Consider the following 144,179-nt stretch of genomic DNA (forward strand, 5'->3'; position numbering starts at 1 on the left):
CTTTATGACATTAAGGCTATATTTGAACAGCGTATCGTAAAGGCTTGTATTAACATTGTCTTGAGTCCAAGTTTAAATTGGATTGTAAAATGCATCGATACATCATAATGTACTTTGGATGACTTTAATTTTCTTCTGAAAAACCACTTCTGTATATGGATTTTTTTGGAAAGGTATTTGCGCTTCTCTTCAAAATAACTGTCAGCTGCTTGTTCTGTCAGTGGTGCTTTTTATTAGATAGAGATGCATCATTTAGATTGTGTAAAAATCCTTAATCGTGTCAGAAAGTATACATGAAGGAAATGTGCCGCATAAATAAATCATTATCATTAGCAATATAGAATGGTAATGGCCTAATTATATCTCCTAGAAATATATAGTATATATAATAGTCACAGCCAGGGATAAATAACACCTCCATTTGCAATGTGATCGTGGAAATTCAAGTGTTAATTGATGACTGGCAAAGATTTTGGCTCTAGCCATAAGTAAATCGTAGGACCCATGGGAGTGACAGATGAGATAGGGAAAGTTTGGAGCAAACAGGTGTTGGGTCTCACCATCTCACTGTGAACCATCAGCCACAGTGACGAAAGCTTCCCAGAGTTCCCTTCTATTCCTCCACTCTGTCACTAAGCAACTTTACAGTATCACACACAGGCCTTTGCTCATACTGTGGCCGGAGCGATGGAGACGAGCCAGGATGGGGCAAGGAAATCCTATTAAGGACATGACTGAAAGCCAAAACCTACTAAAGGTACTTATTTATTTGCAAGTATTCAGGTAAAACTCATAGCATTCTGTGTGGTATTCTATAAAAACTTGTATTCTTGTACTTTAGCTCAAACAGTTATGTAAAACCAAGGTCATGGATTTGATTTCCAGGGAATGCATGAACTGAATGCAATATCAATTGTTTTGGATGAAAACATCTACCAAATTGGTAGATTTAAAACAAATGACCTTTGTGGGTTGGATGGATTAATCTAGAGAAGCATGGGTACAACTTTTTCTCAAGTGGTTCTCATACTTTTAAGACTACCTAATGATCACCTTACAACAGCTTGCATGTGATGTAAAATTGCAATTTGAAATGATGATTCATAAAAAAATAAAATTCTACCAAATTGGTTCAATATTAGGTGACAAAAACATTCAGAACATATATATTTTCTGTATGTTCACGTTGACCTTTGCAGTGTAAACACCAGTAATGCTGGTCATCAGCATATATGTTGTGTTTTGGATGGGAAGCTAGTGTGTGCATGGGAACCAGCAAGACTTACTTTATCATCCAGTATGGTATTTTGGGTGGAGCAGTTTGACAAAGGAAGTCTTGTTGGTTAAGAAGCTTGTTGGTTGAAATACCAATGGAAAATCATTATAGTCTAAGATGGTCTTTTCAGCTTGAAAAGTCCACTTTTGTAATATATGTAATATATATCACTCTTAAAGGGATAGTTCACTCAAAAATGTAAATTCTGAAGATCTTTTTAATGAAATCTGAGAGTACTCTTCACTGACAGCTACGCAACTACCACTTTCACGCTTCATAAAGTTCATAAAGAGATCATAAAACTAATCCATTTTAATTGAGCAGTTTAGTCGACATTTTCTGAAGAGATTCGATCATTTTATATGATGAATGGATTTAATTTAGGCTTTTATTCACATTTAAACATTTATCAGCGAACATAAACAGAAGCTCAACTGAATGTTTATATGTGAATAAAACCCAAAATTCAATCTGTTCATTATATAAAGCGATCAGGTCTCTTCAGAAATTTTTAAATAATCTGTTGGGACAGAAAGGTCTCAGATTTCATCAAAAAGATCGTCATTTATGTTCTGAAGATGAACGAAAGTCTAAATGTGTTTGGAACAATACGAGGGGGAGTAATTAATTCATTTTTGGGTGAACTGTCCCTTTAAGGTTATGCATTAGACTCTAATTATTAGACTCTAATTATTCGATGCAGTTAATATAGTAGAAAATATATGCATGGCATACACTATGCATATATTTTATGAATCTAAACATTCTTTTACTCACAAAGCCCATATGGATTCAGTGGAAATATAAGTTTACGGAATTGTTACATAAGAGCATGTATGGTCAAGTACGGGGTGCATGCAGTAGATTTTGTGGCTTAGTGGTGTCTATGTATTTATAGTTCCTGATAAAGTGTCCAACCCATTTCAGTCCCCCCATTGCCCTTCCACAGGGGGAGTAATCCAATAAAGAGGAGCACAGGAGTTGCTCCTCCATCTCTCTTTCAAGAACCAAAGACGCACAGCACATCACGGCACAGGACAGGCAAGTTGAGCATCAAGAAAATTCTCTTCTCTTCTCTTCTCTTCTCTTCTCTTCTCTTCTCTTCTCTTCTCTTCTCTTCTCTTCTCTTCTCTTCTCTTCTCTTCTCTTCTCTTCTCTTCTCTTCTCTTCTCTTCTCTTCTCTTCTCTTCTCTTCTCTTCTCTTATATGTTTTTGCCATTAATTCCACCCAATTTATCCTATTGCTTTTTTATTTGCATCTAATAAACTTCAACTTTTTAATCTTCACTGAAACTTCAGATTTTTTCAGAAAACATCTGATCTTATCATTATCAATCGATATACTGTATTTAACGTAAATTCTTCCAATGCATAAATAGCTGTTTCACATTCTCCCTTTTCTTTCTATTGTCTGTCCTCTATGATAGTTTCAATGCTTCTGAGCCAAATACTTTTCACTGAACCATATTTTAAAAGCTCAAGGTGGTTTATTTATTAAATTAAACCAGTAGAGATGGAATGTGTGCTTCAGACTTAGGATTTGCAGTGGAAAGTAGGCTGCATTTTACATGATTACTGAAATGTAAAAGCATTTGTGGACATGCCAAGATGAGCCAGTATGTATTTTCTAATGGATGTGGTTTTTAATAAATCTTCCAGGTTTGAGATTTATACCTGAAATAGTGCTATAGTACTGGTATTAAATGTTTTGCCCTCTTTTTTTGCTTACTTGTTGGTATGGGGATAAATAAATGCGTCAGGCATCTCCACAGCCACCTGTCAGTCCTTCATAGTTATGGCTGAAAGGTTCCACAAACCGAGGCCCTCTTGTCTTTAATTAGCTGCACGTTTCACTGCATCACTCATGGTTTAATCGTAAATGAGTGGGTTGGTTTGGGGCTTCATTGAGGTAATTCACATGACTCATTAAGGTAATTCACATGACTCAAAAAGATTCCCCAGCTAAGCTCTTGCGTCAGTCTTATTTAATCCCTGGGTACTGTATGTGCATGTCGATGTCTGTTTGAGACTGAGGCGACTGAGGAAGATATGCCTCTTTACTGATAGTAAGGGACACACTGGGGACAGCTGGAACCACAGAGACTTCTCTTGATCTGGTGCCCAGTGTTGGTGCCAGCTTGCCAGGCTGAGGACAGATCAAAGAATCCATTCAGAAACAACAGTGTGATCTGACAAGTGTTCACAGTGCAGATTTAGCTGACTCCACTGCCTCTCTGTGGGAGACGCACAGAACATAAAGGAGTCTATGAAGTTATAATAAAGGTCACACACACACACACAATGAGATCATGACCTCACTCTCATGTGGCATAGTGGCTATAGCTTAGGTTTAATCAACAGAAGGCAGATGCACTTTATTTTGATGGTCCCCTTTATGCATTCTGTTGATATAAGCAATGTTGCTCCTACATGTCAACTAACTCTCATTGAGTAGTAGTTGAATATTAGTAGGCTGTTAGGGATAAGGTTAGGATTAGTAGAATAAGTTGACATTTACTTGCAAAGTTACTTATAGTCAGTAGAATGCCTGTTGGGGGACCATCAAGTAAGTAAAGTGTTAGCAGATATTGAAGGGATAGTTGACCCAAAAATGAAAATTTTGTCATCATTTATTCAACCTCACGTTTTCAAGAGTTTCTTTCTTCTGTTGAACACAAAAGAAGATATTTTGAAGAATGTCGGTAAGCAGACATTTGATGGTAGCTATTGACTTCCATAGTATTTTTTACCATCAACTGTAGTTGAACTCGTAGTGAACTTGGTACACTTTACCAAGTCTACTGAAGTGACACAGCTAGACAAGCTTTACAGAGACTTTTGTTGTGTTAGAATGAGACTCTCTGAGAAAATAAGCCACAGGATTGGTGTGGAGCTCAGAGCGGGTAAGCTTTGAGTGCACAAATGCTATTCTGGACAGTTCTGAGGGATAACGCAGGAATATTAGCAGGGCTTTTCTGAGGAAGACACAACAGCTGGGACTAATACAATGGCATGCATTCCACTCTTGCTTTAGAAAGTTTGCGTCATATAGTTAGCCTTTATCAAGAAGAGGTTAAGCACTGGTATTATAGGCCTACTAGTTAAGTTTCATGCCTAACATGATTCCAAACTATTATCTGAACGGCATTCTCAATGTCCCCCTCAACCTTTCTGCACCATCTAAAACACTTTTATTATTTAGGAACTGTTTAAACCCAAGATGGCGGAGCGCTATGACTGCCACTACTGCAAGGAGTCTCTGTTTGGGAACAAGTATGTTCTGCGTGATGAAAATCCATACTGTGTGAAGTGCTATGAGAGCCTGTACTCCAACACCTGCGAGGAGTGCAAGAAACCCATTGGCTGCAACAGCAGAGTATGTTAATCTTCACAATTTCTACCTTAAAATGTTTTTACTAAAAGACACAATCCAAAACAGCTGGAGCTACCCTGGTACACTTTAGCATACTTTAATTATGACGGAAATAACATGATTTAAGATAATATTTAAGTGTGAAGTGAATGTAATGTTTGCAGACACTTAATTAAAACTGAATGCAAATGTATTAGCTATATTAGCTTAAATTTATATTAAATGCAATTAGCTGACTTTAGAGTGTTTTTTATCTATACCTAAGTAGGACTTAAGTACATCTTTATATGTAATTTCATAATAACTGATATTGTCTAAAGTGTACTATCAAAAGTACTGACAAGCATTTAGTAAACTAAAATATACTTTAAGTTTCTGTTAAAACTTGTATGTCATGTATTTAAATATATTTGTAATTATTGTAAAGGTGAAGAATAGTACTAATATTATACTATACTTAATAATAATATAGTACATTTAAAATATATGAACTTAAAATGTAATTTCAAGTAACACACTACAGTTAAACATACATCAAGTACTTTAAATGTGCTTTAGTGTTAGTTAATGATTTAATGATTTAAACTGTACTTTAAAGGAAAAAACTTTCATTTTACATTATTACAAAGTGCACCTTTTAAAAGTATACTTACTTAAGTGTGTTAAACAGTCATAAAAGTACACTTAAATGGATTTTATTTCATTAATATTTTATAATCTGCAAGTACAGTTTAAAAAAAATTAAGTGCAATCAAGTGCACTACTTCTTCAAATGTGCTCCAACTTAAATAGCAGGAAATATCCAGAAATATGCACTTTTCTTAATTCCATTAGAATGACAGTTCAAACAGACTGTGCACCATATCAGAGCTCAGTATGTTCTGCAGAACAAGATTTGAGCATTTTTATTTAGTAACACTGTACACAATGATTTGGAGCTCTGTGTGACCCTCTGAAAGCTGAGAGATCACCAGGAGAGCGGTGGGGAATAGTATGAATGCCAGCTCATGCACACTGGACTGATCCCAGCAGGACATCAGTGCTGGGGAGTGAGTCCAAAACCAAACAAAGAGACCAGATGAGCTTTTGTGGAATTACCAGTACTCATTTACCTTGGAGACAGAAACACAGAGCATCAGTTTTACCCTTGAACTCTGTGAACATATTAAAGGGACAGTTCACCCAAAAATTATAATTCTTTCATTTACTCACCGTTATGATTTTCCAAACCCATAAGATTTCAGATCATCTTTGGAACACAAATGAAAGTAGCCTATATTTAATAGCTATTTTTGTCCGTCCATTGAAAGTCCACGCAACCCAAATTGTCACGCTATTAAAAAGTACAAAAGGACATTGTAAATGCATTGATCCGTATTCATATGTGAATAAAAACCTAAATTAAATCTGTTCATCATACAAAGTGACCATGTCTCTTCAGAAGACTTAGTGATTAAACTGTTATATTTACATGGATTACTTCTACAATGTATTTTTGTGCTTTTTGAAGTGTAAACATTTTTGGACTTTATGGTAAAAAAATGATGTGTGTGAAAGTCTTATGGGTTTGGAACAACATGAGGGTTACACAAATGTCATGTTTGGATGAACTATTCATTTAAGCTCTATGCTACAGACTTGTGCTACAGAGATGAATCATACCTCAAGTCATGCAGCTTGTTGAGAAGAAGTGTACTCTTACATGTCAAAGCGATTAAACATACTTTTTTTATTGCAGATGATAAAACTGGTGAAAAATCCCATCCACTTGCATTAAATAAGGGACCTGAGCTATAACTAGGGACTACAGTAGCAACAGCATTGCACAGTGCTAAAAGCTACTCAAAACACTTTAACCACATGCCCTAAAAAACACGTTAAAAAGGAAGAAGAAATATAAATTTATATAGACGTGTGGGGCTCTCTCTACAGGCTCCTGTGAGTTTCTATCGTTAGTGTCACATTACATGGTCATTAGTCCTGATGAGGAGCTTGTCACTTGTTTTGAGGACAGGCCTGGGGTGGGACCACATCTGTGTGGTGTGTCCTTGGCCCAGTTAGCTATCCCGCTACCCCCTCTAGAAGCAGCCAATCAGCATGACCTCATAGCACCTTGGGCCAGCGATTTAACGAGCACAAAAAACTCTCTCTCTCTCTCTCTCTCTCCAAATTGGTGGATAATTAAAGCAGTGGTGTCATACATGCATCCTGAGGCGATGTGCGTGCACAGCCCAGGACAGACTCTCACTAACGCACACCAATTGGCAGATCACACTGCGATTGGTCGCAGACGCCAGCACCTGCGGCTCTCATTGGAGAGTGACCCGCTGTGAAGCTGACATTGAGGAACCCTTTACCCTCCCTCTCTCCCTAATTATCAGTTCAAAGGCTGAAAAAGACCACTGAGGCCAAGCACATTCTCCCTTAACCCTAAGTTTGATGCAGGTGAGACAATGGAGGTTCAAATCGTCCTTACTTGCTTGCTTTTGTCCTCAGGATCTGTCTTATAAGGACCGTCACTGGCATGATGACTGCTTCCACTGCTTCAAATGCCAACGTTCTCTGGTGGACAAGCCATTCTCCACCAAGGACGAGCAATTACTGTGTACTGAGTGTTATTCCAATGAGTATTCCTCTAAATGTTATGAGTGCAAGAAGACAATCATGCCAGGTAAGTGAAACATTAGCTTGCTTGTAATGCTCCTCACACATGTTCTTAGTCATTTAGAAACCTGATTGATGCATCAAGACTCATCACAATGAGGCATCTGACAGTATCTTTTGACATTATTAACTGTGTGACATATGAATCAATTTAAAGGGATAGTTGACCCAAAAATGAAAATTCTGCTATCAATGTTCCACAAGACTTTGATGCTTCAGAACGTTCATAAAGACATTGAAAAATGAATCCATAATCTTCTGTAAAAACACGATTGCTTTATATGATGACCAGATTACTTTTATTCACATATAAACATTGATCAACACATCGATCACATCAAATATGGTGAACGGAAGCTCAATTGTTGTGCTTGATGCGCCAAAACAAACCTCTGGTTCTTGCGGAATATCAAATATGTTTGCATTACACACAAGAACAAAACTCGTTGGGTTTCTTTTACAATGTCTTTATCAACTCTTTTAGTCAGTGGAATGAACTTTCAATGGAAGTACAGAAATCTCTCAGTTTTCATTTAAAATGTCTTTAATGTGTTTCGAAGATGAACGAAAGTCTTATGTGGAATGACATGAGGGTGATGGTGCCTTCCAGTCAAGTTGGAAAGATCATACTGTACTTATGATTTGAACACATATGAACATCAATACAAAGTTGTATTTACTCTTGGTATCTGAGTTGAGGGCCTGTCAGAAAACATCTGTTTTCTGTAAGAAAACATGTCGGACAAATGGATGCATCGTTTGTATTAATAGTACATTTTATACAATTAGGCTAATGATTTATTTATTTATTTTTTGTTGTTGTTACATTTACAAGTTGCATGTACAAAATACCATTGTATTGTTCAATCTACAGCATCTTCATAAATTAAAAAAAACACAAACCTTTGAAACACAAACAAATTTTATTTATCATTTTGTAGATGTAGAGTTAAAAAAAAAATCAAAAATAATTATTGTCATTAATTACTCACCCTCATGTCATTCCAAACCTGCAAGACTTTAAGATTTTTGATGAAATCTGAGAGCTTTCTGTCCCTCCATTGACAGCTACGCAACTACCACTCTGACGCTAAAAAAACGTGTGAGAGCCAATGAGGTTCATTCTCTTGTGTTACGCAGAACGTTTGAGCTTCCGCAAGAACCAATGAGGTTTGTTCTTTTGCACCAAGCAGGTTAAGTTAAGCTTCTGTTTATGTTCGCGGATCAGTGTTTAAATGTGAATACTAACCTAAATTCAACGTGTTCATCATAAAAAGTGATCGAGTCTCCTTCGAAAATTTGGACTAAACCGCTGTGGTAGTTCCGTAGCTGTCTATGGAGGGACAGAAAGCTCTCATATTTCATTAAAAAGATCTTCATTTGTGTTCCGAAGATGAACGAAAATCTCACGGGTTTGGAACAACATGAAGGTGAACATTATATGATGACAGAATTTTTGGGTGAACTATCCCTTTAATAGGCTATAATCCATCCTCACTATTATCTTGCCAAGTCATGGGATATTTGTTTGTCTGTCTGCATTTGTCTCTATGTCTCTCAGGCTCCAGGAAGATGGAGCATAAGGGGAACAGCTGGCACGAGACCTGCTTTTCCTGCCAGCGCTGTCAGCAGCCCATTGGAACCAAGAGCTTTATTCCTAAAGACAACAATAACTACTGCGTGCCCTGCTACGAGAAGCAATTTGCACTGCAGTGTGTGCACTGCAAGAAGGTAAGAACAGCTGGAATGCAACATGTGGCTTTGAATATATGAAACTGAAAAGTATTAAATGATATCACACCTTTTTTGTTTCCTCTCAGCCAATCACCACTGGGGGCGTGACCTACCATGACCAGCCATGGCATAAGGACTGCTTCTTGTGTACAGGCTGTAAGCTGCAGCTGTCTGGCCAACGCTTCACCTCTCGTGATGACTTTGCCTATTGCCTCAATTGCTTCTGCAATCTGTATGCCAAGAAGTGTGCTGCCTGCACCACCCCTATTAGCGGTATGAGCATTCAACACATTTACATCTCCTTATGTTTGGAAGTTAATATATTTGTACTGAAAGTTGCAATGAAACAGAAGTAGCGACAGATCTTTTCTTATCTATTTTATCATGTACAGTTGCAAGAAAAAGTATGTGAAAGTATGTGCAGATTCTGTGAAAATGTGAATAATTTTAAAATAAGAGACTACTGTCCTAAATAAGAGGACATATTTTTTTTTACATATTGTCCACAAGACAAACAAATAGATGAATTTATTAAAATGATCCCGTTCAAAAGTTTATGAACCATTGATTCTTAATACTGTGTTGTTACTTGGATGATCCACAACTGGATCATTACATGTAAACATTTTTTTTATGTAAAATACATTTTCACAGATTCTGCAAGGGGTTCACATACTTTTTCTTGCAACTGTATCTGAATGAAACAGAATTATTGAAAAATAAAAAATGTAGAAAGGGGTGGCGTTAAAGTGGACTAAAGTCCAGCATGTCACCAGAGAGAAATCTGTCATTTCACTGGAAGATTGAATCGTGACATTTTGATTAAAACAGTTTTAAATTAAACAAATGCATGGATGAATATAGATAGGGTGTGTTTTCATTTCATGCTGACTTTCATGTACACACACAAATCACCCTATTAAAGGAATCGTTTACTCAAATTTGTTTTAAATCCATAAAACTTTGAAATTTTTTGAAGAATATCCTGGCCACTTTTTTAGTAAAAGTGATTCAGGATTGAAGCTATAAAGCTCAACTCGACAGAAAAGCTCCATGAAGGTATATTAAAAGAAGTCCATGTGAGGATACTGGTATTCTAAAGCCATACAATGGCAATTATGTGAGAAACAGACAAAAAATAAATTACTTCTATCACTTTTTTTTTTTTTTTGTGATTTTTGTCATTTTGGAGATTTTGAAAGTCCCTTTTCTAATTCATCCTGATTAGGCTATATTGAAAAAAGCATCCATAATATATATATATATATATATATAATAAAAAAACACATTTAAACACAAAGGGAAAAAAGAACATACAGGTTTTGAACGACCTTTCTGACCTCAGGACCTGTATGAATCTCCCAGCAATCTTCTTGTCCACACTTTAGCAAATAAAATCCATATTTCACATGACATTATTGCTATTTGATCAGGAGTTTTTTATTTTATTTGTTACTGTCATATCCTTTGCAGGTCTAGGAGGAAGCAAATACATCTCCTTTGAAGAGAGACAGTGGCACAACGACTGCTTCAACTGCAAGAAGTGCTTGGTGTCTCTGGTGGGCCGTGGCTTCCTGACTGAGAGGGATGACATCCTGTGTCCTGACTGTGGCAAAGATATCTGATCACACAGCATAGCACTGCAATTCCTAACATTTTATTCTTTCATCAAAGTTAAATAGCAATACAAGCTTTTATCATAGCTAATATATTTGTCTAATAAAAGTTTAAAGGAGCCTGTGTGTGCCAAGGCCTATTATATAATATTGTGTCATGTCCTTGTGGTCAGGGTTTAAAATGTTGCCAAACAAAAGAAACATATGCAGAGTGAAAATGGTTAAATGTCTTTGTTTTAAGATATAAAGACATAAAGCACATAAGTGTTATTGCCTATATACCTTTTTTTGTGACTAACATTTGCTTTTGACTCATCAATCAATATTTGTCATTTATAGACTGTAAAGAATTTGCTGTAGCTCATAATAAACTTATTGAAAAGGCATCAATGAAAGCCTCAGTACTGCTTGCAAGAGATCACTACAATAAAAAAGTGACTGACATTCAACGAATTTACTCTAAATATGCCTCAGCTGTTCTTTCTTATCTTTCAGTGAAACCTAAAACAGAACTCAAAGGTCTTATTCGTCATGCATCTGTCTCTGTAGCTTATTAAAAGCAATTTAAGTTTATTCAAATCTATTCTTACCTAAGGTTCAATTTATTATATGGAAAGGACTTCATAGATCAAAATCTCCAGTACACATAGCCTACATGTGTAAAAAAAAAAAAAAAAAAACATTGAGCATGGTGTGACAAAAAAAGCGACATAATGCGAATGAATGAATGAATGAATAGCTGCAGTAACGTAAGATCATGGATGTCATCAGATGTTGGCCTAGAAGACACTGGCCTATGGCTCCACCTTGTGGTAAAATGTTAAATTATATTTTCATCTGCTAAATGCAGAAATACAAAATAATGAATATGATTTTGTTTGAAAAGCCATTATAACTTCCAAAAGTAGGCCATAACTCGAAATCTTTAGTGTTTCAGGACTACAAACGTGTCAGTCTATTGTAAAATCTAACATTCTAACCAAGCGCCACAAATCAAGAATAATTAGCTCATTAAAAAAAAAAACTATTTTAACGACATTAGCGGAAAAGCTAAATTGTAACACATTTCGCTTTCAGAATTAATTTTCATAAACGCTTTCCAATCAAAAAGCCAGAACCCACCCTCATCACGTGGCCGGATGTATTTCGGCGGAGAAACAGGAAGCGCTACAGCAGGAGGAGAGAGAAAGAGAGAGGGAGGTGGAGTGTGAATGAAACTGGCAGGCCGTGAAAACGCTGCCATCTCTCAAATCAGGACCGCACTGGCCAAGGTTGGGGTACGATATGCGCTCGGCTTTCTTTCACATCACCTGTCGCGTCACCTGCGCTGTCTGCATGCCGCAACACACAGACACACACACGACCAAACACGAAGGCTGTGTTTTAAAACCTAGCGAGCTGTCTTCCAGCACAGCTTTTAATATGGCATAGGTGCGTACGTTTGGAAAACTCCCCCCAATAATGCTGTCTAGATAGGCATCTCACTAGGTTTTGAAACACACTCCCATGATCACCCGTAATCAAAGCACTGTCTGTCGTTCATATAAATGCTCATATTGGGCTGTTTGCGTGGTTGTGAAGCAGGTGTTGGTGCTTGAAAGAGGAATCGAGTAAGTGTTTGTTTTGATGAATCTTGTTACGTTTTGCTAGCGTGGCCTTTGGCTGTTTGGACAGAAAATGGTCTTGTAAATAACTTTCTAATACTGAAATGAAATGTCTTATTTGTTTTAAAGGAAGCTGATAGTGTAGGTCTATAAGTAGTATTAATGCACCTGTGTGTAATACAAACCACAGGTTAATAATAGGCACCTGGTTTTGTGCTTGACTGTCAGAACTGTGATTTCTTGCTTTAGACTATTCTATTATGATGAATTATACCAATAAGTGGCATTTAGAAACCATTTTTGTGTTTCTGTTTACATGGAGGCACCCAAAGGTGTACATCTCATTATTCGAATTAAGTATATCTTTGTCTACTTTATCTTTTTAAAATTCTAATGTCTTCATAATATTCATAATATTGCTCATATTTGTTGTCAGTGCAAGTCTAAAGTTACTGAAGATTTTGTTTGTTTTCTCTCTTTCTGAAGATGTGGAAAAGAGAACAAAAGCTTTAGTTTAGGCTTGTACAGCAATATTATTATATAATATTCTGGAAACACTTTACAATAAGGTCCATTTGTTAACATTACTTAATGTATTAACTAACATGAACTAACAATGAGCAATACATTTGTTGCAGTATTTATGAATATTTGTTAATGTTCGTTAAAAATACAGCTGTTTATTCATGTTAGTTCACAGTGCATTAATATTCATTATAATATTGCTCAGACTTGTTGCCAGTGTAAGTCTAAACTTAGGTTTTGTTTCTTTTTTCTCTCCCACGGTAGATGTGGGTGGCACCATGAGCGTGAAAGCTTTTGAGCTGGTTCCCGCTGTGGAGCGGGAGCAGTTGATGGGCGAAAAAGTGCGGATAAACATTGAATGCATTGAGTGCTGTGGCCCACATCTGTACCTGGGCACCAATGACTGCTTCATCCATCACTTCATACTAGAGGAGCAAACGACAGCCAAAGGTAAGCTGGCCTACAAAGCCCAGAAACTCCTCCACAAATACCTGGGCCTGAAGAAGCCAGTAGCAGAACTGAAGGCCGCCTCTGCTTTGGAACGTCTAATCGTCCTCTGTGATTCAACCATCACTGTTGTGGACATGGTTACCCTGGAGCTTGTCCCCTTTGGTGGCACTAAGCTCAAAGGTGTGACTGCGTTTTGTATCAACGAGAATCCGGTGACAGGGGATGCGTTCTGTGTGGAAATGGCGGTGGTTTTGGCACGCAGACGGGCAGTCCAGATATGTACGGTCCATGAGGACAGAGTGCAAATGTTAAAGGAAGTGACCACACCAGAACAGCCCTGTGCCCTGAGCCTGGACGGGTACAATATCTGTCTTGCCCTGTCCACACAGTATATGATTCTGAACTACAGCACAGGAGCCTCTCAGGATCTGTTCCCTTATGACTGTGAAGAAAGGAAACCCATTGTTAAGAGGATCGGCCGGGAAGAGTTTCTTCTGGCTGGCCCAGGCGGGCTTGGTGAGTTACATGACCGAACACAACACTGATCAGTACACGTGTTCATTTCTCCCACCATTTTTATTCCCATTTCATTAAAAGCTAGCACCAGCATTAGGTTTTTCTTTGCCCTATTGAAGCATATTAGTCATCAGTGACATTGAGGATCTACACTACACAGAATCAGATCTGTGGTGAATTTTTAGAAGTGAATTTATTTAAAAAAATGTTTTACCTTTTTCCCCACTGATTTTCTTTCTTTGCTATCATCAGTTTAATGGTTCAGGACATAGTAATATACATTTTAAATGTATGTCTATAGTAAATCTAGATATTACTCTCATTCTATAATTTGTGTTTAGTGAAATATTAATTGATTTTGCTACCAATAGAGTACTGCAGTGATGGCATGTTTTTGTAGAACAACCCAGAAGTTAGCATCGCCCTGGTTTCCTCGACAAAAACCCCAAAACATTTTTTCCATTGACTTTTGGAGAAACTCTGACTTTTGCAGAAAATAAGCTCTGCGACAAGCAAAAGTTTATGATTCTTACACGTTTTTTCCATCATGATAATCTTCATAAATCAAGTAAAAAGCTGAATGAACGTTATAAACAAACTAAACCACGGCACTGCAATTAAGCATCCCATAACTCTTTCAGTCTTTATTCAAAAAACATTTGCCCTGTTAGAAGTTAGAGTGGAGGAGGTGTAAAGGTGGACTAGTAGTGATTGATAGTGTTAGTGAAAGTTACTTCTAAAAGTAATGCGTTACAATATTACGCTACTCCCTAAAAAAGTAGCAAATTGTGTTACTTTTTATCATGTGTAACTGATATGATTTTTCCGTATTCTCAGACCTAAAAAGTTAACCAACGCGAATTCCACGTGCAAATCCAAGAAAAAATGTTTGGGGGGGTGTGTGTGGTTTACTGTATGATGATTAAAATCACGAAATGGCCTTAATCATTAAATAAACTGCAAAATGTTGCGTTTTCTAATACATTTATTTCATGCACGGATTGCTTCTTGACAGCGCTACACGAGCCGTGGTTTGCCATGGTTCGAGGTGCCAAATGCAAGTAAAAATCGATGCACCGGTGAAACGGTGTTACTCGCCAGTTGCCCGGTAACTTTTTTTATAATGAATTTTGACAATGCATTGTTGTGAGAATGTGATATGGCTTAATGCAGTCATCAGATCGCAACTGTTGTGATGTATTTATTTAAATATATTCTGACGCGCTGCATGTTTCAGAGTAAAGAACAACACTGTGTTCATTTTCTGTTTAGATTCACTGTAAATGCCACTCTGCAAGTGCTATGTGTGTTTGAGTCACTTATAATTTGCATTTGGGAACGCAACATGTGCCATTGCCAACCATCTTACCGAATTCATAATGAGAATCGTTTATAAATCTGTTATCAAAAAAAGAAAAGCGTTAAGGCCTCCCTGTGGTTGTCCGCCAAAATGAAAGCTCAATGGTTTAAAGTTTGAAAGCAAAGAAATTAGGACAACCATAAATGTTAGTATTGTAGCGGTCAGGTTTTACCTTCTTTTTGTCTTTAGCTGCGTTCACATGCCTGTTTTATGGTAAGTAACGCATTAGGTTTTTCCACCTGGGCTGGGCTTGGTTGTTTGTTTATTAATAACAAAGTTCCTTTTTTTGGCAAATGTAAAAGCCCTTTCACACCAAAAGTGAAATAATAAGCCTCAGGCTGAAGGAAATGCCAATTCACGTCTGTTCAGTAGAGAGCACAGCTCAAACAAACCTTTCAGCTCTGCTGCCATTCCGAACTGCAGCAGAATTGGACGCAGGAAAAGAAAGTTTAACACACTTTCTTCAGCAATAAAAATATAAATGTGTTTATCTAAAGTCATTTTTGCTTAGTATGGTTTAATCATCCAGGTGGATGCTGCACATTGGTGGTGGTTGAGGAGATTCCTCCTTCTATGTAAAGTGTTTTGAGTGCCGAGAAAAGCGCTAAATAAATGTAATGAATTATTATTATTATTATTATTATTATTATTAATTAGATCATCGAAGGTCAGCAGCAAAGATATTGGTCAATAAAGTGATATTAAATACATAAATTATATATATTACTTATTGCAGATTTGCATAGTAGGCTATTCTGAGTTAGCATTTCACTGTTTGTATTCATTTTGAGGAAATGAGTAAATGCATGCTCGCATTTGGTCTAGAACTACAAATACCCACAACCACCGCCATTCATTACACAGCGCACACAACGCCTCGGAGAGGTGTTAATCAGTTAATCAGGTGTTACTTGCGTTACTTATTTGAAAAAGTAACTCAGATATTTTGTTGTAACTTTACTCGTTACTTGGAAAAAAGTAATTTGATTACGTAACTCTCGTTACTCGTAATGCGTTACCCCCAACACGGTTGATTGATTGCAGAATGATGGAACTCGTTTCCTGGTTTTGGTCTACAAAAATGTCACCCCTGCAGCACTCTATATAAGACAAGAGTCTGATCATGAAAGTCACTTTTTTGTAAACCTAAATGTTTTGGAGGAAATTACTCCTTATGTGACCCTGAGGAGTATCATACATTTTCTATGACGAATGTCTGGTATAAGTTCTAAATATAAGTTATATTATATTATAAGTCCAGCCACAGCCCACCTGAGATATAAAGCTGTCCTCTCTGCTGTGACTGTACTCATGGTGATCATTTGTGATGAGTCATGCATCTCTCTGTATCTTTATCTCTCAGGGATGTTTGCAAATGCAGAAGGCATATCTCAGCGTGCTCCGGTGAGCTGGTCCGAGAGCGTGATCGCGGCGGCTGTGTGTTTCCCGTATGTTGTCGCGCTGGATGAAAGCTTTGTGACCGTTCACAGCATGTTGGACCAGCAGCTCAAACAGACACTGTCATTCAGAGATGGACACCTTCTGCAGGATTTTGAAGGTAAGAGTGTATTCCCATACATTTAGCATTATTTCACCCTTTGGGCCGATTCACACAGACCGCATTTTTGCTGGTAAATACACGAGACCTGGGTCAGTGGAAGGATTTTTTTTTTTTTACAATTCTGTTACATGTGCCAGACACTGCAAAAGATGCGAGTTTAAATGGTTAAAGACATCCATCTAGCGTTATGACGTTACATTGAGGAAAAGTAGTGTAGGGCCATGAAATGGAAAAACGTGGCCCCTTACTCTGTATTCACGGTTAAAGAAGAACGAAGAAGAAGAAATTGTCATCATTTATTCACCCTCAAGTTGTTCCAAACCTATACGAATTTCTGTCTTCTGCAAAAAAAAAAAAAAAAAAAAGCAAAACAAAAGGAAGAATATGGGTAACCAAACAGTTGATGGTTCCCATTGACAACTATAGTATGAGAAAAAAAATACTATAGAAGTCAATGGGGCCCATCAAATGTTTGGTTACTGACATTCTTCAAAATATCTTCTTTTACAGTATGTTCAGCAGAAGAGAGAAATTCATACAGGTTTGTAACAACTTGAGGGTGAGTAGATAATGGCAAGAATTTTTTTTTGGGGGGGGGGGGGGGGTGAACTATCCCTTTAAGGTCCCTTTCCTTCATAGCACCTCAGAAAAACGTAGTTATGGTAATGACATTTTAATTGAAGGGCTAAAAGTAGTCTGTTTAATATGTTGTACTGTTGGTACTGATGACGTTTAGGCAGTGGTGGAAAGAGTACTAAAAAATTGTACTTAAGTAAAAGTGTTGCTACTTAAGAAATACTTTACTTGAGTACAAGTAGAAGTACTGGAAAATAATGACTTGACTAAGAGTAAATACGTAGTTTTTCACGTTCATTTACTACGTTACAAAGTACTTTAGTATATTTTTCTATTTTTATCTAAAATAAGTCAGCAATATGGAGCGTAAAACACTCCATTTCATTCATACTGGAAGCAAGAGGGCACCCTTATAGGAAACCCCTTATATGGGCATCAGATCCCTACAGCTAAATAACATGCAGATACAGAGTGATGTTTTTTGACTAATGAAAAAATAAACACTATTGCAATGATCTGTGTTTATCTGTGTTATTCAAGCCATCTCTGGTATTCTCGTAAGAATGATGTATATCTATAATGCAATGCTAATCGACATAGCCTGTATCAGAGTATATATATTTTTTATAAAATTAAATATTTTCTGTCTCACTCTTAAGAAGCAACATCAACATGGGACCACTGAAGCAAGTTATTTCAAACACGACTGACGTGTTTGTATATATAGTGATTTTGGAGCAAAACATTATATTAATCTCATAAATTGTTGTTTGACACAATGCTAGGCAAACATATCAGCTATCCCTGTTGCTAAGAGCGATTGTTTCATTACAAATTTTGAAAAGTCCACGTAAGATCATTTGAATGTTTTTTTTAAAAAGGGCAAAAACACAAAAGGGTGGGAGGTCTGATCAAAGAATTGAGGGATTAAAACAGTATGAATAGAAAAATGCCTGTAAAAAAATAAAGTGGGGTAGGGGTTAATATGTTAAAGGGATAGTTCGGCCAAAAATGATATTAAACCCATGATTTACTCACCCTCAAGCCGTTCGAGATGCATATGTCAATAATTTTTCAGACGAACACATTTTCAGTTATTTTAGAATATGTCTTAGATCTTTCAGTGGTTATAATGTCAAGTTATGGGGTCCACCTCCTTCAAGTCCCAAAAATGTGCATGCATCCTTCACAAAAGTAATCCATCCGGCTCCAGGGGGATAAACGAAGGCCTTCTGAGGGTAATCCCTGCGGTTTTGTCGTAAAAATATACATATTTAAAACTTTATAAATGAAAATAACTGGCTTCCGGCAACGGTCGACGCGTGTTCATGGGAGATGGATGCCGGCGTATGACGTAGGACGTAGCGAAGGAAGCGTCGTGACGTAGTAAAATATACATATACTAACAATAACGCCAAATGTAAGGAGGTGGTTGTTTGTCTCCTGTCGTCGCCGATTCGGGGTCTGAGTCCGTCTCGAACATGTAAGGCCGGATAACATTTCCCTCAGCAATGTCCATCATTACAGGTGTTTTATATATATCACCAAGCTACAGCATACATTACCCTAGTTACCTGTGGTTGGCCTGGCTGTGCGTCACTCAGAAAACAACAGGCCAATCAGAGGCTAATAAATATTAATTAGAAAGGCCAAAATCAACCTCTTCTTAGCAGAGCTCCTGAGAAAGGAGCTGTAAAAATTTATTGGGATGGTTTTTGGTACTTATACCGCAAATATATATTCTTAAGGACATCAAAACCTAAAATAAAACTACAGAAAGGTGTACAATATGGGACCTTTAAAATCAGAATAAGCGCATAGCTCACTAAATATGAGCATACATTCACTAAAATATTGAAACGTTAGCGATACTACTGATTCAAAACGCGAGAGCCAGTGATTGACTGTCAACTGCAGTTTGAACGCCCGCCCCCCCCAGCTGAACTGGAAGTTTTGATAGGTTTTGCAGCTGAGTCAGACCTGTCAGTTATTGGCTGAAGCGCTTCAGACCTTTCTGTGATTGGCTGAAGCGCAGGGCTCCACCACAGTAGTTTGAAAAGTGTCTGTCAAATGTCAGCTCGCCCTGTTACTCCGTCGTCACCTTTGTCAAAGTACTTTTGGTGAAAAATAAATGTTGTGAAGTTGAATACTTTATTTTTATTCAACTCAAGTAAAAGTACCACAATTTATTTATACTCTACTCTACTACTTTATTAAAAATCTACTCAAGTACTGTAACGAAAGTATTTGTAATTAGTTACCTCTTTCTCGTAACCACATTTTCAATTATGGCAAGTTAAATGTTGCATATGCTCTATTTATAGCATCTACATTCATAGTTGAGCAAGTCATACTCTGCAGGCTCTAAGGTGAAAACTACACTTGTTGTTTTCACTTTCCATTACAGAATGGACATACACTGCGAATTACACAAAATCAGTCATTACAACTAACAGTAAACAAATATATACATACTTTATGCCTTTTCAGTGGGTGCACTGGTCATCTTTATATCCGCAATACAACTCTGACGAACTGTAATAAAGTGCGAAGGAAAGTGTGGAAGGGAGAAGCCCTTCCGTTACTGCCGTGATCAGTAAGGTTAGGCCTATCGCTCTGGGAGACTGTAAGCTGGATCTCGAACAGTTTGTACCGATCCATCCTCGAACGAGAGTAAAAACGAGAGTAAATGACGACTGCTATGTTCATTCTTACCAGTGTTGGGGTAATTCATTACAAGTAACTTGAATGATGTAATCAGATTACTTTTCAAGTAACTAGTAAAGTAACACATTACTTTTTAAATGTACAACAAAATATCTGAGTTACTTTTTCAAATAAGTAACACAAGTTACTTTGTTTTCCCATTTATTGACTGACAGCTCTCTTGTCCCAATGTTGAGACAAATGGAAGTGCTGAGGCGTTGTGTGTAAACATGATGGTTATTGTAGTTCTAGACTAAATGTGAGAAGGCATTTACTCATCTCACTTGCACAAAAAAAAGATTCAATATTCCTTAAAATGAATAAAATCAATGAAATGCAGAATCAGAATATTAAGCAAACGTGCAATAGCCTAACTAAATATGTTAAATAAAACATTTTTATGCATTTAATCTCACTTTATTGACCAATGTACCTGCTTCTGACCTTTGATGATTCAGTTAAACCATAAGCAAAAATAACTATAGATTTTTTTTATTTTTTTTTATTGGCAAAGTGTTAAACTTTTTTCTCCTGCATCTATTCTTCTGTTATCCAGAACAGCTGAAAGGTTTGACCGGCGCCCTCTACTGTACATGCGTGAATCTGCATTTCCTTCAGCCTGAGGCTTATTATTTCACTTTTGGTGTGAAAGGGTCTTTACATTTGCCCCAAAAATATAACTTTTTTTGTTATAAAAAAACAAGCCCAGCCCAGGTGAAAAAAAGTAGCGTAAAAGTAACGTAACGCATTAGTTTTCTAAAAAAAAGTAACTAAGTAACGCAATGAGTTACTTTTTAAGTGAGTAATGTAATATTGTAATGCATTACTTTTCAAAGTAACTTTCCCCAACACTGATTCTTACAACCAACAACAATCGCTAAGGAGACTTTCTTGTCTACAGCTGCTCCGTCGTCGAAATAATGGCGCACTGTGTTTAGCTCACTCAGGGCGGGTCTATGCTAAAACTGCAGTGTCAGTCAACAGTCGTGGATGGGGCAAAAGTACGTCACATTGCCTCGAATCTGAGAACGGGTTGTTCTGAGACAGTGCTTATGATTTATGTTCAAACATAAAATTTTTGCATAATAGGTGCCCTTTAATTCACACTAATTAGTCAAATGAATAGATGTACAGTGAGGAAAATAAGTATTTGAACACCCTGCTATTTTGCAAGTTCTCCCACTTAGAAATCATGGAGGGGTCTGAAATTGTCATCGTAGGTGCATGTCCACTGTGAGAGGCATAATCTAAAAAAAAAAAATCCAGAAATCACAATGATTTTTTTAACTATTTATTTGTATGATACAGCTGCAAATAAGTATTTGAACACCTGAGTAAATCAATGTTAATATTTGGTACAGTAGCATTTGTTTGCAATTACAGAGGTCAGACGTTTCCTGTAGTTTTTCACCAGGTTTGCACACATTGCAGGAGGGATTTTGGCCCACTCCTCCACACAGATCTTCTCTAGATCAGTCAGGTTTCTGGGCTGTCGCTGAGAAACACGGAGTTTGAGCTCCCTCCAAAGATTCTTTATTGGGTTTAGGTCTGGAGACTGGCTAGGCCACGCCAGAACCTTGATATGCTTCTTACAGAGCCACTCCTTGGTTATCCTGGCTGTGTGCTTCGGGTCATTGTCATGTTGGAAGACCCAGCCTCGACCCATCTTCAATGCTCTAACTGAGGGAAGGAGGTTGTTCCCCAAAATCTCGCAATACATGGCCCCGGTCATCCTCTCCTTTATACAGTGCAGTCGACCTGTCCCATGTGCAGAAAAACACCCCCAAAGCGTGATGCTACCACCCCCATGCTTCACAGTAGGGATGGTGTTCTTGGGATGGTACCCATCATTCTTCTTCCTCCAAACACGTTTAGTGGAATTATGACCAAAAAGTTCCATTTTGGTCTCATCTGACCACATGACTTTCTCCCATGACTCCTCTGGATCATCCAAATGGTCATTGGCACACTTAAGACGGGCCTTGACATGTGCTGGTTTAAGCAGGGGAACCTTCCGTGCCATGCATGATTTCAAACCATGACGTCTTAGTGTATTACCAACAGTAACCTTGGAAACGGTGGTCCCAGCTCTTTTCAGGTCATTGACCAGCTCCTCCTGTGTAGTTCTGGGCTGATTTCTCACCTTTCTTAGGATCATTGAGACCCCACGAGGTGAGATCTTGCATGGAGCCCCAGTCCGAGGGAGATTGACTGTCATGTTTAGCTTCTTCCATTTTCTAATGATTGCTCCAACAGTGGACCTTTTTTCACCAAGCTTCTTGGCAATTTCCCCGTAGCTCTTTCCAGCCTTGTGGAGGTGTACAATTTTGTTGCTAGTGTCTTTGGACAGCTCTTTGGTCTTGGCCATGTTAGTAGTTGGATTCTTACTGATTGTATGGGGTGGACAGGTGTCTTTATGCAGCTAACGACCTCAAACAGGTGCATCTAATTTAGGATAATAAATGGAGTGGAGGTGGACATTTTAAAGGCAGACTAACAGGTCTTTGAGGGTCAGAATTCTAGCTGATAGACAGGTGTTCAAATACTTATTTGCAGCTGTATCATACAAATAAATAGTTAAAAAATCATATATTGTGATTTCTGGATTTTTTTTTTTTAGATTATGTCTCTCACAGTGGACATGCACCTACGATGACAATTTCAGACCCCTCCATGATTTCCAAGTGGGAGAACTTGCAAAATAGCAGGGTGTTCAAATACTTATTTTCCTCACTGTAAATGTTTATTCGGTTAGCTTAAAAAATAAATAAATAAATAAATAATAATACAAAAAACAAGCAATATTTATAATCCCTCATGATGATAATAGATTTTTTATTTTTGAAAGCAATGTTAAAGATGCAAATTTGTAAGGTTAGTAAAACTTAATTCAGTACAACTGATTTAATTGTTTATAGAAGAACATGTAGTTAAAGATAGAAATCTACAACATAGTTTCAGAACAAAATTCTGTAGGAGAAACAGTAAAGAAGCAGCTGAAAAATCTATATAAATAAAGATCTCCAGTGTCTTAGTTGGTATTCCTTTAGATTGCTTGTGCTGCAGTCAAGTATTTACAAATATTGATTTCTCTGAAGTGCTGAGGTAAATTTCCCTACAAAGCAGCAGGGAAATTTTCTCCTGTCAAGTCTTGCTAAAGCTTGATAGTGCTTGAATCGGGAGGGCAAAAACCAGACACATTCACATTTAATAAAGCAATCAGCGCAGAGAATGTAGTGAAGGCAATTTATTTAGGAGCATCTGATATAATGTGTTATGACAAGCTCGGATCAGGTCAGTCACCATACGTCCCGTGTCAAAAACTCATTATTGTGCAGATCACAAGCTTGATTATTTTTCAGCAGTTTAATCACCATCAGTCGTTACGTTCTCATGTCTTATGAATGTGCTGTTCTTTATGCCAAAGCATTTATTTCCATGAATGTGGCTTTATTTCCATGGATGTGAAATTGGTGTTTTATGTAAACGCACGTTATCCATTTTACATCCTTCAACGTTCCCCATTGTATTGCAACTCTGTGGAATTAAAGGGTTTGTTCACCCAAAAATGAAAATTACCCCATGATTTACTCACCCTCAAGACATCCATATGACATTCTTCTTCCAGACGAATACAATCGGAGTTATATTAAAAATGTCCTGGCTCTTCCAAGCTTTATAATGCCAGTGAATGGCTGGTTTCTGTTTTAAAGTCCATAAAGTACATCCATTCATGATAAAAGTGCTTCACACGACTCTGGGGTGTTAATAAAGGCCGTCTGAAGTTAGGCATGTGCCGGTATCACATTTTCATGCTGCGATTAATTGAGTGAGCTTTTATCACGGTATGCGGTATTATCACGATATTTTAATTGCACATGAGAAACAGATGGATTGGGGGGTGGTGTAAAAAATAAATAAAACTTGCATCACAAGGTGTAATTGTGATTGTCAAAACATTTGGTAACTAAACTGAATTTTATTAAGTTTAGTGACAACATGTTACAATGATTACATGGTACAATAACTGGTAGGCTACTGTTTCTATTGCTTTACACAAATTTAACGATTTCAATTCAATACTTGGGATTTGATTTAAATCTTGATTCACTATTGACTAATTTTGGATAAATATTAGGAAGGCTACAGTAGATAGGCCACATGTTTTTTTTTTTCTCATGAAAAAAAAATCTCACAAAATGCTATGTAACCATATAGAGCCCTATCAGCTGGTATTATTAAAGGTTACAAATAACTAATTAAATCAAATATAATGTGGTTTTCATTATAACAATTATGTAATGACACAAGTAAAAATATAATAAATATGTAAAAAAGTGCAGTGCACATATTCAGCAAAATACTCCTCTTTATCTATTTGTTTTAGTCATCTAACATGCTGCTGGTCATTAAATGGTTTAAATGTAACGTTCTGTGACACAATTGTTCTCCTGTTTCATATCAAAAGTAACCTGCTCTGTCTTGTTTGACGGTCTTCGTGTCCTCTTTGCTCCGCGATTTTTCTCTGCGTGAGAAAACGGATGTGTGGCGTGAGCGTGTGAAGAGTCTCGCGCTGAATGCGTCGAGTTGGCAGCTCTGCTTTTAGAAGCGGGATGGATCCGGATAGTTCGGCGGCGGCCATAGACTGTTTGCGGCGGCGTTCCTCCTTCCACCATGCTGCTTCTCCATGTGAGGACTGTTTACATTAGACTAGAAGTGCGCACCGGCCGTATGCTTATACAAGTGGCGATTGTTTACATCAGAGTGCGCACGTGTTTCGCGCAGCATATACGCAGTGTTTGTTTAAGCGGTTGATGGAAAATAAGCTATAATGCGCGTTCTAAAAATCTAAATTCGGATTATTATTTTTCGCGGTATTTTGAAGTGCCCGCGATAACAATATCGTGCATATTCATTACCGCGATTTATCGCATTACCGAATACCGGCACATGCCTATCTGAAGTGAAGCGATGCGTTTGTGTAAGAAAAATATCCACATTTAAGACTTTATAGACTAAAATAACTAGCAGACGGCCTACGCAAGTCGACTTGACATAGGATGTGCGAATAGCGTAAGCTTTGACGCCTCTCGCAGTTCAAACAAACAGGGCTCGGCAACAAACTCAAGCTCCTCCGACATTTCTCTTTAAAAATTCTCGTTTTAGACTTTTAATTCGTGAATGGTGTTTTGTTTTGCTCTATCCTCTGCACTCCCGCCTTTGTCAATGCGTCAGGTCAAGGGTCACTCTTTCGTCGTAAATCGATGCGTACGGCTGTCTCGATAAAGTTTAAAATATGAATATTTTTCTTACACGAACGCATCGCTTCACTTCAGAAGGCCTTTATTAACACCCCAGAGACGTGTGGAGCACTTGTATCATGAATGGATGCACTTTGATGGACTTCAAAACATAAATGGCCATTCACTGCCATTATAAAGCTTGGAAGAGTCAGGACATTTTTTTAATATAACTCCGATTGTATTCCTCTGAAAGAAGAATGTCATATACACCTAGGATGGCTTGAGGGTGAGTAAATCATGGGCTAATTTTCATTTTGGGTGAACTATCTCTTTAAGCAGCATTTACAGCGTTCAGGTAGTGTGGTGCTCAAAGAGCAGAACACACAATGAATGTCTTTTTGTCAACTTTATAAAAAGCCTCTAATTTCTCAGGTAAGGTGGTGTTGGCCTCATCAAAAGCGGTGTATATGCTGGTGCCTCTCCCTCTGGAGCGTCAGATCCAAGACCTGTTGGCAAGCCATCGAGTCGAGGAAGCCCTGACCCTCACCGAGGCCGCACAGAGAAACATTCCCAAAGAGAAATATCAGGTACGCCAAGCCGTTCTGACTATGGTAAGATATAAGAGTATTTCTCTCAATGGAGAAAGGATTTTAATTGATGATTTTCTCTTTTTATGTTGTAGATATTGCACAAAAGAATTCTCCAACAAGCAGGATTCATCCAATTTGGCCAGCTTCAGTTTTTAGAAGCGAAAGAGCATTTTAGGTGAAGTACATCATTTTGTCATGCAATTAATACTGTTAATTGCTGCTCAGGCCCAGATGTTTCAGAGGATGACTGAATGGAGTTAATTAACTTCTTTGCTAATTGCTTCTTATCCCTCTGCACACCTGACCCTAATCGCCGTATGCTAATGGATGGAGAACAGAAACTTGTCTAATAGCTGAATAAATGGCTGACGTAAATATCAGTGTATTCACCATGTTGAATTCGGCATGTATTTTAAGTTGCTACATCTGTCATACGGCATGAACTATTAACCCATTTGAATCACAGATTGCAAGTACTACTATAATATTTCAGATGACAAGGAGAAGGTACATCTGGAATAAATCTTTAAAACCTTATCTTCCAAAATTGAGCAAATGGACAGTTGCCACCAGTGTTATTTTATTATATAGTATTTAACATTTTTAAAGGGATAGTTCACTTTGAAATTAAATTTTGGTATGTTTTAGCTTACCTCAAGGGCATCCAAGACGTAGGTGTCTTTTTTTCCGCAGTAGTTTAAATTTTGATATTTTTAGGTCAAACCGTTCTTGTCTCTGTCATACCATGCAGGTCTATGGTCACAGTCTCAAAGAGCATGCACAGAATCCAAATTAAAACAATTCCCCATCGTCCAAATTAAACAATTCCCCATCGTAAGTACACATTGATGGCCTAAGACACGAAACGAGCGGTTTGTGTGAGAAAACGAACAGTAGGCTATTTATATCGTTTTTAGCTCTTATACACAGCCACGTCCAAGTGATCTGAGGGCGCTCGCGCATCCTGGTGTGTGACGTGTACGCAGACAGGTGCATAGATATATATACACTAGATGTTGCCTTAAAGACATTCGTTCCAATGAACTGCCGTAGACAAAATTGAAACTACTGCGGAAAAAAAGACACCTACATCTTGGATGCCCTTGAGGTAAGCTAAAACATAACAAAATTTAATTTCAAAGTGAACTATCCCTTTAATTAGCTTTTAAATTTAAGTTTGTTTTTGTAATTTTATGTGCTTTTGTGAATTTTATTATTTTCTTTTTTATATATATTTTTAGTTGTAGTCATTGTTATGGAAAAAAGAATGTAAAAGATAATTGCAACTTTTTATCTCACAATTCTGGCTTTTTTTTCCTCATAATTGCGAGTTTACATCTTGCAATTCCAAAAAACTAATTCTCAGAATTGTGAGATTAACTTGCAATTGTGACTTTATTGCAGTTACAAGTTTATATCTCGCAATTATAACCTTTTCTCACAATTAAGAGTTTACTGTATATCCTTCAATTTTGACTTATTTTCTCAGAATTGTGATTTATTTTATGGTGGAAACAAGCTTCCATACATTATAGTACTTCAGTTTAAACTTATTTTATTTCTTGTAGTTGCCATGGCAACATTTCTAATTTTTGTTTTAAGTGTTTCATCTAATATTTTTATTTTATTGCAATTAACAAAAACAATTTTAAAGGTGCTGTATGTAGGATCCAGCGGCCTCTAGCGGTGATGTTTCAGATTGCAACAACAGTGCTCGTGCGCGTGCTCAAACTCAAGAGCGCGAACTCACCGGCGGCCACACTGAGACTTTCAACACAACGGAGAAAGCATCACACAACATGCTGGAAACTCATGTAAACTCCCACTGCAACATTACCATAATAGGCTACTTTTATCAGCTTGACATAGAACTAATGCTCCATGCTCGTACCATGATAACGTTACATCGACTGTATTTTGCCGACATGTGGTGTTATCTAGCATTATTTTACTAACTATTTGTGTATCTTTCACAATCAGCAATGTCAACATAGGTCAATGAATGAAAACGAAAACGGTTAGTCAACTAGACTGGACAATATCAGTGTAACAATAAGACAGTAGGAAGTAATATTACTGTACTGAACATGTCTGGAAATGTGTATTATAAACAATATGATAGTAGTGGGATGAGTGACGTTAGACAGTAGATCTAGTACATAAAATAAAAGTTACATCCTAAAGCACCTGCTTTTTGTTATCATGGAACAGTCTTTTGTATTCATTTCATGTCTTATGTATGTTATATTTTACCTTGCTATTTCAAAACGGAGGTCTCTCCATAATTCAAACGCTCTGCCGATGTTGATCCGTGTTTTCGTCCTGAGTCGATCCGATTGACGTTTGGCCTGACGAGCTTCAGCAGATATATATATATATATATATATATATAATTTTTTTTTTTTTTTTTTTTTTTTTTTTTTTGGGAGTTTGTGTTGGAGTTTGTGTTGGAGTCTGTGTTGTGCTGGAGGCAGGTCGTTTTTTGGTGTTATCAGACTCCATGTCGTTAGCTGCAGTGCAGTTGCAATAGACTGTAGGCTCGGGAGCGCGCATGCACGTCACATCCGGTGGATTTCGCAGAAAATCCGACCCGGAGACTACACATAAAAATAGGAATACTGGCCTTCAGAGGTAATAGCAAAACACGAAAAGTGGATCAATGTAATGTGTGATTACAACCCCTTCACAGACGGGCAATAAAAAAAGGATTCATTTTATAAAAAAAGTTACATACAGCACCTTTAATACTTTTAGTTTTAATTAACAGTATCAACACAGGATTCCACTGTAGTGTTTTTAATAATAATACAGCAAAAGAAACTTTAACAAAATAAAAACCTTGTTATAATAATAATAAAAATGTTGCTTTATCTAATGCCCATCACAGGAAGGGACAGCTGGATGTGCGGGAGCTGATCTCTCTTTATCCGCTGCTCCTGCCCGCTTCTTCTTCTTTCACACGTTGCCACCCACCACTTCATGAATTTGCTGACCTGAACCACCTGACGCAGGGGGACCAGGAGAAGGTACAGCGCTTCAAATGTTTTCTCATCAGCTACCTACACGAGGTGCGCAGCAGCGACAGCGCTAATGGTTTCCGTGAAGACGTAGATACGGCGTTGCTAAAGCTGTACGCAGAGACTGGCCACGAGAGTCTTTTGGACTTGCTGGCCTCTGATAACGCCTGTCTTCTGGCAGACAGCGCCCCCTGGCTGGAGAAGCATCACAAGTGGGTACTCGCTTTTGTATTTCTTTGAGTAGCTGTTGATAAAGTTTTGACAGTTTATTTTTGCAAGAAAGCTAAGAATGCAAAAGATGAAGCTTCACGTTTTGTAGTATTTTGGTTGTTGTCTTATAAACCATTAGGATGCATTAATCATCAATGCCCTCTGTCCTTTTATTCACAGCAGTTGTCATGGCAGTACATTACTTTTTTAAAACTTAAATAAATGACAGTGTTTAAATAACTTGCGGCATTCCTTATTGTGTGTGATTTGACTGTTAATGGTGTTTCTGTTTGTTCAGGTATTATGCTCTTGGACTTCTTTATCACTACAACGGTCAGGATTCTGCTGCTTTACAGGTGGGATCTAATTGAACATTCTGATTGTGGTAACAAGCTAGGAAAAGTTTGCTGCCAATTTTAAAAGCATTTTCCGAATTAAAATACAATTTAAGCTCTGCTGACATCCTCTTTGGCATTCTGTTGATTACCGCAGAAAAATATTTTGATTCATCCTGCAGTTTGGAAAGAAAAGTTGAAGTCCAACAGACAATTGTTCATTACAACCTGCGTAGAATAATATTAACAATATATATATTTTAAGATATAATTTATTTCAGTGATGAAAAAGCTGAATTTTCAGCATTGTTACTCCCGTCTTCAGTGTCTAATGATGTTTCAGAAAGCATTCTAAAATGCTGATTTGGTGTTTAAGAAACATTTCTTTTATCTTACATCTATTATTATCAATGTTGAAAATGGTTTAGCTGCTAAATATTTTTGCGGAAAACCATAGCCACTTTTCCACTGTCGTACTAAAAGGTTCCAAGGAAGGTAAGGAACTGTTACGGTTACATTTCTACTTGAACTCGGTTCGGCACGGATGGATTACAAAGCGTTCTCAGCCCGGAAATCTCAACTGCGCTAGTAGAATGCGTGTAGTGACATCGCCACTTAGGATTGGCCAGTTTCTCTGTAGTCGCCAAGCATGTTATTTGAGTGAAGTAAACACAAGTTAATAATAGAAATATCTGATCTTCCTCCATAATGCGGTCGCTATCTGCATCTCATACCTTGTGTAAACTCTTACATCACCAAGGCAACGACTGACGCATTTGTATTACATTCCAAAGAGCTCCATTATCAACCCTGCAGTGGAAAATGAAACCATATCCGTACTGGCTGGGCTGGGCCGGACCGGCACGGAATTGAACCGTTAAGCAACGAGATCGATTTGGCCCAACAGTGGAAAAGCAGCTACATGAAAGTTATTATTTTAAGAATAGGAAGTTCAAGGATTATTCACCCAAAAATGACAATTCTGACATAACTGACTCATCCTTAAGGTGTTCCAAACCAGTATGAAGTCTTTTTTTTATATATATATATACTATGGAAGTCAATGGGACCCATCAACTGCTTTTCTAAATTCTTCAAAATATCTTCTGTGTTCAGCAGAAGAAACAAATTCATACAGGTTTGAAATAACTTGAGGGTCAGTAAATGAGGATAGAATTTTCATTTTTGGGTGGACTATCCCTTTTAAAAGAACAGCATTTATTTGAAATAGAAATCTTTTGTAGCATTACTTTTAATAGATAATTCATACTTGCTGAATAAAAGTAGTATTATTTATTTATTTATTTATTTATTTTTAAATCTTACTGACCCAAAACTTTTGAATGGTAGTGTGTGTGTGTGTGTATATATTGTAAATACAACTTAAGTGGCAAATAAAATGAACACATTTGCAGAGTTTTAATGATCACTTCCATGAAAATGCACTACCCATTTGATTAGGCTTTTTCTGTAGATTTTCAAACTGACATTGTGCATAGTAAATACTTCTGTTAGTCAGGAAGTCTGATGCAGATGTTGACTGAGACTGATATTCTAATGGCCATGTATTGGCCAGTTAATCTTCCTGGATGATGTATCGGTCTATCCAAGTTAATGGTGCGTTCAGGTTCTCCTGGGAAGTTTACAGCAGGTGCGTTCAAGTCACTTTCCTCGTAGTAAGATGGCGGTGTACTTTCTCTTAATAACAAAAAAATACAGCAAGGTTCTTAAACTCTAGTTCTAGAAAATTAAGAACAAAGAAATGTGCATCAGGTGTACTTTGGTTTTTTATGTTTTTAATTAAGTTATGAACCACTGCACACTTTATTGTATATTACATTGTTATATTATAATGCCATCATATTCTGTGCAGGCAATTAGCTTACTTCACTGTAAACAGAAAAGCCTGACAATATCACTGCTAAATACCATTAAGTATTGTGGTATTACGCAATGTTTCTCACTGACACACCCCCAACTTGATAAATTTGGACTTCCCACTTGCATTTACGACATTGTGGTGGCGTTCATGTCCGTAAATACAATATTTTACAAGATCACTTGAACGCACCATAAGACTGGCGTAATAAAATTGCTTCCCAATCTTCTCTGTCTAAATGTACAGTAATTACATTGTTTCAGTTTGTGTCATGACCAGTTAAAAAGTATCAGTAATAATTCAGTAGTAAATAGTTCTGGAGTAACAGGTAAGGGTGGTGTGTGTGTTTTACCTGGAATATTCATGTTAAGCAAGATGCAGTTCTATTTAAGAACCTTACAATTGGATGTGCTCTCAGGTAATGGATAAATAAGAGTTTTTTTTTTTTTTTTTTTTTTTTTTTTTTTTTTAAATCCTGTCCTGTTGTAGATGTGGGTTAAGATTGTCAATGGAGATCTCCAAGACTCAACACGACCAGATCTGTTTGAATATGTCGTGGATTTTCTTAGTTTCTGCTCCAACCTTGACCTTGTGTGGCGGCATGCAGACTGGGCACTACAGAAAGATCAAAAGGTGTGTACTTCATCCTCATTGTAATGAACTATTTTAGGTCTACAGAATATTCTAGAGGGTGTAATTGACTAGCTGTCTCTATCTTTTGGATGACCTACAGATTGGTGTGCAAATCTTCACCAAAAGGCCTACCTCAGAGGAGAAGATGGGGCAGTTAAACCCAAATGATGTGATTGCGTATTTGGAGAAACACAGTCAGGCCCTTCTGCTCTACCTGGAACACCTGGTGCTAGAGAAGAAATTGCAGGTAATAGCACCACTGCCAAAGCATTATTGATTCTTTAGTCAAGTGCTGTACCTACTATATGCTAAAAGGTTGCCCAACTCTTTAGGGCTTTTCATAATTAACCCGGGGTTTGCAATTAATCCTGGGTATTTATAAACTGACGTTTCATACTGTACATTCCTAAACTCTGGGTTACTGATTGGATGAATGCCTTTGTTTACATAAATACTCTAGCATTGCACATCCTCGGATTACAGTATATATTGTCGAATGAAGTATCAAGTTTATCCTGAATAGGTTTTTCAGACTATAAATGTAAGAATCACTCCAATTCAGTCCAATTGACGTGTTTTTTGTCATCATTGTCTTTCAAATGCTGAAACTACTGTTTATACAGTGCGCCGTGTTTCCGTGACTGTCCAAAGCACGTGAATATGTGGCACATGATTGGTTGTCTGTTGTTAAGCAACTAGTGTAACATTGTAACTTCGCTATACTTGTTTGGCACTGCAATGCGTGGTAAAAACCACAACGCAGTGCTAATCTTGTTTCGGTGTATAGAACGATGATATCCTGGGGTTAAGCGCAGTATGAAAAAGCTCTTTTGTGTGTTGTGTCTGTTTTTACAGAAAGAGAAGTATCACACACATCTGGCCGTGCTGTATGCAGACAAAGTCCTGGGCTTGATATCACGACCATCAGCCAATGAGGAACAACTGTCTGCTGCCCGCCAGAAACTACAACGGTTACTGAAAGAGTCCAATCTCTGCAGAGTCCAGTTACTACTAGGTAGGTACCCAGTAGCTGGATGCCTGTGCCTCTTCTCCAATATACACAAGACTTTTGATCCTTTGATTGCAGTATAATTAATTGTCCCTTTGTGAAAAGGGCACCGACAGCAGAGGTAAGAGTTGAGCGGATAGGTGTTGATCTGTGCATAAAACTCTAGTGATCTTTGGGTTTGCAGATATGTCTTGTTGCATTTTTCTTTCTTTTCAGGTTCTGTGTTACCAATAAATGCTTTGCAATAATGCTGCTAAACACAAACTTTAATTTCAAACATTACTATTGACAGAGGTTTACAGCATTTCACTAGATTTGTAATGAGAAACATATTGAATCCATTGGCAATTATACACAGAAACTTAAAGGAACTCTGTTTTTACTGCAAAATAATGCATGAAATAAAGGCAATGGTGATAATAATACAAATAATAATAATACTAATAATACATTTATGCTGATTGGGTTCCAAAAACAATGGTGAATGTAAAATGGACTGACACAATATTAACTGAATTGAATTTAAAAAAGATGAGTGAATGCAAAGTGAACTCATTATATACTGAAATATTTCTCAACTGGTCCTTTTACAAGTCTGAACATCCTTATAGAGTAACTATATGGCAGTAGAGTGTGGGCAAAAGGCATTGATTGTTAGTTTTCCCCATACTATTTCAATGTGATTTTTGTTTTTCTATTCTGATTTTATGTCTTTTAACTGGTGCCATATGAGATTTTTATGAGAGAACAGTATTTATCATATCGCAGCTGAAATTGAAATCGCAATATATGTGTATGCCTAGTGTTAAGAGCTAAAATATGGTTTGATCTGCTTGTGCTTGTAGGTAAAATTCAGGACTCCGAGCTGCTGCTACTTGAGCGAGCTACACTTCATGGAAAGTTAGAAGAACATGACAAGGCCTTGCACATTCTAGTGCACCAGCTCAAAGACTCGCCTGCAGCTGAGGAATACTGCTCTTGGGCCTCTGCATCTCAGGACCGGTCCTACCGTCAGAAGCTTTTCCACCAACTCTTGAGCGTTTACTTGGACCCGGATTTACCGGGAGGGGCACAAACAATAGCAGCAGTCGACCTGCTTAACCGACATGCTGAGGATTTTGACGCAGTGCATGTGTTAAAGCTCCTTCCAGAGGAGTGGTCTCTACCATTACTCCGTCCTTTCCTGTGTGGGGCGCTGAGGGCTAGTGTACATGCACGCTGCACTTCCCAGGTTGCAGTGGGGCTGGCCCGGGCACAAAACCTCCAGCTTCAGCATGACAGGGTGAGTTCTCATGAATTATGTTTTTATGTCAGAGCCTATTGTAGCCTGTCTTGCGGACAGTGCTTCGACATGTAGCTTTGGTTCGGGGTGAGCTGAGTTCAAGTCCCGTCTTAGGGACCTTTTTTGATCCTGTCCCCCTCTCTCTCTCACTTCATGTCTTATCAGTTCTCTATACTATACTATACTATCCTATCTCAATAAAGGCAAAAACAGTGGGCCGGGCACTTCTATATTTTTACCTGTAGAGTAACCTCAATCGCACATCTGTCTGTCTCTGTGTCAAATTTCATTTTGATATTTTTGCTGGGCATAAAGTAAAAAAAATGTCAGGGTTTTACAACTGTCTAGATTAGTGGTGGACTGATATATCGCCAAGGCAGATATTTGGCATTTTTAAAATATCAGCATCGGCCAATAAGTTTTTCTGATTGGCTGATGTGTTGGAAGCGTTTCCTTTTATAATATTTGAAACAGAAAAGGCAAACAATCAGGCTAAAATACTTTCTCATTTACCGTCAACATTCAGCAAATGCGCATCTACATCATTTAAACAAATGAAACATAAATGAAACTTGACTATTTCAGACAAATATTTGTTTGACAAATCAAAGTCATATGGTAAAGTCAAGGTCAATAAGTTGTCATTAAAAGGTCAGATTATCTTATATTTTAAGCGAGGCAAAATTAGTTCAGGTTGCAAAAAAATGTCATGCAGTGTGAATTTAATAATTCATGATGAATATTTGTACAACTTTTTTTAAATGATTGGTCTGTGTACTCTATACACTACTGTTCAAAGGTTCCGGGTCTTCAGTGTCACATGATCCTTCTGAAATCATTCTAATATGCTGATTTGATGCTTGAGAAACATTTCTTGCTATTATCAATTTTGAAAACAGCTACAAAAAACTTGGCCGACCCCAAACTTTTGAACTGTAGATTTATTTTGTTTTATTTTAGTGTATACATTTTATTTTGTTTATTAAAACCAAATGAAACCAACATGAATAATAGGGATGCACCGATACCACTTTTTCCAGACCGAGTCCGATACCGATACTTTCATTTTTGGTACTCGCCGATACCGATACCGTAACCGATACCTGTATTTTTAATTTTCAATTAATTTTTAATTAATGCATTTGTAATTTTTAAATGTATTGGTAGAGAAACCAAAAGAATATCAATCATATTAGTTGTTTATTAAATTTAAACTTAATTTGTTCATCAAATATATATTGCATATTCATTACTGTATAAATTAAATATAGATGGATCTTTTTGTAAAGTTAAAAAAGGTAGCCTATTTAGTCAAGAGCAGTGAGTAATTTATATGTCCTTTGTTTGATTAACCTTAAAACACAGCAGCAGATTAATTAAACTGCTGCACCTTTAAGACCGACCGCACGGATCCCATTTGAATTATACTGTCTACGTTCACTTGAGATATAACAGAGACTTTGTTTACTAGGATACTCGCCAACAATGAAAAGTGAATTCATCCTTACAAGTGCAAGACGTGAAAGACTTCCATTCAGTATTGCGCGCTGTCTGAGGCGATGGTTTTCGGGGCGCGCGCTTTGGATGTTTGAAGTTCATGTAACTTCTTGACCTGCAAATGTCCTGTAATAATGTAGGCAACCACTCGTTAAACACAAATAAGGTAACAGTTTATGTTTTACTATACGATTTATTTTTAATCCAAATAACACGTGCTGAGTGAACGATCAGCAATCAAGAGCATTCAACAGAAGTGCTCTCTCTCTCTCTCTCTCTCTCTCTCTCTCTCTCTCTCTCTCTCTCTCTCTCTCTCTCTCTCTCTCTCTCTCTCTCTCTCTCTCTCTCTCTCTCTCACTCTCTCTCTCTTTCTGGTCAGTTAACGTTAATAATAAGCGACATGCCTCGGTTTACTTTCTTTGCCATTGACATCCGACTGAACTACAAACTTTCCACTGACGTCTGATGCGCTCGACCAGCTCGCGCGTCTGTGCCGCTTGCGCGCTCAATCCACTGCGCGTTTTTCTTTTATCAGCTCGCGCACCACAGGCGTTACTATATTCTGTTTAATGTTTCACTAATAAGATATATTTACCTCATAGACAGCCTTCTTTTTTATCCCCATTATAATTTCTGTTTTCAGTGTTTCTTTGTCTGGACACAAACACTGTGCACACGCTGCCTGGTATCGGTTGTTGGTATCGAGACATTTTTATGAGTACGAGTACGAGTACATGAGCTCAGTATCGGCCCGATACCGGATACTGGTATCGGTATCGGTGCATCCTAATAAATAACGTTTTATTTATATATATGTGTATATAATATACATACACACACTTGTCCACTACAGTGCATGTCATTGACCCACTAACCACTGCGTTCTGTGTTGCACAGCTGAAGTATCGAGGCGGCCCAATATTAGTGTCTGAAAAGAAGGGATGCCAGCTGTGCCACAACACCTTCAGCGAGCCAGACTGCGCCTGCTTGCCTGGCGGAACGCCGGTCCACATTCACTGTGTGGCCAAGAAAGCCCTGGACTTGCCAAAGCGCCAACATGAAAATGCCCACCGCAGCAATCACACATGAAGCTGATCTGTGGGGCAAGCGACAAATTCTGGCGTTACTCCTGTACCGCACACATGAGAAGGCTGAGTGCATAGGGCAACTGTTCAGAGCCCTCACAAAAGCAGGACCTGCTTTCCCTGTGTGTGAGGGAGTCAGTCAACAAATAAGTGTTTGGGAATTTGAGATACTATTTATTCCATACACACAACACTGACAATGAATATGAACTTTTTAATCAACATCAAACTAACCCCCCACCACTGGTTGATCTTTTTAGCATTGCCTTATGACTGGTCCAGTGGCTGTCTTGAAATATTTAGCTTTTAAGTGGGTGGTATCCATGTTAACTATTATTTGCAAACTGTTTGAGGTCAAAATGCTAGTGTCTTGACTATCTGTTCCCTGTGGGGATACTCATCAAAAATTGGTTTATGCGATTCAGCCGATCAATAGTTTTCATTAAACAAACACCAAAGTCAATTGCTCTGTTCTCAGAGAGTGACAGGTTATAGCCTTAAGTGATTGCATCATGATTCTTTTAATATAAGGGAGAAATGCTTACAAATTATTTTCATAATATCATCATGAATATGGTTTGTGGTCATCATCGCTCTTTTAAACCATTTAATAGTAATTTTCTGAGATAAAAAGGGAAGATTTTCCAGAATTTCCATGTTCATCTTCTGGCTACAGTCCGATCTGGGTAACTTCAAAGTTACGTCAGTGTTATGTAAAATTCTGCAATGAAAGTCTATGATTAATTAGTACAACCCAAGAAAAATATTATTCTCCCTCTCTCTCCCTCTCTCCCTCTCTCCCTCCCTCCCTCTCTCTCCCTCTCTCTCTCTCTCTCTCTCAAAGTGATATTTAGTTAAAAAATGGTTGCCATATCAAACAAACCAATGGACTCAGGCTGTGCTGTGTTTGTGTACATGCTATAGCTAAATGCTAAAGTTGCTTATAACATCCAAAATGTTTGTTTCTCATATGCATGTGGTGACGTGGATGTGAGTCCTCATGTCTTAATGCTAAGCTGTGATTTTACAGATCAAAACATATTTTAACATGATCAATTACATTTGTGTTTTTTGGTGAAGCACAGTAGTAGCAATGGCTGCAGAGGGTTTTGCCTGAGAATAATCTGTAACCTCATATTTGAATAAGTATCTGAAATATTTTCTCTGTAGAAGTGAAAATAGTGAGATTTTAAAGGCGGAATAAGTGAATGGGGAAAAAAGCACAGAAGAAACACTGCTTACTACTAATAAATACTAAAAATGTCCTCGGTTATAACCAGGGAATGGTAGGGTGACTGTTTCCCTTGATGTTTTTTTACAGAAACGGTTTAGCAAGTGCAAATATAACATTTATTATAGTGATCATTGGCTGCAAGGATAATGGTAAATTGTATCCAAACAAATTTGTCACAGTTAATTTAAATACTATTGTACACAATCTTGGGCAGTGGATCCAGCACAAGTTCCACACTTGAAATGCCGGTGTAGGAAAGTTTATGTGCGCTATTTAGCCTTTGCTTTGATTTGCTGATGCGTTTCTCCCAGAAAAAGTTCCACTCGTCAAAAGTGCAACCAAATTTTTCCTTCTGTCTGAAGTGAGACTGTAAACTTTTCAGCTTGAGCAACAATGGAAATCCTCTACATCTCTTTACGTCCACTTTAAGTATTTTATGGATACATGGATACTGGTGTGTACATACTGTATTAATAACTGTTTGTTGCTTTGTAAATCAATGCCGGTGTGGGTGGAATGTACAAAATGTAAAGACGTCCATTTTAATAAACGATTATGCCTACATGAATAGAGCACACTGTTTAGGATGATGTACTTCATGGAAAGAGACTAACAGAAAGACAGAAGAGCCAAATGGCTGGACCTGTTCCATTTGTTTTGTTAATCAATCCAACATCCTTGCAGAAAGATTTCAGTTTGCATCATAGTTTGCCATCAGCCTGAGGAATGGGGGAAAAAAATCAATGCATCAATTTCACAAGTTCAAGTATGATTCGTATGGTTCGATTAGGGTCCAATTCTCACTATTAACTACGACTTTTGCCTCAATAAATCCCTAATTACTACTTATTAATAGTCAGTAAGTTAGATGTTAAGTTTAGGTATTGGGTAGGATTAAGGGATGTAGAATATGGTCATTCAGAATAAGGCATTAATATTTGCTTTATAAGTACTATTAAACAGACAGTATCTTACTACAGGCATGCTAATAAGCGACTAGTTAATAGTGAGAATTGGACCCTAAACTAAAGTGTTACCATATATATATATATATATATATATATATATATATATATATATATATATATATATATATATAGGCTAAATATGGACAAAAGTATTGGGACACGCCCCTTAATTCTTGTAATAAGGTGTATAAAATCAACAATTATTCCATAGCTGAAGAGTTCTAAACTTCCACTGGCATTAATATCAGCTCAAAAACTGCGGCGGTCTTCATGGAATGGGTTTCCATGGCTGAGCAGCTGCATGTGAGCCTCACATAACCAAGTACAATGCCAAGCGTAAAGCATGCCACCACTGGACTCCGGAAATGTGTTCTGTGGAGTGATGAATCACGTTCCTCTGTTTGGCAGTTTGATGGGTGTGTCTGGGTTTGGCGGATGCCAGAAGAACATTGCCTGCCTGACTGCATTGTGCCAACTGTAAAGTTTGTATAGTAAAATGGTAGCTAGCCCAACCCCTGATAAACAACCCCATACCCTTTATACATGTACAAACTTTACATTTGGTATATTTCCAGTGAAGGGAAATCTTAATGCTTCAGCATACCAAGATAATTTTGGACAATGCCTCCAGCTTTGTTGGAACAGTTTGGGGAAGGCCATTTTCTTTTTCCAGCATGATTGTGCCTCAGTGTAAAAACAAGGTCCATAGAGATATGGTTGGATGAGTTTGGTGTGAAAAACTTGACTGGCCCACACAGAGCACTGAACTCAACCTCAAATAAACCTTTGGGATGAACTGGAATGGTAAATGCGACCCAGGCCGCCTTATCCAACATCGATGCCTGACCTCACAAATGTTTTACTGGATGAATGGGCAAAAATTCCCACAGAAACACCCCAAAGTATTTTCATCCATGATCACACATTTCTGTCTTCTCTCAACCAAAAACACCACTGGAGTCAGAGAACCAAACTTTGCGATTTAAGAACGCACTTTCAAATGGTTAAAAGGTCAGTTTTTCATGCCATCTGGTGACAGACGGCAGTGGTTCATGTTTCTCGATATTTGCACACTAGCATGTTTCATCTTCCAGTCCAGGACACTGCTCTAGAATGCAGAATCTTGACCAAGATATTTACCAAGTAATGTGATGGAGGACAAAACCATTTTCAATTATGTGCCGCAGTTATTTGAAACGTGATGAATCTTTTATTCTGCTTTTATTATTTTACAATATTATGTTCTAGGACTATCAGTTTAAAGCTTTGGCAGACAGTGACCAGTAGCCGTCATGTATCTATATTTTCCCTCCAAAGGTGAGTGATTTTAAATGGGTAATGTATTTTTTGATTACAAAACTAAATCAATAAAACTAACTCTGAAAATACTGAATGTCTATAGCGAACACGCTGTAGCTACTGTAATAAAAGCCCAAATAGCTACATTAGTACAATATAGTTACATTAATATGCAAGGAATTTATATGGAGAAAATGAAAAAGCTCTATTATGTGAATAATTATATACAGTGAAACCCAACTGTGCAAATACTTTGGCAGTTAATTGCCATTCAACACGATTTTGCCAAGACAGACATGTTCCTGTATCAACATTTTGTTGATCTTGGAACATTCCTTTCAGAAAATGTAGTACTAATCCCATCTCTACCCTTAAAAGCAGAGGGAAATGATAGGTGAATAAGAATGGTGCAGAAAACCTTAACCCTTGTTGTCATTTTTTTTTTTTTTTTTACACAGCAAGACGCATAACTTTAACGACCCTGTCAAAAGTGAATTAATTTCAAAAGCAGATTTTGGCTGCCCTCTTGTGGTAATTAGAAGCATTACAATCTAACTATTCTATCTAATCTCGCAGCTGGGTTCATTTTTGAAAAAAAAAAATAACCTGGGAATATTCACATATGAAAAAAATAGTTTATTGAAAGATGTTTATATTACCAACATTAATATACACAATCACACACAGAAAAGAACAATTAAATGTCAGCAACAGAAAGGTTTCCTTTCAGCTCACAGATGCCCAACAGCGATACGTTTTGTCAATTTTAACTGATGAAAGCAATAGGGCTGGTTTATATCTGTGATCAGCAGAGTATATTTGTCCACGGAAAAACCCAATGATCCAGTGAAAGAGGGAAGTTGTGTCCCCTTCAGGTTTCCAGTCCTGCTTTGCCCCTTTCTTGCTCAGCGCTTTTTCCATGTGAACTTTCTCCGTGCTCCTTCCTGCCCTGGTTTCTTCCTCTCCTTGATCCTGGGATCAGCGGTCAGCAGGCCAGCTGTTTGGGTAATCAGGGAAAACAGATGATGACTAAGTTTTCTACTACTTCAAAGTAGTCTGTGACTATGTGACTGTGACTAAAAGATATTAGATGTAAAGATGGTAAGTTATTATTTTTCACTATCGGAAACTTGTCAAAATATTGGACCTCCTGTTTTAGGCCTTGCAGAGCAAAAGCAGTTAAAGGGATAGTTCCCCCAAAAATGAAAATTCTGTCATCATTTGCTCACCTTCATGTTGTTCCAAACCTGTATTAGTTTCTTTCTTCTGTTAAACAAAAAAGAAGATATTTTGAAGAATGTCGGTAACTAGACAGTTGACGGGAGCCATTGACTTCCATAGTATTTTTTCCGTCAACTGTTTGATTACCAAAATTCTTTAAAGTATCTTCTGTTGTGTTCGAACAACTTGAGGGTAAGTAATGACAATTTTTATTTTATTTTGAGTGAACTATCCTTTTAATATACCTGTCAATGTCATTAATATTAAACTAAACTAAATATTAACAAGAATAATAACCCCCCCACAATTATTGGTAAAAAAAGCAAGACCCCAAAATAATGACTAACATTACTACTAATTATTAAAATATATGTTCTGCCCTTTTCTATGGTTTACCACACTGTGATGTTATGGGCTTCTTGTCACACACCTTGCCTCATCTTTTCCACTTGTCCCTCAGACACAAAGCTGAGCAGCGCCCGTGAGATGGCCAATCGCAGAGCTCCAGCCTGAGCGGAGTGACCACTACCCTCCACACTGCCCTCGATGTCAAACCGGCCCAGCATGCCCACAAAGTGCAGAGGAAACAACAGCTGCTCCCTGAGAGAAAGGAACGAGTAAAAGGCAGAATTAAGAACGTCTCTCTCAACTGGACTACTCAGGCTTTCAACATCTGTGTGAATGACACTCCTGCAAATCCCCCATTGAGGACCGTATCCTCATATTTAGACAAAGTGATAATCCCGCCACCGTAAGAACTATTGAGAGGACGCGACGCAAGCGTGTGCGCTCGCCTGCAGGACGGCCCACAGTGCTGACACAGAGCAACGCTCCCCTCCTGCTCCAATTAGGTCTGTGTGAAGCGGACGGAGTGATAAGGGCGGGCAGCCGGTCTCCGGCTCACTCATCTGTGTAATTAACTTTTCAACCACATTAAAAAAACTCAACACACTCACCACGCACCCTGGCCCACAAATGCTGGATTTGAGCATTTTTGGCGCGGGTCTCACTTATGGCATACTAACTAGAGTAAAAACAAATATTCAAGCCCTTGATATGCTAAAAGGATCTTTTCATAAAGGTGCGATGCATAACTGAGGCACACACACCTGTCTTGTAGTATGGGAAAGTGGCGGAGGTAGTTCTTGCCGTTGATTGTGACGTTCCCAGAGCCGCTGTCTCTGAGGGTGATACTAGCTTTGGCTGACTTCCTTCTGCCTGTGGGAAGGAGAGAGAGAGAGAGAGAGAGAAAGACTTAGCTGGAGTGATGTGGGAATTAAGTGAGTGTGTACAGAAGCAACGGAGAGAGTTTTATGCGAGAATTAACCGAGACAAGCGGAAACCTTGCAGAATAGATAATTCTTTATCTCTGATTTTACTCGCAGGATCACAAGACTTGAAGGAATAGCTCTTCCAAAAATGAAAATTCTGTCATAATTTACTGTCGCTCATGTTGTGAGGAACAGATAATAGCTCTCAAATCTCATTTTTATTATAGTTAAACTAAAGAAAAAAACTGTTACATGAAATAAAATAAATGTTAACTTGTTAAATAAAATATGAAAACCTTTTTTTAATTAATTAGAGCTATTTGCCAAGGCAACATTTCTTATTTTAATTTAGTTTAACTTGATGTACTAAAATAACAACTAAAACTGAAATTAAAAATGAATAAATCTACAACTACTAAAAATGAGAAATATAAAATGACTTTTAAAATGAATAATTAAATTGACAATATTAAAAATAAAATGGACAATAGAAAAACAAAAACTAATTAAAAATATTATTCAAAACTATTATAGTACATCATTGAAGCTAAAATTGTATAATCATACACGGTCACAATACACACACAGAAACAAATGGTTTTTGAATGATGTCAAACCTGACAATGTATCTTAACACACCATTGAAATAAAGCTAAAATAACAAAACAATATAAAATAAAATATAAATATTAACTGAGTTGAAGTATTAAATGACAAAATCTGAAATGAACAAAAGACAAAATAAAAATGACCAAAGCACATAAAAAAAACTGAAAATAAAAAAATAAAAGCTACTTAAATGAAAAAATATGTTAATACCATTTTTTAAAAAAACTCTGAAAATTAATTACAATATAATGGATTATTTAAGGATTTGCAAACTAATACTGCACATGGGTTGAATGACAATTTAATATTTAAATATTAAACTTTCAATTCACAATGGTACAGAACCCACCCAGCCCACCACAATATTATAATTGATTCATAATTGTCCTGTGAATAATATTGTGCGATAGTAATATATTTTTGTCCTAAACTCTTCACGCTCACACATTTTTCATGTATCTCAATTTATTTGGACAACTCATATAATGCACTACTGCACCAGAGAGACAAAAACGGCATTTCGAATCAATCTTCTCATAAATTCCCTTATATAAATGAAAGTGCAGAATAAATGCAAATAATCACAATCTGATTCAGAATTATTATCAGGCCGTACACATTTGACTACAGAGTTGAGATCTGAGAGTTACAGTAGACGGTCAGTAGAGTTGGAAAAAGGTTTTTATGGTGTTCGCAAAATCGAATAATCTAAAAACCTAATATTTTAACCATAACATATTTGATAAGCCTGTGTATTTGAGATGTGGGTATTGCGCCTTACCATCAGCGACGCTGAAAGCGACTCCCTGCGGGTCATACTGTATCACAGGAATCTCCTGTTTACTGGACTGAACCTCCAGCTGTCTGCGAAACTTCAGCACGAACTCCTCCTCCAGAGAGCAGTAGGGCATAGACAACAACTTCTCCATCAGCTGGATCAACCGCGTGTACTACACAAAATAACAGAATTCACTTAGTTCGCCAACAGCACCCTCTCGTGTTTTCATCCTGAAATACACACTTTATCAGTTCTTACGTCTTGATCTGAAACGTTCTCAACCAGATGCTCCTCCATTTCCTCTTTTAACAGCCACCTGCTCCCAGTCAGCATTCTGAGAGGAAACAAACCTAGTTTAGCCATTCAAATCATCATTTTGAGGAAAGTACGAAAATTCTCTAGCTTACTTTCAGATCTAGATGTACTGGCATTGTATGTTACAAATATTGTTGGCTTTTTGACCAATTGCTTTTGATAAAACATCTGCTAAACGCATAAAAGTAAATGTTTTTCTTGCAGGAAGTTTTGAAGTTCTCACATCTGTTTGGTGTCTGACGTAAATAGACCTTTATTTCTCATCTTGTCCTGATGTCTCTCAATGGCCAGAATCTTCTCATATAGATCCTAGAATGGCAAGAGAAATGGAAAGTGGTCAGTTTTAAAGCTATTCCTGTAAGAGCAGAAATAACACACACACACAAAAAAGATGCAAGAATCCTGAGCGTGGTCTCTGTTGACTAATAAGTCAATGAATAGATCGAATGAAGGACGATGTATTCTTCATAGATATTCAGGAATCCCTCAAAAGAAAAGATGCAGTGAAGCAAAAGCAGGGATTTGAAAATCCCCCGACACACACGCTCACACAGATACACACACACACAGTCTCTATTATGAAGGCAGATCTCATCTCTCTCTCCGGCTCTGGCTGAATTTAATTGTGTGTGTGTGTGTGTGTGTGTGTGTGTGGAGGGAAAATTGAATTGGGGAGCACTTGGGCCGTAACCCCCCACACTTTCTCTCTCCTTTCTAACACACACACACTCACTCGCACGTCCTCTTGACAGGAGAATCTGCCATGCGGAGCAGGATGGCATCCTCGGGCACACTTGTCTAAATTGGCATCGCGCCCGTGAGCCTGGAGTGCCCGTCAGGCGTGGTGGTGCTGGAGCAGGGGTCTGACACGGGGCCCGGCGCTGGCATGCAGCTCACGTCGCCACCTTCCTCACGCCTGTGCGAGAATTCATTTCCCCCTCAATTATCCCACAGCTGTTTGTTTAATTCGGTCCTGATAGAGTGCGTATAATCCACCGCTACTCGCCAAAAAAGCAAACATCGGGCAAAAACCAATTTTCAGCACAAAAAAGGAGGAGTAATAGAAAAGAAAGGGGGGAGGGAGGAAAAAAGCTGGGGGAATGCGCGTTACACGTTCGTGATCACAGCGCCATAACGAATCCAGAGAAATTCAAATGCCTTTAGGAGGGGAGAGAGGCTCCTTGGTCTCAGCTTTTAATATGAACTTTCACTGTTGCCTTTTGGTTGGCCGGGGCTCCTTGTATTCAACAAATCATGGTTAAATTGTACAGACTTGCTCCTCCCAAAGCGCACATGGGATTTTTTGTTGAAGGTTAAGTCGAAAATACAGTATAATGAGCACAAGATCAAAGTTGAAGGGCCTGCGGTTAAAAGCAGGAAGTACTAACATCATGAGCCCGTGTTTTATGACTTTGCTTGTGTTTTTTGTGTGAATAAGTTTTGGTATAAATAGTATAAATGTGTCAGATGGATGTCTTTGCCATTGCCAGTCAGTCCACTCTACAGCCATCTTGGTAAAGCACATGTGTAGCTATTGCTGATGCCTGAAATTAAGTTTAAATAATATATTTCATTTATAAATATGACAGTTTTGTGTCAAAACTGGTGATTCTTTATCTTAAATTATGCAAAAATAAAATAATGTTTAAGCTAGTCCAGCTAATGCACATGCACATTTAGGAATAAACACACAGGCAATGCCTCTATGAAAAGGTGACAGGCTTTTTAAACTGTAAAGAAGGACTATAGTGTTCAAAAATAAGAACTGTAGGTCCGGGATGCGTGTGAGGGATTTTTAGGCCAGTTGATAAACGCAAGAAAAACAGTCAGAGTCTAAATTGTCACTACATATTAAACTTATTGATCTTTTAATTATATGTTCATGCTTTGCAAACTTAAACACTTGGTTTTCTGTGATGCATTGCATGTTGTTGTTAATTCAACAATATATATACATGTGTGTGTGTGTGTGTGTGTATAAAAGAGTACATCATGAATCCATTTTCCAAACCGTGTTTTTGTCTTATCCTGAATCACTCTCTCAGTTCAAAGCCAGATTAAAGACACATCTCTTTGACCTAGCATTCACATAATACATTATAGACTTCTATAATTCAATGTTAGGCTGCATAGATTAGGTCAGCCGGAACCGGGAACACTTCCCATAAATCCTGATGTACTCGTTACATCATAAGAAGAATGGCATCTACGCTAATTTTAGTGTCTTTGTTTATCCCGAGGTTTTCCCGCAGCCTGCCGGATCCAGGCCGTATCCAGATCTGATGAAGGACCTTCGCCTGGACCCGATGACAACGCAGTGCTGAAGTGCCAACTAGTCTCTCCCTATGGAGGATCCCTTTACCACTCTACAGATAAAGCGTTGTCAGGAAACTCAATTCACGTACCTACCTCGAACTGATAAAATAAAATAAAATTCTGTATCAAAATTTATAAGGAAACGCCAGTACTTTGTTTAGGCTTGGCTTGTAGGGAATTCCAAACCTGCGCACATATATTCAAACGCACATAACTATAGAACCAATTCTTAATGCGCATGTGAACGCCATCAGCGTTTCTCACAGGTTCGCGTTTAAAGTCTGTGTAGAGAGAATGGTGTCGTCTTAGAGGCCCCTAATTTAATAACAAATGATCGTTGTGACAGAAGCGAATCAATCAAAACTAACTTTAGCTGGAATATAACTTTATTAAAGAACCGCTATAAAGCCGAAACAATCTCTGTTACCTTAAATTATACGTTTATCTCTGTAAAGCTGCTTTGAAACAATCTACATTGTTAAAAGCGCTATATAAATGAAGATGACTTGACACTACGTTACACCTATAATAAGTTTATATTGGGACTATTTTAGACTGGTTCGGGTCGTACCACTGCAGAGTTAGCCCAGTGCCTGACTCGTCATAGACAAACAGAGAGAAGTAGCTCCGGCTAAAATGTTCTTCTGCAAGATGCATGCAGTTCTGTTTATTAATCGCTAGAGCGCCAAAAGTTACGGACTGCAGCTTTAAATTACTTTTCTATTTTAATATATTTTACACCAGTTATTAGTCACACAATCCTTCATTGGAAACCGTGAAACATTTTTTTTCAGGATTATTTTATAAAAGTTATGAAGAACAGTTATAAAGATTCTCATTTTGATGAACTGATATCGATTCTTAAATCTCAAAAATAGAGTTTTTATAGTCTATGCTGTTTTACATTGATGAATGAACAAAACATTGTAGCATTCCTCCCATGCCAATAAATCACAATAAGCTTTGTGCTTTAGTTACTTTTGATACTAAGTCTCAGCTTTCAAATTTTGTCCTTTTTATTTATGAAATTTAAACAAATACCGCTTTGGTACTATTTAATGTGGTGTGAGTCGTGACAGATCGCTGTAGCGCCTCAGTTCAAGCACATGGGAACCGATCATCTCTTCTGCTTTAATACAAGTTACAGCAGTCAGTAATTGTCTTGTTTGTTCGTATTTTACTTAATCTGTTTTTCAATATTTAATGTTTGAATAAATCCGTCATGTTTTTATGACAGCAACCATCTAAATGTTTATAGCCATTTCTAGAAATATAATTGTCATTAAATTTTAACATTGTTATTATATACGTGTGTGTAATTTAAATTTAAGTACAGCCAACACAAATCAGTTAATTTTAAGCTTTAATTTTATAGTCATGTACCAACTGGGGTTCCCTGAATATTACAGCATTGGTTGAGAGATATTTTTTTTAGTAAATTTGCATTGAACTGTACCTGATACATACCCCAATTAATCAATATCAGAATCAGAACTGAATTAAAATCTGATCGAATTATGAAATTTGTGTCAATATCCTGCCCTAGTCTTTACTGTCACTTTAGATCAATTTAATATATCCGTAATAATAGGGTATTAATGAAAAATAATAACTTTCCATTGTAGCTACTTCCAGTCAACATTTTAAATAAAAGTAAAATACATAAACAACATTTTAAATACATTTACTTTAAAATAAAATTATTTTATTATTAAATACATTTTTTATTTATTTATTATGGCACAAAACAAATCAAATTTAAATATATGTGAATGGGGACAGAGAAGCAAGTAAAAATCTGGGTAAAACTTCACACCTCCCAAACCAAAAAAAAAAAAAAGGCCCTATCTTAGTTTAAGAACTTTAAACATGAAATCGTTAATTTTATGCAATAAAAAGGGTCACGCAATTAATGTGTTTTTTAATAAATGACCACTGCCGTACTAGAATACTTAGTTACTTGAATCGATTGTGCAAGTGGCTTACTTTGATAGCTGTAAATTCTCCTGATATATTAGCTACAGAATAGGTCTCCTTGGTAAATGTCCATATTTACCATATGTGTACTATCTGAATAGAGTTTGGATGTGTTTTGCTTCCTTTTTCTCAGGCTATAAAAATATTGCTGTCTGCAGGAAGGAGAGTTGTACATTATTTTCTGCACACTGCAGGGTTTCTGAACGCAGAGCACCTCTGTGCGATTCGAAGCTGAATGAGAGAGAGATTTGACATACCTATTTAAATTAGCAGCAGGGGTCCCAGCCACTGCAGGGCAAAGGGGAGGATGAGGGGCTTGGGCGCACCGAGGACAATGGCGCATTAGTCAACTCGCGCACACACACACAAACTCCTTACTGCTACTGAGAGGCGTCGTAGCCCAAGGTCGAGTCCAGAGATGAATGGTAGAGAAGGGAAAAATAAGCTAAAACAAACAAACTTTGAAAAGGAATTAGCCGCGGTGACAAAGAGCCGGTTAACGCAGGAGGCTCTCTGGGGCTCTTCCCATCGCAGTAAAACCCCTGAGGCTGATGTGCACACACACCTACACACAAACAGCACATGTGCACACATACACACTTGCAAGCACACCTAATATCACAAAGCCCTGGCGTGCCTAGTGAAGTGTGTGATGCTCCCTGTTGTAAATGGGATTTAGGAAGGAGAAAGAGCTCCGTCACACTCATCTTCCTAACTCTCATTCCTCTTCTTACAAATCCAAACCTGCCACTTGCATTTTCTTAATCATTCCAATCTCTGATGTATACTGGTTTGTTTTAACAACAACCATTCTATTTCATTTTATTTAGCACACTAAGAGTAAAATGTCAAACAAAGCCTCGCTCTTTCTGCAGAGGGGCTGTTCCCCCATCACCCCATCCAGGCCCTTTTTAGGGGATCACCTCTCTCTGTCTGTGCCCCTCCTTCTATCCCACCTCTCTGTGATGTGCCCCACCCCCACCCCCCGTCTGTGCCACTCTCTTCAATCATAGACCAGCCAAAGCAGAAACTCTTCCAAAACCATTTCAAGACAACAAAATTTCAATTTTGTCCGATACTAAGGGTGTAAGAAAAAAATCAATACACTTGAGTATCGCGATATTTCATTTTGCAATACTGTATCGATTTTCAAAAACGCAATATCGTTTTTTTGTTGTTGTTTTTTTAGTTTACGTGCAAAAATATTCATGGTAAGACAGTGGTTCACGTTTATGTTGTGTTTAAATCCCTACCACTAGATGGCTATGCTGAGACGCACCACTAGTGTCCTCGCCTAACATTTTTGCTAGACGTTAACAACGTAGCTATGGCTGAACCCCGTGTAAGACTGGCTCCCGCTGCATTCCGTGCTGAAGTGTGGAATCATTTTGGTTTCCAGAGTAAAGAGGGCTACCGATATCGACAGGAACCATGCAGTTTGTAAATTGTGTCTGGGAAAAATACTCTGGTAATACCACGAAATTGATTGCACATAATGTGTTATGTATTGTGATAGGGGCTATATGTATTTTCTTTTATTATGGCCTACTTGAGCATATAAAAATTTGCTCACTAAGGCCGGCGAGACACTGGCTGCATGGCGTGAGCGTCTCAGCTGCGTGGCGTGTCCGTTTTTATTTCGGCTCCCATAGAGGTTGCACACTGCCTGCGTGACATGCACGTCTCAGGCGCGGCTCGAGCCGCGCAGCATGCTAGAAATAGAACCGACGCCTATTTTTCACGCGACACGCAAGCGTGTTGGAAGCATTTCCAAGCAAAATAGAATAGGAAAAGATGTTCATGTCATTTTTACACGAATACATATTAATAAATGTCATTTTGTTGTTTGAAAGTCTCTAGGTTTTGACATAAATGCAAATATAAATGTAATTAAAAAAAATATTATCGATTTTCAAATACTGCACCTGCCAATACAGAACGAAATATTCTATAGCCTATTTTTGCCGTCAACACTGCCGACGTTGTCTCTGCTGCTATATATTTATGTTTAACATTAAGTATAGGCCTTCCACAACTCTCTCCCCATATGTCAAATATATCACCAATGAGGCTTATCATGTCACCAAGCAGCAGCAGCGCCGCGTCAGACACGTCTCTGGTGTGCAAAGACATGGATAACGCCACGCAAACGTCACGCAGCTCACACGCAACAGAAACGCCACGCAGCCAGTGTGTTGCCGGCTTAAGAACATATGAACCACAATCCCAAACTGGCAGTTTGATTTTCTGTGTACTGAATTGTTTACCTAAAGTAAACTTCTTTGACTTATGCACATCATGTCTTTTTTTAAATATTACTTTTTCTAAAATTATAGTCCTACTTTAAAAGAAAAATCCCAATATATCACCTTATGGACAGTATCGAAATATATTGCAATATATTGAATCGTGGCCCATGTATTGTGATACGTATCGTATCGCCAGATTCTTGCCAATACACAGCCCTATCCGATACCAATAAATTTAGTGATGAACTTCTTTTTTCAGAAATGCCCAAAGCACTAAGTAAAAAAAAAAAAAAAAAAAAAAAGAAAGAAAATAAAGTCTCTATCCTCACCAGCGTTTTCGAAAAAAGTTGCCAGCCAGCGCCAGCATTTTTGATCATTTTCACAAAAGTTCCATTGCCCCCAATATATTTTGTTGTATGAATATCTGAACATGCAATATTTCAAAAGAAAGAACAGACTCACAGCTTTAAAAAACAAAACAAAAAAAAAACATTTTATTCTAGCTTCATGCATTCCTTTATCAACACTTGAATGTGGGTAAGTTTCATAAAAATAGCAACATTGAGCAAAAAGCGGAGAAATTCAAAGACCGATCGAATTCAGAATAGGGCTGCAACGATTCATCGAGTTACTCGATTTACTCGATTACAAAAATTCCTCGAGGCAAAAACTCTGCCTCGAAGCCTCGTTAAATTCCTATGACGCGCACTATACGCGCAGGGATCTGATTTCACACGGACCGTTGTTCAATGTTCAGGAAGCACACCATAGCGCGTGATACATTTTGAATTTATTTGGCGCGATGGCAGAGAGTAAAGATGTCCATAAACGGCAGAGAATGTCTAAAGTTTGGGATCGCTTCCTTTCAGCGTCGCTAAAACAAGGTAATTCTGTCCCCCGGAATTTTTTTTTTTTTGACCCAGCGCCAATATTTCCGCCCGTGCCTAAGCCTATACATTGATGTTCGCTGATTTTAATCCCATACTGTATTTGTAGTGATGTCGTGATGCGGTTTGACTAGATATGATGTTTAGCTTTGATGTTTTTAAGAAGTAAACGTATAGCCTAAAGAAAGAACCCCTTCACACACACATGCACCCTCGTCTCTCTCACGCGCCAGTCAGACCAATTGCGGCAATGCATCACATATGCTTAAACTTTTATGTAGCCACGCAACAATAATTTCAGCATGCATTCACTGTATACACCGGGACGTGATGGAGGAACAAATATTGTATTGCAGTCTTTGCGAGACCTTGTTTGTAGGCTATGTCACGTCTACCAAATAGTTACAGACAACAACAAAAAAAATGAAACTCCCCAGCCTGCTTCAAGACATAATCGGCTACCAAAGTAATTGAGCATAGAACATTTTAAATTAACAAAAAAATATAATACTACAAAACGTGCTAATATACTTCAACTAGCCTAAGTGAAAAACAAAATGCTGTTCTTTTTCTATTTAACAAAATGCATATTTGCAATAAAACATTCCCCTTTTCAAAGCTACACTTATTTTTTTTATATAATTGTACACATTGTGTACCTGTTTGGCTTGATATTTTATATTCATTTAATTTATTTTTGTTCTCCGATGGGTAATTTGCAGAAGGTGCAATCCTTTTTTTGTAATGTTGTATTAAGAAGACAAAACTAAGGCCAAATGGCCTTTACTATTTAAGTTTGTATTCATAGTTTTACATGTTATTGTTTTACAGTATAAAGTTGACTTAACTGTATTGTTATATAATTGTTGGCACTGGCACTTATAAACACTAAATGGGTAAAAATTACAATAAATAGGCTTAGTTTTGGAGCCAAATGTTGGAGTTTTTCAGCCACATCATTTTCGTTATGCATTATTTGTTTTGGTTGTTTAAAAACACACTAAAAAATTTTATCCGATTACTCGATTAATTGATCGATTAAGTGCTAGATTAATCAATTACAAAAAGAATCGATAGCTGCAGCCCTAATTCAGAACGATCATCAAAACATAGATGGAGTCCATCAACACCCCTAAAGCTTGCACAGTCCTATACCTCATCCTAGGTTGACATTTCATTTGGTAACATTTTAGGCAGTTTTGATTTATATGCCGTTTAATCTTGATGATCGTGTTATTTTACATTTTCATATGCTATCGCTTGTTTCTGCTGCTTCTTCGTCTGTGTTTTGAACAGGAGATCGAGTACACTTTTAGAAGATGCGTAATAGCGCCCCCTATGCACAGAAAGCTGTACATTTCCGTCAACATGTCGAACGTAGCATGACTAAACCGAAACACTGGTCCCATCGCATCCGCTATTTAGAAAAGTGTTAAAAGCAGTATGAACTGACGCCGATATCTATGGACATATCTATGGACATAGACATATATATATATATATATATATATATATATAAGAATGCTATAGCTATATATATCTATATATATATATATATATATATATATATATATATATATATATATATATATATATATATATATATATATATATATATATATATATATAGCATTCTTATGCATTCTGAATATGCATTCTTTCTATAGGCGCGTTCACTACATTTGGACATTTTTGTGTAATTATATTTATTAAACGTAGAATATTTTTCAAACCGTTACAATTAGTATTATAAATTCAGACTTTCATGACATAAAAAAATAAACATATCAGAATAACACGGAGCAGTTTTTTTTTTTAAGTCAAGTTTATTTATATAGCGCTTTTCACAATACAGATTGTATCAAAGCAGCTTCACAGTATTAAATTAAAATAATACATCAATGTTTGTTTCTAGTGGAAAACGTCCACGTTTGGTAATGCTGATCAATAGTATTGTTGATTGATTAATTAAATTAAATATCCCCAACTGAGCAAGCCAAAGGCAACAGTGGCAAGGAACCGAAAAAACTCCATCAGGTGACCTAATGGAGAAAAAAAAAAAAACCTTGGGAGAACCCAGGCTCAGTCGGGGGCCAGTTCTCCTCTGGCGTTTATGAACTAGAGGTCGGATTTAACTGTAAGATTACAAGTATTATATGAATGCCTGGCTGAAGAGATGCGTCTTTAATCTAGTTTTAAACTGGGAGAGCGAGTCTGAGCAACGAACAGTATCAGGAAGACCATTCCAGAGTTTTGGAGCTAAATGTGAAAATGCTCTCCCTCCTTTGGTGGACCTAGATATCCTAGGTATGACCAAAAGCCTTGAATTTCGTGATCTTAAAGAGCGCAATGGATTATAGGGCGATAGAAGATCTGTTAAATAGGATGCAGGACAACCAGCTAATAAAGCATTACAGTAATCTAGTCTTGAGGTCATGAATGCATGAACTAACTTTTCTGCATCAGAAACTGATAGCATGTTACATAGCTTAGCAATGTTTCTAAGGTGGAAAAAGGCTGTTCTTGTAACATATGAAATATGATTTTCAAAAGACAGGTTGCAGTCTAGTATAACACCCAGGTCTTTTACTGTAGAGGATAAAGTAACAGGACATCCTACTATGTTAAAGTTGTAGTGCGAGAGGTTTTGTGGGCGGTTTTTTGAACCGATGATTAGTACCTCTGTCTTGTCTGGATTTAATAAAAGAAAATTGCGCGTCATCCAATCTTTTATATCTTTAACACACTGTCAATTTGGATAATTTAGCGTTTTCATCTGGCCGTGATGAAATATAGATTTGAGTGTCAGCAGCATAACAATGGAAACTAATTCCATGTTTCCTTATAATATTTCCAAGTGGCAGCATATATATTGAGAATAACAGAGGGCCTAACACAGATCCCTGCGGCACTCCATAGTTTACAGGAGTTATGATCGATTTTTCTCCATTTAAATAGACAAAATGGTAGCGGTCAGATAAGTATGATCTGAACCAGCTTAATGCTTGTCCTTGAACACCAGTATAATTTTGTAGTCGATCTAAGAGTATTGTGTGATCTATAGTATCGAACGCAGCACTAAGATCAAATAAAACTATTATTGAGATACAGCCTTGGTCAGAAGCTAATAGTAAATCATTTGTGATTTTAACGAGCGCAGTTTCAGTGCTATGATGCGGTCTGAATCCAGACTGAAACTTTTTATAGATGTCATTTTCTTGCAAGAAAGAGCCCAGTTGGGCTGATACAACTTTTTCTAGTATTTTAGACATAAAAGGAAGATTTGAAATGGGTCTATAATTTGCTAAATTATGTGGGTCTAATTGTGGGTTCTTAATGAGAGGTTTTATAACTGCCAGTTTAAATGTTCTTGGAACATGACCTAAAGATAAAGATGATTTAATAATATTGAGGAGAGGCTCTTCCACTATAGGTAACACTTCTTTAAGTAGTTTAGTGGGTATAGGATCTAATAAACATGTTGTTGTTTTAGATGAAGTGATAAGTTTATTTAACTCTTTGTTCTATAGTTGTAAAGCACTGTAATTGTTCTTGCGGGGTGATAATTGAGGCTGAATTATAAGGCGCGATTGAGGATTGAACGTTTACAATTGTGGTTCTGATGTTTTCTATTTTCTCAGTGAAGAACTTCATGAAATCATTACTACTAAACTGTAACGGAATATTTTGTTCAGGTGACATCTGTTTATTTGTTAGTCTAGCCACGGTGTTAAATAAAAACCTAGGATTGTTTTGATTGTTTTCTATTAGTTTGCGGAGGTTCTCAGCCCTGGCCGCTTTTAGGGCCTTTTATAACGTGACATACTGTCTTTCCATGCGATTCTAAAGACCTCTAAATTAGTTTTTTTTTTTCATTTATGCTCTAAATTACGGGTTTCTCTCTTTAGAACATGCATAGTATTGTTGTACCATGGTGCTTTACTTTTCTCTCTGACCTTTTTTAATCTAATGGGTGCAACAATATCCAATTTTCCAGAGAGAATGGTGCTCATAGTGCTAGTTAAGTGCTAAGTTAAGAGCAGTTTCTGCTCATTGCACCATGACATTACCCATTCATTTAGCGCGAATAATCTACTAAACTTTTCATGTCCTAGTCGGTACGTGGGAAGTGGTCCTGCTACAATGATCGTTGTTTCAGGCGATGTGCTGCGTACCGTATCGATCAGATTCCTGAAGTCTTTCTTCAGAACCTCCGTCTGGCGCAGCCTGATGTCGTTCACTCCCGCGTGCAGGACCACAGTTCCGACGCGCTCGTCACCGTTCAGAATCTCGGGAACGCGAGCAGCGATTTCAGAAACACGAGCACCAGGAAAGCAGTGACTGTGCACCTTACTTTTACCTAACGTAGCGTGTACGTGCCGAACGATGGAATCGCTGAAGATCACAGCATCGCGTTCTGTTTCGCGAAGAGGGGAGAAGCGGTTTTGGGTGGATATCTCGAAAACCGGGAGGGTCGGAGAGAGTCTTGGTCTAGACCTGACTCGCGTCTTCCACTGCGGAACCATCCAGGCTTTGTGGTGGCGTGTTGGAGCCGGAGTGAACGAGACCATGGCTGATCGCGACCTCGGCGCTCGGGACCGATGCTGAGAAACGCACGGAGTAGACGAGGTCGGAGTCAGCAGGTTAGTAACGTTAATCACTGATTTGTGTGCATCGGCGCGTGATGTTTCAAGAGCTAAACGCCGGTCTCTCAGCTCGGCTTGTCTCACTAAAAGGTTGTGGATCTGTTTCTCAACAGCTTCCAGCTCAGACTGCAGTGCGTGCAGATCAAATGTGTCCTCACCTGCACCAAAAGGTAGACTACTTACATCTGATATATTCGCCATTTTAACAGATGGACAGTAAGTTAGCAACAACGCTACCAGTGATGCTATCAATATTAATACTAATTTATGGCTGAAGTCTTGGATATAATCCGTCTTTTTAGTGGTATGGGTGTAGAGTAGACGCACGATAGGCGAAAAAATGTTTGTTTGTAAGTGAGTGTGGAAAAGACGCGTTCAGCCGTGATCCACAGGAGTAACCTATAAGAGTATCCGATGTTGGATCACTAATAGGCTATTTTTCTGCTAGCGGGAATGGAAAACCCGGAGTGAATCAGAGCGGAGTGATTACAGAACGCTTAGAGTGCAGAGAGGAACGTGCTTTCGCTTTGATCACATCCCCCTCAGCAAGGTGAATAGCCTACAACTCATCTTTCCTTAATTTAAGTGGCTCAATATTTTTTTTTGTTATTTAAAGAGCGTGTTAGTAATGTGCACCTATAGGCAGGCCACAACGCGCGTACACTCTGCTTATTACACACACAGGGACGCGCAGCAGCACACAAACTAGCCAAATATTAAAAATAAAAAGATGTAATGTAAAATATTAATATTGTGTACATAAAGATATGGTGGAATCCGGCCTGTACTGTAGTTGGTCGGTTTGCGCACTTTAACCTCGCACACGAGCAGATCCGTTTGCGCTCTAGAGACGCGGTCAGTCTTTCCGCTTGCAAATTCCATCATGTGAATAGCAATCTGCCATGTCACAGAAAGGGAATGGGAGATGAGACTCTGGTTGGTTTATTTCACGTTACGCCCAAAACACACCCATTACTCATTAAGAGAATAGGGACAACCCTTTTAGACCATGCGCCGTGCGCACCGACCACTTTTCCCATTGTTAAACTAGCAAAAGTGGATTCGGACATGCCCTAAGTGCACTTTATACCATGCGCTTAGATCGTTAAAATAGGGCCCTTTGGCTTTGTTTTATGTAAGCATTTAACATACACATATTAAGAGCAGGAACTCACATGCAAGAGAGAATAGTAGGACTGTTTCCCTGTGTAGAACAGAAAGTGAAAAGGCCGTCCTTCTGCATCCCACTGAACAGCTAAAAGAGAGAACAGGGCACAAGTATTTTATTACTACATATCAGCATGCTTATATTTGGTGTCAAAAAGTTAAAACACAGCTCTTCCATACCTGTCTGTTTTGGGAATATTTGCTCTGGGTGCTAAAACAAAAAGAAAGGTGCATAAGAAACATATTGACTGTGTTAATTATCAAAAAAAAAAATCTCACCTTCATTATAGGTCTTGCTCGCTTGTCAAAGAGTCCAGAGGGGAAGAGGTATGCAATACTCCTCTAAACAAACAAACAAACAAACATACATACATACATAAGAATACGCACCCGTTTTATGGCAAATTTAATGTCATATAATTATAACTCTTACACTGATCTATTATATCTATAGAGTGGTGCAGTGATGACGTATTTTTGTAGGCCAAAACTCAGAAATAAGTCAGCATTTTAGTACTTCAGTTCCATAGTCCCAAAGTCAATGAGCTTTTCTGAATGGGATTTTGGTTAAAAGCCTGAAATAAGGTTTGTGGTGGTGAACACAGACTCTGAAATAAAAACACACCAGTAATACCTCACTCCTACCCCCATATTTTTTAAGCTTTTACACATGTCTTAAAAATGTGGTTGCTAACAAGTTGCTAAAAAGTTGCTAAATGGGGCTACAGATGTTGTTGGGGACATTAAACATCAGCCAAACAGGTTAACAGATTCCAGTGATGTCACTGAACGGGGCATAAAACTTTCATTTGCATAACATGAGACACTCAGAATGGCAACCTTTTGGGTCGTTGACCCGTTTTCCAGGATAAAGTGACAGAAAAGATGAAAGAAAAAAGTAAGGTGATGGCAGATGCACTCCAAGAGAACAGATATCCATGTATTGGGCCATCAAAACCAAAGGGTGAGGGAAACTGAGTGGAATAAAGCAACACAAAGGGAAGAACAGACAAACGGTGCAGGATGCAGTGACAGATGAAGGCAGCACCTGTTCATACCTTGAAAAGCAATATGGCCCAACTCCCTCAGGGAGGTTTAGCCTCGTCATAGTGTTCTAGAAACCACTGCTGCCTACACTTCACACGAGCCCAATCTGGGAAAGCAACCTTGTTACACGCACTCTCTCAAAACAGATTTTTTTAGACATCTGACCACTCATTTCATGTGCCATGGAAAACACAGCATCAAAAACCTAAAAGTGCCTGACCTTCCCAGGTGACAAGGGCATACATGTTTATGCCATACCTGCCATCCCATCTTTTTTTGTAGCATAATTTTTTTCCCTGTAGTTAGTCAAGGTTTCCTTCACCAAGGTGTAATTTAATTCCCTCTCGCTGACCCTTACATACCACACATTTAAAGGAAAATCTGCTTATCAGGAAGGGCCATGATGCAAAATACTGAATAGTTGTTGAAATCCAAGAGATCATATGGCTCAATGAAATGACATCTCTTCAGAAATCTATCCTGATCCATTCATTTATTCAAAAATACACTACTGTTCAAAAGTTTGGGGTCAAGTCAAGTCACCTTCATTTATATAGTGCTTTTAACAATATGGACTGTTTCAAAGCAGCTTTAAAGTGTTATTAGAAAATTACTGTAACAGAGATTGTTTTGGCTTTACAGCAGCTCTAGAATAAAGTTATTGTCCAGATAAAGTTAGTTTTGATTGATTCACTTCCATTGCAAAGATGATTAGTTATTAACTTAGGGGCCGTTTACACGACACCGTTCCAACAGAAAACCCTTAACACGCTCCAGCCCGCTCATTCCCACAACAACAGTGCCTGGTGGCTTGAGGACGCAAACCTTAAAATAGGTTCCAAGGTGCAAGCCTTGAGGAAAATATGTATATGTATGTATATATACAGTATATGCGTGCACATGCGTATTACGTGTTTAGTCTTACTTGTCTGGCCTTAAAAATGTATAATACAGAATTATTTGTCGCTTCTGCATATCCATGTGAACCGGAACTATTTTGACAACATTTTATCTGTACAGAGGTAAAGGGAAAGAGAAGAAGGCCTTTACAGGGGAGAGACTTGATGACACTTCAGGACTGTGTTGTCGTCAGAAAGTTATTGACTTTTATTCAGCAGGGACAAATTAAATTGATCAATTTAATGTAAAGACAATTATAATGCTACGAAAGGCTTATTCCAAGTAAATGTTGCCGTTATTAATTTTTTTGTCTATTTGTTTATTTGTCTAACAAACAAGACATTGTATATTATGAATATTGTTGGCTCTTTGACAAATGCTTTTGTTCCTCTTTTGTAAATCGCTTTGGATAAAAGTGTCTGCTACATGCATAAATGTAAAGTGTAAACATATAAATGGAGTAATGGGTGCTGAAAATTCAGCTTTGCCATCACAGGAAGAACTTATATATTAAAATACATTAAAATAGAAAACATATTTTACAAAAATAGTAATATTACTGTTTTTACAGTATTTTTGGTCAAATAAATGCAGCCTTTGTGAGCATTAGAGACTTTACATTATAATAATAATAATTATAAAATAAAATATCTTAGAGGTCCCAAATTTTTAAAGAGAAGTGTACATAAAAAAAATAGAATTACGGACTAAAATTCATTTTAATTCAATAAAAGGTTTTCAAATATTAACAAGTAGTTTCATTTTTATTTTTAAATGGTATGAAACCAACATGAAGACATTTCTAAAAACTTGCCAATGGTTTTTTTTTTTTTTTTTTTTAGATTTCCTTTTTCTTTATTTTGGACACCCTTGTCATTAACCCATGTGTTAAATGAATAGTACACTTAAAAATATTCTACTTTCTAGTGGTGTCAACAATAATCGATTCGGCTTTGAGATTTCCTTTTTCTTTATTTTGGACACCCTTGTCATTAACCCATGTGTTAAATGAATAGTACACTTAAAAATATTCTACTTTAACTAATGTTTGATATCAGTATTATTATTTGTGGAACAAAAAATCCGATATTTTGCAGAATGCCCAAGCTGATTTTATTCATACAATAGAAATAAATGGTGTCACACTGCCAAGCTCCAAAAATACACAACATAAACGCAGATCATATAACTTGCACCATTTTCCAAAACTTCTTAAGCCTCTTAATTACACTCTCTTTTAAAACTTTGACTCAAGTTGGAATTGTCAAAAACTCAGCAAATTTCTTCCCAATTTCAGTGGCATGGTCTCTGCGAACGTCAGAGCCCACCTGACGGGTGCAAACGCAATGTGTGTGCGAGTAGACGAAAGACAGCGGGAGAAAGCAGGTGAGGCTTGCAGTCTTTATTAATTACTTCCTCCTGGCAGCACTTGCTGTGCAGCTGTTTCACACCTTCAGCGCATTCACGGGAACGTCATGTCGGCTGAAGCGCTTGGCACACACACCAGTGCCAGCTCAGGCACAGACGCCCCATCCTGTACTTGCTCTGTGCCCTGCAGTCGCAGCCATTTTCCACCTCTTACCCACCGATCAGCTGGCAGAGGGACGGTACGTGTCAGCTTCTTTTAGCCACACTTACTCTGAGGACTCAATTCATTAATGGTGACAGAGATTGCGGAATAATGTTAAGAATCGAGAAATTGGACCAAATTAGTGGGATAAATCAATTACGGCCATTTCTTTCTGGCAAAGAATAAAATATCGGACATAAATACTGTTTGTAAATGTATGCCAATTTCTAAGCAGGTCCCAGAAGTGTCCCAGAAGTTCTACGTGACACCTGCAGAAATTTGATAACTTAACTTTCAGCTTTAGGAGTACCACAATGATTGTATCAGACTTCACATTTCTAGTTTTCTTATGTTCCAATACAAATTCATAATGCAAACTTTATGCAATAAACTAGGCTAGATTGCTAATAAAGTATATGGCCAGATTGGCCACATTACCGCTCTGATGCATTGTGTTCATAGTGTGCCAATTTTATATGACTGGCCTCTAGTGTTGTCAAAAATATAGATTTTTCAATACACATAATTTCCCGCAGTATCGATACACCAAAACCTGCTGCGCCTTCTCGCTCTCTCTTCTCTCTGACAGCGAGTTGACAGTTCCAAGTCGGCCCAATTTTGAACAGTGTATAGGCTGTCCCCTATTGCCAAATCATATAACCTCGTCACATAGGCTAGATCTATGAATATTGTTATAGTCCAATGGCAGCAACCCTACAGCGTGTGCATACACTGACACACACACACACACACACACACACACACACACACACACACACACACACACACACACACACAATTTACCCCTAAACATACCCATTAAAGACATCTTTCTGCATTTTTACATTTAAAAAAAAAAAACCTTTTAATTAGGCTACTATATTTTTATACCAGATTTATAAATGAGGACATCCCTAAAGGGAGGTTTTTGGAGATTTTGTCACGTTTTGGTCACTTCTGGGTACAAATTTGTCACCAAAATATAGTTAAGTAGGTACACACGTACACACACACACACACACACACACACACACACACACACACACACACACACACACAATACACTCTCTAGTTCTTTTAGTTGGAAGGAATGGCTGTGCAGTTCTCTTCTTTTCACCAAATCATTTGCACACTCGTCTTTTTATTTCCTTTTTTTCTATATAAAGCTAAAGCAGCAACATTGAAAGCGCCAGTCTCCGTGTTTAGTGCTAAAGCTCATGCGATTGCCGCCGGCTCGCCGTGCAGTCATGCCGTGTACCACCTGCTTTGACACGATTATCAGGTTAACTGACTCGTAAAAGGTGTGCAATGGCTCATGACCTCCTGAGTGTCCGAATTCGCACAGTGTACGCCCGCCTTTAGTCTTTACATGTTGTGGAGTAAAGGGGGCCTTAAAGTCAAAATGGTTAACCACTGTTCTAGAATATCAACTTATATTTTAATAAAGACAATCCAGACAGGTTAAAAAAAATAGAATACAATCTTAAGGAATATTTTTATTTAGAAATTGCTCATGATGTAATTTACTTGTTAGAACTGAAAAGCTGGGGAGAATTTTACTTTATCAGGCATTTTTAGCATTATTTTTGGTATATAGGCCTAGTACAGTCATCTGTGAATATTTTTGTTTTATTTCATACAATTTTATTTTATTTTTTCATTGGTTTTCTCATAGTAACATGTGCTTACATGATGAGAAGAAACCTAAAACACTTTATAGCCTGCAAATATTTAAGTCTGACACGAGTTTGATACTATAAATGCTGTTTGGTGATCGTGCAACATCCAACCACAAAGTACAGTCAGATGATTGTTTGCTCCTTTCTCTGCTGCTGGTATGAGTGGCAAAAGAGTTCAAAAGAGAGTCGCTTATGGTAAAGACAATAGTTTTGCATAATGAAAATGTGCGCCTTGAATTTATTTGTGTTTGACAATCACTAGTACACAATCACTAAACTTTTGGCATGAAAACACTCTGCTTGAATTCTAAATTTTATATTTCGGAAAACAGAGTAACAGAGCAGCGCTTCTGGGTTGTACGTCAGAACGTTGCGCTGCGTTATTACACTATGTGAACTCACGTCAGAGGCCCTCACAGAAGAAAATGAATAGTTGAATAAAGTGGTTATTTTTGTTTGTTTTTTTGCACACAAAAAGTATTCTCGTTGCTTGATAAACTTATGGTTTTGAGCCACTGTAGTCACTTGGACTATTTTAAACATTGTCTTTACTAACTTTCTGGGCCGGCAAGTTTCAATAACATAGAAGCCTATGGAGGAGTGAGACAGCTGCAGATTTCATCAAAAATATCTTAATTTGTGTTCCGAATATAAACAAAAGTGTTACGGGGTTGGAACAACATGAGGGTGAGTGAGTACTGACAGAATTTAAATTTCTGGGTGAACTAACCCTTTAATAAACAGAACTGCATGTGTCTTGCGGAAGAACATTTTAGCCGGAGCTACTCCTCTGTATTTATATCTATGCTGGGTGAGTCACGCAGGCACTGGGCTGCTCCGCAGGTGCCGACCCGACCGGTGTAAAGTAGTCAGAGTCTAAACGTCTATTACAGGCTTACCGTAGTGATTCAGGATAAGACGAAAACACAGTTTGAAAAAAGGCATTTATGATGTACTTGCTCATTATATATACTTTGTAAATTCTGAACATAAAAAGGTTACAGACTGCAGCTTTAACAGTCGTCTTATGAATGTTTTGAAGCATCAGATGAAATCGATACACTCGTTATTTGAAGCGACTTTCAAAAGGTGATTTACTCTGTTTTGGTTGCTACCGTAGACATCAGTGTTTATACTCGAACTATAAACTTTTATCTCAGTACTTCTGTGATCATTTGAATATTTGTAACACAGAAATATCGAAACTGTGTTAAAGTAAAACGATTTCATATATACTGACAACTGCTCTCTCAACGACAGCGCAAACTGATTTTAATGTTCCGGCGTGAACTCCACTCTGCGTCGTGCCTAACAATACCCCTTAGCTGTTCTAAATCCACTGTAAAACACGGCTTCGCAGGGCTTATTGTTTAATTATTTTTCTATGTAAACACGCGCTAGATGTGCTTTGACCGTTGACCTCATGTTTTGCATCTTTTGCAGCGTTGCACATGCCACGCCGTTCTAAAAAAACGGTGCTCAAGTTAAAATAAGTTCCACTTTTAAAGGTCCCATGGCATGGATTATTTTATTATTTTATAATGTTTTCTGGGGTGCCCTTATAATGTAAGTATGTTTTTCAGATAAAAAAATGTCATAATTTAGGAATAAAAGGCATTTTTCCTGGGCTGATTTTAGCCTCTGATTTGAACGCTCTGTTTGAAGGGGCCTGTCTGCTGAGAGACTTCAGTGTAAATGCTCACTGCTGTGATTGGCTGACATGCTTGCATATGAAATAGCTAGCATTACATGTGGAACTCTCTCGAAAACTTTTACTATTACACGTTTTTACTATTACAGCTATCGATATTAACGAATCGTGAGAAGTTTTTAAAGTATTTAGATCTATTCCCATCACATAAAAGGTTGCAGTGATGAGCATTGAGCAGATCATTTGACAGTCATTTGATCGCGTGAATGAAGATCTTATCATTGCAACGCAGTTTCTGCACTCTCACTAATGATTTCACCAATGCAAACATGATGTAAATACAGTAAGAGCTTTGTTGTGCAGTGTAACACCATCATTGATTTCATAAAGAGTTTTGGCAAGTGTCCAGATAAACTCCCGCTGTGTGATTGAAAGCTTGGGCGATTGGAAAGGGATTGTTCTTTGATCGCTTTCTGTATATATTTTAATCACAGTTTAAATAAGATTATTTTCATCCTACTAAGAGAAACGACGTGAAGTTGATCGTTTAGTCACTGGCTTGATTTACTTGATTTAACAGTATTGAACGACTTTGAGAGAAAGATTATCTGTCTGAACTTGAACAATTACACATCAGAAATTCACATAACCCACTGGTTCTTTAGAGGCTCGGATGAAGGAACTATAAAAATACTTTTGTGTTCATTTGTACATCCAGACACTGAGCAACTGCCATGCTTTGCTCGTTTGCAAGCCATGATGTCTCTCAAGGAAAAAACAATTTTGCACTCGTGTAGCTCATTTTCTCATGGGCGGGCCAAATTCTCTTTGCAGGCAAAGCAGAGAAAGGGGAGGTAACCATTCCCCTTATGACGACATAAGGGGAAGGTTCCAGATTCGCCTGTCTGAGCTTTCATTTTCTCAAAGGCGAAGCAGGATACCCAGGGCTTGGTTTACACCCATCACAATTTTTAGCCACTGGGGGACCATAGGCAGGCTAGGGGAACTCATATTAATGTTAAAAAACCTCAAAGTTTCCACTAATCGCGTCTTGCACTTTTCAAAGCAAAGACGCATTCTGTGTGAACGAGATCTAAGAAATGAATAGACTTTGTCCATTATTTGTTTTGTTTTTTTAAATAAGCCAAAGATTCACGATCAGATGTATGGATGATTCACACTGCTGTATCATCATTGCCAAAAAGCAACTGGATGGCAATGTATCAGAGGGTGTTCCCTCTCAAGATTAAGGATAATATGGACAATGGACATGTGCTCAGAATTTTATAATGTACTTGTATGACTTTGCCTGAATGTAAGTTTTTTTACATCCCCCCCCCCCCAGAAGAATGAACCATATTTCCCAAAATATAGTGCAATGTTATATATCAATAATGTGCAATACATACAAATCTGTGAACATCCCAAAACTATTTTAGATTTTTATTTTATTTTTGTATTAAATAACGTGCATCAGAGTAAAAAAATGTTTTAACAACACAGTAAATGGAACAGAATAAGACTGAACATGGATATAGAATAGTGTGGTGAAGTAACTCACATCAATATCCTCCTGTGTAAATGTTTCTGGGTCCTCCCCCATCATGTTGGCCAAGTGACGTTTACCAACTTCAAACTCCTCCACCTGTTTATTGATGAACTCCTGTGTGAATTTCTGTGGGCCTGCCGCTGCCAGATTCTTCTTCCACAAAGAGGATGACAAACAAATCTGCCTGACCGGCAGCTAGAATTAATCAAGAAAAGAACACATAAGAAAAAATGTTAGTCAAAATTATGTTGTTAAAGAAATCATGAAAAGACATCATGAAACGCCATCAGACTGTTGGCTGAACGGCTTAATCTGATGCATATGGTACACAAAATTGGAAACACTTCAGGATTTTCGAAGTTGTCATCTGGTTGAATTCTCCAGAGTTTCCGGAAGATGTGTTTGTCACTTTCCTTAACGGTCCAGAGTTTCCGGAAGATGTGTTTGTCACTTTCTTTAACGGTCCATCTGACACAAACCCTCTGGCGGCAAACCTCTCAAGGAAAAAAGCCTCATGTTCACAAAAACGCTTGTCAGGATTAACTAAACTCTGGATTTTCAAACATTTATTAAGTTCACAACACTGTTAAACAGGCTCTTTAAATATGTCTAAGAGTTTTAAACACCAGTCTGATATTATTGTAGGGACATCTTTTACATTCCCATGCCACTACACATGATGCTGAACAAAACGAACTGTTTGCTTTACATGTCAGTCAGACAGCCACTGAGTGGTCCTTGGCCAATGAAAGCTGCTATGCAGTCCAGACCTTCTTCCGCCAGTCTGAAGATCTGGCAACACGAGTTTAATCCAAGTGAAACAGCTCACTTATTGAAAAAAAAAAATGCAGGACGGGACTTGATTTTGTCCATGGGGAATTGATTATAATGTTGGATCATTGTGGATTGCTATTGCTGCGATCTCGTGACAGGTGACCCCGCCCTCACGCTACAAAACATGTCATTAGAGAAGAGATGTGATTACGAGGACACAATAATAATAAAAAATGCCGATATGTTCACGGATAAATCGTTTATAATAAACAGAGCAATATTCCATAAAACAAAAAAAAATACTGATTTTGATTTCATGGTGACTTTGAACCAGGCTACAAGTAACTTAGCCTTGGTGATCACGTTCATATGAAATGACGAAACATCAATATTAAATGTAGAGTACTAAAACGTTATTATAATACGTTACTGTTTAAATATGTAAACGAAAATTGCATGTGTATTATATTAGCTGGCATGGGCAGTGGACATTATGTCACGCCATGATAAAATATATCTTTCAAATAGTTCAGGTTATTAACTCAATACGTATGCTATGCACTTCAATGAAAGAACAGCACACTTCTGCCAATCTGCACGTTTTATACAGACTCAATAAGCACTCGACTGTTAGTAATCAGCCACAAGGACATACTGCTCTCTACAGCATCACTACCAATTACGACTAACTTGTCGCAAAACCAGCTCTGTGTCGGAACAAACATAAGAATGCACTTCACCTGCGGAGCCGTCTTTGAACGGGACACACATAAACTTTTCCCGCAGCTCCCATACTTCCATAAAATCGATCTCACGCCTCTGCAACTGGAGGCAGCCATGTTTGCTCGCCGACTCGCGCTTGCTTAGACAGGAAGTGATGTCTACATACATCACATCCTGGAAGCAGGCAAAGTCGTTCATCACCAGACTGTAAAAAATAGTTCATCACACACAAAAATACATTTGCCACATTGTAATGGTACCCATAACATATCCACGGTGGTAACTTAATATCTAAAATAACTAGAAATCTATTTATCTATCTGTAATTAAAATAATGATATCTCAATATAGAGCAAAAACAGAACTTGAAATTTCAGTTAGGCCCACAATTTTGAGAATGTTTTCAGAATCTTCACCAGTTAAAAGATTAATAGAAAAATAACTATTTGGAAAGAGTGTTATGTATCTATGTGTGCATGTTTTATGCATTTATATGTATTTGTGTATGTATTTGTGGGACACTTAGGCCTATCTAAAAACAACTTTGCATAAAATGTTATTAACTTTGTTTTTTAGTTGATGTTGGTGTTTCTAGCCATTTTAATTATAGGCTAATCTCTCTTTTTAAATTATCTACATTTTATTTAATGCAGTAAACACATTTACTTTCAAATATTCCCTTTCATGCACGTGTGTAATATATCTGTTTGTGAATGTAAATGTTCTACAAAGTCGAAAGTGCACGATAAATAAAGTTACTGGCTGTTTCTCAATTCCAAGAACGCAGAGAACGGACTTGTGTTCTCGTGGAGACCGGTCTTGCCAAGCTTCCTTGGAAGAACGAACTCGGAACCGGCCGCAATGACTTCTGGGACACCAGGCGAGTACTAGCTCAAGTCTGCATTCGATGCACCCTCGGTATCAAGAACACATCCGGGTTCTTTCATGCGTCCTCTGTACTTGCGTTCTTGAGAATTGGGTCTGAACTTCGACGGTTATGATGACGTAAAACGAGAACACAAGGACGCAAGATCGCTGAAGAACGCATATTGAGAAACACCCATTGTCTCTCAAAAGAAAAAATCAACTGTGAACCGCCAGAGAATGTCTAATAGGAAGAGAATTGGCACTCTCTGGTCACTTCCGGTTTCTGGATTGGCTGCAGTAACACGTCTCTGTCCATGCGGGGGCGCTCGCAGGCGAGTGCAGAATGAATGGAGGTCTATGGCGCTATACCCATCAAAATCCACTTTTCTCAGGATATAATTTTTTTCTAGTAATTTGAATGTTGTATTCGAAAGGATATGCAAAGAAATTACACATTGCTGGGTGTTAGATTTTTTAGAGTCACTTATTTGCTTTAAAAAGTCTTTTAAAATGTCAATGACGTCATACACATCGTACGACCAGAGATACTGCTTTAAGGCAATCCTTCAGTCACTTTGATGCTTTCGCGCTCTGCACTTTCTTTTCTCTCGAGTCATCGACAACACAGCTGCCACAGGTAAATACACGTGCTAGAAGAGTTTTTGTTTTGTTGAACGATTAAAAGACCACTCTGAAAATACACACACACACGATGCCATCAAGCGGTATCTCTGGTCATCAATCAGTCCTTCACTGACCAATCAGCGTTCATTAGCAGAATGCTAGCGTGTTATGGGCAACAACAACTCAACCTGTAAGAAATCGAAAGGACATACTCGTTCATTCAACTTTCGACCTATAACCCATGTTGAACTTGCAAAACCTACAATCAAATCTGAGATTTCTCAATGGCAATCGGGTGAAAGAGACAAATTTAGCCGTCTAGCCCCATAGACTCCCATTCATTTTGCACTCATGGGCTATCGCCCCCAGTGGAACTCTGGTGGAACTACAACCACAATTCGGTACAATAGGACTTAATAGGAAGTGCCAAGGCTCTCCGTAGACGGGCTCTGGAACCGCCTTAACCAGTCTGTAATTCAAATCCTACTTTGTGACTGTTTTACGTCACTAGATGACATTTGCATAATGCCCGCCTATGTTGTACGTTGTCTGAACAACTTGACCCGCCCTCAAACATCATTTTACTGACGACTGGGCAAAACACGTGATTCGCAAAACGCTTTATCTTGAAAGATGTGTCAGTACCCAGTTTATGTGGACCAGCTTGCTCCTCAGAATCACAACCTGCAAGTATGAATAATTATTGATGAATTTTATACTGGGTGTTCAAAACATGTAGTCTTGTGTTTTACAAGTTTTCCGACTAAACGTCCAACTAAGCCCCGGCCCTTTTCCTCACTGCACTCGTTGTGTTCTGTCCTCCGGCTTGTACTTCCTCATGAAGGAATGAACCGCTCATTTTAAAATCTTCCTACTCTACTGACATTTATGAGATCAGCTTCAAATATTACAATGTTCATTATAACTTTTGTTAACTTAATAAGTAAATCCACTTCACCAGCTAATTACTCTTCAACAGCGACACCATAGAAATATACAGGGCTGACGCAAAAACAGAAGTTCAAAGATAAAATTCTAAAGATGACTGCGTGCTTGTTTCTCTGGCATACAAGGTCTATAGCTGTTACAATCAAGGCTGATGGGAGTTAATATAAAGTCCAGAATCCCTGGTGGTGCTATTGTGATCAATATGAACCAGTTAAACTTAACTTATTACTTAACGTTCACCACAACTGAAACTGCATCTGAAAGCATCTGTCAAAGTATGTTCTGCATTACCCTATACTTTTAAACTGTTAAAAAAAGTATTGCATGCTGTATGTTGAGTATTAATATCTGTATACACATATGCCAAGTAATTGTAATGTGACCTAAACATCAACCTTTAATAAAAATAAATCCTCTCCCATGGCCTCATTGGTGTAGCGTTGTCAGTCCGATGATGAAGACAGAAAGCAGAGAAGATCAAATAAAAGTCCTTTTATTTAAATTCAAAGTAGACTCAGATTATCTAAAGAGTAGAAACAGCAACAAGACAGCGTGTAGCACGCAATACACCAACAATACCGGACAACTGAAGTGAGCACACAGAGGAACTTAAATACACAGTGATAATGAGACAATGACAGACAGCTGTGATAATTAATGAGTGGCAGGAAACTTGAACAAAGGAAACAGGCAACAGATGAATACAAACTAAAAATCCATGAAAACAAAACTAACCAGGCTAAACATAATTGTGACATAACGCCCCTTCTGGAAGGTGCGACCTTGCGCCGTAACAGAAGAAATGAGGAAGGGATGGTGGGGGCTTTGGAGGTAGGCGAAGAGATGTGAGGGCAAAGGGCTGGTGAAAGGGGCAGGCAGACAGATGAAGAAGACCAGGGAAGAGCTGATGGTGGTAGCAGCCATGGTGGAGATGATGGAAGGAACCATGGAGGAGTGGATGGTGGTAGGATCCAGGGTGGTACAGGCAGCCAACGAGATTTCAGAGTGACCCAGGAGACAGCCATGATGGAGGCGATCCACTGCGGCAGTGATGGGAGGAGCCAAGGTGGTCATTTGAGCCCGACTGACATTGGTGACGCAGGGAGATGGTGAGACCCAGACGACGCCCGATGGACTGAGAGACCCGACGATGTCGCTGGACCTGGAGAACAAGGCGGAATCCCGGCGACAAGCAGCCGAAGTGGAGCCTGGGGGCTGGTGGACCAAGGTGACGCTGGTGTGTGCAAGTACCCTGGTGAAAACTGAGGGATGGAGTCCGACGGAGCCGTAGGGGTGGAGGGCTGGAGCGCAGAAGACAGACCGAATGTCCGTGGCAATGGTGTGGCAACGACTGACCCTGGTAGAGCTGGTGGGATGAGGGAGTATGGTGGAGCTGAAGGGACGAAGGTCCTGGGCGAAGCTGAGGGAGCGAGGAGCCAGGGTGGAGGTGGAGCCACGGTTTGAGGTGGAGCTGAGGACTCAGAGGGATGAGGCGGAGCCAGGGAATCCCCATTCCACGGCGAAGCTGGTGACTGAGAGTCCCAAGGCGGATCCGGGTTGCATGGTAAAGCCGAAAGGCTGAAGGAATCCAGCGGAGGCGGGGCCGAGTGAATGGCTGACTTTGGTGGAGTGAACAGGAGAGGAAGATTGGGTGCGTTGACAGATTTGATAGAAAGGGATGGTGGTGACAAATGGTAAATGGTAAATGGACTGCATTTATTTAGCGCTTTCACAGAACCAATGGCCACCAAAGCGCTTTACAATATTGCCTCACATTCACCCATTCACTCACTCATTCATACACAGACGGCGGTGTCAGCCATGCAAGGCGATCCAGCTCGTCGGGAGCAGCTGGGGTTAGGTGTCTTGCTCAAGGACACCTCGACACTTGGTCAGGTGGAACCGGGGATTGAACCACCAACCTTCCGGTTTGTAGACAATCTACATAAACCACTGAGCCACTGCAGCCACAACACTTTGCTGGACAGAACTTGCAGTGATGACGAAGACAAATCTTTGCTGGATTGGACCAGTGGTTATAAAGAGATGTTTGTGTAGGAGGGGACCAGTGACAGAAGGTTTGTGGGTGGGAAGCGCTGTCTCTGTATTCCAGTCTATAAGCCATTCTTCCTCTTCCAGCTCCACTAAAATTTCCACAGGTATGTACTGGCCAGCTCACACACCTGGACAGACGGGACCTCATGCTTCTCTTCCGGGACAGACGAGGCTGCTGGCTCTGGCTCTATAGCGGGCTTAGGCTCAGGTATGATGTCTGTGGCATGGAATGGCTGGGTGCTGGTGGTAGGATCCTCTTCACCCACCGTAAATGATCCGCTGACCAGTGTTGTAATGTAACGGAGTACAAATACTTCGTTACTGTACTTAAGTAGAAATTTCACGTATCTGTACTTTACTTCGCTATTTAAATTTATTTCAACTTTCACTTTTACTCCACTACATTTCCTAGATAAAATGTATACTTTTACTCCGATACATTTCCACTAAGCATCTTTGTTACTCGTTACTACAAAATAAAATCAAAAGAAATGTGTGCGACTGCAATAAGGGAGGTTTGGCGAATCACTGCTCCCTAGATACTAGCTCCACGCTCCGCACGGCGCGCGCTCTATTTCAGCGTAATGGTTGTTTGTTGCCATGCCAATGGAGGAGGAAGCACAACTGAAACCACCACGGAAGCACGAGCACCTACTGGAGGACCTCCCGTTATCGTAGACGACCACCCTGACACAGAGCTCCCAACTCTCACGCATTCACCGCGAGACACACGCAATTGACACTTTTCACACGCTCTCACACCATACATCCATTTTCTCACGCACAGAAAAATCGCGAAGCAAAGAGGACACGGAGACCGACAGACTAGACAGAGCAGGTTAGTTATTATGATAGAAAAAAAATCTCAGATTCTGTCAATTTTATTACGAAATTCAAATAAATACCGTTTTGCCGCTTGTAAATGTGACGTGACAGATCCCTAGCGCACGTGAACCGATCGTCTCTACTAGCTAATAGTAAATAAACACGAATGAACAATGTTAAAAGAAACAGTAGGCTACAACTTACCGAAATGTATATTCATCATCGTACATAATATCGATCAATCAGTGTTTTTCAACTGCGGAAAGGGTCAGTACAATAGCTGGAGAACAATTATGTCACATAACATTTACCTCAGGAAAGCCATTTGATGACCATAATATAGGCTATAGCACGTTAGTTGGCTAGAAAAAAAAGAGCTATAGAGAGTATTTATCTAAATATGTGTACTATATTACATATTTATTATATTTTTACTTATATCATTAAATAAAGTTGTTATTATGATAAAAAAAACGCATTATATTTATATCTGATAGGGCTCTCTGTATGAGTTTTTTTTTCTTGAGAAAAATGAATGCCTATCTTGTTTACCCTTATATTTATCCAAATTAGTCAATATTGCATATTGTGATGCAAGATTATTTTTTTACATCCCACCCACCCCACAATAAAGCCACAATAAAGTTCACAATCAAAGTTCTAACCGCTTGCTTAAAAAATATATATATATATATATACTTTTACTTCAATTACTTAAGTACATTTAATATCAGAAAATTACTTTTGATACTTAAGTACAGTATATCAGATACTTTAAGACTTTTACTTAAGTAATATTCTAAAAGGTAACTTTCACTTCTACCAAAGTCTTTTTCTAGTATGATACTTGTACTTTTACTCAAGTATTGCTTTCTAGTACTTTATACAACACTGCCGCTGACCCAGAGGCTGAAGTTGATGTATTCGGCCAGTCGTCCAGTCCGATCCAAAAAAACATTCATAAGCACAAAGTCGTTCCACTGGGCGAGATGGCTGACGTCGACGAAATCCTCCACACACTCCTCCAGGTCTCTACCTCCCTGAAACATAAAAATTGTTGCCCCGTTGGGTTTGTAGGGGCACCCCATTGGGGTGACATTAATGGAAGCAAGATCCATTATTAAATACTTTTATTTGTCTGGTATTCTGTAACGTTGCCAGTCTGATGATGAAGACGAAAGGCAGAGAAGATCAATAATATAAGTTATTTTATTTAAATAAAAAGTAGACTCAGATTATCCAAAGTGCAGAAACAGCAACAAGACAGCATGTACAACACAAAACAGCTGTTATAATTAATGAATGTCCATGGAAACTGATGAGTTGCGGGAAATTGAACAAAGGAAACTAAATGTCCATGAAAAAGAAACTAACTAAACATAATTGTGACAATTGGATAGTAAAATGTCTGTAAGAGGTGCATTTCAGAATCAGAATACTAGCAGGTCATCCGGGTATTTTTCACATACTGTTTTATGAAACCTGCACATCTCATTTGACATACTACTTTTCACATACTGTACTACATTGTCTGGAAGTGGGCATGTTCGGGGTGAGACTGCCTAATGAATAAAAATAAAACATCTCCATCACAATTTTCTATGAAAAAGAAAGGAGAGGGCAAAGCCACAGGCCAACATTTATTCCAGGGGTTATATTATATGTGTGCACTGTTTCTAATGGATGCCATGTCTTCACTCATGATAGAGTTGGAGTGAGTGTTTTTGAACATTAATCAAAGTGAAGGGACACACGCTTCTGGTTTGTGCCAGTCAATGCTCTGGCGAGCTAATGTGGCGCAATGATGAACAACGTTTGTGCTCAGGTTTAGCCACAAGCGCTCACAAAGAAAAATAGACTCGACCCCTGGTCTCCAATTCACCATGGGGGTTAGTGAGCATCACATTAATCACATGCTAGCTCTGGCCTTACTCAGCTAACTCAGGGCTAACGCTCCTGCTGGAGGTGTTTCTGTGAGCCACCCTCGCAAATATGAAAAATGTCAAACGTCACAAAGGTCTACAGCTTAAGACTGGAGAATTTTTAAGATGTAAACACTTTTAACATTCTCTGTGACTTGTTTTTACACGTCGTAATCACATTTCAAATCAGTTACATGAAGTGTCAAAATGGTAATTTCATTAAATTAAAGGAATATTCCACATTCAACAGCTACAACTCTTAACAAAAACTTACAATGCAGTGAATGAGGCCAATCTGTAAACATTAAAACACTTGCTGTTCCAATATAATTTTTTCATCACTACACAAAAACTAGTTGCTGAAACGAAGTGATTTTTCACATATGTCCTTAGCTTGTGTACTAAAATATCATAAATCAATCATATTCATGAGTAGTTTATATTTTCCACAATTAGCCCATAAAAATAAGGTGCATTTTTGTTTCAACATATTGTTGAAACAGGACCATGGTACAGTTGAGACACCCATTCCTAATGCTCTAAAGCTGGCTTACCACTTATTGCAAATGTAATACACTTTTACAAAATGACATTGAAAACCACTCGTTGCACACCCGTCTTCTGTGGTTTTCTTTTCTTTTTTCTTTGCCTCCTTTTTCCTTTTTACCTTTAAGGAGGACCTTTTTATTTGCAGGTTTTTAACCTATGCAGTGTCACTTTTGAAGGTGTTTTTCACTATATCAAGACATCATGCAGAAGTTATGCAGAAGTCTTCTTGAATTCAGTGTTTTTCCATATTTTAAATAAGGTATTTTCACCAAATGTCCTGTGTTGGAATTGATTTGTTAATAAAGTGATGTGATAAAATGTCAACCCTGTTGTCTGTGTTCTGTATTTTGCTTAATGTATTTAAGTTTTTCATACATTTTTCTTTTGGGACAGTGAGAAATAAATACAATTTAAAGTACTCAATTGGACCAACACTGTTTTGTAAACTAAATTTTTTCATTGGCTCAACATTCTGATTGAGCCCATGTTAACAGACTGTTGCCACAATTGATCAAATTCAATAAACAGAAATTCATAGGCTAATTGAAATTTTTTTATGTGACCAGTCACTAGAAGTTTTTGAAGTGGAGAGGTCTGAATATTTTTTTCATTTATTTAATCATATTTTTATTTTTCATAATTTTAAATGATGTTTAAATGACAAAAAACAGCTCAAATAAGAATTCATGCATGATTTCTTATTGAAATAATTATTGCGTAATCACATGTGAGTATATCAATAATTGTCCCGATTTAATTCCAAGTGGAATCATCTCTCTGTAACCTCTTTTCTTTTAAGAAATAATTGTAATTAAAATTATGATGCAATATGCAATATGTCATAATTATTATTGGAAGACCAACAAAGTGTGACTGCTTTATTGTCTTTAACTGCACAGCATGACTTCACCACTCTCTCGTGAAGATGGTTTTGTTGTCCTTTCAAAAGTTTAATAAATGTCCTCTTCCTTTCCTGGAATTTTGGAAAGTGGCTGTAGTCCAGAAAGAAAAATTCTTTGAAAGTTAAAAGAGCTGTGTGGTTTTAGAGAAGGAGAAAGGAATAGCAAATTCCACAGGCTGAAACATGGGAATAGTGCCTTTTTGAGAAATACAGTTTTAAACTGCAAAAAAAAAAAAAAAAAAAAAAGGGGTTAGTAGTGGCAGGGCATGAGAGGGTGAAGAAAATGGGAAAAGCGAGAGAGAGAGATGGGCCTGGATTCTTTAAGCTTTAGTGGTAAGATGTAGGCTTATTCCAGTCATAATTTCCATCATGCTTTTCCTAATATCCTTACTGGCTCGTGATGGGATAAGCACATCTCACAGCGTGTGTCGTTTTCACCTTAAAGCTTTCACACTGCTTACAGCGTCCATTGTGGCTGACACAATCAGCCATAGGGGCAGTCTGCTTAAAACTGCTTTTCCTCTAGTATTTTGCACGCTGTATCTCTCATTCCATTCACGAGGGATTTATGTGAAAACATCTTAGTGGTGACAAACAGCACATGCTTTCTGTTAAGACTTGGTCTAATGATTTTGTTTACTCGGGGCCAGTGCCAAAGTAAATGGCAACTGTCCAGAGATTTTTGAAATGAAGCCTTTATTAAAAAAAAAGAAAGAAAGAAAATATTGCGATAAACACTACAAATGTGTTCTAGTGAGTTTGCATAATGAAATGCAAAGTGGCTATTTCAATAGCAATGAATATACAGTAGCAAGGCTATTATTTAACCGTCTAGCATAAAAGTTCCTTTTTCACTCATACTCATAACTCGTTTGCTTATAACCACAATTTAGGAAGGCGCAACACAGGCTGACATTACAATAATGAATCGAAAAATGAATTGTTTTCCGATGCAGGGAGCACCATTGATCGATACTAAGGAACAACAGCTGGAGGGGAGTGAGGGTGGAGAAAGAGTGAAAGAAAAACAACAGATTTCTCTTTTCCCCCTTGAATACACACTTGCGTTCGGGTGCAAATGTGTGAGTATCTGTGTGTTTGTGTCTTTGTCATGGGTGCCAGTGCGCCTTTCATGCCCCGGGGCCATGGAACCCGCCCTTATGCCCCTACCCTTCATGAACTAGCACCTGCACTGATTGGCTGCTTATCTGTAGGGAGAAATAAGAGGTAGAGAGGCAGTGATTGGAAAAGGCAGCCGGAGGATACGAGTGGGGCCCAAATGGTGTCCTCTCCTCAGAGACACAGACAGAATCCAGGGGAGTCGTAATCCACACAGAACACGCGCGGCCCAGGGACGCAGACGGAGCGGTACGATGCGCACACATGTAGCGCACACACAATCAACTAAGCCTAAATAATAAGTATGCAGAAGCGAAAGCAAGGCACGAAAGCGTAACCCTGGCAGAGCCTGCTCTTAGGAAATCACTGTTTTGTTTACATTGTTTTCTCAAAACAGGCTTATTTAGGAAATGGACTTTTAATGAAACAGTCCTTCAAGCGAGGCCTTTCCAATGCCAAAATTCTCCAGTATTGTTTAAACGTAATGCTCCTAAGGCATCCGTGGAGAATACTTGTCCAGATTTCATATCTGCCCTCCGACAGCCACGGAAATCATCCGGCTGATTATCAAAGAGCCGTGCTTTGAGTGGCCTTTAATTGATAGCAAAAGCTCTATAATAAATAGAGACGTTTTGCTGAGGAGCGGAGAGAAGCTGAACTGCCAGTGATTACCTGCTGGAATCAGGCCTCATCAATATCAGCCTAATTACAAAGCACTTCTGGCAGTGCGTGAAACAAATCGACCGCCGTGGCAGATTGGGCTGTGGCCACGGACGTCCACAGATATTAGGGCTTTTAGCGATGGGCCTGTGGGGGGCTACCTGAGTATTGCTCCCCACACACTGCTGATAAGAAAGAATGGGGGCGATTTAGATCAGTGAAGTGCTTTGCCTCTGCCAGCTCTGCTAATGCCTCCTTTGCAGGCTTATGTGGTCATGGGGCTACAGCCAGAACGTTCTCTGTGTATTTCTATCTCATCCATCTCATGTTGAGCACCTCTGTTCATCGACACGAAATATTTTACAAGGGCAGTAATGATAGATCAGAACATGGATCTGTCAGCTTTGCGTTATGTGTGTAGGCAGTATCCTGTGTGAGCTTCTCTCGCTCTCAGATGGAACCACTTTGTAGGCCCATTCAGCCCCCCTAACACACACACACCAGTGGAGCTGCTGTATTGGGTTTCCAGCCTCAGACAAGTTGAAGGGTTCCTTCCCTGCTTCCCATGGATGAAAAGGCCAGTGTCTTTTCCCCCCTCCCTCAACTTGTGTCTGTCTTTTTTTCCCCCAGGTAAGCATCTGAGGTAGGGTCCCGGTGGCGAGTGCAGGAAGGAAACCATTACTACACATTGCAGAGAAAGGGGCCGTGGGATGCAGCTGCCCGTCACATGGGAGGAAGAGGTTCAAGACCCCAGACAGGACGGGAGTAATACGACCCTCTGGAGTAGCTGAGACTAACCTTAGAAAAACTTCCTACCGCTTCATCTCATGAACATTTCCTGCTAATGGACTTGCCCTGCAAGGGGCACCCCCTCGTTCTGCTATACCTTTAACTACATTCCCAGCACAGTATCCCTTTTTGAACCAACAATTTAACTTTGGGGGATTTGTTCATAATGTTTGCGCACCATGTATTAATTGCTAGTGCACAGCAGCTTTGGTGCACACAATTATAAACACTTTAAACAACAAAGTTGATTCCGGCAATGATATCGGTGAAATGACGCTACCAATCAGACATAAAGAGTTGCTCTAAATGAGACTGGGATAATAAGGACCGGGAGTCTTGAGACATATCCATCCGCTGATGAGAGGACACTGGCTCTCTGGCTACCGCTGGGCTCGCCAACATCTGCACAGGCAATTTAAACCCACTGTAGACTGCAAAGGTTAAACCACTAAAATCTAATATTTGCCTGGAGGGGGTCAAGGCACTGCAATTACTAGGTACAATCGGCAGAGCTAATCAGCTCGCCTGGCTTGCAGGGGGCCGGGGTGGGCGAACGGGCCCATGATCAGAGTGTCTGTCCTCTCACTGTTCTGTTTACTTATTAAACTCCATCTTGTGTTCAAGGAGCCGCGAATCTGCCCTCAGCCCTCGGCACAGGGGGCAAATTTAGCTCCCAACACTCTCAGATATCGCCACACTTCACAAGAATTCACGTTAATCAGTAGTTTTGTTCTTTGGTCTGTGAGAGAAAAGGGATAAATCTGGCAGTTATTAACATATATAATGCTCTCTACATAAGACAATCTGCTGATGATGTAAACCTGACCTGAAAATGAGTTCCGAGATGGTTTTGTTTGAGCATTGTGAAGTAGTCGCTGTATGTATTCTTTGATATAGTGATATCTTCTGTGCAAAACCAAATATAGGATTAGAGCATAATGCATTATGATTGTCTTGTCTACACCCCTTTTGAACGAGGCTTGGGGAACAATTACGGGTAATTAAATATGTGCCAGAACAGAAAAAAAAGATAATTATGTCCTTTGTGTATTACACCAATTAATTACTATTATTTCTGAGAGTAAAGCCTTTAATGACTTGAGAATTTGCACATACAATGCTTGCGAGTGCACTACAGATGTCTAACCAAGTTTTCTCCATTTCTTCTCTTCGTCTTCATGTGTTTCTGGCAGGTCACCTTTGATGTTAGGTTAATCACTCTCGTACCAAACCCTCGGTGAGTGAGTTTACGCTGTCCGTCTGACCAATGTTGAGTGGATTAGCTGAACCTCTGCCGTCTGGGGGTGGTGAATGAGTGACCAGGAGTTAACTCTCCAACACCTGGAGTTTTCCTAATGAGGGCTGCTGTAGAGCACCTTTGAGCCTTTTATCCTCATCTCCCCTTCTCAAAAGAGTTACAGAAGCCATTTAGGGTATGGACAACTTTATTTCACCACAAGACTGTTTTGTTTCAAGATCAAAGCAATCAATTATATAGCGTTTTCTGTTTTATTGGCTATGTACCATGTAGAAACCCTACTGAACCAAACTTTCACTTGCTCTCTCACACTTACTTTTCTTATCTGGAAAAGATTTTCCAGTGCTCCATTACTGATCTCTGTTTAAGCAAAAGAGCTGTGGCATCCGTTTACAGTGATCTAATTATTGGCTTCAGGCACTAATACCTAACCTAGGATATGTGGGTCCAATTATTAGTAATCTATTAAACCCTGAAACCTATAAATGGTTACACTGCAACCCTCTGAGCTAAAGACGGCTCAGATGCTCTATGCTCTATGCTCTAAATCCCTACCTGGTTAATGAGACATTGAACCCAACAGCCCCTCTTCCGGCTCCTCTGCACCCCCCCCCCCCCCCCTCCCAGGGCCTCTGAGGATACTGTAATTCCATCTTCCTTCTTGTCGAAGAGCTGCAAATACATTGCTTAATCAATGAATGTATATAGGAAAGCACATGTCTATCCAAACCAAGGGATGGTCTCTGGATGGGATGCCGCTCGCATGAGTGTGTTTTGGGGCAGTGGGTGTCATGCGGGCTGCTGCCCCCACCTGGTCTAAGCACTATTGACAAATCCATCAAGAAGGTGATGCATCAGCTCCCTACAAGCCCGCACCAAGCAGCCAAAGCTCTGACATGCTGTCACCTTGGTAACTGCTGCTAAAGTGAATGGCCTGCTGGGATAGCTGACCTCGGTTGGCGGACCGCCATGATGCAAAGGCAGGCGTGTGGCTGGAGATGTCACCAGACCCCTGAGGACCATTGATCCCCCCCACCCCGCCCGAACATCACCACCATCCATCCTTATCCAGGCTAAATTTATTCCTCTCAAACAAGAGTGTGGCAACTTAACATTTGTGATCAGACGGCATGTGGAAGCCATGGATTTGAGTGATTAATGGAATTCCAATTATCCTCTGTCTGGGAGGGGGCTGCAAAGCACAGAGATCAGAGACGCTGGGACAAATACAAAGTTACACTGTGGAATTGGAAATTACCACTGAAAATGGGAATAAACCATAAACACTATATATATTTTTATATATTAGTTACAATATTGTTTATGTTAGTAAATTATTATTAGATTCATATCTGTATTTTTTACAGAACAAGCTGATGGTGGTGTGGGGATGAATGCTCCTTGCAAAACTTGTTAAAGGGCAAAAAAAAAAAAAAAAAAACAATTAGCCTACAACCAAATAATATAGCTTCTAACAACAAACCAAAATGACATTGACAACATTTCCCCAAAACAATCAATCACATCATACTAAATGATATCACATATGCCTAATTAAAATTAAGGTTTGCTTGTTGTAATATTCTTGTAGTAATTCAAAGTGGATATTTCGTTGATTTGTCAGTATTAAACATTTATTGGTAGATAATTAAAATAAACGATAAATAACTCACAAAATGCTCACCAAAATGTAGGCTAGATTTCATTTTATGAGATTTTTATTTGTGTCTCACAGATATTTTGTGGGCTTTATGAAATATTTTCACGAGTGGCCGGAGGCTTTCGTCAGTTTACTAACTGTAAAATAACTAAAATAACTGTAATTTTAAGATACTTGCCGTAGAGATTAAGGACCATTTAAGTGCTATAACGCCCTAATGCTTCGGTTAACCAGCCATGATCAGTTGGATTTTCGATAGGTTGTCACGCAGTAAAACGGGGAACAAATCTTTTTTTTTTGTTTTTGTTTTTTTTTGTTTAGGGCTCTCTCGCTCTCAAGATTTGAACTTGAGAATCTTTTGGGCAAAAAACTAGGCCTAATATGAAAATATAGCTATATCAGTTTGGCCTATCTGTCTTATCCGCCTATTATCGTAGCCTACAAGTGCCATTTTACTTCTGAAAGTAGCCTATAGTAATCCTTTAGTATCCAATTCATGTGTGAAAGAGAAAACATCATTGTGAGTAACTGACTGTGATATAAAGCCTCTGTGCGAAACAGCAGATGGCGCTGTTGGGCCGTGGAAGTGTTCCGCCCAGCTGCGCAGTAGATTGTAGAGCTATATGCGGGTTGTTGAGCTCACAAGGATGCGGTGACTTAAAGAAAAAAAAAAAAAAATTCTTCGGAATTCCTTCGTGTTTTTTTAGAAGTCAGCCCACAAAATTATTTTCCCAACATCATAGATATTTCTGGTTTTAGTGTAAAAAAATATAAGCAGGGCTATAGGACGGACAACAAAAACGTCTTGAGTATTATCAATCAATAGGTTATATACTGTATGGCACATATTATGATTAATTATTTGTATTATTATTAAAACTACTAGGCCTACTAGCCTACTAATGATTTTATAAATGTTATTGACATTTTATGTGAAAAAACTATAGTATTTTTAGAATAGTCGAGTAGACCTATAAACCAAACGTATAGGCTATAGAAGCCTAAAGCCTAGCTCATTCTGGCCAATGCTAGCCTAATTACATTAAATATTAGAAGGCTAACAATAGCCTATATATATATATATATATATATATATATATATATATATATATATATATATATGTAATCTAGATACATTTATTTGCAAATAAATAATAATAATAAAATAATAATAATTATTATTTATTTGCAAATAAATGTATCTAGATTACATTATTATTATTATTTTCATAATTATTATTATTATTATTAAAGGTGCTTTGTTGTTACTAAATATATTCGTATGCAGCCTATATGTATTAGAAACCTAGGGTCTTCCTGTTAGTTGTCGCCAAACAGTTTATGAACTGGTTGGAGGTTATTTTAAGTAATTCAACTAGCCTACACTCAACCCTAGTTCAGTGGCCCTTTCCCTCACCTGTCCGTCTTCTTGTCTGTCCCTCAAAGCACAGCGCCTTGAACTTCTCATTCTATAGAAAGGAAACCCCACACGTCACGTCACTCTGCATACATATTTCATTAAGCTCTATTCTCTCTTGGGCACGCGGTGCCCAGCGCGCACTGCATACCGCTTGGGCATATGATCCGGAGCGATCAGTTTCACCAGTGGTCCGGATGGTCCAGTCTTACCACGATTTTTGAATGTTGCCCTCAGTGCTATTTATGAATAGAGAATATACATAATTATTTACGTATTTGTGTTGGATTATCATTCATTTACGGCATAGCACTCAGCACGTAAGAACTCATTAGACACCACCAGGGACCCAAGTGACAGCAGCTAAGTCTGCACAATATTCTCTGTCTAAACAGACTGGGATCTCAATGAGACGTCATACAAGTAAGCCTAATGCAAATCGTTACTATACAGCAAGGAGGGGAAAATAGGGCCTACTGCTTCTTAATAAAATTAAATTGATCTAATACACAGAATAACGCCAATAGCATAAAATGCACTGATGGTAAAATTAATTACTCAAAATATATAGTAAATACACATCTTTTCAGCAACTTAACAATAAAGACACTACATGCGTGGCTTAGTGTGGCTTGAGCATTGAGTAAATTTGTCTGGATATTGTTTCACATGACTTCAGGAGGCATTTGATGGAAATGTAACCACTGGTTTGCGGGGAGTAGCACCTGCGCCCGCTGAACATGAACGGCGTTTACAGTGCGTCTCCAGAGGGAGAGAGTGACTGGGAGTGCTGGTCCTCCAGACAGCACAACTGGGGACTTCCATAGAGTTCTGAGTTAGTCTAAACTGCATTACTGTACGGTGGCTGAGTTGAGCCTGCTCTGATAACCATTCTAAATAAACTATTTATACGTTTTAATTCGAAGACAGTTTAAGCAAATACAGCTGTTACCTTAAGATAACCAAGCTTGCTTATAATAATAATAATAATTATTTTTATTATTATTAGGCCTATTATTATCATCATCATCATTATTATCGTTAAAATGCTCTGCCTTAATACAACTTTCCATGTGTAAGCAGTATGTTAAATAGATAGCCTATATGTAAATTACAACAATAAGAAATACTTTACACGCAGAATTCCTAAATCCGTGAAAGACCACATGCGCGTTCCTAACTTTTCCTCGTTCAAAGTTAAGTGACCGGCTATTTAGAGAACTATTTTTAACCACTAATAATAGTCCAAATAATATAATCAATATACGCCTATACACACAGTAGCAAAAACATTTCACAGAGAAAGAATAATTTTGTAATTCGATACAATTTGTAAATAAAGGCAAATGACTTATTTAAAAACAAAGAATTATACCAAGATGAGCAAAATGCTGTGATTTTGGGTTAGAGCAATACAGATGTTTAAAAGATACAACAATGCTGCTTATTAGCAATATGACAATAGAACATGGACTAACAAAGACGGTGTGGAGGACGTCTCCCCACTGAGAAATGTCCCATGTAAGAGCATTATGCATGTGCACAGCACGAAGGGTTAAGGGGGTAAAAAAAACAAAAAAACTTAAAACGACAATTAACAACAACACAAAATTAAACTCGAAAAGTCTGGCATGTTTGCATAAAGATAGATTGTAAACAATGAAGTGCGAAAACCTCATCGATTACATGGACATTAACTTTTTGAACACTAATCAAAATAAGTGTTTGTGTTCGTTCGTTCGGTTGGCCACGTTTTTCATGTAAATATCCTGTTGGCTGGGATATTCTTTGTGATGTTCAAACTGGAATTTCGATATCCCGTTAAAATGACTTAGCGTTAAAAATCAATTGACAAGTTATAATGGCCCTAAATTAGCCTACTTTTATGAATAGCTAGTATTTAGAAAACTATAGCAATTCTTTATGATAGTACACTGCAAACATAATTCCCTGTGCAATGCCATCCACTCTATTATTATTAATAGATTATATAATATATAGACTATTATTTATTTATTAACTCACTGATGTAGTTGTTTTCGTTGTGAGTTCTTGAAAAGTTTATGGCGTGTGACACGTTAGCGTTTCGAAGTAGGCCACTATATTCTGAATTTCTCAAGACTTTTTTTAGACACTGGTCAAGTTAACGCATGAAGCTTCTTATCAAAAGTTATAGGCTATATTACTGTTACAAATACAAAAACTATATTAGTGCTAGGCTACTTAATTCAATTTAAGAGTTATTGGTCACCTATTGGTGTACAGTGACACATTGTAGTTTTTCTAGAAGGTTTGGAAAGAAAGAATAAATGCAATAAAATAAATGTTATTTGGGCTAAAACGTGGGGGTAGAAAATATTTTAAATGTGGCTGCAGCCTGCACGTGTACGAGCACTGATCGATTATTTATGAAGGGCCACCATTATTGCTACAAAACTAAAAGGCTAACAATAAATTGAGCTGCAGTTAAAATCCAAATACTTTTTGGGGTAGAACGGTTTGGACTCTAAGTAAAAAAATAAAAAAATAAATAAAAAATCATAGCAGTTGTTGCTAGTATTTTATCAGCAAGGGATAGATCTGAGCACGTGGGTCGTAAGTCATGTGACATATAGACTATGGAGTTTACTGCAGTTTGTCATCTGCTTGCTGAACATATTCCAGGCCTCGCTATAGCCTATATACTACAGAAATATCAGTTTCTTAAAATGTATAATGATATACATATTATTAGTTAATTAAAATACTATGCCATGCTGCTCACTAAAAGGAAAACAGGGTCATCGGACATAAAAAAAAAACAAAGATTTTTTTTTTTTTTTGACATATTCCTTCCAAATCTGTTTAATTAACAATACTGGAAACAACTCGATATTTCAATCTTTATACACCAATCATACACATGAGCTGATCCCCCCCCCCCCCCCCAACATTTTCCCCCTCTAAATTTTAATTATGATTAAATTTAACCTACTTCTCAATGACAGAATTTCTTTAATTCGGGTCATACAAAATCAGTCTGAATGTCAGACTAGCACCCTTATTATTTGGGGACAAAGAGAAGGGATGCATACTTCTATAACATTGATTGAATTTAGTTGCTAAGCAACTAGTGTATGGGAATTCATCCGCGAAATTTAAATCTTGGAGAGAGAGAGAGGGAATTGCGAGTTTTGCTGAATAGACATCCTAAGAAAAAGTTGAAGCGATCACACTGTCGTTTTCGCCCGCTTACGACACACTTCGTCCGTTTTATTTATGAGGCCTAGCTCAGGATAATTTCATCTCCAATATTTGGCTTACATGAATAATGTTTGGTATATAACATGAAGTCAGTTTATGACAAGTTTATACCGGCTAAAGTTTACGATATGACTTATATTACAGGCCTATTTGTAAGTCTGGAGGGCATATGCAATCTGTTGTGGAATTAGGTAGGCCTATTCTGGTTTATTTTAACAAGCAAAACAGAGAATCTGTAGCATATAAGATGGTGTTTGCGACAATCGGGAAATAATAATAATAAAAATAATAGGCTAATAAAATTCCATATAGGTCATCACACATGTAGCAAACGCGAAATTGATTATAAATTCAATTGCTGAGAACTTTATAAAATAAATGTTATACAATTCAGCTATTCCTAAACACATCGACTGATCGAATGCTAAAATTAGGCCTACGCTAAAAAGATATGCATAGCTGTGCAAGTCTGTAAACACGTGTTTTAGTTTACAAGGGAATATACGGGGACACAGTGTAATATTAGATTTTTTTTTAGAAATATATAGGCCTATCTAAGATAGATAGATAGATAGATAGATAGATAGATAGATAGATAGATAGATAGATAGATAGATAGATAGATAGATAGATAGATAGATAGATAGATAGATAGATAGATAGATGCAAAAAGCAGATCATGTAACACTTAATAAAAATAAGTCCAAAAAAAAACATGATGATTGGGTTGATAAGCAAGTACACAAAAAAAGCGCGTGACATGTAAACACTCCACCTCCAAAAGCGGTCAACTTTTCTGGGCTTTCTCTCGTGAGATTTACTGAACGTTGCTATCTCTACTTGCCACAGCGACACATTTCATCCTGCTAACAAAATGGTTGCAGCCTACACTGAAGTATAATTCACAGCGGTTACACTTTTGCTGGTTTGTCAAAGAGGAGAATGTTAGAAATGCTAAAAGTTCATGCGTAATGCTTCCCATCGAGGCCTAAACTATTGCTACGTTACACTGACCTGTTTTTTTTTTTTTGTTTGTTTTTGTTTTTTAATGCATTGTGTAAAATATATATAGGACGGTTGTATTTTAAGCAAACATCTCAAACATCTCTATTTTGTTGCAATACAAATAAAAAGGTTTTGTTATTTCTAGTCTGCAGGTCAGAACATAAGGACATTCATATTCAGCAGTCATCATTTTAAAATGCATTTGGCTAAATACTGCTCTGAGAGCATCCTAAAAAATACAAACAGCTACGATTTTAGGCACAACACACAATCTTGTTTCATTCTAACAAATTTATTGTTCTCGATCATCTCTTACGGAATCACTACTGAAATTAAATTACAATCAAATCATCACATCAAAATATACCCTTATTTCCTACTGTCAAAGTCAGCTCGTGTAGATTTGTGCTCTTTTAAAAATGAGAATACAAAATTAAACAAAACAAATAAGGTCAACAACGAAAACAGGGGGAAAAAACATTTTACACAAGTCTGGGGGAAATAAATAACTGTTTGGAATAGTTCGTATGTATCCCGAATAAAATATTAAAACAAAGCATTTTAATGAAAAATATTAAGTAAATAATTCCGATCAGCATCTGATCTAATGAATCTATATTGCCGGATTTACATAGTCTTGTTTATTAAAACCTACCAAAGAATACTGCTTGGAAATGGCAGCACATGAAAACATCCACAGCACCAGCTCTGGCCCACTTGGCAACGGATGTTCGCAAAGAAGATTTTCAAAGAGGTGCAGCTGCGGAATAATCAGTCTTTTCAAAAGTCATCTTTGATTTCATTTTGTCCTCAAAAATCCACGTAAGATTCAGTTCTTTACATTAAAAAAAAAAAATCAAAAAAATGCAAAAAAGACGTGATCTTGCAGATCAGAAACTGAGGGCAGTCTTTTGTTGTTTTTGTAAGGATTGGAAGGCCAGAAAAAAATTCCATTCCATATTTTTGGATAATAACAAAACCATGCAGTCTTCTCTGCCAAGTTGGATGGAAGCTTCGTGGATGCCACTGTTCATCGCATTGTTTCAGTTGAATTTCATCCCTTTGTTTGAGGTTTAATGTCCCATAACAACATACACAATTGCCTGCGTCTTTTGCCTCTCAAACAAGACATTGGTGTAACAGGGTAGGGGGGGCAAAGATTTTTGATGTTCATTTCTAATCTCTCATATTTTTCAGTTGAAGTTAATGCGCCAAAATTACCTGGTGGAAAGAACTTGTAGTTGTCACCCTCTGGTCGCCCGGTTCGCTCGGCCCAGTTAAACTTGCATCTTTTAAGTAATCTACTAAAAAATGTCCCTGAAAGAAAGAGCAGACACAACCTTTTAGGTAAAGACATTTAAGGGCCTGGAAGAAGATTAGCGGGCGGTTTAGGGTTTGGGAAGGAAGAGGGGTGATTTTTTTTTTTTTCTTGTGAAAAAAATATATAACACATCTGCAGTCTCAATATTCCCTCACAATCACAGTATCAAAATGCTTTGCTATCTTCATGATAGTCTGTGTTTTATCAGATTAGTCATTTATATAAAATATTTTTTAGTCTTGTATGCTGTTCTATGTCTCACTGAACATTCGTTTGCAGTCCATGGAGGGGGGCGGTGTATCTGCACTCACATTGCCGACCTGAGAATATACATCCTCCGGCGTCTGCGGCACTCCTGGGGGCGTCATCCTTTTCTCCTTCTGTCTCCGATTGCAAAACCAAACTCTCACCACCTCTTTCTCCAGCTGAAGGTTGTCCGCTAGACTGGTTATCTCTTGGGCCGAAGGCTTGGGGCATTTCAAGAAGTGGCTTTCCAACGCACCTTTGACGCTCACTTCGATGGAGGTGCGCTTCTTGCGCTTCCTGCCCTGAGCCGCTATCTTGTCGATGCTGGTGGGACTGCCCGTGGAAGAGTCTGCTTCCTCCAGCCATTTGTTAAGCAACGGCTTCAGCTTGCACATGTTCTTAAAGCTGAGCTGGAGAGCTTCGAAGCGACAGATTGTGGTCTGCGAGAAGACGTTCCCGTACAGAGTGCCCAACGCCAAGCCCACGTCCGCTTGCGTGAAGCCCAGTTTGATCCGGCGTTGTTTGAACTGCTTGGCAAAGTGCTCTAAGTCGTCCGACGTCGGCGTGTCCTCGTCGGAGTGCGGGTCGTGGCTGTTCACTCCGTGGTGTGCTTGCTGGTGATGTTGATGCTGGTGGTGATGGTGGTGGTGGTGGCTGTTGTGATCGAGCTCCGGGGTGTCGCCACGCACCAGACCCGGGTGTACTAGGCTTTGGCTGCCCGGCGGACTGAGCATGCCGTTTACCGTGAAACCACCAGGCTGCGAGTATATGAGGGACTGCTGCTGCTGCTGGCTGCCGGTTAGAGACGGGATGTGGGCAGCGGTTGTGCTACCCCAGGCACCCGCGTGAGTCTGGTGGGGACCTAAATGTGGGGGCCTGTGATGCAGCGCAGTCCCAGAGTGCAAATCGTCTCTCCCCGAGTTATTTTTCACGTCCTGCTGCTGTTGCGGGCTGCCTGTCATTCCAACGGGACTAGACGACCATGGCGATCCGGCTTCAGCTGCGGCAACTGCGGCAGCCGCAGCCGCCGCTGCCGCGTGAGGCAAGGACGTCACCCACTGGTGAGCGTGGCTTAGCATATGTCCCCCGTTGCTCGCTGCCATTGCGCCCTGCATAAAATCACTTTGTACCATTTTCACCGTTGGGTCTCCTCTGTACCCACCGGACACTGAGGTTACCGCAGCACTGCCCTGCTGCATCCCACCCCCGGAGTCCGAGTGCACGATCGAGCCGGACGATAATAAACTACTACTGGCTAGATAAGGGTTGGATGCCGCTGTGGCCATTCCGCTAACCTTATGAATATGTTTGCCGATCACCCCCTCCCTTTTTGCAGAAACTTTTTTAATGCAGGCAAATTATATCTCATGAATTATTCAAACTTTAAAAGTCTGGCTTGTGTTTTGGCAAACACCATCAACAAAAAGCAAAGAGAAAGACGAAATCCGTCTCTTGGATATTTTGCGCATTCATATATTTCGAACATATGAATGATTAAAACGATACATTCCAGTTTTATGTCAGCGTTGAAAACCCCCTCGGAAGTCAAACAGTCCCTTCAATCTTTAGTATTTTCTGTTTAAAAACAAAGAAAAAAAATGAAAATTTGTTTCAAAAACTTTGTCCCGCAAAAAAAAAAAAAAAAAAAAAAAGTTCTGGCGCTTGAAGAAGTTGTAATGTGCCCTTAAAAATAATAAGTCCAATCGTATGTTCCGTTTCCGAGTGGAAAATATTAAACGTGGTTCTTCCTCAATTCTTTTGTTATTTAGCCGCAGCGATTTCACTTGCTCCGTTCCTTTATTTCTTTTCTTTTGCAGATTCTTTTATGGTGCTGTAAAGTCTGTCTCTTTGTTCTGTTTTGATGTGTTTAAACCTGCCAAACCGCTCCAGTTGAAGTACAATCCAGTATTACAGTGCAAAGCAGTGTTGCATGCCTTCTTTCTCATTCGCTTGTTCTCTCTCCCCCCTCTCTCTCTCTCTCTCTCTCTCTCTCTCTCTCTCTCTCTCTCTCTCTCTCTCACTCTCTCTCTGACAGTTAGCTCCGTCCCTCCCTCAGAGCTCGAGGACACACGAGTGTTTACCCTGTGCTGCGTACATCGTCCACGTCTTTTCCCCAAATGCAAGGAAGTCGGGTGTACGGCTCTCGTTGATTGGATAGTGCTGGCAAGATTGACAGGTCTAGAGAACTCGCTTCAGGCACTTAGACCCCCCTTCCGGCTATTCCAATTGGTTGACTTTGAATTTAAATAAATAAATCAAGATAAATAACCGAAAACTCTAAAGAATGCGGGAATATATTAATAAATCCTAATTTAAGTTTCCCATAGATTTGGTGAATTATTTAGGCGAATTATTGACAAGACAGCGTGACTGGGCTATTTCTCAGGGTAGCCTAGGCTAATAAATACAAATACAAAAAAACAAACACAAAAACCGTTCTATTAGCCGTAGGTTGAATTTAGTTAAATGTGATGAACAAATCTAACAAATACAATTGATCTTTTTTTTGAAATTTCGAAATAGGTATTTTGAAATGCTCTGAAAACACACTGGCTGCGTGGAATCTCTGTTGGCAAAGATCTCACTCTTATGGACAAAATGAGTCCTAAAATCTAATTTCTCTTCTAGCTTGTCTGTTACAATATTTGAACTCAACCAAGCAAGATGAAATAAATATATCGACGTAATAACCCAATTGCATCACATTGACTACATTTTTCTGAGACCTCGGCCTCTCAAGAGTTAACGAGATGACTATGCGATGCTTCCATGCGGAAACAGAGAGTGCAATGCAGCTAAACACAAGAAAGGCATGGGGACCCAGCAAGCAATTTTGCGTCTAATAGACGTCTAATAGCCGTCTAAACACAGCCCAGACGTCTAGGCTAAAACGAGGCTAATTTTGGGCTGTCAGTGAAAATCTAATAGACGTCTAAACATAGCCCAAGAATAGACAGCTATTGAATGACTACATGTATACGTCTAATAGACGTCTAACCATAGCCCAAGAATAGACAATCAGACAGCTATTGAATGACTATATTTATACGTCTAATAGACGTCTAACCATAACCCAAGAATAGACTAGTCATCAATTAGACAGCTATTAAACGACTACATATATACGTCTAATAGACAGGCAATATGGGTCTAGGCTAAAACAAGGCTGATTTTGGGCTGTCAGTGAAAATCTAATAGACGTCTAACCATAGCCCAAGAATAGACTAGTCATCAATTACACTACATATACATGTAATAGACAACAAAATGAGGCATAAGGATTCTTTTCACTCAAATATAACAGGTTCTCATAAATGAAAATCCATCCAAACTAATTGAATATAAAGGATTTATTTAGAACAATTATATTAACAACTTAGACAACATTCAAACATAAAAATTAACAAATAAAATATTGGAAAATATGTAAAACAACTTAAGATACTAAATTTTTAAGAATGAATTATTAGCTTTATATCCAAAACCACCACCCCCATCTCTTCCTGGTGCTTGTTTAAAATGACCAGAAATTGCATTTTTTATTTCCCATTCAGTCGCCGAAGGAAAGTTGGTCATCACTGCGTCTGCCAAATGAGAAAAAGAAAAAAATTATTGCTCAAGAAAAGCATTGTTGACAATCATTTTTAACTAATTACAGTCATTCACTTTTGCTAGGATGCACACTAGAGCTGGCCAATATAGAGTTAACGGAATATAGATTGAGACTATATAATTTATATCAATATTATTAATAAATTAATATCAATAATTAAAAATTTTTGCCTGCATAATGGTGATGCACTAATTATATATATATATATATATATATATATATATATATATATATATATATATATATATATATATATATATACACACACACACATATATTTTAGGGGTGTAACGATACACGTATTGAACCATTCTGTACGAGGCTTTCGGTTCGATTTCAGTACGTATTTTTAAACAGAACTGTTCGTTAGACAATTTTTCCTGCTGACCAAAATTTTTTAATTACAAATGTAGGCACGTCAAAAAGCGCGCTCAATGTAAGAGAAATCATAACAAATCGTGCTCTTTCAGGTAATGACCATATAGACCTGCATTATATGACTGACAGACAGACAAGAACAGTTTGACCTAAAAATATCAAAATTGAAACTACTTCAGAAACAAAGACACCTACATCTTGGATGCCCTTAAGGTAAGCTAAAACATGCCAAAATTTAATTTCAAAGTGAACTATCCCTATAAATCATTCTTTATCACTTACTCATATAGGCCTAACTCTAATGAACATAAAAAGATACTTATAGGGGTAGTTCACTAAAAAAAAAATCATGTAAGCATTTACTCACTTTCACTTGGTTTCAAACATGTATGGCTTTCTTCTGTTGAACACACACAAAAAAATATATATTTTGAAGAATGTTGGTAACAAGACATTTAATGGTAGTCATTGACAAGTGTTCTGTATATTCAATTGCTGTACTTTGTTGACCGATTGCTGGATAATTTGCAATAAACAGTGTCTTGAAATCGAATAAAGTGGATTACATCATTCCAGTTCTGAGGTTTTTACACTGGCTATATGTCTGTCAAAGAACTCATATCAAAATACTACAGCTGGTTATTAAATTAATTAACATTTTAAGGCCAAAGTAAATTTCTAATCTTCTGATGCATTATGAACCATCCAGAGCAGACCTCTCAGGTCATCTGGGACAGTAGCCAGCTACTTTTATATCAAATTTATAAGTCAAAATTAAAAAAAAAAAGTCAAAACAAAACATGGAGAAGCAGCATTGCGGTTTTTATGCACCATATATCTGAAACAAATTCACTGAAAACTGAATGTATGCTGCATATTTTAATTCTTTTAAATAAAGTTTAAAGACTTTACTGTTTGCCACTACCTTTTATTAATTGGAAAGGAAAATTTTTTTTTTTTATAATTTCTTTTCATGTTGCACTATGTTGCTGTTAAGTTTATGTAAAGTATACTTTGAAAATTTGCATTAAATCAAAAACTATTATTTCTTACTCCAATCTAAAAACAAAAATATATTGGTATCTTTAATAGTAATAAAAAATAGTAATGATAAGTTTCATAGTTTCATGCTTACCACCTTGAATTTAGATACTTTTTAGATTAAGGGCACACAGTTGCAGTAACACGTGCAAGTAACGTTAACTTGTTGGATAAAAATAGTACTCTGCAATGGTAATGTTAAAATGTCACGGTTTCTACACATTATAACAACTAACTAATTTAAACAATGAACATAACAAAAATAACACGCATACTTACAAGACCGAAGTAGAAATTTGAAGGTTTTCAGAGTGTTGCTCGCCCGTTGCTCTCTGACAGCAGCCTCGTGTAAAATAAAATTGAAAATGGAGGAAATGTTTATCGCGAGATCTGGCTAAAGTGATCTAGTCGCGCAATGCCAGTAGTCCCAGTCCCAGTAGTCATGTCTCAGTAGTGTTTCGATTGTGCCATCTAGCGGTTGAGAAATGCAATTGCATTTGATTTAATTTGAAATGACAGTCATATCGTAGATTGTGTATGAATGTTATGTTTATTTGTGACAGCAAACATTAAGCTGTGTGAGCGAAAACATTTTTAAGACTAATATTCTTATACTAGCTCGCTGGTCTGAATCAGGGCTATAGCCAAGCCGTACGTAGACCAGATTGCTTTGATTTCGCCAGGTGGGCTAAAGCAGACCGCATATAGCCCGTCCAATTTGGAGTTAAATCGTGACAACAGATCGACCATGTTGTAAAATGTCACATTGAACCTTGTAGATATCATTACCAATGCGAACATGATGGAATATCAACCATTTCATGCACTGCCTGGCAAAAAAACTAGGCTACAATTAATCAGTTTTGACTAAAAGTGGGCAACAATAGCCGGGTCTGAATACGAGCTAAATCGTGGCTACGCACAGCCTACACATAGAACATATAAAATAAAGCAAACCAAACAACTTGTAATCACACCTGACTTTGCTTACATGATGGAATATCATACATCTCACAAGTTATTTTGGAAAAAAATACATTTATCCAGATTAAATGTTATTTGGGCTAAAATTGGGTTACGCATAGCCGGGTCTGAATACGAGCTAAATCGTGGCTACGCACAGCCTACACATATAACATGTAAAATAAAGTAAACCAAACAACTTGTAATCACGGTAGACTTTGCATACATGATGGAATATCATACATCTCACAAGTTATTTTGGAAAAAAATACATTTATCCAGATTAAATGTTATTTGGGCTAAAAGTGGGTTACACATAGCCGGACTATATCGGGTCTATATTTAACCCAGACGTTGAAAAGACGGCTATTGCTTGCTGGGGAGAAAGTGGCAACCAAAACGAATGCAAACTGAGCAATCCTTTGGGGGGATCTGCAAGAAATGGCTTCTAATTTAACTACCAAGATCAACTAGCGATAGGCCAAATACAACATTCCTTTTCAAATCTCGCGCTGAATCGTTTAGACCTAGGCTAACATCAGACCCCTACAACATATGGATTCACCCAGAGGTAGCCTATAAATAAAAGTGCAAGTCGAAAGAAAATTTAGAGTGATTGACGTATATAGAGAGAGATGTGACACTGGGTGTCAAACTGGATCTCCTTGTTTATGAACTACAGCTAGAATAATAAGTATCAGGTGCATAAAAAGTTACATGTAAACCAATGCACCATTTTACAACAACTTTGGCAGAAAAGCTAATCTTATTTCATTTAGCCTAGTATTGTTGTATTGGCTAGAATAACACTGAATCAGGTTTTGTAGAAAACCCAAGAGAGGACCAACGCACTCCCCTTCCCAGAAGATTTCATTTGGATCAGGCTCAAAAACCGAGAACCTCGTGGATTTGTTTACATTGAATGGCAAAGTAGGGCCACCGCCACGGGACTGTCTATTCATTAATTTCCAGCAGATTTTGGTCTAAATTACTGTTATGCATTTCATACTGCTCGCTTTCAAAGGACGTCTCGTGCGGCCATAAGAAACGTGATAGCCAGTCTAAGGAAAGAGATTCACTCACTCTAAGGAGTCAAAGCAATTTCAAATGTTCAAGCCTTCAACTTTTTTGAAGTTTAATGTTTTTTATCTGAGAAGTAGGCTGTTTATTATTTATTTGTTTATGTAACAAGGTCCCAGTGTTCCCTGCTGGGGAGATCATTTGTTTTCCGTGCAAGTAGAGAGGGAAAAATCCCCAAGTATAACAAGAGACGAACAGTTAGTGCTGATTTTCATTTGCATAAATTTTCATATATTTTAGTGAAAATAATAGCGGTGCAGAGGAGAGCTCCGCTCAGTTGAGTCAGAGGGAAGAAAATCTTAGGAAGGACCAAACACGGAGGGAGAGAGTCGGTCAGTGATGGACGAACAATGCAGTATTTGAGACATTTTTTCCAGTTATCATGGAATCTTACGGTAAGTGAAAATAAATCAGTATTCGGCGAGATTATAAAACTGTAGCCTATTACAAGGCATACTACCTGAACAATATCTATAGACTTCTAATTCCTATCCTACCCCATATATATATATATATATATATATATATATATATATATATATATATATATATATATATATATATATATATATATATATATATATATATATATATATATATATATATATATATATATAGCCTATGTCTGTGTGGTTGCGAAGTCCTTTTTTTTTCGTGTAAAAATCAATAAGACTGTTTAGCTTTATAAATAGCGAGCAGACGGTTAAGCTGCTGTTTTGTAGTGAATGTCCAGTGGAGAATGTGCAATCAATCAAATTCAAACAGGAGACCCTCGGTGGAATTCTCGGTGGAGTCGGGTACAAGTGGATATCAAGTCGTTTACATAAATCGATCTTTTACTTCTGTGCCAAAGTTTGATGAAACTTGGTCAGCAGCACTGACTTGTTTTGGAGCGCGCGATGCTTAACGCGAGACGGCGTGTGAACGAATGCAAAGCAAAGGATTTTAGTTGTTACCGAACGACTGTGAAAGGACAACACAACACACGAGTGTCAACTGAGCAGTCGCTAGCTGATCGTGACCAATGGCGATGAAAATATGCGAAAATAAATGATCGGCGCAAGGTATCATTATAGGCTAAATTAAACGAGACTGGAGCAGCTTAAATAATAAACATTTGAGGTGACTAAAATGCGCATGCAGTTACAAAAACTAAATTTAGATCGAATTAGAATTAAATGGTAAAATACCTAAGATTAATATATTAAAATATGTAACAAAACGAAAACCTCTCCCCGCGATATTTCTTGGGTTAACTTTGCGTGCCCTCCCGGGCGAAGATGCCATCTCTCTTTCTCGCAGCCCCACTAAGACCGTTTGTTTCATTCATGGGCAAAGCATTTCTGAAGCCTTCCTCTCGGTTGCTATGGTGAGTGGAATAAAAGAGGGAACACTGGTCGCATTAAGCTATATGTTTGTGCACTGGAGTCGAGATGAAAGAGCCACAGTCAAGCCAAGAACATCTACCATTGCGCCAAACGCACATCTCAAATTCGTATATGTCTATAGAAATACAAGAGTCTACAAAATATGTATACATAAAACAACTGGAATCAGCACAACCATAAAGATTAGATTCCACACTTACACGCTTGACAGTGACGTATGGGGGAGTGTTTTGTCACCAGCAGGTGTCGCGCTTAGTCAGTATGGTAAAAGGGCTAATGGTGAGTAATTGGGCTATTGTCCTTGATTATTGATTTATTCTTATTTTTTTAGGAGAAGCATAGGGTGCTGATACTGTAACCGGATACCTGTTGAAATCATAATGCGAAAAATCACCTCCGTTCAATTAATTTATTCACAAGACATTAATTGAAATTATTTTTTTTTTGCTGATATAAACAATGTAGACCCTGCTATTAACGATGCATGCTTAAAAGATTCAGTGTAGGCTAGTCTTCAAACGGATTTTCACCCTACTTTGTAAGCCCTCCCAATACTGACTTATAACGTAGACATAAGTTGCATGTTTATTTAGTTTACTAAAAAGTTTCGTTAAAGGAAGTTTATAAATAAAACGCAAAACGTTTTAAACAGATCATTTATAATTATACTTGGCAGTTAATGTTGTTGTGTAATAATGCTGATATAACGACAGTAGCTTATTTAAATATTCAAAAACTTATCATTATGACTCAACACGTTATCATTAAGGAAAATTGTATTCAACAAAAAAATAAAACAAAATGGAATTTCTAACTGATACATCATTATACAAAAAAGTGCGCGCATGTTTGATCACCGAGTTAAATATTTGAATAATTCGGGGATTTTAACCTCACGAAAAAATAAAACACAGAATACAATATAATTTAACTGAATAAAATTAATGAGAATTGTGAATATTAAAAGATAAATTATTTCATAGAAAAAAATTATGTATTATGATGAAATGAAATATCTGCTCATTTTGAAGAAAGACAATATAATAGCCTATATTGAATATATGTAACAGACACATACTGCTGAATTGTCATTAATTAGAAAAACAAACATTCAAAGCGCTAAGCTCATGTCTGACAGCGTGAAATTGTAGGCCAGAGCTCTGGCTTCTTCCCAAAAGAAAAAGGGGGAAAAAAGCGATGTGCCTTATTTTCTCTTAATTCTGGAAGATAAAGTGTCATAACTAAATGGTACATGTGTATTATGTTATTACTAAAATAATAAATAAAACATTATAGACGGCTAATTATTATTTTATACGTATATATTTATTTTATTTTTAAACGTCTTTTTTATTTTATTTCATTCGTTTAACTGCTGTCATGAAAGTATCACTTTCTTTATCGGAAGGAAAAGAAGGGATTGGTCACTATAGCTGTAATCCTCCAATGCAGACCGTTTTGGGCTTTCAGTTGGCAAATTTTAATATACAGTTTGAAATGCGAAATAATTTGAAAACAATCTACAGTTATTGTGAATAATTATAATAATCGAAATAACAACAAAACGTAGTAATGCATTTATATATTTTTCTTTCCACCAAAAAAAAAAAAAAAAAGGAATATAAGATCAATCTAAAATCTTTAGTGATAGTCGTTCAAAGAGGAAGAGTAGACTAATCGACTGGCCGATGTTATTTCATAATTTGTGACTAGGAATGACATTATTTTATATCCTTGTTCTATACATGAAAGCCCATAGAGTGCGTCACGTCGTTCCGCCTTGTTTATTCCACTGCTCCCCAGTGCATCATTTCCCGTAGCACCGGCCCAGGAGGCGCGCAGCTCATGACCGAAATGGCGAAAAAATGTTTCAGAGCTCTGTGTCTTACACGAAGATTATCCGAGCTTCATTATTCGGAAACATTCCAGCCAGCCCCTTATTGATTGTGCTCTCTCCCATTGGAAATCAATGCAAATATCATAATGTGCTTTAAATGATATGTGGATGCAACATTATATATATGTAGAATAAACACACACATACACACACGTAAATAAACTCAACTCATTAAAATACAAACTCAAATCATTAAAATACAAAATAATCACTAGTAAATACATAAATCACATCAGACATGTTATCCCCTTAGAAATCAGTCAGGACCCCAGCCTCAAATTTCATCCATCTCAAGATATGTGTGATGTGACACGCAGCTGTCTGTTTCGTGAGATGGATGCTAGTTTTCGCTCTCTGTGTGTATGTGTGTGTGTGTAAGTGACAGCTCCCTCTTAACTGTCCCATGTGGACTAACAATATCTCCTGGACATCCTATAACAGACACTGCACTGATTACTGCTGCAGGCCACAGCAATAATCTAACTCCTACTGTCCCATTACGGGTCAGGGGCACTTTCATGAAACACTTGCTTATATATACATGCTAGGATTATCTGATATTCCATCGTAATTATACATCAACATGTTAATCCGATGAAAAAGTTGCACGAGCTCTGTGACGTGCCCTCTACCATTTAAAATGTATCCATTGTGTGCGGACTGAAGTGGTGCCCTGCGTGTTTTTGTTTGTCAAACAGCACCATTCCCTGAGGAGTGCGGTTTGTGGTACCTCCCTGCTCAGGATTACATTAATCAAAGCATTTATTTCCCCAGAGATGCACAACACAAATCAGCCGAAATCCCAATCAAATTGAATAACAGAGGAACCACGCATTGGAAGTGACCTCTCTTCTTTTTTCTGTTGCTTGTTTTGTGTGAAAACAGGTCTCCTGATATTTCAGCTTCAATCACAAAAGCAAAAGTGTCTGTCTTTGCGATACAGAAGAGTTTCGATAGTTGAGGGTGTTATGATGGCTGTGACTGAGAACCATAGCACATGGAAATCTTATATCAGAGTATATCTACGGATTTAAGGATTTGCTGTTGGTTGCAGAAAGTGCAGTCTGTTAGGTTAAACAAACCCACTGCTTGAGAACTGTCTCGCCCCTTAGTATTAAAAAAGAATATAATATGCAGATGAAATAATGTTTTTTCATACTCAAGTTATGCAAAACAACAGAGTGCAAAACTGTCAACACAATAAATCCACGGCAAAGCCGTGCAGCTCAATAAATACTGCTTGCAATACGAGGCCTATTACAGGTATTGCAAATAAAATAATACAGCTGTGATTTTCCTCATACGTTGTTTTAATATAACTGGCGTGCGCCGTATGAGATTCATGGTGGAAATGGGAAGAAAATGTGAGGCTGTTTATGGCAGTGCAGCACGTCGAAACACAAATTTAGCTCTGCTGCTTTCAGCCCGATCAGGGATAAATGATGGAGCCTGTCCTGGAGAGGGTTACCAGACGGGAACGTTAACTCTGCTGAAGAGGTGATGGAAACAGCAGCATTTTGCTGTAGATACTTTTGTTTTTGAAGTATACAAGTCATAGTTGCCTATATAAGCCGCAGTTTTAAAGGGTGGTATAAAAAGCGCCTTTGTGTCTCTATTTTGAGCTGTAAAATTGAGAGAAATCTGTGGCTCAAGTGGATGTACGACTGACAAATGACGGTGTAAACGTGTTAGCAACTACATCAAATCTTCTGTTTTTATATGTGTGGGCACACAAATCATTTGTGTGTGTCATCTTAATTACGTTCCCACCCACAGCAGGAAAAATGGGTTTACATGCATCTGCATCCTTATTTTTGCATCCTATATGTTCTCTCAAACCTCCGGGCCTTTCCTCACTCTCTGTCTCAACCATTTCTACCTCTCTTTGTCTCCTCTTCTAATTCTCTCCCTCTTGGTCCACTCACGCATACATCCCGCAGGGTCAAAAAAGCAACGTTCACCAGCTTGCTAGAAGTGGCTTGACCTTCAGCCAAACTGCCTACCACACATTACTCATTACTCAGACCGGGCACACGGACAGCCCTACAGCTAAAATGCTGCCCTTAACTCAGGCAACATGCAATGTATCATTCTAAACTCCTCCAGTTTGCTCTCACTCACTTTTATTAGAATGTGCTTGCTAAGGGTGCACTGCACTGCTTAGAGGCTGAATAATGGCTAAGCTAAGGAAACATATGTGTCTCATGTGTAAGGTGGAAAGGTCAATGAGTCTAATTTCTGGTATGCATGATAATGCCTATACAGTGCACTCGCAGTGGGTGATAGAGCTGGATATTTCTATCTAAACCTCATGTTATACATGCGAACGAGCCTGCTATAGCGTACGCTGAAGAAATTCTGAAGTATAATAATTTATAATGGTGGACATATAGCCATGCAAGAGGACATACAGTAAACCACGTGTGTTAACAATTATGGACTGTTATTGTAGTGTTTGCATACATATATAGTGGGTCGTAAGGTATCAAAACTTCACTAAAATAGGCTCAATAATCTTATTCTATCTATCTATCTATCTATCTATCTATCTATCTATCTATCTATCTATCTATCTATCTATCTATCTATCTATCTATCTATCTATCTATCTATCTATCTATCTATCTATCTATCTATCTATCTATCTATCTATCTATCTATCTATCTATCTATCTATCTATCTATCATTGGCTAGACTACACAGAAAAGTACATTTCATCTCAATTCAAGGATCAGTCACTGCCCTCAATAAATAAGGTGAAAAGGATGTGATCAGAAATCAACACAAACTTTAGTAGCGAAGATGGTGAACATCTGGACACCTGGAGAAAAAAAAGACGCCTGGAGACAAAATGTGTATTACGTGCCATAGAAGGAATGTTCAAGATGCAGTTCTAAAGAATTCTAATGTTATGTTATTTCTCTTGTAGAAAAGGAGCTTCGACTCTCCAACCTTCCCTCCCTTCTCGGGAATGGGGCCTTTTTCCACGTTGGACCCAGACTCAATCTGCTGCAGAGGGACAGAGTGGACACGCTGTGAGCGCGCACACACACACACACACACAAACACACACACACACACACACACACACACACACACACACACACACACACACACACACACACACACACACACACACACACACACACACACAAATACACACACACACACACACACACACACACACACACACACACACACACACACACACACACACACACACACACACACACACACACACACACACACACACACACACACACACACACAGAGATCTCATTGCTTCCGTTTTCAGCATACACTGCTGCTGGAGCTGTTAGCCTGCCGGCTATTTTTCTTTGAGAGACTATAAAAATATGCAAATGCTGTTGTTAAAGAGAACAGTCAAGGTTTTTTTTTTCCTGTTTGCGCCCTTGTGAGTCTGCAGAGCAAAAGGCGGAAGGATTTCACTTTTGTCCCTCACTTTGTTTATAAAAAGGCAGAAAGAATGAAAGGAGTGCAACAGTGACAGACACACCATAAACATGTTTGAAATGACCACATAGATAGGCATATATATATATATAAATATATATCCTGCTTTACTCATTCCAGTTATATGTAGCTGCAGAGAGAGAGTGAATTTAAAATGCTCTCCTTCATTATCTCTAGGCCTACCTCTCATCATGGCGGACAGGCCTTAAACGCAGAGCATCAACCGCTTTAAGAGTGCAGAAAAAGTACAGGGCGAATTTGTAAACCCCTCACGGTGCAGCAAACACTTTTTGAAGTGATTATGAAGACAGTTCAGATCAAAGGCTTTGACAACTCTGAGTGCCCGCCAAGACTGAGCCCCTGTAATCGCACAGAGCCCTCCGTACAACACAGCTCACACCCCTCAAGCACCCGGCAGAACGCAACGCCACACTTACGCATAAACAGATTATCAGGGGACAGAAAACGGCTGGAAAGTAAATATGGGATTAGAGTTTTCAGACTTAACCACACCGATATAACCGAGGAGATTAGCGAAAAATGTACAGGTAGATATTAATTATCGGCATCAGGGAGATGAAGGAAAAAATAGCGCATTAAAAACTCCTTGCAATATGTTTTAAAAAGCAGATAGCCATATAATAATATCATATTTAATATTTGTAATTGTATTCAACATGTGAAATGTATTACATTAACTGCCATGATCTTCTAAATCCTTTACAAAGAAACCGTAAGAAGCAGGGGAAAAAGAAAGGATGCGAAGGAGAGCGAGCAGAAAGTGCTTTGTTGAAGTCAACAAACTCTTATATTTTTATATAATTATGTGCTCTGCTGTGCGTAACTGCTAGACAGCATTGTAACAAATGTCCATCATTGGCTCCATTAGCCCTGAAGACAGACGGCCATTTACATTTAGCTCAGTGTTTTGCTAACACTATAAGAAAACACAATAGCTCAGAACAAAACAACAACAGTATTATTAGTCATTTTATTATGTAAGTATCCAAGTTATACCATAGAATTAAAAAAATATATTTTGTCATGCACATATGCACACACTGTCAGCATGTCAACATGTGTAAATAGCCTATGTTAACAGGCTGCCATCTTGAACCTGTTCTCCACCCATTCCTTTCATGTTGTATGGTCATTTAATTGAAAGTTTTGCTTTTGTCAGTGTATTTACTTTTTTGTGGCACCGCACTGGTGCTGATGTGAAACAATAAAGTGTGTGTGACAGCAAGTCCCCTCTCTGCCTCCTGTTTACGGTGCCACTCAGCGCCTCTCTCAGACTAACCGCTTGGTACAGTCTTCTCTGGATCACTTCCAGAACCCTTGGGTTCCGAGTGGCCCAGTCTCTGAAGAGCAGCCAACAAACGGGCCTTTCAGTGTGGACAGCAGATGGGGCGGGCCAGCCAGCCACTCGGAGGAACTTCTTGTGTCGCCAGACACAGAGAATGAATCCGCTTTTATCTGCCAGCCCAGTGGACTACAATGAGCCTTCCTGTGCACTTAACCATGAGACAGCACACACACACATACTGAGAATGATGCCAGACAGGTACTGAGCATTGCCATTCCCTAACCATGGAAGGACAAATCCGAATCTCTGGGTTTGGCTACAAACACAAAGTCTATTTCTTCAATCATTCTCTGGGTGGAATAGACAAAATTCTGATAGGCTACAAGAGAATTAAGCTAAAAATTAAATTTCTGAAGAATGATCAAAATCAACATTATTTAGGCATTATGATCAAAGACAGTGACAGTGCCAAGCTATACATGTTTTTGAAGACTGTGGTTTTTAATCAAAATTACATGCTAACATTTCTTAATTCCTTTCATATCTCGCATAGGGGAGTTAAAAATCTAAGCATATTGACCCATCTACTTTTTAATATTTTGTCAGCCGTTTATGCCTAATTGTTCCAGACAAGATTTCCAATGTCTTTTTCAACAGTAGCATTAACTCCCACCGACTAGTCTCTCACAGATAATCATCTGAGATCACTGTGCTTGACTGCTCCATACCGCCTCACGCTAAGTGTGTGTGTGTGTGGTGTGTGTTTGTTCTTTTGACAGCTTGGTCACAGAGAACTGCAGGCCCTATCGATTGTCTAATCATTAGGAGTGACCAGCTGAGTGGCAACATAGCCGCAAACACTGTTAACTCCAACGTGAAACATCTGACCCCTCTAACGAACAGCCATCGAGTGACCAGACCTTCTCATTGACCCATAATAGTCACTGCAGGCCAGCAGCGTTAAGAAAACTACACCCAGCTGTGAGCTGTTTCATCGACTGCTATGGATCCGCTGGGCTTGTGCAATTGCGGAAAGGGTCTGACATGGATTTTTTATGAGGAAATGTAACTCATATCTGATGGTTTAGCAGATGTCCGTATGCAGAACAGTTGGCAGGTGTGTCTGCCAGTACAATCTCACTGATGATACAGTTTACACTAGTCCGACACCCACTGCTGAAAGTCTGCGAGTGACACTGCTCACCTCCTGTTGCGCTATTAGAAAGCACGGCTTCCAGTTCAGAGCCTCGCACCACCCCAGTATGTGTGTGTGTGAGAAAGAGACAGTGAGAAAGGAGGGGGAGGCAGGGAGAGGGTTGGAGGAGGAGGAGGAGGAGGAGAAAAAGGCCACTGATCAGTGAGTGAATGAAGCGTTTCTCTGGTGAGTCTCTCAGAGGGGAAGCACCCTGCAGAGGACAGTGTGGAAATGAACTCGATGAGGCGGTGAGTGTTTGACCCCATGTCTGTCCTCACACCACCCTCACCACTCTCATGGCTGACTGACACGGCTACATCCTGCCCGCAACGAGTCACTTCCCGTCTGTCATTACCTCGCCTTCAACAATGGTACGTCTGACTATAAACGGGCGACGAATTCTGCGTTTGAAGTGTCATATTACGATTTCGCCAGTTTTGTTTTCTTTCCTTCAGGTTTCATCCGTAGTTTCCTAAAGAATATGGGTCTGATACATGCTAACGAACACCATATGAGTCTAGCAGCGTGAGAAATATCTGAAAGCCGGCTGCTCGAGAGTTGAGCTCCAGGGAAAGGATCCTTGTGGGGCAGCTGAAGGAATGGGGGGTGGGGGGGAGCGGAAGCAGATTGCAGGAGAAGGCGGTGGCTTTGAAGGTTGTAGGTAGCAGGTTTTTCCCTGCACCACTGCTGGAGACTCGAGCACAGGCCCCCACCGGCACAGGTGGTACTGCTCATTTCAATTTAGCTCAAATCTACACTTGAAATAGTGCGGCTGTCATAAGCAATCTGCAGCCCGGGACGAGGACAGCCTTGGTCGAGGAGTGGTGGGGGGAAGATGGGGGTGTCAGAGCAGACTACGTTGAGTTCTGAAGAAGAGGCTTCTGCCATATGCCCTCTCAACAACCTCTTCCCCCTCCTTCGCTGTTCTTTTACTCTCCCAAGCACATGTTCACTGCAGGTCCACTCATCCAGAACATCACAAAGGGAGGTCAAAGCAGTCAACAAGTTATTTACTGCAGGGGAGCCGCTATGCCTCACACACCCCATCTGCTTTCAAAGATGAGTCCGAATCCCCCCATTATGTAACGCAATCATTTTTTGCCTTTTTCTTATGACAAAGGTCTGATGTGCATGCATAACCTTTCTGTGCTTATGCTTTTTGTACCAAATGGGCATGGGCATCAGGGGAGCCACTGGTCAATGTCTTCTATGCTTAAGGTCTCATCCACTTTAAACATTCATATTAGAACCAAGTGCTGAGTTTCAGTTAATTTAACCACAGATGCTCAAGATGTGAAACACAGCAAGCACAACTTAAGCTGATCTGACAGTTATTCTGAGACACTGAACAATTCTTGTGGGATCAGATTTCTTTCCTAATTAGATTTTTTTTTTTAATTGAACATTTTCAATTAATTTACATGTAGACGCTTTTATCCTATGCAACTTGCATTGCATTCAAAATATACATTCTACCAGTTATGCATTCCCTGAGTATTGAACCCATGACCATGGCTGTTTGAGCTACAGGAACACCTAATTTTACTAAACAATGTTTCCAAACATGCCTGATTCACAATAAACTTTGATTGTCACAAAAATGTAAAAGTAAAAAACTGTTATATTGCGATCCAACTCAGTGTCCAACTCAACCTACAGCCTTCTACTTTGAAAGCTGAGAGAGTCTTCAAACATTGGAGATGTGTCTACAGACAGCACAGAGGATGGGCAGATCAGAGCAAGCTTTGCAATCCTAGTAGTGTTTCCTCGTCAGAAAGCATGCGTTTTTAAGCAGTGTTGTTTTAGCCTGGGGCTACAGCCCACTGGATCATGTTGAGCTCTTTCAGGGGAGGAAGAGAAAACATGGCAGGCCTCGATGAATGCAAATGTACCTTGTGTATCTCACAGACATCTTGATGGGGCTTGGAAGCACAGTTGCCCCTTTAGGAGCGGGTGTCTGATGTGGGAACCTCTAAATAATATACAAGCCCGGACATGAAGTGTTACTTTTACTCTCGGTTGACGGAAAATATAATCGAAGAGCTTTTAAAAGAACCTAGATGATGGTTTCCCTCACCTTTAAATTGAAAATTTAATCATGGTAATTTATTCATTAATTTATGAACTTAACCTGAACTTAGGTACACATTTTCCTATTCAGAGGTTCCAAAAGAACCATTGGCATCTGCACAGTCAGCACTCGAGGAACGAGGCATGGCGCGGCATACCATGACTATGGAGGATTACAACCAAGTTGCCCGCTTTGGACTGTGTGCCTTTGCCATGAGCTGCCAACCTGGCCAGCTCTTTCACGGCACGGCAGAGGCTCTCCAGGAGGTGGTATTCTCTCTGGACAAACATGTGTTTCTGTGGCTGGTACCCTGCCCAATACCGTGCAGACCGTGCCAGGGATCATGCGTCTGTGCACTGATAGGGCCTCAGTGAGGCTGCGGGAATGCTGGGAGATTGTCTATCTTTTATCCCCGGGCTTCAAATGAAGTTGAAATTGAGTTTTTAGCCGGTTTCTCTCTCTTGCTTGCATGACTCTCGAGCAATGGCTCCTTGCCTGCAGCATCAGCAGGGAGTCCTTTCAAAGACTCCAACACTGCAAATGCAAGAACGCATGTATGCAAAAAGACACACACACACACACACACACACACACACACACACACACACACACACACACACACACACACACACACACACACACACACACACACACACACGCACACACATTCTTTTTAGCTCCTAGACACACAGGAGTCTGCAGGCAGACAACACTCTACGAATAACTTTCATGCACATTTGGGAAAAGAGAAAGTTTACTCCCGAGTTCTCTGAGGGAGATTATGTGTGTGTGCACAAGTTAGTGTCTTTATGATTGAAGTCCTCAATAGCCTTCCACATATATGCTTCAACATTAGCGCATATTACAAACAAGACTTAATGGATCACTCACATTTGTCCTAATGAGTAAAGTAAAGTTGGTCTGTAGTTTCACTCGTTAAACTTGTTCATCAAGACCCAGATCATCTGTGCATTCATGCTTCATGACGGTGCTGAAGCTGTAAAGGAGAGCAGGAATAACTGGTGAAGAGCTGAATTGACAGGATTAATGGACGAGGAGCTGAGCAGTGCAATTACACCCTTCAGTGAGGGGCATTTTTCATTTTTGGGTCCTCCTCATCTCTGGCGTTCTCTCCTGTGGGAGAGAGGGTGCAGTCCTAGCGGTTTGTTTGTTTTAATTATTTTTCCATATGCAAATGTGGTTTTATTTAATTGCAACGAAGCAAGCAACGAGCACGGAGAAGAAAGAGGGGAGGACAAACTCATTATTGATTCCTGAGCCATCTTTCTGGAAGCCATCGCCATTACATAGCGTAATCCATCTTTCCCATGCATTAACTTCAGTACAGGCATGGAGAGAAGTGTTAATGCCTCCTCAGAACATCAATCAGACTGGGAGAGAGAGGGGATTAGGAGAACCTCCGAATGAGTTTCTTGTTTTCATTTTATTTATTTATTTTTGGACAGGTAGCACTCAGTAAAATATGTTTTTATTGCCTGGAAACAAGGTCCAAAAGTTGTTGTAATGAGGGGGTAAAAATAAGTCGTGCAGGTTACCAGCAGCCATCTGCCAAACCATCCTCACTTATTCCTCAGGCCTGAAGTAATGTTTTCTGCAGGGTGTTTCCAATAATGTCCTCTTGAGGAGATGAGTGTGATTGCCTTTGCGGGTTGTGTTTGCATGCGTGTGTGTGTCATGTGTGTGATTGAAGCTCTTGATGACTCTTTTCAAGTGCACTATACACCCTGCGCTATGCAGAGATGAGACATAAATATTGCTGAATAAAGAGAAGTACGTTATCAAACCCTGCCTTCCCAATGGAGAGCTTAATTACCCATGGCTGTGTTTTGGGAGTGTGTGTGAGCGAGATGGTCAGGTCTTAAACTCAGAGGCCCAGAATGTTTCTCTGCACGTTTACTTGTTTATTGCTCACTGAAGTGGGCGGGGCTAAAGCATTTCATTATATGAGTGACATCTTCTTTTTCAGCCTGTCAGGCCGAGCTTCCCCGCACAGAGACGGACGGATGTCATCTGTCATTCTGAGGCCTCCCTGATGGTTTATTGAAGGTGTTCATGGATGTATGACATGCTCGTTAATTTCAGGGACTATTAATGAATGGCTTGAGATAAAATGAAGGATAAAAGCGAGAGCCAGGAGTGAAAGAACTGTGGAGAGCAGGAAGCTCAGTTTCAGCATTTCTGAAAAAACCCTCAAAGTCTTTCCTTTAATCCATCCTGACAAGGCGGCTGAGGCTCAATCCACCTCTCTCTCTCTCTTTCTTTCCTTCCTCTTCTGGATCAGTAGGGTCCTGCAGTGGTGGAGCAACAGCATGGGTTCTTAGATCAGTGTTCTGTTCTGAGAGACACAAATACAGAAGGGATAATTACTATGCCACACTGAACAGTAAAAGCAGACCTAATCCTTTGAGTGTTGGAAGCCTGTCGACCACGGCTGCACAGGAGAGATTGTACGTATGTTTGCCATGACAATGTTTGTGTGTGTTTTCGTTATTGTGAAGTTCTCTTAAAGTAATATTTTACCCCAAAATGAACAACTTCATGTTATCATTTACTCACCCTCAAGTCATTCTAACAATGTAGTCATTTCTTTCTTGCATGAATCACAAAAGATGATGTTAGGCACAATGTCCAAGTTGCTGTTTTCCATTGAGGGCAAATAGATGGTGAGTTCTAAAAAAAAGCACCATGAAGGTAGTCCATATGAAGTGTGTGCTGTCTTATGATTATAACGATATATACGATCGATTTGTGCGAGGAACATAACTTAAAGTTCTTAAATTAGGCAATAATATAAAATGTTATGTAGAATAAAAACTCACTGGGGTCACATGTATTCAGATCTTGTTCATGTGAAACACACAAAAACAACAACAGTGTTTGTCATTTATGACGTCAAACCTGGTGTGCTATATCTAAAAGGAGCCATTCTAGAATTTCATATAAAGGATGAAGGAGATTATCAGTAAACAAGGGTTTTATTTTTTGACAAAGCTGTCATATATATTATAAACCATTCAGAACAGTTTTCTGGTGCTTTATTTTTTTTGTCTTTTTTTGGATCTCGGCAGTATAAATCACTGTCCACTTTCTTTATATGAAAACAGCAGCCTTGTCAGAGCTATATAACAATGTTAGGTTGAACTATTGCTTTAAGCAAATCTTTCCTGTTTATCAACTGCTTATAGTTTATAAAGACAGATAACAGTGACTGAAAACCTTCCAAATGAAATGATTATGTTTAATTGCACTGGTAGTACTTGCACTGATACTGCAGGAATCTTGCAGCAATGTTTGTGTGTGTTCCTCGCTGGCAAAGCTCTGGGAGAATTACATCAGTCAGAGAGCATTGCCTACTGAGCACCAGGCTGGATGCAGAACGTGTTTCCCTGGAATCCCAGACCGATTGGACATGCACAGAGGATGTAAATAGCCTGGCAGTGCTTGGGGCATTCAGCATCGCCAAACAGGCCTTCTACTAACCAGGGAGACACCTGCGAGGGATCCCCCACTGTGGGCTTCATTTAGGGAAAGTCTCCCCTGGCTACACCTGGATATCTCACTCAGGCCCAACTGTGGGGAAATATGGCTGCCAGTCATGCAGATGAAAGGTCTACCGTGACCATGCCGAAACTGGCTTTTACATGGTGGGTATGCTGTGCAAACAGCGCCAAGCGTGGGGTGATAATCTGCTCTAATACCACACACCTGGACTGATATATCACCTCTGGAAGTCCATAGCATTGCATTACGAACACAACTCTGCCCTCTGGAAGTCTATAGCATTGCAATACGTACACAACTCTGCCCTACAAAAACCGACACTGGCGGGGAGGGGGGAATCAATCCTTTGGACTTCTGACTCTGATCTGATCCAGGAAAAGGGGGTTATACGAAGCATTCTGTTCGACACCTGGATGCCTGCCAGTGCTAATGTAAAACATCCATTTCTAAAATAATAAGAAAGCATTGCAAGATCAGAAACAACTACCTTTTACACTCCGTCGTCAACTTTTAAAAAGGATGTTTTGATCGACAGCTACCCTAGTTTCACACTCGCAGCGGCGGTAAATTGTGTGATCTCTGCGACGACTGATGGACACTGAGCCGGGCTGAGAGACGGAGAGCACCACAGTGGCATGTGGAGGTCGAATCCAGCATATGCCAGCCAGTCAGCCTGTCCTCCCCACTGCCGAGTGATGAGAGCAGGGAGCGGAGAGCCGCCCTGCCCCTGACGAGCTGCCAGCTGGCTGGGGAAGAGAACACAGTGGACTGACACTCTACTAGGGGGTAACCTGCCAGGAGGAAGGGGAAGACAGCTGCGTGTATGACTGGTGTGTGGGTGTGGTCAGCAAGTGTGCATGTGTGTGCGTGCACGGAGGGATACAGGCGCAGCTCAGGGCGCGGCTGGTCTCCTGCAGGGGTCCAGATGGACGCAGGGAGGGGGGTAAACTTGATTCAAGGGTTTTTGGAGAGAGTGACAAGAGTGACAAAATTTCTCTGGAGCTCAAACTGTGCTGCCAGCATGTTCTCTCCTGGCCCGCTTTCTGCCCCCCACTGTCACCTGTTAACCCCCCACCCCTTTGCCCTACTCAGGGATTGGCTTTGAGACAGGGCACACACACACACACACACACTTGGAATAGGCATGAAAACATGGTATGGTTTTAAAGTCTTTCTTTCAGTGTGAACAAGCCAACTGAAACTGGGCTGTCACAGTTATCTCTTAAAATGAATCAAAAGCGGAAGCACCAAAAATGTCTTTTATGATAATTAATTAATAATTTGCTCAAATTTAGCATTCTCATTAGTTTTTTAAAACTAATTCTGGGTGATTTCAGGACATACCTATTTCTTTAAAACCAGGGGCATTAATGTTCTGAAAAAGGAGGACCACAAAATAAAATATATCAGCTTTGCTCATGACATGAATATTAATTTCGTGACCTTACATTTGCATAGAAAATGATTTGTTTGGTAAGGCATTAGCTATAGTAAAATTACCAGTTGAATGTTTGCTCAGTTGGTTTAGACTTTTGCAAAAAAAAAAATTCCCTATGCCATACAACCAAGCATTTTTTTTAAATGTATTTAATGTTTTAATGTTTTCCCCCTTGTATGTTGGTTGGACCATTACTTGATTTGTTGAAAAGCTTTTCAAATATTAACCCTCTGGTGTTGTCTGGCCACTTTAGGTCGAATGTTTTTTTTTTTTTTTTTACTTTATCGTAATGGTAAGAAACTTAGTGACTTTTGCGGCAGTTGCTATGCGACCAAAATGATAATAATAATAATAAAAAAAAAATTATGGACTTGATTCTAAAAAGCTAAATAGTTGTTAAAAAATAGTCACACTTTTTTTGTTCGGCGTCAAAAAATGACCACTGTAGGATATGAATGGGAAATACAAAAATATGAAAAAAGAGAGCAATTTTTTTGGGGTACAATCTGTAAATACAGCAAAAAAAGCATAAAGTAAAATAAAATGATCTCAAAATATATTATTATTGAACAAAAATATATTACATTGATTTTACTGAAAATAAAAATGTTACATTTCAGGCGTTCGGTCACTTTTGACCGGGAACAACAGCAGTGTGACACCCAAATGAATAATACCAGGGGTAATAAGCAATAAAGCAGTTTTGTTCAAACATTATTTTCTAAGAATAATACTAAAATAATTGTAAGTATTGTTTTAATGACACTTTTTCTTCAATATATCATAACACTTGTATCAACCTGACCGTTTGCTCCTTATAAAAATACCAAAATGAATTTTAATAGCCTACAGAAATTAGCGTGTTTATCATGGAAGAGGTATAGTTAAAGCATGATATTTAAATAAAAAAAATAATAATAATGTTTTTAATTGTTTGATGTTTGTTGAACCACCAAGTTGTTTATGTGGGAGTATCACTGTACAGCTATATCTATCAATCCATAAAAATAAAAATAAACTATTTTAAATAAAAATAAAAATGTATATTCATTTCATATGGTGCATTAGGTATTCATGTGTAAATTTTATTGTAAAAACATGGGACAAACCACTGTGCCCAAACATAAAAAGATAAAAAGGTTTAATATTTTAAACAACCACTGTCTTGTTTCTTAAAGGGATAGTTCACCCAAAAAGGAAAATTCTGTCAGTAATTACTCACCCTCATGTTGTTCCAACCCCGTAAGACTTTCGTTCATCTTCAGAACACAAATGAAAATATTTTTGATGAAATCTGAGTGCTGTCTCACTCCTCCACAGGCTTATGGACACTATAACTTGCTGGCCCAGAAAATGTATTAAAGACATCGTTAATATAGTCCAAGTGACTCCAGTGGCTCAATCTTAAGTTTATAAAGCGACGAGAATACTTTTTGTGCGCAAAAACAAACAAAAATAACGACTTTATTCCACTTTTCATTTCCTTCTCTCTGGGCCTCGAGTCTTTTCACGTAGTGTAATAGCGTAGCGCGTCTGTGTTGCACGTCACCACGTAGGCTCACTATTGGCCGACGCTGGTCATGTGTGTGATACGTGGTGACGTGCAACACAGACGCGCTACGCTATTACACTACGTGAAAAGACTCGAGGCCCAGAGAGAAGGAAATGAAAAGTGGAATAAAGTCGTTATTTTTGTTTTTGCGCACAAAAAGTATTCTCGTTGCTTTATAAACTTAAGATTGAGCCACTGGAGTCACTTGGACTATATTAACGATGTCTTTAATACATTTTCTGGGCCAGCAAGTTATAGTGTCCATAAGCCTGTGGAGGAGTGAGACAGCACTCAGATTTCATCAAAAATATTTTCATTTGTGTTCCGAAGATGAACGAAAGTCTTACGGGGTTGGAACAACATGAGGGTGAGTAATTACTGACAGAATTTTCATTTTTGGGTGAACTAACCCTTTAAGTCTCTTCTAAATACTCTCTCCTGTTTCCCCCTCCTAATTCTATCATTCTTACACTCTCTATAATAAGACTCTTTTGTGTCCTTGATCAGTGTGACCTACAGTGCTTTCTGTGGGAATATTCTCTGTCTTTTATGAAATTATCCTGGATACAGAGTGGGAACGCTGTGGCTGTCTGGTCCACCCTGCGGGCCAGTAGATCCGTTGGACCTGGTCCCATGGTGAGGGTGCAGAGAAGATCAGTCGTCCCCTCACACACACTGTCCTTCAGAAACATCTCCATGGGGGCATCATTAATCTGGACCTCATAGACACACAGAGGAACTATTTGGCTTGAAGAGACTGCAATTTATAAGTTAGGGTGGCATACCATATATACATGCTATGTTGAAGCAAAGGTGAACATTTTCTTTGCTCTTTCTCATCCATACCTCTATTTTCCCATTTCTCTCTCCCACTCTCCGTATCTCTGGTCTTACACTTTTCATATCTCCTCCAAATAGTCTCTTGACCCTACAGCCATCTTCATTTCAGTTACAACCGTGACACACACACACACACACACACACACACACACACACACACACACACACACACACACACACACACACACACACACACGTCACATTTACATTTCAAACTGGCACTGTGTCTGCCACACATTCATTATTTACCAGCCCCTGGCCACGGTGGAGAGTGCCTGATCTCTCGCTCTCTCCATCTCTCTCTGTTTCTGTCTCCCTGTGACTCCTACCCTCTTCTCTCCCATCTCCACTTCCCGTTTTACATCGTGGATGGCGAAAGTTATGAGTACAAGGTAATTATGGCTCTCAGCATGGCCAAATCATTCCAATCACTCTCATTAACTTGGAGGGGAAAAAAACAGAGAGGAACGTTTACGGATATGGACACAACTGGAATAAGAACTGGAACTGGAAATATATGTCTTGATATATAATAGGCCTAATAAAAGATGGAAAAGTAATTGATTTGTTTTCTATTATCACAATAACACAATTAAATTAACAGATGAGGGAATTTTAAATAATGTATTACCAGTTTTGCCATTTTGCCTCTCTGCTATACACCAACATCTAAATAAATAAACAAATAAATAAAATTGTATTAAGAGATAATACAGAGTTGTTTCTTCATTCTTACTCCAATCAAAACATTTTAAACAAAACATGTTTCCTTGGGAATATTTTTTAACTAATAAAGTTTGTCCTTAATTTCATTGTCTATCATGTAAGATCCCTTTTCATAAATACCATTTTGTAATTTTCCTTTGACAATGGCCAGTTTGACATTATCTTTTATGAAATCCTTTTTTTTTTTTATCATGAAAACGACAACACAAACATCAGTACATAATGGAATGGGATTTGATGAATTCTGTGATGTTTTGTGGTATTACTTGTTTGTCTCACTTTAAACATGCCACCCTCTTAGATACATGTACAGAAATTGGAAAGAAGTTGACACTCATGTAAGCTAAATTTCAATTCCTTGTTGATTTAATGGCTACCTTAAGCTCTTTATTTCGTATGCAAACTCAAAGAAAAAAAAAAGCGAAAAAAAAAAAATATTGAAATGTTTCATTTCTGCATTACAGTAATCACCCAGCCACCTTGATATGAAGCTATAAGTGTGAAGTCTGGATAAATAAAAAAAGAGTATGATATAGACAGAGATAGTGTGGTGGGCAGCTGTCTGTTTATACTGTCACTGGGTTTGTGTTAGAATGTAGGAGTGACGAACATCTATATTTCACATTTTGATGAGGCCAAGACACTGTGTGTTTGTAGTGATGTTAATTTGTCAGCTATTTACAGTACAAAATGTTCTTGAATGTGACAAAGGTGACATCAAACTTGGTAAGATCCAATACTAATGCTATAAAAAAAAAAAAAAAAACTTGTGGGACTATCTAAATATGAATGGTGGATCATTGGAGTACATCTTCAGGGATAATATGGATACCCATATTTTTTTCATATATCCAGATATTTTTCAGTCGTATGACTCATTAATAGAGCAAATAGAAGCACAGACAAGGGAGCATTTTGTCTGAACTCCATTAGAATATCACCTCACCTCCTTAAACTTCTTCAAATTATATTTAAATAGCTTCTCTGTAAACCCTAAAATGTTGAATATAAAAAAAAAATAACAACTATAAAGTACTTGTTCTTCTTAGTTGTGTCTCTTAAAATGTGTGTTGTCAAGTTTGCTAATGTGTTCCATAAAATCTAAGTGAATTCAACAATTTATGTTAACTAGTTGTAAGAACCTGTAACTCTGCAATTAAAATGTTTTTCTACTAACCAATTTTAAGTGTATTTGTTCCAAATTTATAAAACAATCATTAAGAATAAAAAGATTATAAAAATAGAAATTAAAGGCAGAAGTGTTATGCACCTTCATTTGGCAAAAGAAATGGAATGCTTTGAAAACGGTCCAAGATCACCAAAGGGAAAACAAATCACACGAAGCAACTATTTACAACAAAACAGCATCAATAATTCAAAAAAGCTAAAACATCTATGAAATCTAACTATTTAAATGCCTCCATAAATTCCTATGTTTTGACCAAGCATGCAATTAAATTCAAGCACAAGGGAATTTTGGGTATTATTCGACTCTAACACTTAAAATCATGTTGTTTTTGGATTTTCAAGCCAAAGAAGTTCAATTAATGCAATTATGAATCCAAACACTGACATTCCAAGTAATGGTTAATAAGTACTTGGTCCTTTTTATTTTAAGTATACACACACACACACACACACACACACACACACACACACACACACACACACACACACACACATATATATATATATATATATATATATATATATGCTAAATTTACAATGTTTATAACAATGGAAACACACCAAAGTCTGTGAAAGGGTCATTGCCTGATACATCAGAAGATATGACACGTTCGTGCCATTGAAACTTGTCTTAAACATTTTATAAATGTTTTTCAAAACCATATGAAACCAACATATACAAAGAGTACATTTCTAAGAACTTGAACAATGTGATTTGACACTAGACTTTTCCCCTTTTCTTTATTATGGACAGTGTATCATTGATTCATTTGCCAGGTGGAATGTTTACAGCACAAATTCAAACTCTAACTCCTTCAGAAGAACTATCTCAAAGATCCTGAACCCTCCAATATAATTTCAAATCACTGCAGTAGCACTGAAACCGTGAATTTGATGTTTAATTTTATTTATATCTGCCAACTCATTGCATTTAAACAGCATCAGCTGTGCCTCTGCTCCAAGCAGTTTATGATGTACAAACAATCTTCAACATACCACCTCCTTCTTCGACACACACACACACACACACACACACACACACACACACACACACACACACACACACACACACACACACACACAATCACATGAGGTGTAAATGAACAGAATAGAGACAGATAGCTGTAGGCTGCAAGCAGGCGGGATTGGTTTGACCTGCTGACATGCTGCGTGCAGGTATTGGCGGCTCTGTGTGGGCCGAGCACTTATCCCCTCTTTCCACTGTCAGGAGAGCCCACACGGGCCTCACCGCTGACCTGCAGCTGCATGAGCACCGTCTGTTTCATCCAGGTGTACTATGTATGGCCGCATATATATTCGTGTAAACAAACACACACATTTACACCCGCTCACACACGTACGACATCGCAAATGCACACACGCAAGAATCAGTTTTGAACGCAGGTGGCGAGTGAACCCACAACTGTATCACTGCCAAGATATGATCAGGTATCCAGCATATGTGCGTATGGTCCACATATGTTTGCTCAGATTTGCTATTTAATAGAAGCCCTGCGTGACTCAGGGACAGAACAGCTTTCCTCCAAAAATGCCCTTTGACTACAGGGAAAAGAGTTAAGTATACCTAATACAATGCACATGTGAGACTGAAATGATTCTTTTGTAAATTGCTTAAGAAAAGAGATCGAGAGAGGAAAAAAAACATGGCCTGCAGGACTATAGAGAACAATCTGGGGTGCGTTTGTCCGACAATTACGTAACTCGTCGTACATCACTGGAGGAACTAACCAACTGGTCACGTCAGTTTCCCAAAATCGTATTAACATAGTCGCACCTCCGTCGTTTGAACCAGAATCAGTATGGGACTGTTGTAATGACGTCACGCGCAGGTGGTAGAGTACATTGACAATTAATGTCAGATTATTATAGTTCATTTACATGAACAAAAGAAAACCATTCATTATGCAGTATGTAATTGGTGCACACTTTACTAACAGTTTTCTCCACAACATAATCTCTCTGAGATGCTGCTGTAACGAACATGGCGCCTGATTACTACAGTATTTTGTTCCCTGACATTTCGCTTTATTTGATGTTTGATTCATTGCAGGTTCCCTCTTACGTCATACTCCGGACTTCCCTTATTGTTCCCAAGAGCTCCCATATTTAAGTCCATGTCATACTAGTGTGGCGAGGTGATAGATCGGTTAAATTACAGTTACACTTATGAGGAAAAGTATAACTAAATGGAGAGCAGACTACGCCACCCCGTTTCACTAAACGGGGAAAGTTATACAAGACACGCTGGCAGGCGCGTAGCCAGTAATGGGCCAGGGCGGCACTGGCCCACCCACATAACTCACTGGCCCGCCCAGGCAAGTTGATCAAAATACATTTTTAGTTTATTTTTATTATTCAAATGTATTTAAGAAAATATATTAATATAAACCTGATTTATTGTTGACTGGTGTGTGTGTTTAATTCTGTTTCCGAATAAAATGCGTGAAAGCCTCCCTCCGGAACGTAATTGGTTGCTATGGTTGCTAGGGGTTCCGAGTCCGACAGGCAGACTCTCTAGGCGGCGGGCTCTGGCGGCCTTTAGTTCTTTGAAAAATAACTCTGTTTGGACTATGATGAGATCATTTCTGTTTTTAATACTAAACCCAGGCACTTGCATCTTGTTTTGTAGAATGAAAACAACAAAGGTAGGCCAGTTGTTTAACTAATTTCCTTAATTTTTGCCCGTGAAGTGATTTAAGGCGAGACACGGCAAAAACATCGGGTTTTTTTTTCACTGGTCAATTTTAAGATTTTGGGCTATTTGTCTTCAATGCATTATTTCAGACTTGTGGTGAAAAAAAAAAATCCAAAATACACATTTAGGTCTTTATTTTACTACATTTTGTCTATTTGCGTCTGTATATTTCTCCTAAATTCAACAAAAGTTGGCGTTGTTAATCAATATGCTGCACCGCGATCGCTTTCTGCACCTGTCATAACAAACACCGTTGAAAAGCTCTCTACTTTCTCCTGTACACAATGCTGTCGGAACCAAATATGGTAAATTCCTTTAATCAGCAACCAATCGTGAAAGTACAATGGGGCATTTAACTCTAAAAGCGAAATCTCATTGGCTGATATCAATTTCTGACAATGTGATTCGTTCAGATGCATCACGTGACGTGCTCTGACATTTTGATGTGTGTTTTTGACTGTTTTTGACTGGGGTTCTGTTCAGTTGTTGGCCATAAATGCTGTGTTATAAGTTTTGATGTGTTTTAGGTGGTTTGTATTGTTGTTGCTGATGATTTGATAAGATATTGTGTCTGTAAATAGTTGTTTCTGCTAAAAAGTATGATTTTTTACATTACAAATCTTTAAATGCTGTTTTCTCAAAATTAGTTGTTTGTCATTCTCCAGAATAACTGAGGAAGTTTTATGGTAATATCTATTATTTTAAAATGTTACCCTATTCACCTGTCTCGCCTTAAGTTACTGGTGTGTTGTGTACTGTATAGCTGAATGCCTTATAGGCTATCCTACTGTACATTGTTTAGTTTAAATTAGTTGCAATTTTTTTGGCACAAAAGCTTAATTTCCACCAGGCTGCATTGTATATGGTTGATTTAACAGAAATTGGGGAGTGTGTTGTTATTCATTTCAAACCATGCTTATTAATATATTATTATTATTTACTTATTAATTATTATTTAAGTAATTTTTTTTCTAGGAAAAACTATTGGCCCACTCACTTTTTCACTGGCCCGCCCAAAATACAATTTCTGCCTACGCCACTGCACGCTGGTTCGTGACCACAGACGACAAGAGACGTGGATCTGAATACAAAAATACTTTATTTTCACAACAATAATTTAAAATGTATAAAGTTGACTCAGAGGGCAAGAGTTTACACCACTATGGTGTGTACCAAATGAAATAAAGAAAACAAAACCACTTTCAGGCTGAGGCTTACCAGTAGGGAGCTAGCTGGGCAGTGAGCATCCTAAAACCACACCACTCACCAAACTCCACACAAACACTCACACTTGCTAAGTGAAAGAAACGCAGGTGCCAACGGCAGAACACTCGGTGAAGGAGACACCACCACCAAAAAAGGGCACAAACAGCTAGCTTCCCTACACCGGGGGCCTTCAGCTTCTGAAAGGACAAAAAAAAAACAATATATACACACTCACAATTAACCAACAGACACACATTCTAACAAAACATAGTACAGTAAGTTCAACCTACGAGGATCAACAATTGGCAAATTACTGGCCAAATGATGAAGCGATTTTTTTTTACAACAGACAGAACAACAAAATACATCAAATACAAATGAACACCCAATTATTTGGGCTTCCACCAAATTAAAACACAAAACACATCCAAAAGTAATTAGTAAATAAAAATAGAAAAATCAAAACATTAAACAAAACAATTGGTTTTCTCAGGTACAGGATATTACTCACTTTTCCCTAGTCACCGGGAAAAACCTGTACCCCAAAGAAACACACAAACTGCTGGTGGCGATATAACAGGTGGGGCTAATCATATCCATTAACTGGCTCACGTTTAAGTGACAACGCCGAGACCATAGTTAGCCACTCTACACCTCTACCACCAGCATTAGCATAAGCTATCACAATACAGAGGACAAACAAATCACAAGGACATATCAGAAAAATATAAAGAAACGGTCACACCGTAGAATAAATGGCAGCAGAACAAACAGTGCAGTCTTAACGACGTTGTCTATGGAGCATTTGCCCCGCAGTCCACAGAGACGAACTGCTCACGAGCAGATTGATGCACCAGAAGTCGATCGCTAGACCCACAGATAACTCAGTTACTCACAGCTTCGTTCATGATAGGAAGCTCACAAATGTACAGCTGCTCCATCCGATCATTCACATGGGCTGTGGTGAAAGACAGCCTACACCAAAAAGCAAGGTCACACCAGTCCCAGCCATAACCTCCCACAGAGCTGCGCACGCACAAACAGAGGCGATCGTAACAATGGCGCATACCCAGGTGGCCTGAACTCCACCTTAAATAGGCCAGGGACGGCCGCCAATAGGCGCTCACGCCCATCAATTAGATGACAACACTTACTAGGGCGGGATCTAACCCCGCCCTGCCACACTAGCAAGAAACAATGCTTCTAGCCACCGGTCGAGAGCTTTACCAAAGTTTACAATGCTGTTTGTGAATGTTAATTTGAAGTATGTGTAGCAAGGTTTAAGGCTCGGGGAATAAGAAAGCGGGAACTGGCGACCATCATAAAATAAACGTTCCACAAAAGCGAAAGTAAAGCGGCAGCCCTTCACGGAGGACTGCTGCACAAACATAAACAGAACACAACGAAAAGTCCAGGCCTGGTCCTCTCTCTTCTTGCACTGTCGTCACTCCTGATGTTATCCTTCCGGAGCACCTCTGTGAGACTCGAAACCTTTGTGGTGCGCAGGTGACGCTCATTACCATCACCATCGGCCTCACTCCATTCCCACGGGTCTATGCCCCACCCTGCTTGCCACACTATGGTTTCAGAAAACACAGAGTCACTGAACTGTGTTGGTTACATCGGAATTTGAGACCATAGTTAGCTAATGATACTTTTGGGAAACGCACCCCAGGTGGTAAAAAATACATGTGTTTAACACTCACAAAGCTGTAGTTCCAACTACGCAAGTTTGCGATGCTGTTTACAAATGTTCATATGAACTATGGAAGACACTGACATTGTTAGGCTGCATAAACTAGGTCAGCCGGAACCGGAAACACTTCCTATAACATCCAATATTCGTTAACATCATATGCTAATGATGCATCTACGCTAATGTTAGCCTTTCTGTTTATTCGGAGGTTTACTGTTTTCGGACGGATCCGGGTCGTATCCAGATCAGATGTTGGACCTGCGCCTATAGGGGACCACAATGCATGGTGTAGTCAGCCGGATCCAGGCCGGATCCAGGCCGTATCCAGATCAGATGGTGGACCTGCGACTAGACAAGACCACAATGCATGGTGTAGTCCAGGACCCAGATCCACAGTCGGATCCAGGCCGTATCCAGATCAGATAACGGACCTGTGGTCGTGTCTGCACCTAGACACGACCACAAGGCATCCCTGAAGTGTCAGCAGAGATTGAGTCAACTAGGCCTCATCGACACTTAAAGGAGAACATTTTTTTGTAAATTTGGAGTGCTGTCAGTACAAAGAACAACGACAAAAATCAGTGTTGCCTACACCATGTTATCCTCTTTTTAAAATTTGCTCCCTGTTGACTTCAATGGGGCAAGTTTTAAACCTGCTTTTAGCCTCTTAACATCCTTGATGTGTCATTACAAGTGCACAGCTAATGTGAGTGATTCCTTCAGAGTGAATCTGACTGCAGTAGATGTGAAAGATATGAATAAAAATGATGCTATTTCAGCCAGCGCACATACATGTATTTTCTTCCTGTTTTCGGGTCGAAGTCCATAGTAATCGATTGTCGAGTTCACGCGCGTTCTCCTTTAATATTCAACAATATTATTGATCTGCCTGCATTGACACCATTATATGAGAACTGAACTGAGCTGGATGATGACATCACTGTTTTCTCCAGAGCGTCTATATATAAATCATCACTGAAGCTGGACTTACTTAAGCTGGACTATGACGCTATTTTCTTCTAGATCTGCTGTGCAGCAGAAACAAACTTTGTTGCCTTATTTTCCTGTTATCTCTGTAAAGCTGCTTTGAAACAATCTGTATTGTAAAAAGCACTATATAAATAAAAGTGACTTGACTTGACACAGAATCGTTGAACTTGACAGAACATCAGAACTTGTGACCATAGTTGACTAACAATGCTTTTGGGAAACGCACCCCAGGTGGGGAAAGATACATCTGTTTGACACTCACAAAGATCCTACTGTATATGAAGCTTTTATATGGCACACAATGAGACAAATACATCTCCCCGCTATCACCTGGACCTCCTCAGGTGTCAGCTAACAGATTTCTGTCCATGTCTGGCAGGAGAGGACAGGAGACATGGGGTGGGGGTAGAAAATGTGCAACATTTCACGCTCTTAACTGGGCTGAGCTCTCAAATAGTTAAAGCAGAGGAAAAAACATATGATGTGAAAACAACACCTGTTATTGGTGCGAGAGCGAGTTGAGCGCCAAGTTCCTGTTGACTGACAGAAGCTGCCAGAGCTGGAGAAAAGAAACGTGCTTGATTTCAGTCCTGCTCGCAGCAACCACGTTCCTGAATTTGATCCTCACTAAATCTTTTACTCCTACCAGTCGGTGCTTATGGACTAACCCCCCTAATGGCGTCCAACACAGGTCGTCTGCACGGGGGCTCGTTTAACGGGAAGAGAGAGCGGTAAGCACACCCAGAGGAGGGATAAGGCAGCCAGGCTGGTGCCTGAGACTTGGCCGGGGTCCCTGGCTCTAAGACTGGAGCTAGCTCCTGCAGCAGGTGGCTGCCTACCTGCCTGCAGAAAAAAAGAGACAGAAAACAGGTTCTCACGGCAGGCTCTGGTGGAGCCAGGGTTGCCTGCCAAGGTATTCTGTCAGACTGAGCTGGTTTAGAGAGAGAGAGAGAGAGAGAGAGAGAGAGAGAGAGAGAGAGAGAGAGAGAGAGAGAGAGAGAGAGAGAGAGAGAGAGAGAGAGAGAGAGAGAGCATTGAACTGCTTCATTACCACGGCAACAGCCAGATTCAAAAGTGGTGCCTGCCAAGAGGCCCCATTCAACCCACAATATACCACAATTCAGTGAGCACATTAATCCAGAACAGGAAATGCAGATATGTTTTACTTTACTGCTTTCTGATTAAGCTCTAAACAATGTTTTACAGAATCATCTGTAACATGCTGAAACCAAGGTAGCGTTACATGGTCTAAGCTCTTCGGAGACTAGTTCCAGCAGTGTGATCTAGTGTGTGAGGTCATGACTGTAACTTTGTGTTGGGCAAGCTGCTTTAAATTGGAAATCCTAAGATAGTGAGGTTGTCCCGACTAACTATTACTTGAAATCAAGTTACTACGGATGCATGAGTATTTTTGACACAACTGCTGAGAGAGTGACATCAAATTTGATGTTTAGGCTCTATTCTGACCAACATGAGAATTTATTTGTTGCATTTTAAATTTACCACTATTGAAGTTTACCCAACTATGACGACTTCCACTTCTGAGGACACTGGAAATCCAAAAAGGATCCATAACGTATTTTCCTTACATCTCAAATACATGTGAAAAAGAAATAAATGTACAAAATGAATTGGCCACACTTTAGATTAGGTTCCAATTTTCATTACTGACTAACAATTAACTACGAATTTTGCCTCAATAAACTCCTAATTACTGCTTATTAATAGTTAGTAAGGTAGTAGTTAAGTTTAAGTATTGTTAAGGGATGTAGAAAATGGTCATGCAGAATAAGGCATTAACAATATAAGTACTAATAAACAACCAATATCCTAGGACCCTAATCTAAAGTGTTACTGAAGAATTATATTGAAATATAAATTTTATATTAGGGTAAAATGATTTTATTTTATATATGATTATTAATTAACATGAATTATTAATTCATAAATAGAATTCTATAAAGTTTTCAAAATCAAGTTTTTGTTACTGATATGTTTTTGAGTCATACCACAGCCGTGCCGTGTCATAAAAAGATCAAATTATCTAATTTAAAAGAGTACTTGACATTGGCACACAGTCATGAGGGTCTGCAGGGCACGTCTTTATTTTGTTGATCCTGGAACAACATTCCTGTCCGAAAATGTTATGCTAACAATTTCCCTACCCATAAGTTATCCCTAAAATCAGAGGGAAATAATAGGTGACTGACGTAGAAGCACATGAGCCTGTTTGTAAGCCTAAACTTGATATAAACTGTAAACTTGTCCCTCAAATCTGGTTGATTGGAATGTTGTTTCAGGATCAACAAAGATGTTGATCTAGGAACATGTTGCACTTTGTGAAATCAGGTTCTGTGTTATTAATATTATACAAGTACTATTCCAAAGGCCATCTTTTTAAAAATAACATTTTTCCAAAAATGCGTATCACGTCACCATATACACATCCCATATTTTTTACCAGAACTGCTGTGTAGTAGCAGCACCAATCATGTTCTAAGAGCACAGGGGTTTCCAACTCCGATGAATCCTTTTCTCCCAGACTGAAGGTTCAAATTCGACCAAAGTGATATACACATACAGATAATCTTATACTAGGTTTTAAGGCATCACGTGCGACCCCCACTCATCCCCGGCATAACTGAGGGGGAGCGTAGATGTGTTTGATGATTGTCTTCAATAAAAGAGAGCGAGCGAGTGTGAGAGACAGAGAAAAGAGAGAGAGAGAGAGAGACACAGCTGTTTCTTCCCAGCAGAGTGCTGGTTTAGGGCTCAATTGTGCATTTTGCAGATAAAGTGACAAAACTACTGGAGGCGGTGTTGTGTGCAGCTGTTGCCACAGCAACCGTGATTTGGAGACCAGGTTCTCCATTACCAGTTCATTTAAGCTTCCTAATTGCATTCCACAGAATCTGGGACCACAACTGCTGCTGAGAGGGAAACATCCTTTTTACTGAGGGAAGAGAAAAAAGGGCAGCGTGACACTTCGAGGCTGGAGTAAAGATATGTTTAATACAAAGCACGCTTAAAATTATGCAAGAATTTCATGTGTGAATGTTCTAAAATAGCGAATGAACATACTCCTATGATCACGTTCATTCACACAGCTCTTGCAAACATATGTGAAAGTCAACATGGACTGCATCCACAATGTGACGCAAAGTGAATGAAACGTTTTCAATGAGAAAAATATGGTGGTCGGGACTTGAAGGAGTCAGGCAGTTAGAGGCAGAACCTGATTTCACCAACTGCAACATGTTCCTGGATCAGCATTTTTGTTGATCCTGGAGCAACATTCCAATCAACCAATCAGATTTGAGGGACAAGTTTACAGTTTAGTCTTACAACCAGGGTTAAGTGCTTCTACATCAGTGTTATTTCACCTATCATTTCCCTCTGATTTTAGGGATAACTTATGGGATATGGTTAGGATTAAATTCTTGGACAGGAATGTTGTTCCAGGATGAACAAAATATGTTGACCCAGGAACACGTCTAACTTGGCGAAATCAGGACGTGCCTGTTAGAGAGAAGTAAAAAAAACAAAAACAAAAAACAGCATGTGAGCAAAGGGTGAAAAAAAAAGCGGCATGGGAGAATACAATTATTGACGAAAATACTTGTTGAAGACATGTTAATGAGGATTAAATCAATGTAAGTTTTAATGCACAAACAATGTAAAAGTCCAAAAACGCTCTAAAGTCTTCAGTGCGTGACATTCTCGCATAGTTTGTAAAGCGGTTATCATGGGGCATGACGTTATGTTGCATGTGCGAACGTGTGCGTGTGTGTGTGGGAGAGTGAAATAGCTCTAATTGTGCTGGGCCATGGCCTCTGAGCTCTATTATTCCATCCTATGGCAGCAGGTCATGCCTGTGGGGCCATCGGCCCTTTGAACCTCGGCAGGGCTGAACCTTTAGAGAAAGCCGGCCCACAATGCTTTTCTTCTGCGCCTCTCTTTTAGTGGGGTTTGAAATGATTGGTAACTGTTGAGCCACTGTTCTCTCCCTCGCTCCCCTGCTAGTGACCCTCTCTCCACTGTGTCAGAGCCACTAGATAAGACAGCAGTCCAATTATCCGCACACTCTCCCTTTCTCTGTCTCGACACACACACACACGCACACACACACACACACACACACACACACACACACACACACACACACACACAGTTTAAGATCAGCAATCGAGGACTGCTGGCTCTCTCAATCAAATTATCTGCAAAGCTTCGACTGCGACAGTTCACCTCCAGTCCACAATAGGACAAGCTTAACGCGCCAACCGTATTTATAAAAAGAATAATGGAGTGACGTCCACATCCGCATCTAAACAACCGTGTTCGCACCTTCACATGAGAGCACTCAGGGGTAGATTCAGAGCGAGTGTGAAAGCACCCATCTGTCTGACAGCTCTGACTTGAGTGAGTTTCCCTTCTGAAAGAGTGCGGCCCAAGTGCAGCCTCCAATTCAGGATAAGCTGACCCCAAACTCAGAGTCTGACCTGGCCTTTGTGTTCTCTCACCCTTTTCCCTCGGCTTGCGCAAACAAAAGACCTCTGGCCCTTCCACGCTCTGCACCCAGCCGGCCCTTTCATGACTTTTTTGCCATTTTTCTCCTATTCGATTATTTGATTTTTTTTTTCTCTTTCTTAGGGGTGGATTGGGGTATGGGGGGGGGGGGGGATGCTATTCGTTTCCTTCACGGCTCCCAGAAGTGGCACAATTTATATCGTTGCCAGGGAATTAGGACCCCCCGACCCCTTTGTTGTGGATTGTATGGTGGTTGGCTGAGGGCAGGGCCGGGGTGGATGTCCCTTTATTTCTCTATTAGATGAGGGCTTGGTTCCCACAGGAGCGCCGGGGAGCTATGAGGTAATGTTTACAGAGCTGGGCCCTGAGAGAGCGAGAGATGTAGTGTGTGTGTGTGTGTGTGTGTGTGTGTGAGTCACCGTGTAGGGGATGTACAATCCTTACAAATTGTTGTAAAGACAATTTGAGTAACAATTAGGCATTTTGCTGTGGTGTTACCGCAACCTCGTAAATGAGTTAGTTTTCAGCTGAAATGAAACTTGCGCGGACAGGCAAACAAACAGACACAAACAAAGCCTTAGACAACCACGCTGTTATCACACGCAGGCACGCTCTTTCTGCACCGGCGGATAACTGTAAAACTGAATATATAAGATATACACCCACCCACACACACACTTCAACACACACAAACACAGAAGAGTGGAGGAAAGAGAGAGAGAGTCTGTTCTTCATAGCGAGGAGAGGACAGTAATGGAAAGAGAGAGAGATTGAGAGGAAGGAATGCAAGGAGAGGAATTTGAACCATTATCGTTCAATACTAAAAATATCATTCATATTTTTAAGGTGTTGATGCCTGAAGCTCTGATGCTTTCACTGGGATTTTACAGACTGTAATTGTGTGTGTGTGTGTGTATTTTTATGAGCCTCGGAAGCAGATGAACATACTCATCTGATTATGTTCACTCGCAGTCCTCGCACACACACGCCACAGTCAACATGGACTGCATTCGCAACCTGTTTGACTTCCGCAATGTGATCCAATGTGAATTGCTCAATAATCTTGTCAATACAACTATTGATGGAAATACTTGTTGAAGATAAAAAAAAGATACATTTAAAATTCTCTATAAAACATAAATTTGATGCAAGATGTAAAAAAAGCACAAATATAATAAAAATTATATATATATATATTTTTTTTTTTATAAAGCAATGTTCACTATGTATAGGGAGGGATTTGATCAAATTCTGATAGCTTGCAATGCAAATAAATTAGATCTTTATAACAGTATAGCAGACATAAAATGCTTAAATATCAGTTGTCACTTTATATCTCCCAATATATCTCCCAGTAAGATGATATTGAAATGCTTATGACCAAAGATCTCTAGTATTTATTGTGGTAAAAGTATTATGCAGTACAATAATATCGAGAGATATACAGATAAACATTCCTCAAAAGCCTTATGTATCATAATTCAGTCCAGTAAGTGTTCGTCTTGAAATATTCCTAAAAAAATAAAAGTTATTCTTACGTTTACTTAGTAGAAATCAGTAAAGATAAAAAAAAGCAAAAAGACATGTGCACTATGACCTGAAGGTGGACATTTCTGCAATACTAATTGGCCTTTTACTTGCTAAAATGTATCAATAAGATAACAGAAGGTATTAGAAGATTGTGTGCAACAGGTTTATCAGATATGTTTTGATGTTGATAATTCAGAGAGGCCATCAAATATCAAATATGATTCAGTAGGCTTTACAAGAGTAAAAAAGGGTCATGTTGTATTTGATGCTTCCAACTCCTCCTTGTTTATTCTTGAAAACACCAAAGCAGTACAATCATACTTCAGAAAATATATCCATGCCTTTTCAGCACACACACACACAAAACAAATTAACATACACAAAAATAAACCAGGACTGTCTTCTGTTTAACGCTTGAGTAGCCCCATGAGTTCATCTCTCCCCCTCTGTGGTGTAACATGTAAGCTCCTGTTCAAGCCCAACCGTCCCACAGGGCCTGAGCTGGAAGCCTCTTTTTCTCTCCGTCTCTCTCTTTCTCCTTCGCTCTGTCCCAGGTCCTGGCGATCAATGTTCTAAGCCCCAGGTTGCCTGATTTATCTGCCTTCCTACAGGCACCGTCACCTCCACAAACTGTAAAAGATCAATTTACACAACTCCGCCACCAGAGCGCTATTGACATAACACGGGTGACCGCCTCTCGTCCTCTCCCGATCTTTTTCTAACACACATCTTCTTCCTCCTTTCTTGTTTCAGAGGTTTAGGTCAGAAGGATGATTTGAGAGGCTAATGTCAAAGGTCACAGATTTGATCTTTAGCCTATCTGCCCTGAAAGAGGCTGTGCTCTCTCGCCAAATACTGACCCGCAACTGTGGAGCGTAGAGACAGCTGGGCACAGTCCTGCTGTTGATGATAACCCAGGCCCGGGGCAGTGACTGTGCTCCATCTATGAAAGAGAATTCAGGAATTCTTTCATTTGAGGTATTACACATGCTCGGTGGAGCAATATTGATTTTTTTTTCTTACTGCTTCCTCTGAGCCGTGCTGCAAGCATAAATGTTTTGCCAATTTATCAAAGTTTTATCTGGGAGAAAAAAAAAGAGAGAAACAGTAAAGATGGAGAAAGGAGAGAGGGAAGGTAGAAAGGAAGAGAGATCGAGACAGACAAACTAAGAGATATAGAGAGCGATACCGCAAACATCCTCCTCTGGCCATGTGCCACTGCCTCTCTGCCTCTCTCCCTCTCTCCCAGCAGGGGACTGTGGGAGGAAAGGCTGGCATTTATAAATAAAACCATATGGCGAAAAAACAATAACGTGTGGACGTGTAATTGCTAATTGCATAACAGTGCACTGAGTCTTCCTCCTTGTTTCACTGGAGATGCTTAAATAGGTTCAACAGAGCCATTTATGAGCTAGCACCAACTACCCACGGTGCCAAAGAGTCATTGCACAAACAGTATACACAGACGCTTACTACACAACTTCTGAGATTGTGGCTGGAACATCTCTAAAGGAACAGTTAGTTCCAAACTCATATCACTCTCTTTTGTATGTGGAACACCAAAAGTGTATTTTTGAAGAATGCCATGGCCACGATTTTGAAAGTGAATATAATGAAGGTGAATGAGGACTGGTGCTGTCAATGTCTAAAATGCTAAAAGTGCCACACCGAAAGTTGTTCTTTACTGAAATTTTTATATCCACCTTAGCTCTCATTTGAGTGTTAATGAGGCAGGAATGATGTCTAAGTTGTAATGAATTGCTCTGAGTTGGATCTTTTCAATGAATTGGTTGATCTATTTCACAAAAATGATCTGAAATGTTTGTTCACAAATCAACTCGCTGCTACAGTTAGCACTGGAGCGTATGCTTATCAGTGAATAATGACTTAAATTTTGGTTTGTTTACCACACAAAGCTATCATGGAATGGAATACAGAGAATGAGTCAAAAGTTATTATATTGAGCTTTTGCTTTCTTTTTGAGGTGTAAAGCCCAAAGTACACTCAAGTTTTGGCTTGAAAGCTTAGCGCACGTGTAGCGCAGAATGAAAATCCTTTCAAAGTATACTCCATTTGGTAGTGTGTGTGAAAACAGCTTTTTGACACATGCACACTATAAACTTTGTCACTGTCATGTCTATGTAGATGGATAGAGCATAACCCCTTCACATAAATGCTTGTCAATATGGGCATCAATTATTGTTAATCCGTCTCTTCGGTTTCTTTTTCGTCTGTGAAACAAAAAGCTAGGCCGTGTGTGTCCACCTTGTGTCACGACTGGGTTCAAAAACAAAACTGAGGACTCAATTGCAGAAAACCAAAATGGGATTTTAATAAAATAGAAGCAAAATACAATGATAAACAAAACTCCCACGCGGGGGAAAACACTAGAATAATATAAACAAACCAAAACACTGGGAAACAAACACAAGAACATAGACAACGTAACAGCACAGTACAACAGATACAAGGAGACTAAATAGGGAAGCAAACAAAAGAGGGTAACGATGACAACAGGTGGAAAGAATTAAACCAATAACAAGATAACAAGAAGGGCGGGGCTAACAATGAACACGAGCACGTGGCTCAACAAAACAAACACCCAAGTGCAAAACAAGACAGGACAAACTTGTGACATAACCCCCTCCTTAAGGAGCGGCTACCAGACGCTCCACTAGGAAAGGAGGGACAGACCAGGGCGGGACAGGAGGGACAGACCAGGGCGGAACTGGAGGGACAGACCAGGGCGGGACTGGAGGGACAGACCAGGGCGGGACTGGAGGAACAGACCAGGGCGGGACTGGAGGAACAGACCAGGGCGGGACTGGAGGAACAGACCAGGGCGGGACTGGAGGAACAGACCAGGGCGGGACGGGAGGGACAGACCAGGGCGGGACGGGAGGGACAGACCAGGGCGGGACGGGAGGGACAGACCAGGGCGGGACGGGAGGGACAGACCAGGGCGGGATGGGAGGGACAGACCAGGGCGGGACGGGAGGGACAGACCAGGGCGGGACGGGAGGGACAGACCAGGGCGGGACGGGAGGGACAGACCAGGGCGGGACGGGAGGGACAGACCAGGGCGGGACGGGAGGGACAGACCAGGGCGGGACGGGAGGGACAGACCAGGGCGGGACGGGAGAAACAAACTGTCCATCGGGCGGCCAGGGTGGAGCAGATTGTCCATCGGGCGGCCACGGCAGAGACGACCCCTCGGGCGGCCACGGCAGAGACGACCCCTCGGGCGGCCACGGCAGAGACGACACCGGCTCAGGAACTGGAACAGACGACACCGGCTCAGGAACTGGAACAGACTCCACCGGCTCAGGGACTGGAACAGACTCCACCGGCTCAGGAACTGGAACAGACTCCACCGGCTCAGGAACTGGAACAGACTCCACCGGCTCAGGAACTGGAACAGACTCCACCGGCTCAGGCACTGGAACAGACTCCACCGGCTCAGGCACTGGAACAGACTCCACCGGCTCAGGCACTGGAACAGACTCCACCGGCTCAGGCACTGGAACAGACTCCACCGGCTCAGGCACTGGAACAGACTCCACCGGCTCAGGCACTGGAACAGACTCCACCGGCTCAGGCACTGGAACAGACTCCACCGGCTCAGGCACTGGAACAGACTCCACCGGCTCAGGCACTGGAACAGACTCCACCGGCTCAGGCACTGGAACAGACTCCACCGGCTCAGGCACTGGAACAGACTCCACCGGCTCAGGAACTGGAACAGACTCCACCGGCTCAGGCACTGGAACTGGCACCACCGGCTCAGGCACTGGAACTGGCACCACCGGCTCAGGCACTGGAACTGGCACCACCGGCTCAGGCACTGGAACTGGCACCACCGGCTCAGGCACTGGAACTGGCACCACCGGCTCCGGCACTGGAACTGGCACCACCGGCTCAGGCACTGGAACTGGCACCACCGGCTCAGGCACTGGAACTGGCACCACCGGCTCAGGCACTGGAACTGGCACCACCGGCTCAGGCACTGGAACTGGCACCACCGGCTCAGGCACTGGAACTGGCACCACCGGCTCAGGCACTGGAACTGTCAACACCGGCTCAGGCACTGGAACTGGAGCTGGCACTGGAACTGGCACCACCGGCTCAGGCACTGGAACTGGCACCACCGGCTCAGGCACTGGAACTGGCACCACCGGCTCAGGCACTGGAACTGGCACCACCGGCGCAGGCACTGGAACTGGCACTGGAACTGGCACCACCGGCTCAGGCACTGGAACTGTCACCACCGGCTCAGGCACTGGAACTGGAGCTGGCACTGGAACTGGCACCACCGGCTCAGGCACTGGAACTGGCACCACCGGCTCAGGCACTGGAACTGGCACCACCGGCTCAGGCACTGGAACTGGCACCACCGGCTCAGGCACTGGAACTGGCACCACCGGCTCAGGCACTGGAACTGGCACCACCGGCTCAGGCACTGGAACTGGCACCACCGGCTCAGGCACTGGAACTGGCACCACCGGCTCAGGCACTGGAACTGGCACCACCGGCTCAGGCACTGGAACTGGCACCACCGGCTCAGGCACTGGAACTGGCACCACCGGCTCAGGCACTGGAACTGGCACCACCGGCTCAGGCACTGGAACTGGCACCACCGGCGCAGGCACTGGAACTGGCACTGGAACTGGCACCACCGGCTCAGGCACTGGAACTGTCACCACCGGCTCAGGCACTGGAACTGGAGCTGGCACTGGAACTGGCACCACCGGCTCAGGCACTGGAACTGGCACCACCGGCTCAGGCACTGGAACTGGCACCACCGGCTCAGGCACTGGAACTGGCACCACCGGCTCAGGCACTGGAACTGGCACCACCGGCTCAGGCACTGGAACTGGCACCACCGGCTCAGGCACTGGAACTGGCACCACCGGCTCAGGCACTGGAACTGGCACCACCGGCTCAGGCACTGGAACTGGCACCACCGGCTCAGGCACTGGAACTGGCACCACCGGCTCAGGCACTGGAACTGGCACCACCGGCTCAGGCACTGGAACTGGCACCACCGGCTCAGGCACTGGAACTGGCACCACCGGCTCAGGCACTGGAACTGGCACCACCGGCTCAGGCACTGGAACTGGCACCACCGGCTCAGGCACTGGAACTGGCACCACCGGCTCAGGCACTGGAACTGGCACCACCGGCTCAGGCACTGGAACTGGCACCACCGGCTCAGGCACTGGAACTGGCACCACCGGCTCCGGCTCAGGAACAGACACTGGCTCCGGCTCAGGAACAGACACTGGCTCCGGCTCAGGAACAGACACTGGCTCCGGCTCAGGAACAGACACTGGCTCCGGCTCAGGAACAGACACTGGCTCCGGCTCAGGCACTGGAACTGGCACCACCGGCTCCGGCTCAGGAACAGACACTGGCTCCGGCTCAGGAACAGACACTGGCTCCGGCTCAGGAACAGACACTGGCTCCGGCTCAGGAACAGACACTGGCTCCGGCTCAGGAACAGACACTGGCTCCGGCTCAGGAACAGACACTGGCTCCGGCTCAGGAACAGACACTGGCTCCGGCTCAGGAACAGACACGGGCTCCGCAGACGTGATGTGAACCGTCTCTGGCTGGACAGACGTTACGTGAACAGTCTCTGCAGGCTCTGGAGTGACAAAAACTGGCTCGATGGAGACAAAGACTGATGCAGCAGTCTTAGCTGCTCTCCTCCTTCTCAACCTTCGTTTTTTAGTTAAATTTGGAAAAACTTGACTCGGCAAAGAAGGATAGGTAAGTTGGTCAATACCGTCAGTCTCTAATGGTGGCAGGATCCTCCAATCCTTGCGATGCCGCAGGTAATTGGTGAATTTCCAAAAGTCCAGGATCCTTAAACCATCCATCTCCCACTGAGGAAGGGGATCATCCAAACAGTGGTTGAATGCCTCTTTAAGAGCTTCATCATGGTAATTCAATCCCCTAGCCATTGTCCAGAAGAACTGGGCGAAGCATCCTATCTCCCAGCCCTGCTGGCGTTGCGATGCCAACGCCTGCTGGAGTTCTAGTCTCTCCTGAGCTGTAGCGGGGGGAACCACACGAATGCTCATTCTGCTGAGTCCTCAAAATGGCTGTTACGTTCTGTCACGACTGGGTTCAAAAACAAAACTGAGGACTCAATTGCAGAAAACCAAAATGGGATTTTAATAAAATAGAAGCAAAATACAATGATAAACAAAACTCCCACGCGGGGGAAAACACTAGAATAATATAAACAAACCAAAACACTGGGAAACAAACACAAGAACATAGACAACGTAACAGCACAGTACAACAGATACAAGGAGACTAAATAGGGAAGCAAACAAAAGAGGGTAACGATGACAACAGGTGGAAAGAATTAAACCAATAACAAGATAACAAGAAGGGCGGGGCTAACAATGAACACGAGCACGTGGCTCAACAAAACAAACACCCAAGTGCAAAACAAGACAGGACAAACTTGTGACACCTTGTGCACCAACTAAAGCTGAAAGTATACTTTGCACAGTTGAACAGTTCTTTTGTATACTTCTTTTGACTGGTACGCATACACATGTGTTCGACGCATGCGCAGTTTTGAGCAATCTATCCCCACTGGTTACTTACAACCCATGTAAACATCTTTGTCTTCTTACATGCCATGTACAAATGAGGGTTCTTTCTAACCTCTTCGTACAATCTCTCATCTCGGCCTCCATTGTAGCTGTAGCTTGAATGCGTTCCGGTCTGTTCTGTTTATGCAATATTTCTTCGACTACCTTGTGAATCGATGCCCCAAGGGCACGGTTGCCACATTGTGGATAAACTTATTACTGCAATTAAATGTGCACGTGCGACCTGAGCGTACAAAGCACACGCGGTTACAAAAAAACGACGGTGTGCCTACTCATCTGGTGATGAAATTCGAGGTATACTTTTACCTTAATTAATCAATAAAATTCAAGGCGCATGTGTGACCTAAGTGTACAGAGTAAATCGGGGTACATGTGAACTATACTGAACCCAAAATGTATGGCAAGTGCACTGGTACATGCATAGGTACATGTAAATAAATAAATAAATAAATCAGTATACTTTGAGCTTAAAGCGATGGTTCACATAAAAACGAAACCTCTATCATATACTCACCATATTAAGATATTTTTAATGCGAATTCTGTCCCTCCCTTGAAAGTTCAGATTTCCAAAACTTATAAGATTGTTATAAAATACTTATAAAAAAACTTATAGGATTGTTCTAGCGCCTGACGCACAAGCTTCCACATTTACTATGTGATGGACTCTTATGTATGTGCGATTATATACAGTATAAAAGCCCAAACTAAATTTGATTAAACTAAACTAGGATTAAACCACTGGATTCATATTATTTCGTTTTACAATGTCTTAATGACCTTTTTTTTTTGGGGGGGGGGGGGGGGGGGATCTTAGAAGTTTTGGTTACCTGGGCTTCCAATCGAAGGACAAGAAAATCTCACTTATGTTTTGCTGATTAACCAAAGCCTTATGGGTTTGGAACGAGACTAGAGTGAGTAAATGATAAAAGAATTTTCATTATTGGGAGAATAGGCCTAACTTTAACTCCGGTCCCCATTAACTGAAATTGGAAAAGAACAACCAACACATTTTCAAAACCTCTTGTTTCTGTCCCACAGAATTTATATTTTAGGGTGAACTATCCCTTTAACACATGACCACTTTAGAGCTCAAAAGTTCAAAACCAAGCCAAATTGCATTTCAATGTAGTGTATTGTGGAATCTCAGTTCGAGTCCAACGGAATTCCACCTGCCGCTGGGAATGATCGGCGTCGATAACCACCTCTGTCGGTCTGTTACAATAGATAAAAGCTCAATTAGATTATGTCTCATTAGTCCGGATCGTATTCCAGCAGACTGTTACAGCCGGACAATGAGAACGCTTTCACTTTCTTAATCATTTTGGTTTTGATAAGGATATAGCAGTAGAGGTGAGGTTACAGGGGATGCGTGGTAATAAAGCCTCCGTTTAATAATGTAATCTTAAATTACAGTTTAATTACAGCCGCTTAGTCACAGGGGATGCCCCGTAATTCAATCACTGGCCTCCAACTACTGTATCACACAATGCCTTATCGCACACTTTTAGCCTGGATATGAATAGCTTGTTTCGGGACTGAGTAATTGGTCTGAAGTCTCAGGCTGCACTACTAGTGGACCACTCATGGCCATCCATTGCCTTTGTGTCCTGTAGATCATGGAGACAGAGGGAAGAGAGAGAGAGAAAGAGACAGACCATCAAGCTTTGTACAATTGTATCAAACACTCCCCAAAGAACACTGGCAATAGGATGCAGGAGGACTAGAAGGCATGGAAGTTTTTTTTTTTTTTTCCTCCCATCCCCAGGTCAGAGTCCACATACGCAAATCCAATTTGTCTTTTGTTTCCCGGCTCTGATTCCTTTAGAGACCCTATCCCATGGATTTTATGCAGCGAGGAAAATGTAATGCTTTTCATAAATTTCTGGAGGGAAAATTAGGTTTGCGTAGAGGCAACTTCATTTCGGCTGGGGCTTGTGCTCGTTCAGGCGGGCGAGCTGGTATCGGCCAGAAGAGGGGAGGCGCTGACGTGTTTGCCGAGTAGGAAGAAGAAATGAAAATCCAAACGCAGGAGCTGAGTCAGCGTGATTCACTTTGCCTGTTATTGCTCTCGCACAGAGACAGCGCACTTCATAAGGTCCTCAGAAGTCTTCGGTTCGAACACACTTCTAAATAGAAGCAGGGAGCTCTCTGTCTTTCTCCCCCCACCTGTCTCTGTCTTTATTTTCCCTTTTACTCTTTTTTTCCCCTTTTCTTCAGCTCCTTTCCTCCCAAACGTGTCAGACAGGAAGTGCTGCCGTAGGGATAGGTAAACAGATTCCTGTCAAGACTAGTGAGCGAGGAAAAATAAGAAGCGCACCGCACAACGTGACCTCTGACCCCTCCACCGTCTGGTTGGCTATGTGGGATGGAGAGTTAGAGGCGGAACAGACACCAAAGGTGCACAGGGCCAGGTGGGGCATGCTGGGAAGGCACCCCATTCTGGGAGCATTTACACCAAAGCTGGCTGACTGAGCCCCCTCCCCTGTACCTCTACAGCACAGAACAAATCCATTTTCATGTCATGCTGTCACCACATTGGCCAAAACACACATCTGTGGCTGGATGTCCCTGACAGCACATTGCTGCAGGACTCATAAACGGCAATGGGCCTCTCACTGAGCACTCTATGAATGATAAATCTGACATGAGAACTCTCATCTTTACATGCGACATAAACACAGTCATATATGGCCACGAGGGGAAATGTAATGGAGGATCACAGTGGGAGTTGAGCCTCAAAGCGCATCGTAGCGTTATAAAGTGGCTGTTGAGATGGGTTTTGGCCTCCTCTCTGTTGTGATTTCATCTGAATTCATCATGATGATCTGATCCTGCGGGTTCCAACCCCCTGGAAAGACTCAGAGTGACAGCTGACACCTGCTTGCGTAAGACTTTGTAACCCCAACCCCCATTCTCCATTACCCACTCGAACATACGCATTCTGTTTGGACCCAGTGTTATACCAGGCAGTTTAGTTCATACCAAATTTTTGCTAAAAACAAAAACAAAAATCGAAACAGGCAATCTCTTGTTCAAAATGTTTCTATGAAAAAAATGTAATACCTTATTTCATCTAGGATGCATTCAACTGATCAAAAGGGATAACCGAATCAGCATTTTTAGAATGATTTCATGATTTCTGAAGGATCATGTGACACTGGAGACTGAAGTAATGGTAATAGTTACAGTTACAGTTATATACATTTCTTCAAATTTCAATTCAATTTAATTCTTCTTCCTTACATTCAAATTCAGCCTATAATTCTACATCCTGTTTGATACCTCAATTCAAATTCATGAATTAATTTCTGATTGGAGCACAACCCTGATGTACGGTATACGCCAATGGCCCCTCAAACCAGCATGATGTCACTGTGGGACGTGGTATTATTTGTATGAGTAGTAATATACTGTACATGAATAAGTAGGGCTAAAATGGTTTGAAATATCACAGCTTGTGAATAGCTGTCATTCCACAGGTGATAAACTGTAGTGTTCTTTGCTGTCACATGACCCAATACACTGTGGAGAAAATCCCTATCTTACTTTCTCTTTCCTTCACACGCATGGACACGCTCGGTCACTCTCACAGTACTGCAGCAGGTCCTGGGCCTCATAAAGCATCAAAATCAATTTGTTTTAAAAACACGTTTTTCAGAAACTTATTAGGCGCTTTAGAGATATTTCATACACCTTCGACCCGCAAAGGATGAAAAACGGCAGGTGCAGCGGCAGCCCATTTCTTCAGCCGTGCACGGAGCTGCCGCAGCCCTGCCGCTGGGGAGCCGTAAAACAGGCGCCCAGCCCCGGCGGCGGATGGCACGCTCGCTCTGCTACCGGCCCTGCGCCCGCATAAATCAAGATAATTCTCTGCAAGCCTTGAACTCTGACCTTACCACAATTCATGGGGACGTCAGCAGCAGCAGCCGTGGCAGAAGGGAGGAAAAGAGGGAATGGGGATAGGAAGAAAAGAAAGGAGAGAGGGAGAAGAGAGAGAGAGTCCATTGGTGGGGCAATGCATAAACGAGTTGGAGAGAAAAAAAAGAGGGGGGTTACTGAGATTAGTCACCATCCAGATTGGGCCCCACTGCATTTAAATGGTCCCTCTTTACGAGCCATTTATCTTCCACTCTGGCCATTTTCATTACACTAGAAAGCAAGTCGCAGCTACCAGCTGGATTCTACTGCACACTGAAAATTAATAACCTCCCCCCTTCAACATCCTCACAGCCTTTACTGTCTTACCCTCTAGCTCGCAAACACGCCCCCCACCCCACCCCCCTTTCCTTCTGAAGGTCCCTGTACATATACGCAAAGGTGGAAGTGCTCTCTCAGGTTTTGTGGCTATTTGCATCCCTGCATTTCCAGCAGTCTTTCAATTTTCTCCACTCGCATAGTCCTTTGCCCTCACCTCCTCAACCTTCTCGCTCAATATCTTGCCCCCTCAACACAAACAATTCATCTCTGGTCTTTTAAAATTTTCCCAGCTTCCCTGTGCTGCTGGGAGGAGAGATAGAAGGAAAGAAAAAAACAGGGTTAGTGCTTTCATTAATTCATTTGCCCTGGTTTCTTTTGCTCTTGTGTATGCAGAGGGGATTGACCCCCCTGGCTTGATGGAAGAGAACTGTGAGATTTTACTGCCAGTTTTGTTAATACAGACATACTCAATGTTTTAGGGAGGGGATGTGCGCCTGTAAAATGGTCTGGGTTACAAAATGTTCTTTTTTGTAGGATACACCCAAATCTGAAGCCAATCATAAAAGCCTGTGACACTTCTGATCCAAATTGAGGAGTGAAAGCATTCTGTGGACTGGAACGGTGAACGTTAGTTCACCAAGTACAACATGTTCCTGAATCAACATCTTTGTCCTGTACAACATTCCAATCAACCAATCAGATTTGATATAAAAGTTTACAGCTTATGTCAAGTTTAGGCTTACAACCAGGGTTAGGTGCTTCTACACTATCATTTCCCTTTGATTTTAGGGATGTTATGGGTAGGGTTAGGGTTAGGGGTAGGGATAAGGTTAGGACAAAAGTTTCGGACAGGATCAAGGATCAGGTTGTTCCAGGATCAACAAAATACGTCTAACTTGGCAAAATCACGGACACCGGCCAGGAACACAGCATGAGCTCTTCTTTAGGCCAAAGTTGGCAAGCCAACTGAATTCTGATGTCATGTAATGATGTTTCCACGCTGAAATGTACAGTATTTTACACTGAAACTTTTTGTCATCTAAGCTTGAACTACTCTGTAGCTCTTTGCACAGACAGAGTTTTATGTTAGCATGTTGTTAAGCTAACAATAAAAAGTATTTTTAATTAAGATATTTATTGTCGATTTTCAATATCTCAATATTAAAATATTTATTAATCAATATTCTATTGCTTCGTCTGGCATCTTGCATGAAATTGCATGACTATATAACTGAACCAATGATTGTCAGAGGTTTATTATAAACCGGATCTATTTTACGTATCTTTTTTACAATGTGCCGATGCAGCATTTGGTTGCACAACACCGCTACTCAATAAAGTAGTTTGTTAATAGAAAACACTATTGTGAAAACTGTGATGCTAATGTAGTAAAGTTTGTAGTGTTGCTGATTTTAGTTAGTTACTCCCCAACAGTGGCATACAATGCCTTGAAATGCTACATCGACGGGCAATTCATTCGATTTTGGAACCAAGTACTCATGTGAAGACTCCTTTAGTGGACTCAAATACATCAACTGACCCTACAAATACTATAGTCCTGACACCAACCCATGTGAGCCAACTCCCTGCTTGCTTCCACGGCTTCCCTGCAGAGATAAAAGCTCACCCAGTCTAGCGGACACTCACAGGTTTCCCGAGAAAAGCGAGAGCGTGACCTTCAGCTGCTGTTTATCTGAGCTTCATCTGCATGACATCACGCCTGCTGCCGTGATCTCCACACTGGGGCGCAGGCAGATGGAAATCAATGAAAGTGCTGCTCACATCCAAGCCGGCATGTAAATCACTCGGATTGTTTTAACAGCTCTGGCGGCGAGGCGTAAGAAGCTCAGCCTGCCTGCGGGCACGGAGCTGTCTGAGAGCTTCTGCTGACCCGACCGGTCGCAGGTCCCATGCCCATGTTGTGCGATTGGTCGAGTGCTGCCCCACTGAGAGGGGCTCAGAGAAGTTAGGTGACCCAGATGGTCTCCTTCAGGTCTAGGGAGGAATGAAGGGGCAAGCCCTGACTTTTCCCTCTCCAAAAAACTCCATCTTTCTCTCTCTCTGTCTCTGTGTCATCCCCCCCCCCCCATCCCAATCTCCCCTTCGCCGCTGGGCTATCAGCGCTGCACTTCTGCATCAGCAATTCAAAGAGACAATGGAATGAAAACAATCTTTGGAACTCCATGAGAAGAGCCAGAGACAGAGAAGATGAAGGTAAATAAAAGCCAACGCTTGACGCGTGGAACAAAGATGGCCCTCTGTATGCGTCACCGTGGGGATGCTGTTTGTGTTGAGGGGTGGCCGCGTGTGGCAGTGCCTTTTGTCCCCCCACCCCTCCACCCCCCAAAGGGGAGCTCCAGGGAGCCGGCCGATCAATACCGCAGCCATTCCTCCTGCTCACCGGGGGAGCCGACCACACCGACAACACACCACTTCGCTTTCATGAGACTCGCCACAGAAGAAGAGAGGGAGAGAAAAGATGAGTGAAAGAGAGAGATGCCTTTGGTGGAGGGGGGTGTCCTGAGACATAAAGGCTGGAGAATGAGGGGCTAAGGGTCCGAGCCCCCGGCGCTCGAAGAGGAAACAGTACAAAGTGCACTTGCGTGCAGGCATTTTATCTATGCAGGCCTGTTTTATCAGCGCAGAGAAACTTTCCAAGCCCCTCAGTCCCATTTAAAGGCAAAACATTTCAGACACTTTTTTATGTCTTACTTTCTCTCTCTCTCTCCCTTGTGCTTGGAAAATAAACATTCTTCTCCTTTGGGATATGCCCCGCTGTGCCTGAATATTGTAAGTAGTAAAATTCCAATTAGCTAATGACCAAAGCCATTGACTCATACCATATCGACCGCATATATGTGTGTTTTAAGTGTTTGCGTGAAGACCGTAAATGAGTATTTGTGTGCACACACTTTCGCTCTTGTTCCATTCCCAGCTCTACCTCCTCTATTTCAACAGCCCCTACCGAACACAGAGACCTCATTCAGTCTGGCTGTAATGCTCTCTGCTGTCAGGGTCTTCGAGGAAACCCCTGTACACACACACACACACACACACACACACACACACACACACACACACACACACACACACACACACACACACATCCTTCCAAGCAGCAAACGACTGAGTTGTCCAGTCCAGTGCTACACACCAGATTATATTTCATGGCTTGCTCCGGGAAAGATTAGTAGCACTGTACCACTGTGTTTGGCAGCTGGAATGTAAAGCACCGCTGCCTGACATACTGAGGACACTGTAGCACAAATAAAGAGTCATCTATAAAAGCTCAGCGTGTCTTCTGTAATATAGGTATTCAATAACAGGGTATATAAGGCCATAATTAGAATAATAAGCCTTTACAAAGCTGATGATTTGCAACCAACTGTAATGAGCAATGAAGGGGAAGCCTAACGTATGATTAACTGCCTCGTAAAACATGAGTCGTACTTCACAGGTCTGCTTTTCTTATGTGAGCCAATACTGCCAGTTCATTTTACTTAGGCATTATATTCACTCTATTCACTTTTTACTTCACCACATTAACCTTTCATGTTTTGGAAGTTACTTAAAGCAACTGTTTTACTACTATTATTCTACACTTGTTTATTTAGTGAGATTACTCTATTGATTAATTTAGGCCATCTTCGCCCAAAACAGACAGACAGACAGACACACACACACACACACACACACACACACACACACACACACACACACACACACACACACACACACACACACACACACACACACACACACACACACACACACGGTGTGAAATTTACGGTGGAAATGTACTTTCATACTTCTTAAACCAGAACATGATATTACAAAATAAGCAGTGCATGTATTTGACTGAGTTAAACGATCAAATTCATTACTTAAAGAAATACAACAGAGTGAGATTATTTGTATATTTAGAGACAATGTGTTATGAAATATGAATGTTTTTCTCTCCATACATTTTCCATTCTTCTAAAAAAGTTCATCAAGCCTTGATGACTGTATGAAGATAAATATGGCTGCA

At 39.7% G+C, this 144,179-nt stretch overlaps 4 protein-coding genes across 10 annotated transcripts; 2 read left to right on the plus strand and 2 right to left on the minus strand.

Moving 5' to 3' along the window:
* The first annotated feature begins 566 nt into the window (after positions 1 to 566).
* fhl2b (four and a half LIM domains 2b) lies at positions 567 to 11,124 on the plus strand. Of its 4 annotated transcripts, none has more exons than XM_081380189.1 (7): positions 567 to 757; positions 2,204 to 2,317; positions 4,479 to 4,652; positions 7,146 to 7,320; positions 8,875 to 9,044; positions 9,134 to 9,320; positions 10,521 to 11,124. In XM_081380189.1, the coding sequence occupies exons 3-7, from the start codon at positions 4,497 to 4,499 to the stop codon at positions 10,670 to 10,672; spliced, it is 840 nt and encodes a 279-aa protein (XP_081236315.1). In that variant the 5' UTR covers positions 567 to 757; positions 2,204 to 2,317; positions 4,479 to 4,496; the 3' UTR covers positions 10,673 to 11,124. The 4 variants fall into 4 exon arrangements, with proteins under 4 accessions (XP_081236315.1, XP_081236316.1, XP_081236317.1 ...); XM_081380190.1 differs by having other exon boundaries at positions 2,226 to 2,317; XM_081380192.1 differs by lacking the exon at positions 567 to 757 and having other exon boundaries at positions 2,222 to 2,317; positions 4,479 to 4,549.
* Positions 11,125 to 11,794: 670 nt separating this feature from the next.
* tgfbrap1 (transforming growth factor, beta receptor associated protein 1) lies at positions 11,795 to 38,548 on the plus strand. Of its 3 annotated transcripts, none has more exons than XM_081381084.1 (12): positions 11,795 to 11,940; positions 13,057 to 13,758; positions 16,482 to 16,676; positions 25,637 to 25,791; positions 25,887 to 25,969; positions 28,682 to 29,023; positions 29,320 to 29,377; positions 31,725 to 31,868; positions 31,969 to 32,115; positions 32,724 to 32,883; positions 33,723 to 34,159; positions 36,554 to 38,548. In XM_081381084.1, exons 2-12 carry the CDS (start codon positions 13,071 to 13,073, stop codon positions 36,743 to 36,745), a joined length of 2,601 nt encoding a protein of 866 aa, XP_081237210.1. In that variant the 5' UTR covers positions 11,795 to 11,940; positions 13,057 to 13,070; the 3' UTR covers positions 36,746 to 38,548. The 3 variants fall into 3 exon arrangements, with proteins under 3 accessions (XP_081237210.1, XP_081237211.1, XP_081237212.1); XM_081381085.1 differs by having other exon boundaries at positions 11,815 to 11,934; XM_081381086.1 differs by having other exon boundaries at positions 11,835 to 12,273.
* Positions 38,549 to 40,859: 2,311 nt separating this feature from the next.
* On the minus strand, positions 40,860 to 67,776 carry mrps9 (mitochondrial ribosomal protein S9). Its single transcript, XM_081381011.1, has 11 exons — positions 67,589 to 67,776; positions 66,087 to 66,269; positions 57,958 to 58,020; positions 57,859 to 57,889; positions 57,687 to 57,766; positions 44,660 to 44,745; positions 44,380 to 44,455; positions 44,125 to 44,293; positions 42,573 to 42,681; positions 41,894 to 42,063; positions 40,860 to 41,239 (listed from the first exon to the last, which is right to left on the minus strand). Exons 1-11 carry the CDS (start codon positions 67,685 to 67,687, stop codon positions 41,148 to 41,150), a joined length of 1,158 nt encoding a protein of 385 aa, XP_081237137.1. The 5' UTR covers positions 67,688 to 67,776; the 3' UTR covers positions 40,860 to 41,147.
* A 20,840-nt stretch (positions 67,777 to 88,616) lies between these two features.
* pou3f3b (POU class 3 homeobox 3b) lies at positions 88,617 to 90,283 on the minus strand (the record flags this gene model as incomplete). Of its 2 annotated transcripts, none has more annotated exons than XM_081380002.1 (2): positions 88,617 to 88,730; positions 89,055 to 90,283. In XM_081380002.1, 2 exons carry the CDS (start codon positions 90,264 to 90,266, stop codon positions 88,617 to 88,619), a joined length of 1,326 nt encoding a protein of 441 aa, XP_081236128.1. The 2 variants fall into 2 exon arrangements, with proteins under 2 accessions (XP_081236128.1, XP_081236127.1); XM_081380001.1 differs by having other exon boundaries at positions 89,046 to 90,266.
* Positions 90,284 to 144,179: the final 53,896 nt, after the last annotated feature.

Source organism: Scardinius erythrophthalmus (genome assembly GCF_964197995.2).
Source record: "Scardinius erythrophthalmus genome assembly, chromosome: 12".
In the NCBI taxonomy this organism is placed as follows: domain Eukaryota; kingdom Metazoa; phylum Chordata; class Actinopteri; order Cypriniformes; family Leuciscidae; genus Scardinius; species Scardinius erythrophthalmus.

Excerpts from the sequence above, each read along its gene's own strand:
- fhl2b (XM_081380189.1), top strand. The coding sequence starts at position 4,497 with ATGGCGGAGCGCTATGACTGCCACTACTGCAAGGAGTCTCTGTTTGGG. Across the intron at positions 7,321-8,874 it reads CAAGAAGACAATCATGCCAG|GCTCCAGGAAGATGGAGCAT; the intron begins GTAAGTGAAACA and ends TATGTCTCTCAG. Across the intron at positions 9,321-10,520 it reads CTGCACCACCCCTATTAGCG|GTCTAGGAGGAAGCAAATAC; the intron begins GTATGAGCATTC and ends TATCCTTTGCAG.
- tgfbrap1 (XM_081381084.1), top strand. The coding sequence starts at position 13,071 with ATGAGCGTGAAAGCTTTTGAGCTGGTTCCCGCTGTGGAGCGGGAGCAG. Across the intron at positions 13,759-16,481 it reads GGCTGGCCCAGGCGGGCTTG|GGATGTTTGCAAATGCAGAA; the intron begins GTGAGTTACATG and ends TTTATCTCTCAG. Across the intron at positions 34,160-36,553 it reads TCCAGCTTCAGCATGACAGG|CTGAAGTATCGAGGCGGCCC; the intron begins GTGAGTTCTCAT and ends TGTGTTGCACAG.
- mrps9 (XM_081381011.1), bottom strand. The coding sequence starts at position 67,687 with ATGGCTGCCTCCAGTTGCAGAGGCGTGAGATCGATTTTATGGAAGTAT. Across the intron at positions 57,767-57,858 it reads AATATTCCCAAAACAGACAG|CTGTTCAGTGGGATGCAGAA; the intron begins GTATGGAAGAGC and ends TCTCTCTTTTAG. Across the intron at positions 44,456-44,659 it reads ACGTCAGACACCAAACAGAT|AATGCTGACTGGGAGCAGGT; the intron begins GTGAGAACTTCA and ends GTTTCCTCTCAG.